Source organism: Jaculus jaculus, chromosome 3 (genome assembly GCF_020740685.1).
Source record: "Jaculus jaculus isolate mJacJac1 chromosome 3, mJacJac1.mat.Y.cur, whole genome shotgun sequence".
NCBI lineage: Eukaryota > Metazoa > Chordata > Mammalia > Rodentia > Dipodidae > Jaculus > Jaculus jaculus.
Window position 1 is genome coordinate 180,482,198 of NC_059104.1, and position 144,179 is coordinate 180,626,376.

At 41.1% G+C, this 144,179-nt stretch overlaps 1 protein-coding gene and 1 non-coding gene across 5 annotated transcripts; one reads left to right on the top strand and one right to left on the bottom strand.

The window, feature by feature from the left end:
- Window positions 1–53,853: 53,853 nt before the first annotated feature.
- Far1 (fatty acyl-CoA reductase 1) lies at window positions 53,854–119,404 on the top strand. 4 transcript variants are annotated; one of them, XM_045145354.1, is made up of 12 exons: window positions 53,854–53,974; window positions 82,298–82,493; window positions 86,324–86,499; window positions 96,197–96,376; window positions 99,042–99,219; window positions 100,666–100,710; window positions 100,902–101,029; window positions 102,324–102,391; window positions 104,031–104,202; window positions 113,410–113,539; window positions 117,266–117,393; window positions 119,127–119,404. In XM_045145354.1, exons 2-12 carry the CDS (start codon window positions 82,305–82,307, stop codon window positions 119,287–119,289), a joined length of 1,557 nt encoding a protein of 518 aa, XP_045001289.1. In that variant the 5' UTR covers window positions 53,854–53,974; window positions 82,298–82,304; the 3' UTR covers window positions 119,290–119,404. The 4 variants fall into 4 exon arrangements, with proteins under 4 accessions (XP_045001289.1, XP_045001290.1, XP_045001291.1 ...); XM_045145355.1 differs by lacking the exons at window positions 53,854–53,974; window positions 104,031–104,202 and adding an exon at window positions 104,505–104,676; XM_045145356.1 differs by lacking the exon at window positions 53,854–53,974 and having other exon boundaries at window positions 100,902–101,020.
- LOC123459650 lies at window positions 87,922–88,028 on the bottom strand. The gene has a single exon (XR_006636409.1). It is a non-coding gene; the product is annotated as a U6 spliceosomal RNA (small nuclear RNA).
- Window positions 119,405–144,179: the final 24,775 nt, after the last annotated feature.

Genomic DNA, 144,179 nt, shown 5'->3' on the forward strand with positions numbered 1-144,179 from the left:
CTTGACTTGAGGCATCTTTTGAAAATTACCTGACAGAAGGGTGTGGTGGCACATTATCTATGATCCCTGCACTCTGGATGCTGGGACAGAAGACCCACAAGTTTGAGGGCTGCCAGGCCTACTTGAGTGAAGGAACAAGTGGACAACTGGCAAGTCAGTCACTCAGGATTCACTTGGATGATTTTGGTAGAGTTAAATTTTAAAAAAAATTGAAATTTGTCTGTGGGAGGTACAGCAAGGAGTATCCAGGAACTCGTGGGTCAGTTAGACTGGTGCACACACAGCAACAAAAACAATGAGACACCCTGTCATGGAAGGAGAGGAAAAATCACTCAAGATTGTCCTCTGGCCTCCCCCAATAAAAAATAAATAAAAACAACTCATGACATATAAGGAGGACTTCCGGTTAAGATGGCGGCTTAGGTACCACGCCAAAGCAGCCTGGGGGGAAAAAGACCAAAAAACCTCAGCAAAATACACACTTTTACTAAAAAGTGAGGTGTATAGGAAACTGAAGGAGAGGACAGAATATCTAAGCTAGAAGACCAGGTGACAGATCTAATACAGGCCAACAAAGAGAAAGACAAAATTATAGAAAAGTATGAGTGGGAATTTCAAGATATTCGGGACACTATGAAAAGATCAAATATTAGAATTCAGGGCATAGTAGAAGGATAAGAATTTCACTCAAAAGGCATAGTAGGTGTCTTAAACAAAATCATAGAAGAAAATTTCCACCAAATTGGGAAAGAGGTGCCAATACAGATACAGGAAGCCTTTAGAACCCCAGCCAGACAAAACCTGGAAAGAACCTCTCCTCGCCATATTATAATCAAACTTCCAAACACATACATCAAAGAAAAAATATTGAAAGCATTTAGAGAGAAAAATCAAGTTACCCTCAAAGGCAAGCCCATCAGGATTACAGCAGATTATTCAACACAAACTTTTAAAGCCAGAAGGGCTTGGGGTGATATATTCCAGGTTCTGAAAGATAACAACTGTCAACCAAGGTTACTTTATCCTGCAAAGTTATCCATTCAAATAGACGGAGAAATGAGGATATTCCATGACAAAAGCAGGTTAAAGGAGTATTTGAAGACAAAACCAACCCTACAGAAAATACTTAATAGAATCCTCCATGCTGAAGAAAAGGAAAAGCACTCATATAAGGAACCTAGAAAAAACAAGCAATACTCAAATACTAGTTAACAGAAGAGAGCACAGGTAGAACCAGAACCACAAAAAAAAAAAAATGGCAAACATAAATACACAACTTTCAATAATATCTCTTAATATTAACGGCCTCAATACCCCAACGAAAAGACATAGATTTGTAGACTGGGTTGAAAAGCAGGATCCTACAATTTGTTGTCTCCAAGAAACTCACCTTTCTACAAAGGATAGACATTATCTTAGGGTGAAAGGTTGGAAGACGGTGTTTCAAGCAAATGGGCCTAGAAAACAAGCAGGGGTTGCTATCCTAATATCAGACAGGGTAGACTTTAGTCCGACGTTAGTCAAGAAAGATAAGGAAGGTCACTTTATATTGATTAAGGGCACACTCCAACAGGAGGACATTACAGTCCTAAACATATATGCACCTAACATGGGGGCTCCCAAATTCGTCAAACAAACACTATTAGAACTAAGGTCACAGATATCACCAAACACAGTGGTGGTGGGTGACTTTAACACCCCACTCTCATCAATTGACAGGTCATCCAGGGAAAGAATAAACAGAGAGGCATCTGGACTAAATGAGGTCATAGAAGGAATGGACCTAACAGATATATACAGGACATTTCATCCAAAGGCTGCAGAATATACATTCTTTTCAGCAGCACATGGAACATTCTCTAAAATAGACCATATATTAGGACACAAAGCAAATCTTAACAAATTCAGGAAAATTGAAATAATTCCTTGCATTCTATCTGACCACAATGGAATTAAACTACAAATTAGTAGCAAGAAAGGCTATAGAGCATACACAAAATCATGGAAACTAAACAATACACTACTAAATGATGAGTGGGTCAATGAAGAAATCAAAAAGGAAATCAAAAAATTTATAGAGTCAAATGATAATGAGAACACAACATACCAAAATCTCTGGGACACAATGAAGGCAATTCTAAGAGGTAAATTTATAGCCTTAAGTGCCTATATTAAGAAATTAGAAAGGTCGCAAGTAAACGACCTAATGCTTCGCCTTAAAGCCTTGGAAAAAGAAGAACAAGGCAAACCAAAAATCAGTAGACGGGAAGAAATAATAAAGATTAGGGCAGAAATTAATGAAATAGAAACAAAAAGAACAATCCAAAGAATTAGTGAAACAAAGAGTTGGTTCTTTGAAAGGATAAACAAGATTGATAAACCCTTAGCAAATCTGACCAAAAGAAAGAGAGAAGAGACACAAATTAATAAAATCAGAGATGAACAAGGTAACATCACAACAGATTCCAGAGAAATTCAAAGAATCATAGGGACATACTATAAAAGCATATACTCCACAAAGTATGAAAATCTGAAAGAAATGGATGATTTCCTTGATCTATATGACCTACCTAAATTAAATCAAAATGAGATTAATCACTTAAATAGACCTATAACAAACATGGAGATCCGAACAGTTATCAATAATCTCCCAACTAAAAAAAGCCCAGGCCCAGATGGATTCACTGCTGAATTTTACCAGACTTTTAAGGAAGAGCTAACACCATTGCTTCTTAAGCTTTTCCAGGAAATAGAAAAAGAAGGAATTCTACCAAACTCCTTCTATGAGGCCAGCATCACCCTGATAACAAAACCAGGGAAAGATAGAACAAAAAAAGAAAATTACAGACCAATCTCCCTCATGAACATAGATGCAAAAATTCTCAACAAAATATTGGCAAACAGAATACAAGAATATATCAAAAAGATCATTCACCCTGACCAAGTAGGCTTTATCCCAGAGATGCAGGGATGATTCAACATACGCAAATCTATAAATGTAATACATTACATAAACGGGTTGAAGGACAAAAATCACATGATCATCTCATTAGACGCAGAGAAAGCATTTGACAAAATCCAACATCCCTTCATGATAAAAGTCCTACAGAGACTGGGAATAGAAGGAACATATCTCAATATAATAAAGGCTATTTATGACAAGCCTACAGCCAACATATTACTAAATGGGGAAAAACTGGAAGCTTTTCCACTAAAATCAGGAACAAGACAAGGTGTCCACTGTCCCCACTTTTATTTAATATAGTTTTGGAAGTCTTAGCCATAGCAATAAGGCAAGAGACACACATAAAAGGGATACAAATTGGAAAGGAAGAGATCAAGTTATCATTATTTGCAGATGACATGATTCTATACATAAAGGACCCTAAAGACTCTACTAGCAAACTGTTAGAGCTGATCAAAACCTACAGCAATGTAGCAGGATACAAAATAAATACACAGAAATCAGTAGCTTTCATATATGCTAACAACAAAAACACAGAGGATGAAATCAGAGAATCACTCCCGTTCACAATTGCATCAAAAAAAATAAAGTACCTTGGAATAAACCTAACCAAGGAAGTAAAGAATCTCTACAATGAGAACTTTAAAACACTCAAGCGAGAAATTGCAGAAGACACTAGAAAGTGGAGAAACATCCCTTGTTCCTGGATTGGAAGAATCAATATTGTGAAAATGGCAATCTTACCTAAAGCAATCTACACATTTAATGCAATCCCTATCAAAATTCCAAAGGCTTTCTTTTTTTTTTAAAGTATTTTTTAAAATATTTTTGAAATTTTTATTTATTTATTTATTTGAGAGCGACAGACACAGAGAGAAAGACAGGTAGAGGGGGAGAGAGAGAATGGGCGCGCCAGGGCTTCCAGCCTCTGCAAACGAACTCCAGATGCATGCACCCCCTTGTGCATCTGGCTAACGTGGGACCTGGGGAACCGAGCCTCGAACCGGGGTCCTTAGGCTTCACAGGCAAGCGCTTAACCGCTAAGCCATCTCTCCAGCCCCAAAGGCTTTCTTCATGGAAATAGAAAAAACAATCCAAAAATTCATTTGGAATCACAAAAAACCTTGAATATCTAAAATAATACTGAGCAACAAAAATGAGGCTGGTGGTATCAACCATACCTGATTTTAACCTATACTACAGAGCCGTAGTAACATGTATTGGCACAAAAACAGACATGTAGATCAGTGGAACAGAATAGAGGACCCAGATGTAAGCCCAAGTAGCTATAGCCACCTGATATTCGATAAAAATGCCAAAAATACTCAGTGGAGAAGAGACAGCCTCTTTAGCAAATGGTGTTGGGAAAACTGGATATATATCTGCAGAAGGATGAAAATAGATTAGATTCTTCTCTCTCGCCATGCACAAGAATTAAGTCCAAATGGATTAAAGACCTTAACATCAGACCTGAAACTCTGAAATTGCTAGAGGAAAAAGTAGGGGAAACCCTTCAACATATTGGTCTTGGCAAAGACTTTCTGAATACAACCCCAGTTGCTCAGGCAATAAAACCACAGATTAACCACTGGGACCTCATGAAATTACAAAGATTTTTCACTGCATAGGACACAGTGAAAAAAGCAAAGAGGCAACCTACAGAATGGGAAAAAATCTTCGCCAGCTATATATCTGATAGAGGATTAATATCTAGGATATACAAAGAACTCAAAAAGTTAAATAATGAGGAATTAAAACAACTCACAACTGTTATCCAACCCAATATCATTGAGCAATTCACAATTCTTAGAATATATTTGCTATTTAAATCTTAGACTTTAAATTTACTCTTTTCTTGCTTTTTTTTTTTTGGCTTACATTATCCTGCCATTGTAGAATATTCTAGATGAGGTCAGAATATGTTTGATAGCCCTCAGAAGTGTGGCTCTGGGCCCTCCCGCCCCAAGTAACCACTGACTTTGCTCAGCACTGACCTTCCAAACGTCCTATCTGCACTTACATACGTTCATAGATATTTCCACGAGAAGTAATGCGATTTTATAGTTTGACTTTAATTTTCACATCAATGAAGAATGTTCTGGGCTGGAGAGATAGCTTAGTGGTTAAGGCTCTTGCTTGCAAAGCCAAAGAAACCAGGTTTGAATCTCCAGGATTCATGTAATCCAGATGCACAAGGTGGCACCTGCACCTGGAGTTCTTTTATAGCAGGAGAGCCTGGTGCACCCATTCTCTCTCTCTCTCTCTCTCTCTGTCTGTCTAATAAATAAATATGAAAGAATGCTCTTAAACTTGTTTCTTTAATTCATATTAATTTCCATATTAATGTAAGTCACTTTAATGAGTTACACAGTAATTTAAGCTGTGGCTCTACCATAATGTTTCCCCATGCCTGTAGACTCCTTGTTTCTGCATTGACAAACTATGTAGTTACTGTCTCATTGCTGGGACAAAGATCCTGGCCAGGAGCAGTTTCTGGAAAGAAAGCACTGATTTTGGCTTACAGTCTCAGGTGTGATCGTGGTGGAGAAAGCATGGCAGAGCAGACAACTAAGGGTCACGTCAGCTGAGAGGAAGCCGCACAAGTGAGCTCACTGTGGACGCTCAGTAGGGCTCACTAAAGACACCCCAAGGCCGGCTCCCAGCAATACACCTCCTCTACCAAGGCTCCACAACTTTCCCCACAACTCATGAGTCCACAGGGGACATTTCATTCAGGCTACCATGTAAACAATGTTGCAACTAAACTTAATTCCGTGGACACTCAAGTATCACTTACTTGGCACCACTATGAAGAAGCACAATTGCTGAATCACAGGGGTGTGGATGAAAACTTTAGTACTTTACTACAAAATTGCCCTCCAAAATCACTTCAGTGTGCTTGCTTAGTGTACAGATGGTTTCTTTTCCAACCTTTAACCACCCTTGATCTTTGTAAGCTCTTTCAGTTTTGCAAATCTGAGTTAAACTGTTATTTCACTTATATGATTTGCATATTTCTGTTTACTGATGACATTCAGTCTCTACATCTTTATATATCTTTCTGGGCTATTTCTGTGTCTTTTGGGAGTTCTGTGTTAATGCCAGTCTTTTCTAGACAGATGGTCTTTATCTTGAAAAGAAATTTTACATGAAGAAGTTTTACATGATGAAGTCTACTTATAAATTTCCTTAATATTCTTTTCAAAAGGGTCACACTATGTAGCCAAGGCTGATCTCAAACTCTTTTTCCTCCCCCCTAAGTTGTGGGAGTGCAGGTACACAGTGCACAGTTTAGATTATTTCTTTATTGAGATAAAATTTTCATTGCTGAAAAGTCATTCTTCTAGACTTTTAGAAGTATACAAATCAGTAAGTTTAGCACATTCATGGCAGGACTTCACTTTTTATTGCCAAGTAACATTTCAGTATAAGAATATACCATGCCTTCTTTATCTAGTCATCAGTCACATCAGCCATAGGAACTTGATTTTTTTCTTGCCTTTCAGTTATTATAATACTATTGTAAGCATTCCTATACAAGTATTTTTCCTGAACAATTTATGTTCTACATACATACATACATACATATATATATGTATATCTTTATATATATCCATCCATATATATATATATGGAGAGAGAAAGAGAGAGAGAGATGATAGATGTAGATATATGGTGGAATAGCTAGATCTTATAGTTAAGCTTTATAGCTTGGAATTTTGAGTTGTCCTGCTTTGTTCTTTGATTTTTCAAGATTAGGGTTGAAGAGCTGGCTTAGCAGTTAAGGTGCTTGCCTGAAAAACCAAAGGACCCAGGTTCAATTCCACTGGACTCACATAAACCAGATGCACAAGGTGGCGCATGCATTTGGAATTTGTTTGCAGTGGCTAGAGGCCCTGGCAAGCCCATTCTTTCTCTCTTTCTCCCTCTTTCTATCTCTTTAATATAAATAAATAAAAATAAAATATTTTCCAGATTATTTTGACCATTCTGGGTCTCTTGTTCTGCATAAATTTTAGTACCAACCTGCCCATTTCTAAAATAAATTGGAATCTGGGCATGGTGGTGCACACCTTTAATCTTAGTATTCAGGAAACAGAGGTAGAAGGATCACCATGAGTTCAAGGCCAATCTAAAGACTACATAGTGAATTCCAGGTCAGCCTGGGATACAGGGAGACCTTACCTCAAAAGACCAAAAAAAAAATTAAAAAATTTTTTGATATTATGAACAATATTTTTTCTAAATTAATTTTCAACTTGTTCACTGGCAGGCCATAGAAATGCAGCAGGTTTCAGTGTGTTTACTATGCATCTGGCCACTGTATTGATTCTTTAGGGTTCCCTATTTGTAAAGTCATTTATGATTAGACATATTTTTATTTCTTCTTTTCCAATTTAGATGGATTCATATCTTTTTCTTCCCTAGTTGTCCTGACTGTAACTTCTAGTACAAGGCTGAATAGAAGTGTTGCAAGTGGAATGTATATTCTATTTGTGTGTGTGTGTGTGTGTGTGTGTGTGTGTGTGTGTGTGTGTGCGTGTGCATGTGTGTGAAAGTGTGAATGTGTACCATGGCACATGTGTGGAGGTCGGAGGATGACCTTGGGTATCAGTCCCTGACTTTTACTTTGAGGCAAAGTCTCTTGTTGCTTGCGACTGTATACACCAGGCTACCTGGCACCCTGGCTTCTGGAGATTGTCCTGTCTCTGCCTCCTCCTCCTTGGCCATGCTGGGATGGGGGAGAAAGAATGGGTGCACTATGGCCTTTTGCTGCTGCAAACTCCTGACACATGCACTACTTTGTGCATCTGGTTTACGAGGGTGCTAGGGAATCAAACTTTGGCTGGCAGGTTTTGCAAACAAGTGTCTTTAACCACTGAGCAATCTCTCCAGTCCCAGGAATCTGTTCTTAGTGCATGTACTTGTTGTTTCATTACTTGGGTTTTTGAACTAGTTTTGTCAGTATTTTTAAAATCCCACAGGACTTCTATATTCTCTGTTTGTGGCTTAGTGGTCATGAGAATGACATAAATTTGCCAGTGATTTAACTGAAAATTTATTCAAATCATTGCCATTAAACTCATTTTTCCATTATCTGACAGATTTTCTTAGGTAACTAGAACAATCAAAAACAACAACAGGGCTGGAGAGATGGCTTAGCAGTTAAGTGCTTGCCTGTGAAGCCTAAGGACCCCGGTTCGAGGCTCGGTTCCCCAGGTCCCACGTTAGCCAGATGCACAAGGGGACGCACACGTCTGGAGTTCGTTTGCAGAGGCTGGAAGCCTTGGCGTGCCCATTCTCTCTCTCTCCCTCTATCTGTCTTTCTCTCTATGTCTGTCGCTCTCAAATAAATAAATAAAAATTAAAAAAAAAAAAACAAAGTTTAAAAGCCACCACGTTGGCAAAAGGTCTCTGTGTGCCTGTTGGGGCACACCTACAACACTTGATCAAATGGGTTTCACCTCTGCCTTAGTCTTCACTTGGTTTTCCTAGGCAGAGTATCTCTGTGTAATCCTGTCGGACTTAAACCGCCAATCCTCCCGTGTTAAGTCATTTGAGATCATGGGCATGTGCCACCGTATACCTGGCTAAGCCTTCCCTTTCCACACAGCCAGAGGTGAGATTCCTAATACAGATCTCTGGCATTCTTGGATATAGAAAACCCTAAGCGAACTTCAAATATTACTCCCAAAATAAAATAGCATGCAAAATAACATCCTGTTGTTTGTGATTCTAAACCAGGGATGTTCTCTTAGCAATTGACCCCAGTTGTTTTCCCCCTCCTGCTCAGCAGAAAGGAAACTTAAAGGACCAAACCAAGGACAATGTTTCTAGTGCACCTCAGTTAAACATTTCTAATGCCTCAAGACCATTTAGTGAGTTCTTGCCTTCCAGCCTCTCTGCTTTGCTTGTCAAACTTGGGCTCTCCATTCAGGGTGGCGTGGAGGAGACACTCAGGGCTGCTTTGCAGTAGCAGAAGTGGCAACAAGGAACTCAAATTTCCTCTTACACCACTGCTCTGGAAGGATAGGGGCCTCATGCCAATTCTTACAATATTTTGCTATTCTCTGGGTCGAATCCAAGAGGCTCCACATTGTAATTGTGACTTTTGGATTCCTGATGGATGCCAGACAGAGCCATTCAGAGACAGCCACATTCTAGCCACGCTCAAGACACCCACTGCCCTGGTGACCTTGTTGGATGTCACTGATCTCCTCACCCCGACCTCATGGCCACATGTAGTTGCAGGCACGCAGGACTCTCACCAAAGAACAATTAGTCCATAGCCTGGTCAACATCTGGTTGCATGGCACAATGGACCCTCAGCCCTGGAAGGTGTGATAGAGATGTTTCAGTGCTGAGCACTCCTCTGTCACTTCTCAGCACCATGGTGCCTTTTGAGTCGTCCCAGTGGTCACCAGCCATCAGAAAAGAGAAGCTTCTCTAACCAAAAGAGAGAGTAGCATTAATATATGGGTATAAAGGTTAAGAAAAGTGGTTACATGGCAGTTTGGTGAACATAATAGCGACATTTAGCCAGACAACAACAGGTGTTATACTCCTAGGGCTCATGACTTCCCTCACCATAGACTAGTTTTCAGTACCAGATATACATCCCACCCCATAGAATGGGCCTCCAGTCAATTAGAGATGGTTGGTTTCCCCCATAACAGACATGCCACTATTGCACTCACTGGCTCATTTGGCCTGGCTGGCCAAACTTAAGGCTTGCAGTGTCCACTGTTGTTTATCACTGCTGATGACTTCTTTCCCATAGGGCTCTATGAAGCAAAGCTTTTTCCAGCTTTTTGTCAACTAGCCTACAGGGAGGGGGTTTTCAGCTCAGCTCCAGGTTGATGTCTCTGTGATACTGAAACCCAAGCAAATGGAATTTTTAGCAATAGGGTCTGACCATCTATTCCTGGTAGGGAACAAAAAGTCTTGGCAATGGCCTGTAATGTTTTGGGGGCAACAGAGACCTACCTAGCTAACAACTCACTGTGAGGTATCCCATCTGTGGCACTGAAATTTGTCTAGTAACAACCTATGGTTTATGGGTACACCATTATCCAAAAAGGCAGGCTTACATATGGCTTATTCATACCCTCTTAAATTTTGATTTACCTTCCCCTCACCTTTCCTTTACTTAATCTCTTCCCTTGACTTCACTTAGGCCATTTCACCCCAAATAATCGGTTCATCTACTTACATATATACAATACCATACCCTTAACTACTCCTCTCTCTTCCCTCCCTTATAGTCCCCTTCTAGCTTACTGGACTCTATTACCAATTTTTACTCCAACTCACACGTCTAAGCACTTGTAGCTAGGATCCACATATGAGAGAGGACATGTGGCATTTAGCTTTTTGGGCCTGGGTTACCTCACTTAATATAATCCTTTCCAGATCCATTCATTTCCCTGCAAATTTCATAATTTCATTTTTATTTACCATTGAATAGAATTCCATTGTATAAATGTAACACATCTTCATTATCCATTCATCTGTTCAGGGACATCTAGGCTGGTTCCATTTCTTAGCTTTTGTGAATACAGCAGCAATAAGCATGGATGTGCAAGAATCTCTAAGGTAGTGAGAAGAGTCCTTGGGATATATGCCTAGGAGTGCTATAGCTGGGTCATATGGTAGATCTATTTTTAGCTGACTCAGGAACCTCCACACTGATGTCCACAATGGCTGTACCAGATACCATTCCCACCAACAGTGTAGAAGGGTTCTTCTTTTTCCACATCCTTGCCAGCATTTATTGTCATTTGTTTTCTTGATAATAACCATTCTGACAAGAGTCAGATGCAATTTCAAAGTAGTTTTAGTTTGTATTTCTCTGATGGCTAAAGGTGTAGAACATTTTTTTAGATGTTTATAGGCCATCTGTATTTCTTCTTTTGTGAACTCTCCATTTAACTCCATAGGCCATTTTTAACTGGGTTGTTTGATTTCTTATCCTGGGTACTAATCCTCTGTCAGATGTATAGCTGGCAAAGATTTTCTTCCCTTCTGTAGGTTGCCATTTTGCTCTGTTCACGGGGTCCTTTGCTATACAAAAGCTTTGTAATTTCATGAGGTCTCAGTGGTTGATTTGTGGTTTCATTTCCTGAGCAACGTGGGTTATATTCAGAAAGGTGTTGCTTATGCCAATATTTTAAAGTGTTTCCTCTACATTTTCTTCCAGCAGTTTCAGAGTTTCACATGTGATATTAAGGTCTTTGATCCATTTGGACTTGATTCTTATGCATACACAGAGAAAGGATCTATTTTCATCCTTCTACATACAGATATCCAGTTTTCCCAGCACCAATTGTTTGAGAGGCTGTCTTTTTTCCAATGAGCATTTTGGGCATTTTTGTCAAAAATCAGATGGCTACAGCTGCCTGGAGGTACATCTAGGCCTTCTATTCTGTTCCTTTGATCTACATGTCTGGTTTTGTTTTTGCCAGTACCATGCTGTTTTTGTTACTGTGGCTCTGTAGTATAGCTTAAAATCAGGTATGGTGATTCTCCTGTTGTGCCTCCCACGTCCCCATCAGTGTCAGCTGGAAGAACAGAACCACTGCGACTTCTGGCTTTTATGGGGAGTCTGGTGCTCTGGCTTGGGTGGTGAGCTCTTTATCCACAGGGCGATCTCTTCAAACCCTTGTTTTTTTTGTTTTATTCCAGGCTGACCGGGAACTCACTCTGTGGTTCTAAGTCACAGTGATCCACTTACCTCTGCCTCCTGGGTGCTGGAATTAAAGATGTATGCCACCATGCCTGGCTTGGTTTTTAAGCATATAGGTTATTGACCCTGATTCTTTGGATCTTTACATTTTCTATGAAAAAGTATAAAACAAAATGTGCATGGGGGCTCATTCTTGCTTGAGAGGCTGAGGCATAAGGATCATTGTGAGGTCATGAATTTTAGCATAGCCTGGGCTACATACTGAGTGCCAGGTCAACGTGGGCTACAGTCTTTGCCTCAGAAAAAGTGTATACCTTTCTCCTGCTAATCTGTTTTATTCCCAGGTCCAGAGTATACAGGAAGGCTTTTCCTCTGCTTAAGGTCCAGGAATGTGTTACACTAAATGAAAGTTTTAGAGTACAGAAGCTATGAACTGGAGAAATATAAAGATGGAGGGAGTCAAGTGGTGATAGCGAGATAAACAGCAGAAGATGGACAGAGAGCAGATGGCCTGTCACATAAGAGAGAAGCTTCTAGAATTTCTGCGGCCCTGGATCATAGAGCTGCTTTGGATTCTGAATGATTTGGGTGCTAAGAAGCAGGAAAAGATGAATGTGGAGAGCTAAGCCATTACAACTTCTAATAACATAGCTTTCTGTACTTTCCTGAGTTCCTTAGGCCTTCCTCCACCACCAAGATTGCCCTTTTGGCCCCTATGAGTATCCATATTTGCCATCCCAGGTCTGCTGCTTGGTTTGGTTTCCTGTAACTAAAACAGCTAATGAAGATGGCTGAAGAAATGAACACTTTTTGGTAACTTACAGAAATTATTAGCCCCTGCCTCCAATGGCTTCTTTAAGGGATCATTCAGTTTTGCTAGATACTTATTTTTAAAAATAAATCGTGACAGAATCTCACTACAGCTCCACGTTAGCCTGGAACTCAGTATACAGCTCAGGCCTGAAACCTCTCATGGATCCTGCTGCCTTAGCCTCTCAAGTGCTGGGACTATGGATCTGTGCCACCACCACACCTGGTCTTTTCTGTTGGCTTTGTCCTGGGGCATTTTCCATGTATAAAGGGAGGGGATCGTAACACAGTTATTTGCTCTCTCAGTTAATGTTTTAGCCTGGTGTGGCTCAGAGTAACAGCTCAAACAGGTGACACTGTATGTGCCATTACCACACCCCTTTTTATTGAGATGTAATTCACACTCCTTGAATCACCCTTGGGAGGATATCAGTGCAATGACTGTGAGCATATCAAGTTTGTGTGTCCTATCGCCATCACATACTTCCAGCACATTTCCATCAGTCATTCCCCATTCTCCTTTCCCAGCTCCTGGAACCTAGTAACCTACTTTCTGTCACAATAAATTTACCCATTCCAAGTATTTCAAATAAATGGAATTCTATAATTGCAGGAGAGTGTATGTTTGGTTTTTTCCTCTTAGTATAATACTTTTGAGAGCCATCCATGTTATAGCATGTCAGGACTTTCTTTTTGGCTAAAATATATTCAACTGCCTTGATATTCAAAAATGTTTTGATCTCTTCACATTTGAGCTGTTCCCACTTTGAGTATTATTAGCAATGCTGCTATGAACATCAGGTATGGGTTTTTGTGTGAACATTTTCCAGGTCCTCGGGGGTCTTGTAGTAGTGTTTCTTCCATATGACAAAGTACCTGAGGTCATTGACTTATGAAGAAAAGGCTCATGTGGATCACGGTGTCAGTGGATCCAGGTAATGATCCGGCAGACCAGTGCTTTTAGGTCTCTGAGAGGACCCGAGAAGGCAGTGGAGGGGTGTGGGGTAGAGCAAGCTACTCATCTCACATCAGGAAATGGGGGAAGAGGAAGGAGCTAAGGTCCTACCGTCCTCTTTGAGGGTGTGTCCCCAGTGATTTTCCCCAAGATCCCACCTCCTAACACTTCCACCAACTCCTGGTAGCTCCACCAAGCCTTTTAACACATGGTCCTTTGAGGACACTAAACATCCAAATAATAGCACCCAACATTTCCCTTACATTCCTAGGTGTGACCCTTAAGAGAGAAATTCCCAATTATTCTTGCCTTAAGTTTCTGTTTTACTCTTCAAACATCAAAGGGCTTTTATTTTTGAAGGTGGTATTAATATTTCTGGTATTATAAATTATAAGCAAGACATATTGAGGCTATTTTATTTAGCCCACTTAAAATTAATAATAGTAATAATTATGTTAGCAGAAACAACACTGATGAAAAAATAGCTATATTTTCCAACATAAAATAATGTGTCATCTTTATAAATTTATTAAATATTTGGCTGAGTAGTAGTCATCTGCTTATCATCTACTGCTGTCATTAGTTGTCCTTTAAATTCAATTATGTGATGAATATCTAGCCTTACCTAGATGTGTAATTGAAAAAGCGAGGATTTTGTGTTGTTCCTGCAAAGACTCCAGAGACCAACTCAAGGGCTGTCACATAACCACTATTATAGTAGGAATTACCTTGACCATATGGGTAGGCCTAAGGGGGGCCATTCAGCCTCTAAAGAAGTAGAACTAATTAGAACTACTGAGTCATATGAAAACCCCCATGGTTAATACCATGAGGAATTGCTAACCTGTTTTCCAGGGTGGCTGCACTGTATTGTAGTCCAACAACAGTGTATGACAGTTCCACCATACCTTACCAGCAACCCTTGTCCATCATTTTAATTTTAATCACTGTCAAGGTCAGCTCCATGCTGCTGGGCTGGACCTCCAGAGCAGATGCAGTTTATGGGAGGAAAGGGTTTATTTCAGGCTTACAGATCCAGGGCAGGCTCCATAATGGTGGAAGAAGCTGCCCCTGCAGATCCACGCAAAGAAGAAACCACCAGCAGCACCACAAGCAAGCACACACCACAGACCCCAGGCAGAGCCCAAGCACTCTGCACACCTTAGGCTGGAATTCAGGTCTACCCCCAGTAGCACCTTAGGGCTGGATCCCGGGGTCCACCCCCAGTGACTTCTAGCCAGGCAGCTAGAAATCCAAGTGACAGCTCTAATAAAACATTTGAGTCTACTGGGGAATATAAATTCAAACTACCATATTCGTTCTACTGGATGTGATGTATCTCACTGTGTTTTTGTATTCTGTAATTGTAAGTAATGCTGCATGTCTTTTCATATGCTGACTGGCCATTGGCAGAATGTCTCTGGACCAATGTTTTTTTTTTATTATTATTATTAAGGGTTTAAAAGAATAACATTTATTTCAAAGTAAGAGGTAAAGAGAGCAGAGGGAACAGAGTCCTTTGATAGAAAGGGATTCCAGAGCCCCAGTGGGAGCTGGACTCATTTAATGAGGAATCCCACCAGCCCAGAGTCTATGATGGGTCAGCTTAAATGAAGATGAAGGCTCTGTTCAGTCCATGATGCACAGAGTACTGCACAGCTCCCAAAAGGCCTGCCAAGCCAACCTGTGGGTGGGAAAATTTGCTTAACTCAGGAAGAAGAAGGAAGCAGGTTAGAATAGTCACTGAGCAATGACCCTTTTTCCCTGTCTGCCTAGCCAAGGAAAGTGTTTAGCTTCTTTACTGTCCCAATCCCCACTCTTAGAGGCCACCCTAACTGCTCTTAAGGAAACAGGCCATTGCTTTATCCTGCTGCTTGATGATATTAGGCTATAGCAGTCAAGGTTCCTCTGCAGAAAAGGCTACTGAGAGCCCATGGTAGAACATTCTGGCTTGGTGGTCAGCTTTTGGGTACTGAAGTGTCTCTTGTATATATCTGGCATTTGGAACTATACCTGAAATGTATATAAAAGGGTATGAATAGCATCTTAGTAAAAGATTGAAGTTCATTTCAAGATATGGGCTTATTAAGGTAACATGAAAGTAAAATTGTACAAATTAGAAAATAATTGCCAGCACCATTCCAAAGTATGGTGCCACCAGATTAGGGCTTGGATTGCTCAAGAGAAATGTATTTTCAAATCATTTATCTATATTCCAACCAGAATGATTTTTTTAATTAAAAAAAAGTTTGTTTTGAGGCAAGCCCAACAGACTGCCTTCTTTTTATTATGAGAGAGAAAGAAAGAGAGAATTGGTACGCCAGGACCTCCGGCCACTGCAATCGAGTGCCAGGCGCATGTGCCCCACTGTGCACGTGTGCAACCGTGTGCGCTTGCACTGCTGTGCACTCGGCTTACATGGGACCTGGAGAGCCAAGCATGAGTCCTTAGCCTTCACAAGCAAGCGCCTTAACCTCTAAGTCACCTTTCTAGCCCGAGTATCTTATTTTTATTCATTTATTTTAGGGAGAGAGACAGAGGGAGAGATGAAGAATGAACAGGCATACCAGGGCCTCTAGCCTGTAAATGAACTCCAGATGCATGCACCACCATGTGCATCTGGCTTATATGGGTTCTGGGAAATCACATCTGGGTCCTTAGCCTTCACAGGAAGAACTTTAACTGCTAAGTCATTTATCTCTCCAGCTCTGATATTTTTTTGTACATCTGAAAGTATCCTATGTATATTCTGAGTGCCCAGTCTCTTGTTTGATATAGAATTTGTAAATATTTTTCTCCCATGTGGTGGCTTACCATTTCCCTTTCTCAACATTCAGACACAAATGCCATTAATTTTAATCAAGTCCAATTGTTCTTTGGTTACTTGTGCTTCTCTGAATTTTTATCTATTAGAGAGAGTTACAGAAAGAGACAGAGAGAGAGAATGAGCATGCAAGGGCCTCCAACCACTGCAAATGAGCTCCAGACTCATGTGCCACCTCGTGTATCTGGCGTATGGGGATTGAACCTGGGTCCTTAGGCTGCACAAGCAAGTTCCTTAACCACTAAGCCATCTCTCCAGCCCCTTGTGCTTCTTTTTAATATGTGTGTACGTGTGTGTGTGGGGGGGTGTGTGTGTGTGTGATGCATATAAGTATACATGTTTATGTTTGCAAGTGTGGCCACACATACAGAGAGCAGAGACAATGCTGAGTGTCAGTCCTTACCTCCCATCTTTTTGGGGGCAGGGTCTCTTGTTCCCTGCTGTGTGTCCCAGGCTAGCTGTCATACAAACTTCTAGAGACTCCCCTACCTCTATCCCAGTATTGCTGTAGGAGGTCTTGGATGAGAAACATGAACTACTACATTTGGCTTTGTATGAGTTCTGAGGATCTGAACACAGGTCCTCATACCTGTGCATCAAGTGCTTTGCCACTAAGCCATGTCCCCAGATCTGTTACCTATCTTCCTTTGGTGTAGATAAGTATTTCTTGCCTAATCATAGTAATAAGAGCTCATACCTATATGGTTTCTAAGACCTTTGTGGGTTTAGTTGTATTTAAATCTTTGATCTTTTTCCTTTTTTCCCCCTCTTTTTCTCTTTCTTGTGGTTTGAGGTAAGGATTCTACATTCACTTTGACATATGTGTACTTAGTTGTCTCAGTAACATATTAAACAAATTATTTGTTGTCACTGAATTTTTTTTTTTTTTGTTGACAACCTTGTCAAAACTCAAATGACTCTAAATACAAGCATTTCTTTCTTTTTTTTTTTTTTTTTAGACTTTTAAAAGGAGAGTCTTTCTTAGCTGGCCAGTGACTGTTCCCTCACAACAGATGACTGAGGAGAAGAGCAGCCCTGTCCTACTTTTATAGTGAGTTTTTATAGGCAAAAACCACATTCTGTACAAAGGTCAGGAAACAAAACCAAATTCTTTTTTTTTTTAACATTTTAATTTTTTTATTAATTAGTTTTGTATTCAGCAAATACAGTCAGTTTGGTACCATTATTAGGCTCATCTATGACCTACCCCCTCCCCTTGGCCCCTCCTTGTTGAGGTATATGGGTCGTGCATTGTGGAGTTAGCCCACAGTTATGGGTAAGATAAATGTCTCTGCATATCATGACCCAACATGTGGCTCTGACATTCTTTCCACGGCCTCTTCCACAAAATTTCCCTGAGCCATGTTGGGTTCATTTTTGGTCTGCTTCAGTGATGAGGTGTTGGGGGCCTCTGGGTCTCTGGCTCTCTGATTTGGTAGGAGTTGATTTTTCTCTGTGTTGATCTCCTTCACCCTTGTGCTGGTATCCAGTTCACCAGGAAAAGAGCATCCTTGCTTGTTTCGCCAATTTTTCTTAGTTTCAGCCAGGGGCCTTTGGAGGTATGATGGGGTGGCTCTCTCCTTAGGATCTACATGTATCTGAAAAAGAGAAGCAGATTCTCCAATGGAGAGTAAGTTAGCACCAGGACAAATGAGATAACCCTTCCTTTTTTTATAGAGAATTTAATAGGTGTAGGCCCTCTTGTATCCCAGATTGATGGTAGCTTGATAATGGGCAGTGGGCTTATGTTTGGATATGGTTCTGACTTGTTTCCCAGCTCCAGATATGGGTCCTGTACCACTGAGGGGATCAGTTAGCCAAACCAAGAGCAGTTGGTTCCCCACCATGGCTGTGTGCCACTATTGCACTTGTGTGGGCATCACAACAGGTTATTTGATGATAAGTAGGTTAGACCATGAGTTTCTTGGACAGATATTGGTCATTTTACCGCAGTCACCCATGTAGCACCTTCTGGCACTAGATGCGCTGACTGTCTGGGGACTGACTCTCTTCCAGCTTCCAGCCACGCCGTTCCATTTTACATGTCAACCACATATGGAGTCTTCAGCAGTAGGTTTTTACCACTAACCTTTGGTGGGTCATCAAATACTCTGACAAAAATCTGTCTTTCTTTTAGGAAACCTTGTAGGTCTCTCTGATCAAAAGCTCATTGTGGATGATAGCCACATGCTGGTACTGGGAGTTACAGGTCAGTGTCCACTAAGAAAAGGAAGAAAAAGATAACTAATATACAAGAGCTAGAGAAAAGAGAGAGAGGGAGGGAGGGAGTGAGAGGAAGGACGGGAAGTTGTAGAAGATTAAGGTTAGTCTTCATCATACCCTCTCTAGTGTTAGTCATTGGGAACAAGATGCCCAACAGAAACAACTTGAGAGAAGGAAGATTTGTTTCATCTCAGTTCAGAAGATTTCATGAAGTACATCAGGGAGAAAGGGCAGGACAAAACTGCTCAGCTCACAGCAGTGGGAATGTGTGGTAAAGATTATTCACATCATATGCAGAACAAGAGGAGTGAGACAGAACCAGGTTCTGGGCAGTGGTCAAAACATGAGCCTATGGAGGGCATTTCAGATTCAAACCATAGCAGGATTTGTGGACTATCCACTAATTTCATTTGTTTATCTGGTCCTGAGGTGAGGACCAGACTGGGATGATCACTGAGCTTTGCAGTAAGTCTTGCAATCAAGAAATGTGTCCCTAGACAGGCGTGATGATATGTATTTGTAGTTTTCTGTGTCACAGTTGAGGTTGAGACAGGAGAATTATTTGAGGTCAGGATGGTGAGGCCAACCTTGGCAACATAGCAAGATCCTATCTTGAGCAAAAGAAGGGGGGAAGGGAAGAAGAAGAAAGGGAATGGGAAGCCAAGGAAAAGAAAAGAACAGGAGGAGAGGGAAGGGAATGTGAAGTGAAGGGGAGGGAAGAAGAGGGAAGGGGGTGGAAACTCAAGAGAAGGGGAGGAGAGGGAATAGAAAGTGCAGGGAAGGAGAGCAAAGGGGGAGAGAGAAGGAAAGGGGAGGAAATGGGATGTGAAGGAAAGTGAAGAGAAAGGATAGCAAAGGAAAAAGAAATCAATTTCTTCCAACTTTTATCATTTCAAGATTGTTTTTTCTCTTCTTGGTCTCTTGCTACTTTACATGAATTTTAGGATCTGCTTACCAATTTCTACAAAAGAAAAGTATCTAGGACTCTGATGAGGCCTGGGCTGGGTGTGCTGAACACAAAGATCAAGTTGAGAAGAGCTGACATTGTTCTACTATTTACTGAGAAGCAGTGATACTTACACTGTGAACTCTCCCATCCACAGAAACAAGATGTCTTCATTTTTGACTTGGTCTTCTTCACTTTCTGGCAAAGATTTTTCATATAATTTGTTTAATTTTTCCTATTTCATTTTTGGTATTATTAAGATAGAATTAGCTAACAACAAACACACAGTAGATGAAATCAGAGAATCACTCCCATTTCCTTAGAAGTACATGTTCAACCATGTTTATTGCCACTCAATTCATAATAGCTGGGAAATGGAACCAGCCTAGATGTCCCTCAACTGATGAGTGGATAATGAAGATTTATACAATGGAGTTCTACTCAGCAGTAAAGAAAAATGAAATTTGCTGGAAAATGGATGGATCTGGAAAGGATTATATTAAGTGAGGTAACCCAGGCCCAGAAAGCGCCACATGTTCTCTCTCATATGTGGATACTAGCTACAGATAACTGGGCTTCTGTGTAAGAAGGAAAAAACTCAGTAGCAGAGGCCAGTAAGTTAAAAGGGAGATATAAAGGGAAGAGAAAGGAAGGGAGAGGAGGGTACTTAATAGTTTGTTATTGTATATATGTAAGTAGAAGAATAGAATAACAGGGGTGAAAAGGCCCAAAGTGAGGTCAGGGGAAGAGATTGAGTAAAGTAAAGGTGGAGGGAGGGCTAATCAAAATCTAAGAGGATGCAAATAAATCATACGGAATCCTCTGGTTTCAGACAATGGAACACTCAGGAGCTATAGATATCATTGTTAGAAAATTTTCAGTGCCAGGGATGGGATATCTCCAGTGAGTTGTTGGCCAGGGAGGTCCCTGATGCCCCCAAAATATTATAGGCCATTGCCAACGGCCTTGGTTTCCCACCAGGAATAGATGGTAAGACCCTATTGCTGAAGACTCCACATACCTGGGCTGCAAGGCCACTGAGAAATCCTGCTGGAACTAAGCTGATAACCTCCTCCATGTAGACCAGCTGACAGAAAGCTAGAAGAAGCTATTCTACATGTAGTTCAATGGGAGAAAGAGATACCACCAGTGAAGATACTCAACAGTGGACACTACAAGCCTTATAATTGGCCAGCCGGGCCAAATGAGCTAATGGGTGCAATAGTGGCATGTCTGTCATGGTGGAAACCAACTGCCCTCCAATTGGACTGGAAGCCCGCTCCATGGGCTGGGGGAATACACCCCTGATACTGAAAACTTAAAACAGGGGTAGTCATGAGCCCTAGGGGTGTTACATCTGCTGATGTCTGGAAAAATGTATGTACTATGCCTATCACACTGCCCAGTAAGCACTTCTCCTAATATTTATACCCTTATAATAATGCTATTCTCACTTTGGGTAAAGAATCTTCTCTTTTCAGATGGCAGTGACCTTGGGATGACTCAGAAGGTATCATAATGCTGGAAAGAAGTGACTGGAGTACTGAGTAACATCTCGATCACACCTTCCAAGGCTCAGGGTCTAATGTGGAAGAGGTGGAGGAAAGAATGTAAGAGCCAAAGGAAGGGTAGGACCCCTTACAATGTGCTCCCTCCAGACATAAAAACACCTGGATATCCATGACCTCATAGTGCCTGACACTACCTACACAAGACCATCATAAGAGGAGGAAAAGATCATGACATCAAAATAAAAGAGAGACTGATTGAGATGGGAAGGGGATATGATGGAGAATGGAATTTCAAAGGGGAAAGTGGGGGAGAGGGAGGGTATAACCATGGGATATTTTTTGTAATCATGAAAAATGTTAATAAAAATTTAGAAAAAAAAAAGAATTATTTTCACCATTTTATTTTCAGGCCATTCATTGCTGGTATATAGAAATATTACTTGTTAGTATGCTGACCTAGAATCTTGCATCCTTGGCAAATTAATTCATTTGCTCATTTTAATGTTTTAATGCATTGCTTAGGATTTTTCTACACTTGAGGTGATGTTATTTAGGGTTGGAGAGATGGCTCAGCAGTTAAAGGTTATGTTATTTACAAATGGTGGTGGAGCTATTTTTCCTTTCTAATCCAAATGTTATTTATGGTGATTTCTTGCTTAATTGCATTATATTTTCCAGGATAACATTAAACAAAGTGGCAGACGCCATCTCCTTGTTTTATTTCAGAACTTAAGGGAAAGCTTGATGTTTTTCCACTAGATGTTAACTGTCATTTTCTGGTAGCTGCCCTTTGTCAAATTGAGGACACATCCTTCATTTACTGGTTTGTTTGGCAGAAATCTTGAAATGAACACTTTTTAAGGTATTTTTTACAACAATATTATTACAGTGATTAATTTTTGTGTGTTAAACCAACTGGGAATACTTATAATAAATTCCACCTGCTCATGTTACACAAATCTTTAGATAAGCTGCCAAACTTGCTTTAATCATGCAAAAAATATGCAGTTTGGATCTCTGTGACTATATTCATGAAGAATATCAATGTATAGTTTTTGCTTTTTGTGATATTTTTGTCTGGTTTTCATGTCAGACTAATACTCGCTTCCTAGGATGCATTTACAATAGATTCCTCCTCTTGAATCTTTTCCAAAGAGTTTGGAAATGCATTTAACAATGTAACATAAAGCCAAGAAAATGACCAATCCTGACTTTTGTTGAGGAATCCTCATCTTTGGGGGACTACGATAAGGTCCAATAACATTGCTGCCTGTGGCTGTAATCCGAACACCTAGGAGACTGAGGCAGGAGGTTCATGAGTTCATATCCAGCCTGGGCTACATAGTAAGTCTTTATCTTAAAAAGAACAAACAGGGCTGGAGAGATGGCTTAGGGGTTAAGGCACATGTCTGTGAAGGCTAAAGACCGAGGTTCGATTTTCCAGGTTCCACGTGGTACACATGGTGGCGCATGCATCTAGAGTTCATTTGCAGTGGCTAGAGGCCCTAGCATGCCCATTCTCTCTCCATCTGTCTCTCTCCCTCTCTGTCTCTAATAAATAAATAAATAAACATAAATCTTTAAAAAAAAACAAACAGAAAGGTATTACACACAAAGATAAATTGTTATGAAATAAGACACGGAATAATTGAGACAAAAACCAAGCCAAGTTTTGTCCCAGTTAAAATTTGTCTCCTAGTGTTAGTTTATTGTTATATCACAAATTTAGTTTTATAACAGTTGTACTTGTAACTATGGAACTACAGAATATTCTTAGAAACTTATTCAAGACATACAGTAACATTCTACTAAGAAAATAAATAGCTTAAATCCTACCAACCATTATTATCATAACAAATATTTGATGAACACCATTCTAGCTCTCTGTTTCATAGCTATTTAATCTTATATTTAAATGTAGTTATTGTTTACCATTAATTTTTAAAAATATTTTATTTGCAGGGAGAGAGAGAGAGAAATGCAGAACAAAAGGTAATTCAGAGGGCAGCAGGATGGCAGTACAACCAGAGGGCAGAGTAACTTCTGCACAGTGGGCCCCTGGTTCTCACAGTTGCCTGGATGGCATATTCCATGTGGCAGCGGGCTACGGCACCATTTCCTAAGAAGCAGGATTGACTTCAGCCTACCCAATAATCACTTCGTTCTATCTTATTTGGCTCTCTGGGCTTTAGTGATCTGATAAATTAACCACTCTTGGGGAGAAATACTGACTTGTATGAATTGCCAGCAATAAAGCAGAATTTACCATTAAAAGAGTGGAGTCCATGAACACTGGCATTCAAGGCAGTGAGGAAGACAATAAAAAGGTCTTGTCTTTTTTTTTTTTTCCCCCAAAGCATTCATTATTTTAGGAAAATAAATCTTTCTCCCACACTACACTTTGTGCTCCCAGATGTCTCCATGACTTGGTCATAAGTCACTGATGACAACAAACCGGAGTGTCATGATCAGTTTATGACAGCGACTTCCGCTGAAAGCAGCTTCTCCTCACAAGAGGCCTTGTGCAATGTCTGGCCGCATCTTCGGTCATTAAGCCTGTCAGAAGACAAGGGGCTGCTACTGGCCTCTAGTGGAACCGTTCCCTCTGGCCTCCAGAAGGAGTACAGCTCTGCCAACACCCACCTTTAGACCCCACCTCTAGGACTATAAACTAATAAATCTCAATAGTCTGGGGCCACTGAGCTTGTGACGGCAGAAACACCCGGGGAGAGAATGGCATCCAGTCCGACAGAGTGAGATGCAGAGAGAGGGTGCACAGATCTCGAATAAGGCAGGGACAGGAGGAATGAGAACCACCTCAAACAGAGGCAAGACCTACTATGGTTGGAATCTTTTGACCTCTCTAAAAATCATGATGAAACTTACTCCTCAATGCTACTATGTTAAAAGGTGAGCTCTTGGGAGGTGACTAGAAATGAGGGCTGTGCCAGCAATGAGTACATGGGTTGGTGCTTTAAAGCTATGGAAGGAGACACCTAAGTCCTTTCTGTCCCACTTCCAACTACCCCCAGGAGAGGACATAGCAACAAGGTGCCATATGTGTCAATATCTTGTTGTCAGACTTCCTGGCTTATAGGACCGTGGGCACTAAATGCCTATCATTTATAGATTACCCAATCTCAAGTATTTCCTTACAGAAGCATGAGCAGAATGAGACAAGCACTGAGTCCGAGTTTTCACCATTTCCATGGTGAGATGCGTGGGACATTTCTACCGGAACTGCTAGGCATGTGCGTTAGTTTGATGTATACTGCACTCATTAGTGCAGGGGAACGTGTATGTGTGTGTGTATTTGTTTCCATAAACTGGCTTAGATAATTGTGGGGGCTGGCAAATCTGAAATCTGTATTGTAGACTGTAGGACTGGAAATTCAGGTAAGAACTATCATATAATCTTGAACGTGAATTTTACAGAGTAGTGTGTTATAACTTTAAACAGGTTTAGCATGTTGTATTCTTGAAGAAACTTAACCTGTTCAGGAAACTTCAATCTGCTCTTAAGGTTTGCAACCTAACAGACAACCCCATAAATAAACATTATGAAGGATAATCTCCTTTATTAACTCTACTAACTTAAGTGTCAATCACATCTAAAATGCATTGATACAACATTTAATTTTGACCAACATAGGCACCACAGCCTAATTACATTGATGCATAAATTTAAGTATTCATAGTGTATTTATGAACATTTAACGTGTGACCTCACAATACCTGAATGATTAACAAATCATAAGACATGTTTGTTCAAGTTGCTTTATCATGTTTAAATCATTGTCCTTAAGCTGGAGTACATGAACTCATAAAAAGTTCATCATTGCTCTCATTCTTCAAGTGAGATTAGAGTTCATGGGTTGTTTTTTAAATATATATAGTATTTTGGATGAAAGAATATTTTATAGATCTTTCTTTCCTTCTTTCTTTTTTGAGGTAGTGTCTCACGCTAGCCCAGGCTGATGTGGAATTCACTGTGTACTCTCAGGCTGGCCTCAAACTCACAGGAATCCTCCTACCTCTGCCTCCTGAGTGCTGAAATTAAAGGTGTGCACCACTACCCCTGCCAATTTTATAGATTTTTTGCGGAATTCTAAAGTTTTCCTTAGATTTTCAGAAGAGCCTAGAAGGGTTTAAGAGAGTCCACAAAAGGCAAGGAGATACTATGGATAGATACATAAATGGAGCAAACCATATTTGATATTCTAAGGCAAGGCTGTCACCCTTCCACACGCAGTTCCTTTACACTGTGCTTTGGGAGTTACTCATTACACAAACAAAATATTCTCACCAGTTGTAACTAATATATTCTAAAGAGACTTTCATACTTTACTTTCATATCAACACATGGATATAGGGAAATGGAGTTACCCACAGTTTAGTCTCAAATGAGTTGGCAGCAAGTTTTTGGTCACTTACAGTTTTATATGCACGCTATTTAGTGAACTCATGACAATAACTGGCAGCAGGCAACTTTCCAAATTTTCAGGCCTTAGAAAGACTGCACCACACGTAGTTCTGAGCATATGAGAAGTCAGCAGGCATCTTTTAGGCTGTGGGAGCCACTGTGTAGTTTCAGTGACTAAATTAGCTGGTAGGAAAATCAGCATTTTGTGCATGTAGTATTGTGCAGATGCACTGGCAGGTGCACGGGGGGGGGCAGGGAGAGCATCGGATGTCCTTCCTTCATCACTCATCAGGACACTTCTTTGAGAGGGGGTCTCTTTCTGAACGTGACTCCCCAAGATTCTCTAGTCTCTGATCCCCACAAGACTGGTTACAAGCTTGCATGGCCACACCCAGCCACACACGGGTACTGGGGGCAATCTAAATCTGGTGGTCTGGGGCCCTCTCAGGCCATCATACTTTGCAAGACAAACCCATACACTCATTCCCCAGCCAAAACTCAGTATCTTTAAGCAAGTTTATATTACAAAGAGAAGTTACATGGGGAACTTCTAGGATAATGGAATGATTCTGCGTGATCCTATAACTGAATACACATGACTTAGACACTTGTAAAAATTCAGAAGTGTAAAAGTCACAGTGAAATTTTCTGCATATTTATTTATTTATCTGTGTGTGTTTGTGGGAGGGGTTGATATTGGGAAAACGCATGCTACAGAACATGCATGGAGATCAGAGGACAGCCTCGAGGTGTCTGAGCTCTTCCTCCTCCTCCTCCTTTTCTTTTTGTTGAAGCAGGGTCTCCCTCTAGCCCAGGCTGACCTGGAGCTCATTACATAGACCATGCTGGCCTCAAACTCATGGTGATTCTTCTACCTTAGCCTCAGAGTGCTGGGATTACGGGCATGCACCACCATGCCTGACTTTCTTATACCTTCTCTGAGGGCCAGGCTGCTGCTCCAAATGAACCCCAGTGTGGCTGGCCCATGAACTTTGGTTTCTCCTGGCTCTACCTCTCAATGTCATGAGAGCTTTGGCATTACAGACGCATGTGCCACTTTGCATCTGGCTTTGCTGGGTTCTGGGAGGGACTGAACTCAGGTTGTCAGGCTTGGAAAGCAAGTCCCTCTACCTGCTGAGCCATGTCCCCACACTCCCTTCTCCACATGTAAATTTTTTGAAAGAAATCAACTATAATGCCCAGGGATTGCAGGAGGAAGTGAATACATTGGCAAGTGAATCTAATTATATTACAAATGTGTGATATAACCTCTCTATAGAAAGTGGATGGGGGAGAAGCTGGTCTAAGCAACACTGGATAACTGCTTTAACTGCATACTTGAAAGTTAAAGACAAATATAAGTGTTTATAGCCACTATTCTTCACATGGGTTACCAAATCTGAAAGTATTACACACACACACACACACACACACACACACACATGTATATATATATATATTCATTCAATTATTCATATATATGTATATAATATATGCACATGTATAAAACAGGAGTAGATTGTAGATAACTGGAGCTAAGTTTCTGTGAGCGTGAGAAGTTGCTTATCCATTGAGGGGAAGGCTAGAATCACCCCGTGGTCCTTTATTAGAGTTTCAGGTGTCAGTTTGAGCTTGTAATTATTCTATTCTGCCAGCAGGTACAAAAACAGAGACAGGACTATGGCCAGTATATGTGAAGATACTGCACATACTTGTAGCTGCGTGTACTGAGTAGGTCTAGAAGCAATGGTATCTCAGTAGCAAAAATCACATGCTGAACTCAAATTTTAATTTCTAAACACATTTCTCCCTGAAAAAAAATACAAGAGTCACCCAGTAAGAGTTCTTGGTGGCCAGGTCTGAAACAATTTTAGTGACAAAATATTTAGTGATAGCATTCTGTTTTAAATCAAATAATTCCTATGATATAAATAATACTGACTCAATAAATGATAGATTGAGTGAACAGAATAGTATGCATAAGTATAGGAAATGGATGAGAAATTTCTTAAAGAAAATTTTAAAACAGTATCTGTAGATATTCCTGCTTCAAAAAGTACAGCTTGATTTATCTCCCTTTGAGTGTGAGATTGTCTTAGTGACTTAATTCCAAAAATCAGAGTATGGGGAAGAAAAATAGTAATATGTAAAGAACACCAGCCAACCCTTACTCAAGTGGGTAAGTTAACATCACCAGTGACAAATCACATTGACCACATGGTCTCTGGTAGGAGATGCCAAAGGTACCCAACCTTTGTGATTTCCCCCAAACTTGCAACTTCAGAATAGTCATGGAAAAAACACCAGGAAACAAGAAGAAGAAGAAGAAACAAAGCCAAAACACCCTCCAGAATGTCCCACAAAACAACTGATTGCTAGCAACTTCTCCAAACTGACAAAGTCATAAAACAAGAATGAGAAACTGTCAAAGACTGGAGGAGACTCTGGAAGCATAACTAAATAATACAGCATTATGACGTGGCACTGTGTGTGTGTGTGTGTGTGTGTGTGTGTGTGTGTGTGTGTGTGTGTGCGTGCACACGAAAACACATGTACGTGAGCATGTGTGGTACAAATGTTCATCAGAGTGACCACATATATGTGTTGTTAGAGGTCAAAGTCAAGTGTCATTCTCATCACTCTGCACCTCATTTTTTTGCTTGAAACAAAGTATCTCAGTGAAATTAGACCTCACTAATCTGGCTGTCGTGGCTATCCAGCAAGACTTGGGGATCCTCTGTCTCTGCCTCTCCAGTGCTATTCTCAGCTTTTAAGAGGGTGCGAGGAGTTCAAGATCAGACCCTCCTGCTTGCACAGCTAGCATGTCACCCACTGAGCCATCTCCTCAGCCCCCCTAAACTGGCTTCTTGGTCAGAAAAAGGGTATTAATGGAAAAAAATGATAAACCCTGAATAAAGGCATAGATATTTGTTTCACACTATTGTCGGCCATAGGCAGGGCCCTGGGTTAAAGCAAACATAAGCTGTCTGACACTAAGACCCCAGGCTATGGAGAGGTTACAGCAGCCTGAACCTCCAGTCACATCTCAGTCATATCTCAGGGACCAGGCCTCCAGGGGAGCTCCCCCCCCCCATTCTCTCTGATTTTTGGAATTAAGTCACTAAGACAATCTCACACTCAAAGGGAGATAAATCAAGCTGTACTTTTTGAAGCAGGAATATCTACAGATACTGTTTTAAAATTATCTTTAAGAAATTTCTCATCCATTTCCTATACTTATGCATACTATTCTGTTGCAGTGAGCAAGAATCCTCCCCCAATTCTTGAGGGTCTCAGTGAGCCTGGACGCCCAGACAAAATCTTGGACCTCGAGATGGGCTGGAAGTAAGGCCACTCCCTCTCCAAGCACGGGACACCTGGATATTCAGATAAGACTTAGGCTTTGCTCATAACCCTGTGGCCTCGGCCAGTTGCCTAGGAAACGCCTTATATGGTATCAGCCAGCACCTTTGCACAGCCCCACCCCTGCCATTGCCTATGTGCTGGAATGAATGTCCCCATATGCTAATTAGGCATCAGCAAGCAATCGTGTGCATCCGATCCCTTTAGGACCCTCTTCCCACCCTCCACTGTTTATAAACCCATTTCCCCAACAATAAATCGAGAGCTGTTCACAGAAATTGTCTCCCAAAAGTCTTTTCTTTGGCACACTCGCCACTATGGTTGCCTGGGCACCTTGGGGGAACCGCAGCCAGACCCCGGAGGACACAGGAACCCACAGCTGAGGCCTGAAAAGGGACCCTAGGAGACAGGGCAGGATAGGTGAATGTTCTCCCAGAGGGACTAGGAGACATCTGCCCATGTGGCCTTGCTTCCACGTTTTTGGGGTCTGGCAGGTTTCTCTTTTTCCTCCTTTATTTTCAGACATGACAAACTGGCAACTGATGTCTCTTGGCCGAGACCACTCTTCAGTATTGACTGAAGGCTAGCCCCCGACAGTGCATTGGGTGTTGGCAAACACCTTCTATGTATTCCTCTCCAACACAAAAAGCCGGTAACACATCGACCTCTTAGAAGCCTGTAGGGCAGGTCACCGGTCCACTATTTTTCTATCATGAATAATACTGTCTTCCACCAAAAGAAATCACAGATTCCTAGATTACGGGCTCTCCTGAAAGTTAAGCGAATTAAGCTCTCCAAGAGGGAGGCTGGCTGCTTTTGGGAAGAAGCCCTCCAGGTTGCCCCCTGGATGATTTCTGGGCATCAATGCGACCCAGACACATGGGTATGCATAGCTTATCTGGCTAGGAAATGAAAATTTCAGGAAGGACATTTCCCCTCCCTCCCTTTTCATCTCCTTTCAAGTTTCTCCATGAGGGCAGCGGCGAAACTGCAAGCTGCTTTGCAAATGCTACAAAGCAGCTCGGGTCCAATGGTGGGTTCACATGCGCCCAGACAATGGTGCCTTGGCCTATGCAGATGCCATGCCTCTGCCTCCTTCTCCAGTGGGCCCGTCCCCCGCAGTCCCAGGGCCCCCTTTTTTCCCAGTGGCCCCCAACAGTCCCAGGGGCAGCCTCCCTTCTTTCCCCTGCAGGTAGCCAGACTCAGGCCAGCAGGCCAGCAGTTACCTTGGCCATTACCTCTATGTGTACAGACCAGCCCCGGATGAGGGCCCCGGAGCAGGGTGGGGGTGATCTGAAGGTGTATACAAGCCCCACCCAGCCACTGCAGAGCTGGCACCAAGAGCAGCCAGCAAGAAAGAAAAAGAGTCACGTTTAACTAAAGCCTATGGTGAACGAAAGTTTTACGTACACAGTGCCATACTTTGTTACATGATATCATAAATATAATTACTGAGCTTATGTTCTAGGTCAACTTCAACTTACATAGAGGATTATTGGAAACAACAGAATCATCCCTGAGGTGGTGACTTATAATTTTTCAGGTATTTAAAAAATTTTAAAAAGATTGTAATGTCCCATTAGTTATAAGGAAGCAACTGACCTGACTTCTAGGCTAGTCTGCCTCAAGCAAGAAACAAAATTTGCCTTAGTTACTGCTAATAAAATCATTTCCAAGTGTGTTAGAGGTGTTGATATAAAATTATCTTTAATCTAGACTACTTGCTTGTCAGTGAGTAATAGGATTAATGAATTTGGTGTAGTTTCTCTTAAAAGTCTTATTTTTTTAAAAAGATGGTTAATTATGGGGTGAGATGAGTTGATTGAAGGAACTGGGAAGGCTATGGTACATAAAATCAATAGCTATCAAGATTAAGCCAAAATCACTGGTTGTCAAATGGTGTCTTTTCTTTCGAAACAGATTTGTCAAAGGTTGTATTATAATTTAGCTGGCTGCTTTGGCTCAACTAACACCAGATTCTGCTCTAAAGTAACTGTCTCGTTTCTGGCATCTTAAGTCCAGTGCTTATAACAAAAGTAACTCTTAAGGTATATTCCCTACTTTAGGATACAGCCTCATGCTCAAATAGTGGTCCTCATGTGAGAAAAATAATTTCAAGCTCTGTGGTTCTGTTTTCAATGTTCTCTGGGTAATTGGTACCCACACAGATATCTGAACTAATCAAACATGTTTTCAAACACAGGCGCTAAGACTTTATACTGTCTTACTTGTCCTTTTCTAATAATTTCTAGGTTAAATTAATTAGTTTGCTTATAAATTAATTGGTATTGTTTTCAAGACTGATAACATATTCTGCCTGTATTTATAGCTATTAGATATTTAAAGTATAAGATGTGCCTACTTTATATGCCTCAAATATATGGCTTGTGCTACCATAGGGCAACAAAATTTTAAAAAGCTGGACAAAATGATTTTAGAAGCTCCTGTGCTATTCTTTAACTAAATCTATTTCCGAAATCAAATGTGCTCTATATGCACATGCATCCAGGCTGGTGTGACTTCCTTTCTAAGTGTGTTAATTACCTACCTAGAAGCCAAAGCCAGTTGGAATCATTGGAGCAAAAGGTGCTAATATTTTGGCCTGTGCTCCCAGGTCAGGCGGCCACTGGAGATGATGGGACACTTCTACACTGCCCCCCTGGTAAGTCACCTGTCTTCCTGAGCAGGGAAGATACAGAGACCCAAACAAAACTGGTGTACAGTCTAAAACAGGAGAGTCACAATTGAGGATCAATCAGTCCTCCTGATTACCCAAAGAAGGGAACCTACTTGGCCGGCACAGCCCTGACTCATCCTCAGAGACAGAAGACTCCAGTAAGCTATATAGGGCTACTCCTGGGTCCCTAAAGTCTCCTTTGGAAAGCCATTAGTGACCTCCAAAATTAATCTTTAAATTTTGGCTATCTGCATGGTCTTAAACACTCAGAAAGAAATGTATAACCAAATATTTAAAATACCTGAAATACGTAAATGGCCTATTAAGTAATACAACAAGAGCTTTCCAAGAGGGAAAACATTAACAAGACATTTTTCCCCATCTCTAGTAGTTGTAATTCTATAATAATAATAATAATAACTATAGATGTCAAAAGGGTTATTTTCAAATCTAAGAATATTTAAGTAACTTCTGAGACCAAAAATATATATTTCCATAACCGGGTCCACTTGTGTTAAGATACCCACTCTCCTATGGTGTATAAATATTTTCTCTCCCACTTATTGTCCCCCAGTCTTGATTGTTTCATAGGTGTATCTCTATTAGAAAAAAGTGGCCTACAAACTCTGCCTGTGCCAACCAAATGAAATTTTCATCCCTCTGCTGGTGGGCCTCGGTGTGATGCTGCCTCTGGTGACCAACACTCTTGAATCTCTCCAGAGACAATTAACCTCTCCTGCTGGTGTGGTACTTCAAAACTGTTTAGCCTGAGACCTCCTTACTGCTGGACTTGGAGGGATATATGTGGTCATGGTTCAAAAATGTTTCTTTTGTTGTTGTTAATGAATCAAATGTTGTTGAACAGGACATGAAAACTCAAAAAACTCTACAAGGAGCTGCTTGACCGCTACAAGCCTGAGGACCCCATTACCTGTTTTTGTAACCCTTTAGTCACTTGGCTTCTCCCCCTCCCCAGCCCCCTCCTTGCTATAGGAACCCTATAACCTGTAGCCCCCTGCCTCATCAAATTTCTCAGACAACAAATAACTAATATACTGAGGTTGCTACTGATCAGGTTCTTGTGCACCATCTAGCCCTATCTGAGCCTGGGATAGACCATAAGGATTTCACTCAATATGATGACACCTCCCCATTATAAAAACAAAGGGGGAGCTGTCAGGCATAAGCATGGGCCCAGGGTGCTGGAGATATGGCTCAGTAGTTAAGGCGCTTGCCTGCAAAGCCTAATGACCTGGGTTCAGTTCCCCAGTACCCACATAAAGCCAGATGCACAAAGTGGCACGTGCGTCTGGAGCTCATTTGAAGTGGCTGGAGGCCCTGGCACACCCATTCTCTCTGTCTCTCTTCTATCTCTCTCTGCTTGCAAATAAATAAATAAAAACATTAAAAAAAAAAAAAAGCAGGGCCTGGGCTAAAGCAAACCTAAGCTGTCTGACACGAAGGCCCCAGTCTATGGAGAGGTCGCAGCAGCCTGAACCGCTGGTCATATCCTGGGACCAGAGCAGCAGGGGAGATCCTCCCCCCATTCTCAGGGGTTGCAGTGGGCCAGATTCCTCTCCCAATTCTTGGGGTTCACAGTGAGCCTGGACCCCCAGACAAAATCTCGGACCTCGAGATCAGCAGGAAGTCAGGCCTCTCCCACTTCAAGCACGGGATACCTGAACACTCAGATAAGACTTAGGCTTTGCCCATAACCCTGTGGCCTTGGCCAGTTGCCTTGGAAACTCCTTATATGGTATCAGCCAGCACCTTTGCACAGCCCCACCCCTGCCATTGCCTACGTGCTGGAATGTTTGTCCCCATATGCTAATCAGGCATCAGCAAGCAACCTTGTACATCCAATCCCCTTAGGACCCTCTTCCCACCCCCCACTGCTTATAAACCCATTTCCCTGACAATAAACTGAGAGCTGTTCACAGAAACTGCCTCCTGAAAGTCTTTTCTTTGGTGCGCTCACCACCACTGTTGCCTGGGTATCTTTGTGGGAACCATGGCCAGGCTCTGGAGGACACAGGAACCCACATACTAAAGCTAATTTCTTGTTGTTTTTTGTTTGTTTATTTGTTTTTGAAGTAGGGTCTCACTCTAGCCCAAGGTGCTTTCTCTGTAGTCCCAGACTGGCCTTGAACTCATAGCAATCCTTCTACCTGTGCCTCAAAAGTGCTGGGATTAAAGGCATGCACCACCACACCTGACTGATTTCTTATTTTTGATAATTACATAATGATTGTGTAGTAAACAGATACAATTCTGGGTAAGAGATATTGACTAATCAGTGGTCTATTTTTGCAAGTTTTAAAAAAATATTTTATTTATTCACTTATGAAAGTAACAGAGAATGGGTGCACCAGGGCTTCCAGAGGCTGCAAACAAATTCCAGATGGATGCATCACCTTGTGCATCTTGCCTACATGAGTTCTGAGGAATTGAACCAGGGTCCTTTGGCTTTGCAGGCAAGCACTTAACTGCTAAGCCATCTCTCTAGCCCTATTTTATTTTTTTTTGTTATTTTATTTATTTATTTATTTTAATTTTTATTAACATTTTCCATGATTATAAAATATATCCCATGGTAATTCCCTCCCTCCCCACCCCCACACTTTCCCATTTGAAATTCCATTCTCCATCATATGACCTCCCCATTACAATCATTGTAACTACATATATACAATATCAACCTATTAAGTATCCTCCCCTCTTCCTTTCTTTACCCTTTATGTCTCCTTTTTAACTTACTGGCCTCTGCTACTAAGTATTTTCATTCTCACGCAGAAGCCCAGTCATCTGTAGCTAGGATCCACATATGAGGGAGAACATGTGGCGCTTGGCTTTCTGGGTCTGGGTTACCTCACTTAGTATAATCCTTTCCAGGTCCATCCATTTTTCTGCAAATTTCATAACTTCATTTTTCTTTACCGCTGAGTAGAACTCCATTGTATAAATGTGCCACATCTTCATTATCCACTCTCTAGCCCTATTTTAAAGTCAATCTAAAATTATACCAAAAGTGATTTAAAAATTTAAGTGTTGTTCAGAAAAGCAAATTTTGGCAGTGTCTAGTATAAGAAAAATATTATGCTGTGTGCCAACGATATTTTTCCAGACTTCCCCATCAGCTGACTAAGAGGGCCTGTAACCTAACCTTTTGACAGGAATTCCCATCGTAACCAATAACCTTTGAAATTCAGCCTGTAAGGGGCTGGGGACTAGGAAGTCCTTGAAGAGGACACACGAGCATCCTCTTCCTGGGAAGATATATTCATTAATTATAAATCAAACCAGCTGGAACTCAGGTCAATCACACCATCCTTAGTAATTCCGGTTATCACATCTCTCCCTGAGAACCTGCTGACTGTAGGTTCCACAGTAAAGTTTGGGACCACCAAGGCTCAAAATTGGACTCTAAAATTGGATGTGGTCCCCAGACCCTCCCATCATTCAGCATCCTTATCTCTCCAGCCTTTGCATTCCCCACTGCTATTCTAGCTTACTTGTCCTGGCTGCCAGCTCATCCAGGAAAACCCACAGCAACACATTTGTTACGTACAGAAAAGCCTCCTTCTGATACCCTGGCATTACCTTCCTGAATAAAATGAATATTAGTTTTTGACATTTTTCCCCTTGATGTTTTTAAGTAAAAGCTATGGCTTAATCTAAAAAAAAAAAAAAAATTAACACAATACTAGTCTAGAACTCTACTACGTTGACCAGTTATTTTTTAACATATTGTGCCCATCCTGCATGACTAATTTTTATTTAATCTCTGTGTACTTTCCTTGTGCTTTTTCTTATCATTCTGTAGTTTGAAGTCCTGTGTAACCTGAATAACGACTTTTCATAGATGAAGCCAGAAACATGTATTTTATGTATTTCAACTACTAGATCCTTATCCTTTCTCACTTTATTTTTATAGTTTCTAAGACTTTGCCTTGAATTCCAAGTTCTTCCTAGCCACATGATTCTAACCTGGCTGTCTATAGCTACTTTTGGTAACTACTGTCACTGGGAACTTTACTGTTCCACGTACAAAGCTATACTGACAACCAATATGTGTTAGTGATTAAAATACATAAGGTATGCCGGGAGTCTTGCTATGGTAAGCCACAATGAAAACTAATATTTGTTTCCTTTTCACTCTTTGAGCCTTAGAACACATTAACTTTTGGGGAGATTACTATAGGAAATACACTCTTATGTTATAGGCATGGAAAAGGCAATTCTTTTTTTATAGATTTTATTTTTATTTATTTATTTGACAAAGAAAGAAAGAGGGAGAGAGAAAGAATGAATGGGCACACTAGGGCCTCTAGCCACTGCAAATGAACTCCAGACGCATGCACCTCCTTGTGCATCTGGCTAACGTGGATCCTGGGGAATCGAACCTGGGCACTTTGGCTTTGCAGGCAAACACCTTAACCTCTGAGTCATCCCTCCAGCATGAAGAGGAGATTCTTAACAGACATAATGTCTATTAGTACAGACAAATGTAAACTTACAAACGCCTGACCTGTGTATCCCTCTTCCAGGATTGGGTAGATAGTGGGGAATTTCATTTACATTGTACACAGCCAATTAACCACTCCTTGTTATTCTCTGGGGAGCGTCTCTGTCTGCCAAGGTCTCAACTCAGCTTCCCTTTCCATTTTTGTCATTTTCTCTGTTCTTTGCTAAATTGCTGAGGGAGAAAGCAAGCCAGACAGGAGGCAAAAGACTTTATCACCAATCCTTTAGCATCACTGCCTTCATGTCCTCCTAACCTTCATTTACCATGAGAGTCTGGAAAGAGTGACTAGAGGGGGAATTTCCTTAGTTGAGGCTTTATGATTCGAATGACAGGGAGGGAAAACTCCATTCCAAGTCAGCTCTGACCCTAATTCTCTCACTTCCTGACAACAGTCTTTCTAATTGCAGCGGCACCTTTTTCATGTTTTCTTGCACTAATTTAATGTTCATAGTTGTCTGCTTCGTGTTTCTAGTTGTCTGCCAACAGTTACTTCTTTTTTATTTTTCCTTTTTTATTATTGACAACTTCCATTAATTATAGACAAACAAACATGATAATTCTCCCCCACTTTTCCCTGTGAAACTCCCCCCCCCCCCAATCAGTCTCTCTTTCATTTTGATGTCATCACCTTTTCCTCCTATTATGAGGGTCTTGTGTAGGTAGTGTCAGGCATGGTTAGGTCATGGATATCCAGGACTTTGTATGTCTGGAATAGCATGTTGTAAGGAGTTCTAACCTCTTAGATTCTTTCCACAAACTCTTTCACAATGGACCCTGAACCTTGGAAGGTGTGATAGAGATATTTCAGTGCTGAGCACCCCTCTGCCACTTCTTCTCAGCACCATGGTGCCTTCTGAGTCATCCCAAGGTCACTGCCATCTGGAAAGAAAAGCTTCACTAACAAAAAGTGAGAGTAGCAATTACATGTAAGAGAAGTGTTTACTGGGCAATTTGGTGAGCATAATATATGATAATAATTAATCCAGAGATAAATATCCATATGCCATCAGTTGTTACAATCCTAGAGCTTATGTCTTCCCCTGTCATAGATTTTCAGAACCAGGCATGTATTCCCTCCCATGGAATGGGCCTCCAGTCCAATAAGAGAACAATTGGTTACCCCCTTAACAGACAAGCCAATGGGTGCAATGGTGGCTTGTCAGTTAAGGGGGAAACCAACTGCTCTCTTATTGGACTGGAGGCCTATTCCATGGCTGGCCAAACTTAAGGCTTGCAGTGTCCACTATTGTTTATTTCCACTAATGAATTTTCTTTCTCCCATGGAGCTGCATATAGCATAGCTTTGTCCAGCTTCCTGTCAGCTGGTTTACAGAGAGGAAGTTTTCAGCTCCAAGATTTCTCAATGACCTTGCAGCCTAAGTATGTGCCATCTTCAGCAATAGGGTCTTACCATCTATTCCTAGTGGGGAACCAAGAGCTTCAGTAATGGCCTATAATGTTTGGGGGCATCAGGGACCTGCCTAGCCAACAATTCACAGGAAGGCATCCCATCCCTGGAACTGAAAATTTTCAAGTAATAAACTATGGCTTCTGTTGCACCACTGTGCAAAAAAGTAGGTTTACAAATGGCTAATTCATACCCTCTTAAATTTTGACTAACCCTCCTGACACCCTTGCTATACTCAATCTCTTCCCTTGACCTCATTTAGGCCTTTCCACCATAAGTAATCTGCTCTTCTACTTACATATATACAATACCATCCTTTTAAGTCCTATCCTCTCCTTCCTCACATATAACCCCTTTCTAGCTTACTGGCCTCTGCTACCAAGTTTTATTACAACTCACAAGTCCAAGCACTTGTAGCTATGCTCCACATATGAGAGAGATCACACGGCACTTGGCTTTCTGGACCTGGGTTACCTCACTACGTATAATCCTTTCCAGGTCTGACTACTTCCCTGCAAATCTCATAATTTCATTTTTCTTTACTGCTGAATAAAATTCTATTGTATAAGTGTATCACAACATCTGTTCAGGGACATCTAGGCTGGTTCCATTTCCTGGCTTTTGTGAATACAGCAGCAATAAGCATGGATGTGCAAGTATCTCTAAGGTAGTGAGAAGAGTCCTTGGGATGAATATATGCCTAGGAGTTCTATAGCTGGGTCATATGGTAGATCTATTTTTAGCTGCCTCAGGAACCTCCACACTGATTTCCACAATGGCTGTGCCAGATTACATTCCCACCAACAGTACAGAAGGGTTCCTCTTTTTCTGCATCCTTGCCAGCATTTATTGTCATTTGTTTTCTTGATAATAGCCATTCTGACAGGAGTCAGATGCAATCTCAAAGTAGTTTTAGTTTGCATTTCTCTGATGGCTAAGGATGTAGAACATTTGTTAGATGTTTATATACCATCTGTATTTCTTATTTTGAGAACTTTTACTTAGTTCCAAAGCCTTTGTTTGTTTGTTTGTTTGCTTTTCTAGGTAGAGTCTCACTCTAGCCCAGGCTGACCTGGAATTCAGTATGTAGTCTCAGGGTGGCCTTGAACTCACAGTGATCCTCCTACCTTTGCCTCCCAAGTGCTGGGATTAAATGTGTGCACCATCATGCCCAACCATATCCCATTTTTAAATTGGGTTGTTTGATTTCTTTAGTTTTTTTGAGCTCTTTGTATATTCTGAATATTAATCCTCTGTCAGACACATATCTGACAGAGATTTTCTCTGATTCTGTAGATTGCCTTTTACCTCTATTCACTGTGTCCTTTGCTGTACAAAAGCTTTTTAATTTCATGGGTCCCCTGTGGTTGATTAGTGGTTTTATTTCCTGAGTAACTGGGGTTATATTCAAAAAGTCATTGCCTATGCCAATATGTTGAAGGGTTTTCCCTACATTTCTTCTATGAGTTTCAGAGTTTTGGGTCTGATATCAAGGTCTTTGATCCATTAGGAATTAATTCTTGTGCATAGAGATAAGGATCTACTTTCATCCTTCTACAGCTCCAGTTTTCCCAGTACCATTTGTTGAAGAGACCATTTTTCTCTAATCAGTATTTTTGGCATTTTTTTCTCAAAGATCAGGTGACTGTACCTGCCCAGACTTATATCTGTGTCCTCTATTCTGTTCCATTGATCTACGTGTCTGTTTTTGTGCCAGTACCATCCTGTTTCTGTTACAATGGCTCTGTAATATAGGTTAAAATCAAGTATGGTGATATCATCAGCCTTATTTTTGTTGCTCAAAACTTTCTTCACTATTTGAAGGTGTTTTTTATTTATTTATTTTTTTTTTGGTGTGTGTGTGCTTCCAAATTAATTTTAGGATTGTTTTTTATTATTTCCATGAAGAAAGCTATGGGAATTTTGATGGGGATTGCATTAAATGTGTAGATTACTTTTGGTAAAATTGATATTTTCACAATATTGATTCTTTCAATCCAGCAACATGGATATCTTTCGATTTCCTAGTTTCTTCTGCAATTTCTGTCTTAAGTGTTTTAAAGTTTTCATTGCAGAGATTCTTCACTTCCTTGGTTAGGTTTATTCCAAGGTACTTCATTTTTTCTTTTGAGGAAATTGTGAATGGGAGTGATTCCTTGACTTCATACTCAACATGTTTGTTGTTAGTCTATAGGAAAGCTACTGATTTCTGTGTGTTTATTTTTTATCCTGCTACACTGCTAAAAGTGTTTATCAGCTCTAGTAGTTGGCTGGTAGTCTTTAGGATCCATTAAGGATAGTCATATCATTTAAAAATAATGAAAATTTGAACTCTTCCTTTCCAATTTGTATCCCTTTTGTACATGTCTCTTGCCTTATTGCTATAGCAAAGACTTCCAGTACCATATTAAATAAAATTGGGGACAGTGGACACCCTTGACTTGTTTTTGATCTTAATGGAAAAACTTTTATGTTTTTCCCCATTTTGTATTATGTTGGCTATAGATCTGTCATAATAGCTTTTATTTTATTTTTAATGTTTTTTAAAAAGATTTATTTTTATTTATTAGAAATGGAGAGAGAGATTGAGAGAGAGAGAGAGAGAGAGAGAGCGCGCATGCGCACACCAGGGACATGAGCCACTGCAAACGAACTCCAGGTGCACATGCCATCATGTGCATCTGGCTTATGTAGGACTTGGAAAATTGAACCTGGGTCCTTATGCTTTGTAGGAATCACCTTAACTGCTAAGCTATTTCTCCAACCCATAAGTAGCTTTTATTATGTTGATATATATTCCTTCTATTCCCAATTTCTGTAGGACTTTTACCATGAAGTGATGTTGGATTTTGTCAAATGTCTTTTCTGCATCTATTGAGATGATCGTGTGATTTTTGTTCTTCGGTCCATTTATATAGTGTATTACATTTATTAATTTGCATGTGTGGAATCATCCCTGCATGTCTGGGATAAAGCCTACTTGGTTGGGGTGAATGATCTTTTTCATATGTTCTTGTATTCTGCTTGCTAGTACTTTGATGAGAATTTTTGTATCTATGTTCATAAGGGAGATTGGTCTGTAATTTTCTTGTTTTGTTCTGTTCATGTCTGGTTTAGTTATCAGAGTGATGCTGGATTCATAGGTGTTTGGTAGAATTTTTTCCATTTTATGGAAAAGTTTGAGAAGCACTGGTGCTGGTTCTTCCATGAAGATCTGGTAAAATTCACTAGTGAATCCATCTGGGCCTGGACTTCTTTTATTTGGGAGATGCTTTTTTTTATAACTGCTTGGATCTCTGTATTTGCTATAGGTTTATTTAAGTGCTAACTTCATCTTGATTTAATTTTGGTAGGTTATATAAAGTCAGGTTGCTGGAGATATGGCTTAGCAGTTAAGGTACTTGCCTACAAAGCCTAAGGATGCATGTTTGACTCTCCAGATCCCACATGAACAAGACACACAAAGGTAAGGCAAGAACAAGGTTGCACATGCACACTGGGTGGTGGAATTGTTTAGAGTTCAATTGCAGTGGCTGAGGTTCTCTCTCTCTCTATAAAATAAAAAAAAATTCAAGAAAATTACCCATTTCTTTCAGATTTTCAAACTTAGTGGAGTATATGTTCTTAAAGTATGTCCTTATGTTTTTCTGAATTTGTACAAATTTGGTATCTGTTACAATGGTGCCTTTTTCATCTGTAATTTTATTAATTTGTGTCTTTTCTCTCTTTCTTTTGGTCTGATTTGCTAAGGGTTTATCAATCTTGTCTATCCTTTTAAAGAATCAACTCTCTGTTTTATTGATTCTTTGTATTTTTTGGGGGGAGGAGTGGGGTTTCTATTTCCTTAATTTCTGCTGTCTCCTGATTGTTTGGTTTGCCTTTTCTTCTTTTTCCAAGTCCTTAAGGTGAAGCATTAAGTTGTTTACTTGCAACCTTTCTGATTTCTTAATATAGGCACTTTAACCTATAAATTTGCCTCTTAGGATTGCCTTCATCATTTCTCAAAGATTTTGGTATGTTGTGTTCTCATTATAATTTGATTCTATGAGTTCCTTATTGAGTTTTTCATTGACCCATTCATCATTTAGTAGTTTATTGTTTAGTTTCCATGATTTTGTTTATGCTCTATAGCTTTTCTTGCTACTGATTTGTAGTTTAATCCTGTTGTTATGAGACAGAGTATAAGGAATTATTTCATTTTTCCTGTATTTGTTAAGGTTTGCTCTGATCCTAATATATGGTCTAAAATCCAACTGATCAATATACAATTCAATCAAAACTAGCACAGAATTTTTATGCAAGAGTGGGGATTAAAACAAACAGATAATCTAATAAGGCTAAAGTCCCTAAGGGTATGTGTTGCCCCATACTCTTAATCCTGTCAACCAGGTTGAAATTTCCAGTCTGAAATGGGTTCCAGGTCAGCCTTGGGCCAAATTAGACCTTGCTCCCAATAATGACAAAAGAAAAGGACAGAGGCCCTATAAGTCAGGAAATGTCAAAGGCAACAATAGTCAATATCAAAATATAGCTTATTTGAGAATGGTATAGACAACCAAGAATATATCAGTCAATGTAACACATAACCTGCCCTGACATGGAAAGAGAGATTAGCACTTCCAGCGCAGGCCTGTGTACCTGGCTTTGTGTAAGTAGGCCCTGTTACTTTTTGGGATGGCTTCCAATCTCACCAGGGCTGAGTGCCTACCTTGATCCCTGTCTGTTGTGCTGTGGACTGTTGGGCTGCTTGGGTCACTGGATCTTGTGTTCTGATTGGCTGTGCTAGATGCCATGCAGTGGTGGGGGAGGGGTTGATGGTGAATGAGTTCTGTGGTTCACAACACCGGCAGGTGTGAACACTGGGAGTGTGTGTGGGATGCCTGGAGTTGTACCACAGCTGCTCAGCTGGTCCCATGTGTGTTCTCCTTCAGCAGCTTCTCAGCTGGTCCCTGCTGTCTTCTCCTTCATGTTTCTTGACTTTTTCAGGAGGCTGATGTGAGTGGAAGATGACTTCTCCTGGTTTCTGCTCCTGCAGCTCTGCACCAGCAGGGCAGACGGGCTGGTGGCGCCTCAGTGGGATTCTAGACTTCTGGGTCTCTCCTGCTTCTCTTCTGTGGTTGATAATAACTTACACACCTTCACATTTCAGTAGAGGAGTGTATTTTGTTGTTTGTTTGCTTATTTCCCTCCACCATCTTACCCAGAAGTCTGGGACAGTGACTTCTTAGCTCTACTCCTCCACGACGCTACACTTACTCTGACAAGGCCACTGTCATGTCAGGGCGAGAGCTGAATAGCAGTAAAGGAAAATATGTCTAAAGCCGGGCGTGGTGGCACACGCCTTTAATCCCAGCACTCGGGAGGCAGAGGTAGGAGGATCGCAGAGAGTTTGAGGCCACCCTGAGAATACATAGTGAATTCCAGGTCAGCCTGAGCTAGAGTGAGACCCTACCTTAGAGAACTCCCCCCCCCAAAAAAAAAACAGGAAAATATGTCTTAACACTTCATGATGTAACTTTGTCATTTAGCTTGATAATCATAAATATGCATGCAGTTTTCTCTTTACTCATTTGTTTTCTTTAGCAAATTATCTATTAACTTTGGACCCATATATTGTATTCCAAAATGAAGAAATCTAGTAGGCATAGATTAGGCTAAAGTTAAATTTGGCTAGCAACATTCTTGTATTTGAATGAAGGTGTAAATGTCAATGTCAGTATCAATGTTGCAATTTGGGTCTGTTTCTGTGTGTGTGTGTGTGTGTGTGTGTGTGTATGTTTCTTTTTGGTGTTGGATATCAAACCTGCTGACTTGGACTTGCTAGGAAAACACTCTATAACTGCACTGCACCTCAGTTATATAGTTTGGACCTTGATTGTTCCATAAAGGCCCATGTGCTAAAGGTTTTGTTCACAGCCAGTGGAGCTCTTGGGAGATAGTGGGACCATTAGGAAGTGGGGTGTCAACATCTAGTGCGTTGGGGTCCCTGGGTAAGGGTCTGGATGAAATCGGGACACAGGGGATGCAGAGAAGCTGAATCAAATGCAACTGCAAATGCATACTTTATTTCTAGCACTGTTCGTTTTTGTACAGAAAGTAATCATGAAAGAAAGTCACTTCATACACACCAGTTGTTGTTTTTAAAAGTTTTTCTAGTGCACACAATATTTGAGACATAGTATAAATTCTTTCTTAATAATATTGAACAAAGCAGTGATGGTTTATGTTCCCAATTAAACTTTAAAGTAACTCAAGCATGTAAAGCACCTTTATCTAAGCAGAAACCATTCTCAAGAGGCCTGAGCATAGGCAAAACATTCAGTCTTGTGGCCAAGAAGTATGCTTCTTGTTGACTTCAGCTTGCTGAAGGCCCATGACCTCAGTTACCCCTGCTCCAAGGACACTCAGAATTGATTCTCATGCTTAGCCCATCTGAACCTCCTCAGTGGGGCTTAGTAGGAAGTTAGATCATTTGGGGGCACACTCTTGAAGGGGATATTGAGACATTGGATTCTTTACTTCCTCTTCATGTTTTTTCATCATCATAAAGTGAGCTGCTTCTTTTCCCACATGCTCTGCCATGATATATGGCCCCATCACTTTTGTGGATGGACCAAAACCTCCATAACCATGAGCCAACATTAATCTTTGCTCTCATGCTCTCTCTCTCTCTCTCTCTCTCTCTCTCTCTCTCTGTGTGTGTGTGTGTGTGTGTGTGTGTGTAGTGTGGTATATAGAATATGTGTTCCCTCAACTTGCCTCTGGTGGTATACATGCTCCTGTGGTGACCACAGCAGAATTGAAATGTCCTGCTCCTTCACTCTTCCGTCCATTCTTAATTCTGAGCAAAAGTCTCTTACTGATCCTGGAGCTTGCCATTTTTTCACATGCTCTGTTGATTTTCAAATCTCTGTACTCCATGAGCCTGGGGTCACCAATGCGCATGCCCACACCAATGTGTTTGCGTGAGTCCTGAGGATGGAACTTAACGCCGACTCTCAGACTCTCATGCTTGCACAGGGAGTGCTCTTCACTACTGAGCCATCTTGCCAGCCCTTCTCCACGCTGTTTTTTTTTGTTTGTTTGTTTTTTGTTTTTGAGGTAGGGTCTCACTCTGGTCCAGGCTGACCTGGAATTAACTACGTAGTCTCAGGGTGGCCTCAAACTCTCAGTGATCCACCTACCTCTGCCTCCCAAGTGCTGGGATTAAAGGCATGTGCCACCATGCCCAGCTCACTCCTCCCCAATTTTTAATCATTTATTTGTATATGTATGTTTATGTACATATGTATGATATGTGTATAGATGCATATAAGCATGCCATGGCACACGTGTGGAAGTCAGAGGACAACCTCAGAGTGTTCCCCTTCCTTCCACCTTCTTCTGAGACATGGTCGCTTTTGCTATTGCTGCTTCTAAACTTCTGGGTTCTCCTGGCTCTGCCTCCCATTGTGTAAGCACGCTGGGATTGCAGATGTGAACTCCACTTTGTGTTTGGCTTTACATGGACTCTGAGAAGGATCAAACTTGGGTCTGCAGGCTTGCAAGTACCTTTAACAGCTAAGTCATCTCCCCAGCCCCAGATCTTTTCTATTTTAAATGACTTTTGTTTTTGGTATGTTACTTGAGGCTCAAACTCAGGACCTCACATGTTAGGCAAGTGCTGTACTGCTGAGCTCCACCCAGGCAATCCTCTTTTTAGGTTGATTATCTCAGGCATTTTCCACTGTCACTGTCAATCTTAATGCTAAATTTTAGTAAAGCACAATTTCTTTTCTTTCTTTTTTTGTTTTTTCATGGTAAGGTTTCACTCTAGCCCAGGCTGACCTGGAATTCACTGTGTAGTCTCAGGGTGGCCTCAAACTCTCAGTGATCTTCCCACTTCTGCTTCCCCAGTGCTGGGATTAAGGGCATGCGCCACCATGCCTGGCCACAAATTCTTTTCTATTTAAAGCTAAATATATTTATTTAAAGCATTTGATTTGAAACTGTCACAGATTATGTAGTAGGGTGCTATACTGGGGGCCCTTGCTTTGTAGGGTTTAGAGATACAGAAGTCCAATAGCTGAATTCTGTGCAATGCATGCCTTCAATTTTCTAACAAACTGATATCCATAAATTGCTCTTCAAAATGTACTATACTAGCTTGCAAACAGTATATGAAAGAGTTCCTGTTTCTTCATATCCTCCCTGAAACTCTGGGTTATCTTTATTGTTCTGTGAGGTGACTTCTCTTCTACAAAACCAGGTTCTTGGTTCAACTCTCACCATAAGCTACAGAAGCTTCACTAATGAACAATTAAGTATGGATTTAACAGGTTGTTTCTCCCCCCCCCCTTCTGATCCCTAGAAAATGTCTTAAACTTAATCACACAAAGCAATGGCATTGTCAATGGGATTCCATTAAGCGCTAATGTCCTGGTATCTACATATAAGTAAACCTTCAGTAAATATTTGTTAAATGAACAGGAGGAAGTTGTCAGGTAGTCATATGACCTACTAGAGATACAACGCAGGGTCCCTCTTAGTCCCAACACTTTCCTTTCCTTTGTCTTTTCTCCTCGCTTCTTCTTCTTCTTCTCCTTTTTTTTTTTTTACCAAGTTACTAGTTCTTCTCAGTTCCACCTCACAGATAGCTTTTGTATTTCTGGCCTCAATGTATTCCTACCACCAGTGCTCCCAAGTTATTCATGACAATCTAAAATTTCCCACCTCCCATTCCAAGTCTTTTTCCTTCCTTCAGCTCAACTTTCATATGGCCACTACAGTTATCTTTGCAAAGCTCAAACAAAATTTCTCTTCAATTAAATAATTTAAGATTGTCTCATGAAAATTTTCATAATTTTACTTGAACAGATTTTTCCAACTTCATCTCTTAATATTCTTCATCTAGCTGTACAAGTTACCTTCCTGTTGCTAGGATAAAACACCCAACAATGAGCAGCTGATAGAAGGAAAAAGGTTTATTTTGATTTAAAGTTTTTAATTAATTAATTTATTTATTTGAGACTGTGTGAGAGAGTTGGACAGAGAGAGAGAAAGAGAGAGAGAGAGAAAGAATGGGTGTGCCAGGGCCTCTAGCCACTGAGAATGAACTCCAGACGCATGCGCCCCCTTGTGCATCTGGCTTCCATGGATCCTGGGGAATCAAACCTGGGTCCTTTGGCTTTGCAGGCAAGCACCTTAACCACTAAGCAATCCCTCCAGCCCTTGACTTACAGTTTTAAGTGCTTCCATTTCACAACAGCAAGAGAGGCATGGCACAGCAGACAGCTGGAGCATTACATCTTGTCACATGAGCCTGGAGAAAGCAGCAGGAGTGAGCGAGCTATGGACACCCAGGGGCCAAATCTTCTTTAACAAGTTCCTACACCACAAAGGCTCATTAGTTCCTTCGTTTTTATTGTTTTTTTTTTTTTTTTTTTTTTTGTCTTTATGTGATTTGTTTTTCAGGGCTGAGGAGCAAACCCAGGGCTGTGTGCTTGCTAAGCAAGCACTCACCCACTGAGCTAAACCCCAGCCCCCAACAAGCTAGGGACTAAGTATGAGACTTAATCACAAGCACACGAGGCTTTGGGAGACATTTTTACTCAAACTACCACACAAGTAGGCCTGTCTTTTATCTCAACCCTAAGAAAAGTCAAGCTGTTTACAATCTTGTTCCTCGCTGGTTACACTTCCACGTGTATGTAACTTTCTGCATGCTCTGTTTCTGCCTGACAATACTCAAGGACTATATCTTCACTTACCAGCTGGCATCTGAGTCCAATGTCACACTCTGTGAGGCTTTCTTGAAACTTCTATGCTATTGTTACCTCTGTGTTCCCACAGAACTTTCTATTCTAGTGACTGTCATGGTACTTACAGTTTTATCATGTTTATTCTTTTTGTCATTGGCCAATGTTGTCCAATAAAAGTGCAGTGCATGCCGTACATAATTTTAACTTTTCTGGCAGTCACATTTAAAAACACTTGAAAATGATTTAATATTTTCCTTAACCTGACATATGCAAAATATTATAATTTCAATATGATACTGACATAATACATTAATTGGTTGTTGTATTTTGTTTTTTTAATAGGACTCCTGTGTTTTTCTGAACTTCATACATCTCAATCTGGCCTAGTCTCATGTGATATACTCAGTAGCCACATGTGGATAGTGGCTCCCATATTGGGCAACTGGTGTGAGCTTCAAGAGAAATATATATTGCTCATTTTAATTTTTCTAGGTGCTTGAATTATAAGAAATTGCCAGTAAGAGTTTGCTAAATGAGTATGTGAAGAGTGATTAAAAAAAATAGCTAGTGTTGATGGATGACTGTGTGAAAGACATTGTGGTAAGTAACATAAATGTTTAGTCCTTTCCTAATTAGCAAATGGTTGGTGAATATTTCATGGGAGAGTCATTTCAATTCTTACAGTGTCAAATTGCTTATTTCTGGAGGAATGAGGAGGTGGAGAAAGTAAATCCTAAGACTTGTTCTAAAACAGTATGGCTATAAATACATAAATAAATAAAAACAATGGATGGACAGATAGCATGTTTTAGGAGGTAATATAGTTCAGTGGAAGAGTCAATGTTTTAGAATTAGACATGACCGGGTTAGAATTCCCAAATCAGTTATGCAGTGATGTGATCTTAGGCAACTTAACCAAATTGCCTCTCTTCCTTGACCTTTGCAAGATGGAACTAATATCTGCCTTGTTGTTTGGCCTAAAAATAGAATCTATCAGGTATTTGACCTAATGAAAATGTGGTACATTTATGTAATGGAGTTCTATTAGGCAGTAAGGAAAAATGAAATTATGAAATTTGTAGGGAAATGGCTGGATCTGAAAAGGATTTTACTAAGTAAGGTAACCAGAAAGACAAAGGCCACATGTTCTCTCTCATATATGGATCCTAGCTACAAATGTTTAGACTTATATTTGAGATGTGGTAAAAAAAAGTAGCAGAGACCAATGATCTGGAAAGGGCCTATAAGGGAGAAAGGAGAGGGGAGGACTTAAGGAGAAGGAATTGTATATGTATATTGTATATGTAAGAAGATGAACAAATTACTGGGGGTACAATGGCCAAAGACAGGTCAGGGGAAGAGACTGAGTAAAGAAAGGGTAGGAGGAAGGTTAATCAAAATCTAAGATGTTATGGATAAGCCATATTAAAACCTATTTTTTTTTTTTTTGGATAATGGCATACCCAGAAGCCATAGATTATTACTAGAAAAATTTCAGTGCCAGGGATGGGATACCTTCCAGTGACTTGTTGGACCTTATGCCCCCAAAACATTACAGGCCATTGCCAAGGATCTTGGTTTCCCACCTGAAGTAGATGGTAAGACCCTATTGCGGAAGACTCCACGTTTGTGCTGCAAGGTCACTGAGAAATCCTGCTGGAGCTGAGCTGAAAACCTCCTCCCTGTAGACAAGCTGACAGAAAGCTGGAAAAAACTACACTGCATGCAGCCCTATAGGAGAGAGATGTCATCAGAGGTGATAAACAACAGTGGACATTGCAAGCCTTAAGTTTGGCCAGCCAGGCCACATGTGGCAATGGGTACAATAGTGGCATGTCTGTTATGGGGGATACCAACCACTCTCTAATTGGATTTGAGGCCCACTCCATAATACATGCCTGGTACTGAAAACCTAGTCCAAAGGCACTTTTCTTAACATTCATATCCATATGTTAATGCTACTCTCATTTTTGGCTAGAGAAGCTTCTCTTTCCAGAAGGTGGTGACCACTGGGATGACTCAAAATGCACCTCAGTGCTAAGAAGTGACAGGAGTGTTCAGCACTGAGACAAGTCTATCACACCTTTTAAGGGTCAGGGTCCATTGCGGAAGAGGTGGTGGAAAGAATCTAAGGGGCAAAGGAAGGGTAATACTGCTTACAATGTAATCTTCTAGACACAAAATGGTCTGGATATCCATGACCTCATAGTGCCTGGTACTACCTACATAGGACCCTCATAATAGGAGGAAAATATAATGACATCAAAATGAAAAATACACTAGTTGAGAGATGGAAGGTATATCATGGAGGGTGGATTTGTGAAGGGGAAAGTGTGAGCAGGGAATTATCATGGTTTATAGTCTATAATTATGGAAGTTGTCAATAAAACCCCCAGAAGAATGACATTATTATTTGTTCTACTACTTTACTTGAAGATTATATACTTTCTAGAGTTTTCCATATTCAGAAATTATTCTAAATGCTTTAAAATAGTTTGCTTCACAGCACCCACATGAGGTAGGCACTATCATTGCCTTTTCCATTTTATCCCCAAGAAATTGGGGCACAGTGATTAAACTACTTATGAGATCACATAAGTAGCAATGACTATGTTACATTCTTCTTAAGCCAGTGACTACCAATTGCATTTGAAAGAGCTTACAAAGGGCTGCTTTAAGAAATGTCTTGTCGAAGTGATTAAGTGGTGCTGCTTGTGCTGAAACTAATCTGGACAAGAGATTAACAAATGAGTCAAATGTTTTATTTCCTAAAAAAGTAATACCTTTGTAGACACTGACATTCTTTTTACACATAGGTGTGGTTGTCTGCATGAAGTTTAGCCTGCTTGGGGCTTTTGTTTCAAATATTCATGAAAGAAAGCCTGACCCTAGAAGCTGAAGGGTGTGTTGGTAGAGACTTTAGGCACTTTTCTCATGGTCCACCACAGCCCAAAGTACAGGAAACAGGCAGGCCAGGGCCTGTGGTTTATACCTTGGGCATGCTGTGATGTTAGAATAAAGATGACAAACTTGTGATTCTTATTTATGGATAACTCTGTTCTGTCTCATATGCAAGAGTAGTTAGTCTTGAAGAAAGATAGAAAAAGAAAGAGAAGACAGTGAAGAGAGTACTTCCCAGTGAACAAGGAGATCCTGCTTCAAGCAAGGTGGAAGGCAATGATCGATACCCAAGGTTGTCACCTAACCTCCACACATATGCTGTGGCTTGTGTGTATATACACATATGCACACACACACAGACACACACATAATACATACACAGAAATGGTTAAAAAGACAATAGTTGCCATAAATACAATTTAGCTCACTTGTGCAAAGTGGTCTGAAACTATGAGAGAGCATTTCTGATGCATCTGAGATACCTGTGACAGCACACTATTTTAAGTATGGTTACATACCTTTCAGTTTTGCAAACATTTTTAATGTGTAATAGCTATTTATGAATTGCCACAGAATGATTTAAAGATAAATATTGATGAAATAAATGTTAATTTAGAAATTCTATGAGGGATATACATGTGATTATGGTGAAGACAAGCACACACACACACACACACACACACACACACACATGGTTTGCTCTTGCTTTGGAAGAGGCAAATGGAGCATTATAAAATTATTATGATTTTCATTAAATAAACTTGTATTTTAATCCCATTTCTGCCACCTAACGGCTGTGTGACTTTGGGAAAATTATGTGTATCACTGAGTCTCAGTTTCCCCTTCTAAACAGTTCAGACGAACAGCTATGTAGGGTCATTGTTGAAAACAGAATGAAAACCTCATCAGAACTGTTTAATAAAATATTGACAGAAGAATATGTCATGAAGTAGAAAATGATACACACCATAGGAAAAGTGTGACAGAAGAATATGTCATGAAGTAGAAAATGATACACAACATAGGAAAAGTGTTTCACCAAATGTGACCTATTTCTTTGGACCCATTTCGTTTGCCTGCAAGGCAGCATGTCAAGGCTGGAGTGTGCCAGGTGACACAAGCTGCTGTCATGGTGGCTAGGGAACAGAAGAGAGGGGAGGAGGAGAGTGTCACAGTACCCTTTGAAGGCAAGGCCATGGTGACCTGATACTTCTCACTAGGCCCGCCTCTTCTTATAGCACCAAGCTGAGGGCCACTGGAGAACAATCTATCCAATCTAGCATTCTTACTACATTTTCTGGGGGAAACTGGGGCAAAAAATCCTCTATTGGTGTTTGTGAATGCTATTAATTACTCACTTTTACACACAGGTATTTCAACTTAAGGGTGGTGCATTATGCCATATGACATATACATGGGATTGTACCATTTTTGGACAATGAGTCTTTGAAAGTATTCCTCCAGAAGCTAGACACACACACTACAAACACATTGATGCCTTGACAGTCAGCTTTAAAGATAGTGTTCAATCCTCACACTCATTAAGCAATTGCTTAATTCCATTTTTTTCCTCAGAACTAAATATTAAATTCTGTATTTATACACAATCATTGCTTTAAAATATTTTGCAAACATCAAAAAGTTATGAATAAAATGTTGTGCCTCTATGTATATAGTATGCCACCCAACCTGAGCCGTGGCTGACTTAGCCCCATATCTTCTATGAAGAAACTGCCAAGTCTATGCTGGGTTCAGTTCTCTACCTGCATTCCCCTCACTTTGTGTCTCATCAGAATCTCCTCATTATATTGTACGTGCTGTGGAAGAGGCTGCCATATCCAATTTTATGTGCCTAGTGATGAGCACTTTAAATAAAGACACTTCTGAATTGAACAAATTAATGACTAAATTAATGGATATGAATAATGTAAGCATCTTATTCTGGCATCCTTTTAGAGTTTAGAATTCAGCCTAGAAGGTTGTTTTATTTGGAGACAGCCTCTTGCTAGTCTGCTAGGCTGCCCTCCAACTGAATTCTTGGGCTCACGTGCTCCTTCTCTTTTAGCTTTCAATAGCTGGGACTGCTGATGATGTTGCTCAGTGGCTGGGCACTCACCTAACATGCCCAAGGTTCTGGAGTCCAGCCTGAGCACTGCAACTTCCCTAGTAAAATGTATCAACCTGGAAGCTAAACAAGGTAATCTCTGCCCTGCTGGAGAAGTGACTGTGGGTGGAGCCCCGCCTGGGACTCCTCCAGGGCAGAAGCCTTGGCAATCCCAACCAGTTCATTTCCTGGGCTTGGAACTTTTGAAGTTTCTGACTGGCTATAGCACTGAGTGGTGCTTTCATGTTACCAACAGGGCCAGGCATTAAAACAAGCTCCAAATCCCCAAAGGGGGGAAAAAAATCACTGGGAGCCACTCAGCTTTTACCCATAAAGTTCTTACTAGTGTGTGTTATTTCCTGTGTCTGGAATCCACTTACTGTCACTTCTCAGAAATCCCTTTTCTTGAACAATGGTTCATAGTTTTCAAATTACAGCTAACTGCTGATGGGGATTTATTTAACTTTTTTTTTTTTTTTTGGTATGTGTATGTGCGCGGGGAGCATGTGTGCCATGAGTGTGCGCCCACATGTGTGCATTCATGTGGACATCAGAGAACAACATGGGGGTGTTATTCGGTCCATTGCTTTTTAAGACAGGTTCTCTCAGTGGCCTGGAACTCACCCATTAGGCTGGACCCGCTGGCCAGCTATCCCCAGGAATCCTCTGGTCTTTCTTTCCCAGCGCTGAGAATACAGGTGCATACCACCATGGCCAGCATTTTACATTGCTGCTGGGGATGGAACTCGGGTCCTCGTGTTTGCAAAGCAAACACTTGACCAACCGAGCTACTTCCTCAGAACCCTGGTGGGGGTTATTACCTAGGAGTGTGTATGATCTAGTTATTATTTGAAAGCTGAGTTATACTCCATATGAAGTTCATTGTGCACTAACCTTAAGAGTACAGCTCCATGACTCTTGACGTACCCATACACCCCAATTACTACCACCGTTTCTGGCCACACTAGGTTCCCTTTCTTCACACCTAGGTGCCCCAGCCCTCAGAGACAAGCCTGTTGTAAACTTCTCTCACCGTCACTAAGTGTTGAAGGGGATTCTATTGCAGGGAGCATAGGTGGACCGAGTCCGGGCTGGCAGGCTCCTGAGATGAATGAAACCCGGGCTCGATGCCCTCCCTAGGGCATCCCACGGAGGTCCATGGGTCCACGCAGCGATGGTTCTCCTCTGACCAGAGCCAGCCAGGCTGTCTGAGAGGACCCCTACTACCGAGCCGTGGACCCGTTAAGGGGCGCGCCAAGCTCCACGTAGGCAGTGCCCAGGCGTACCACCGTGGCTTTGACGCTTGCAGCGCGCCCCGCACTTTCTGCGTGGGCGATCCTCCAGCACCAGGGCCAAGCCGGGCGTGGCCCTGGGCGCGACCCGCCCGCACCCCAGCAGCTGGGTGGTGGTGGTGGTGGTGGGGTGGAGGAGGCGGTGCTCCTGAGCTGAGGATGTGGGGCGCACGCTCATTGGCCGATCTTCCGCGGAGCCCACCTCCCCGGCCGCTTTCCGCGCCCCCCATTGGCCATTCACGTTCCACTGGCGCTCGCTCCCCGCCCCCTCCCTCCCGCCCGCTCAAAAGGAAACCCAGGTCCGGGGGTGGGAGGCTGAAGAGCAGTGCAGGGTGAGTGGTCCTCCGGGTAAAGGTGCGCGCGGCAGCCAATCAGGAGCGGACGTGGAGAAGAGGCTCCGCGCCAGCCAATCGCGTCGCGAGGTTGCGGTCGGGGACTGGGGCTGACGCAGCCAATGGGCGTGCCGCTGTCTGTCCGCTCTTCAGCAGCCGGCCGGGGGCGGTGGAAAGCGAGTGAGGAGAAGCGCGACGGCGGCGCAGCCATCGCTGCTGCTGCTGCTGCTGCTGCTGCTGCTGCGGGCGGGCGGGGGGCGGAAAGCAAGGCCCGGGCTTCTGCTTGTAGGTGAGGGGCACGGGGCGTCACCGACGGCTCGGCCTTGGCCGGGTCCTGGGGCCGGCTGGGGGGGGCTCCGGGGCTGGCCCGGCCGACGAGCGGCCTCCGGCCCGCCCCCACCGCGTCCGCCCGGGGGCTGGGCGAGGGGGAGACGCCCGCGGCCGCCGCGATGGCCCGTGCGCGGCGTGGGGGGGGGGGCCGGGACCGCCCGGGGGAAGGCGGTAGGGCCGTGGGTTTAAGCAGCCCCGGGGGCCGGGGAAGGGGAAAGCCGGGGCGGCAGCCTGGGGTGGGAGGCCGCGGCGAGCGGGAGGCGGTGGGCTGAAGGGCTCCCGGAGGAGCGGCTTCCCGCGATCCCGGGCGGCTGGCGGTCGGAGCAGGCCCGCGATTGAAAGCTTCCCGGTTGGAGGAGGAAGCCGAGTGATGGGGAGGGGAGGATGCTCTCGACCCGCCCGGAGGCTCCGGGGAGGAGGCGCGGGGCCCAAGGTGTCGCTCGGCCTTCTTGGAAGCCGGCGTCGGGTGGGGTTGCGGGAGAGGTCAGCGGGGAGCCGAGGGAGACCGCGATGTGGGCGTGGAAGGCGAAGGTCTTTGCACCCCGAGGACACGTGCGTGCGTGGGGAGTCGGGGGGAAGCGGACCGAAACCGGAAGGTGGCGGAGCTGGGGCGAGGTTTGAGGTTAGCTGTGGGACTTGAAGGCTTTTATGTGTGTGTGTCTGTTAGAGAGCATACAGGGAGGAGTCGAGGTTGGTTTTTCCGTGTGCTCCCGAGGCTGGGCATCTTGTGCACGCTGGAGTGAGAACAGAGTCCGCAGAGCCGACGTCTCGGGTGTGAGCAAGGCTCGCAGGTCCGCTCTCTCCCTTCTCTTGAAGCCTCCTTAACTCTCAACGCTCTTCACCCATCGGCCTCCACACCCTTCCCTTGTCCCGACCCCACGACAGTCCTTCTGTCTCTCGTCGTTTTGTCGCAGCAACACACAAACTCATCCTGTTATGAATATTGTTTTCTTTGTTTTGATTCTTTTATTTGTTTATTTGAGACTGGGGGGAGGAGGGAGGGAGAGAGAATGGGCATACCAAGGCCTCTAGCCACTGCAAATAAACTCCAGACATAGGTGTGGATACTGGGGTGTCAAACTTGGATTCTTAAGCTTCAGAGGCAATTGCCTTAACCGCTAAGCCATTTCTCCAGCCCGAATGTCATTTGCCTTTCATTGGGTAACCATGAGGAATTGTGTAATTCTTCACATTAAAGAAGAAAGTTAAAGGCAGCATCTAAGATACTCAAGATAATTTGCCCTACAGGGCAGTTTCTGAATTACTGTGTTGGGCGTGTATTATAACACAGTGTAAAATGATGTAAGATCTCTTACTGTACAAGTGAAAATTAATGTATGAGTGTACTCTTGCTATTCTGAACACGCAGCTACTTTAGTATAGTGGAATTTGATTAGGTATTAAGTTTGTTGGGCAGTTGTTTTCAATTTTGGGAAGAATTTTGTAGTCAAATAGATTCAATTGGGCTGGAGAGATGGATCAGTGGTTAAGGTGCTTACCTGCAAAGAAAGCCTAACTACCTGGGTTCCATTCCCCAGTACCCACATAAAAGAGAGAGGATGTGCAAAGTGGCTCATGCACCTGGAGTTTGTTTGCAGTGGTTGGAGGTCCTGGCACTGCCCATTCTCCCTGTCTGTCTTCTCTATACCTTTCCCTTGCAAATAAATTTTTAAAAATAGACTTAATTGTTTTCACTCAAGAAAGACTTGGAAACTGTATCATTGCTACTGCTTTTGTGTTAGAAGCTTTCGGAATATTCGTGGTATAGGCAGAAGAGGTGGCCACATTTCCAGTGGGTTTACATAGGTATACTTGCTGCTTGTGTTTAGGACCAAAGGGCTGAAGAGTTGCAGTGTCAAAGACAAAACCCAGGAGAACGGCTGTATAGGATGTTTTCCTAGTTCACCTGATCAGTGTATCACTGTAGCCAATGGATCATTCCTCAGGAGGGAGAAGTGATTTTGTGGAAGCTATCTGTTGGTAACACTGTGATCACATTTTCCCCTTTACTATAATAGGATACCCAAGTGCTGAGTTTCCATGGATGGATGGGGAGTAGGAAATTAATCGAGGGCTTTCTTGAAAAGTGAATTTTGAGCCATCATCTGCCCTCTTAGGTTGAGATACAGGTTACTAGAAGACAGAATGGCGGCAGTCCAGTAGTTTGTGCACAGCATAAGCAGCTGAGGACAAGAATCTCAAATTCAGTGTGTTTTCTAAGGAGAGCTGCCAACCTCTGAATGAACATGTGAGAATGGGCAATCAACTAAACGGATGATGACAGCTTAGCTGATAAATGCTGGTTCTGTGTGATGGCTAGGAGAGAAGTAGAAGAGTTGATGGGTTGAGATAGGCGGTAAAGGAAAGTGCACAAAAGTACTTTTTATTATTATTATGAGAGAGAGAATATGAGAATTGGCATGCCAAGGCCCCAGCCCCTGCAGTTGAACTCCAGATGCACGTGCCACCTTATGCACATGTATGACCTTGCTCCCTTGGGTCACCTTGTGTGTCTAGCTTACCTGGGACCTGAATAGTCAAACATAGGTCGTTAGGCTTTGCAGGCAATTGCCTTAATGGCTAAGCCATTTCCCCAACCCACAAAAGCTTTTTGCTACTTAAGAGAATATAGTGGACATAAGCTACTGAGAGATAGATTTAATAGCTAATCATATGTAATGTTAAAGTCTTTTTCATGGAGTCTCACACTAGACTGTATTGATGTTTGTAATAATAGCAAAATTTATAGATGCTGCTTTGCACCAAATTCTGTTTTAAACTTTTCGAGTATTCTCTTTTGGTTATATCTCATAAATGAGGAGGCTGAGGTTCAGACAGATTTAATTCCACAAGATAACACCAGCTAGTAAGTGGCAGATAAGGGTTGGCAAAATCAGGCAGTAAACATTAATTGCTCATTTGGAAGATTCCAGGCGCTGGTTAAGTGCTGGAGATTCATAGCTGACAAGAAAATCCAAAGGTCAGATCTGAGCCTGTTACAGAAGAGATCAGTTTAAAAAAAAAAATCCAGTAAAAAAACCAGTAAAGAAAGAAAAACATTATTTGGAAAGTTTTTTTTAGGGGGGTAGATATTGAAGAATATATTGTTTCTAGGACATTGTTTTAAGAAAGAGGGGGGTATTCAGCAAGAAAACATTTAACAGAGAGAATCACAACAGTAATTGAAAAGAAGGAAGAAAAATGTGAATTTAGTCTCAAGAAAGCTGAAATGCATTATGACATTGGTTGGTAATCATATTTAATGGCAAGTACTCAATAGATTTAATATTTGGTGTGATCATGGTTATGGTAAATTCATAGGAAAGATCATGGTAGGGCCCCTTGTGATGTTTTACTCTTTGGCTAGAAAGACTGAGTACTTTAAAAAATGCTTGTATTTTTTTTTTTTTTTTTGTGTGTGTGTGTGTGTGTGTGTGTATTTGCAAATTTTAAAACAATGAGGATTTGTTATTTTTATAATTAGGAGTAATACCCATGCAACAGAAATAAGGTAATAATAATGAGGGAAAGGTGGGTCTAAACTTGGAGTGGGAGAAAAGATGGTCTTATTTCAGTGCTATATCAGATGAGCCACATTGCTAGACCTGTTTCCAGGTTGGAAATGTCTGGATTGTTGGTAGAAACTGAAACTGTGCATATTAAACTATGGCTCTTGCTTAATCTGAAGGACTAGGTTCTTAAAGCACCCTAAATCAGAGATAGGGCTTGAATCTTCTCAACATTTGTTTCATAGAGTTTAATGAATGAATTTAAGGTTAAAAGAAACTCACAAACTATTCATATAATTGAGTCATTTTATTTTTATTTATTTTGGTTTTTCAAGTAGGGTTTCACTCTAGCCCAGGCTGACCTGGAATTCACTGTGTAGTCTCAGGGTGACCTCAAACTCATGATCTTCCTACCTCTGCCTCCCAAGTGCTGGGATTAAAGGGTGTGCACCACCACACCAGCTCTTGAGTCATTTTAACTATTTCTTTTGGCATTATATCTTTACTTCTTCCCATACTTATTTCTGTAGTTCCTGTCTTCAGTGGGTTTATAATGGCCTCAGAGGTCAGTAAATGGTATAAAAGTGCTGCATTTATGTATAACTATTAAGCAGCTAAAAATTAGCCATTGTTTTCTGTCCCTAATTTGAAGAGAAACATGGCAAGAAAATAATTTTAGTTATTGTTTACCAAGTAATTAATTCCAAAACAATAATAGAATTTATGCTAGAATCAGTACTGATTTGAGTCCAATCTCCTAAATGAAGGAGAAATCTTATAAGTCAGTCTAGGTTCAAATTTCATTTGACCAATGGGGATTATGGAAGTAAGCTTAATATTAATGTAATTTTAGTTTTGTATAGACATGATACTATGTTTCTTAAATATATACAAAATTTAATTTTAGAATTATCTATGTTATCCCATTTTACAGATGAGAATGAAGCTCAGAGAAGTTGCTTTCCAAACATTGGAGAGCTAAGTGCCAGAGCTGGGCCTTAAACCTTGCTTTGACAGGGCAGGTGTCACAAGTCTTATCAATCCCAGCATTGGTGAGGCTAGGCAGGAGTATCCCAAGTTTAAGGTCAGTATCTGGCTTTATAGTAAGACCCTTGTCTCAAGGAAATAAAGAAAAAAAACTTTGCTTTATTTTTAAAATTCATGCATATAAGGATTTATATTTGCTTTTCCGAGGTAGGTTCTCACTAACTCAGGCTGACCTGGAGTTCACCATGCAGTCTCAGGGTGGCCTTGAACTCACAGCAATCCTCCTCCTGCCTCCCGGCTGCTGGGATTAAAGGGGTGTGTCACCCCACCTGGCTATTTTTTAAATGTGAAAGAATGCTGCGTACCCTTTGGTATTTCATAAGAACTTGCTCCCTAGAAAATGAGACTCTTGCTGCAGGAGTTTGAGCCTTGTGACCTTGCCTCCTTAATAAATGGTAGTGATTTTAATGTCTTCCAGGATCCACTATATTGCCTTTTCCTGCTTTAGAGAAGCATATTTCCAAATTTTAGCACTTTTTAAAATCAAGATATTTTATAGTGTCTTTTAAAATATTTGAAGTGGACACTGTGTCTTAAAGACAAATGGATCTAGGATTGAGGAAGTATGGGGATTGCATGTAGCTTTCATGTAAAGCAGATTTTATTTCATGGTCTTAGAGTTTGTGTTCATTTTCTTTAAATTATGGTGTCGAAGCTCATTATCTTTAGTGAATATGGTATAGAAAAAATGTAGAAAATTCACATTGAACATGAATCAGCCGATAAGGGTTTTAATTTTGACTTTGTTAGCAATATAGTGTTTGACTCCAGGCAAGTCACTTCCCCTCCCTGAGCTTTAGTTTCCTTTCTGTTAACTGGAGGAGGATGGAGAAATTTTAAAATGTATTACTGCTTTTCTTTAACTGTTTATTTCTTTTCATCTCTTCTTCCTCTTGCCATTTTTGTCATGTATTCCTGATATGTATGGTTGTGTTCTTAATTGTTAGAAAGGATGAATTGTCTTGGGTATCCCATGTTTACTGAGACAGAATATCTTAGCATGTGTCCATAGAGTTACTAGTGGATAAATGGGTGACAGTATGTTTTATCTGAGCTAATAAAAAACCATATTAGCTGGGTTGGGGAGGTGGCTCAGTGATTAAAGGCACTTGCTTACACAGCTTGCTGACCTGGGTTTACTTCCCAAGCCATCCACATAAAACCAAATACCAAATGTAGTACAAGCAACTGGTGTTCCTTTGCAACACTGAGTAGGGCCTGGTGCACCCGTATATACACACATGTGAAATATAAAAGAAAAAATATTTGAAGGCCATATTACTAAAGTTCAATAACTTAAAAACACAGCTGGAAGCTGGGGCTCGGTTTTCAGGTGGAAGGCGCAGCTCAGTGGTGAGGAGGTGCTTGCCGTGTGCAGGACCTGACTCAATTCTGCAGTGCCTCAAAGGAAACAGCTACCACAGAGCTGCTGTTGACCTTCCGTCGGAAGGTACATGTGCTTAAAGAGTGGAATGTGTTTACTAAAATTCAGTTACTCTGCTGCCTGGATACACAAAGAAGAAACCTAGACCTGTCATTAAGAAGCCCTCAGTTACATATCACCAACCATAGCACAGGGTGGTGAACTTTAACTTTAGTTCTATCCACTTTCCCCTTATTTTGAAGCAGATTTTATTTTGAAACAGTTCTGCCATACAGCCTAAGAGTAGACATGTTAGTGTAAGGGAAATGAGGTCTATTTTGAACTTGTCCGCCCTACTGTGTTGTATAAGAGAAATGGCATATAGTAAGCTACTGTATGACAGGTATAAAAAGAGGTGGTGTGGCAGAATATGTATGAAATGGTTTAGTAATGGTGAACCATGTACCAAAAATGGTAGACTCGTAAGTGGGAATTGACATTGGTTTGGAATCAAAATAGAATTTAGATAGGTGGAGAAAGATCATTTAGGTGATGATGTATGGGAAATCACATGAATTAAAACATAGAAAAAACTTTGGCTTCATAGAATAAGTTATATCTTAATCTGTGTCTCTTTACCTTTTTAAAAAGATGATTTATTTGCAGTCAGACAGAGAAGGAGAGGGGGAGGGGAATGGGCCTCTTGCCACTGCACATGAACTCCAGATACATATGCCATTTTGTGTATCAGGCTTTACATAGGTAATGGGGAATTGAATCCCGGCCATCAGGCATTGTAACCAAGCACCTTTAGCCACTGAGCTCTCTTTCCAGACCTCTCTTTAACTTTTAATTCAGATCCATACAAGGTATTAATTGGCATAGTATAGATCTTACATTTATCAGTTCTTAGAAAAAGCCAAGTGCTGTATGAAAAATTAGGGTGCTTTACTTTGTGAATGTATTCTTTACTCTGGTGATTTATTTGGCACATTCTATTACAAAATGCCAGTAGCTTATAAATATCTTATAACCCATGTACTAATCAATCCACTTTGGCTAAAATGTTTGTATGTGCCATTAGCTTTCAAGGACAAATCACTTGGTGACTAAATAGTGGCTCTTCTGTATGCGTGCATGCACATGTGTTATTTGACAATTTTGAGACTGTTTTGAAATTACTATATTTCATGGAATTCTTTTCATAAATATTGTCATGGAAGTTGATGAGAAATCTTGGATTGATTTATGCCATTACATGTTATGAAGTATGAAAAATAAGATCTTATGTATTCTATAATGCAGAATTCTGAAAGTTCATGAGCCTCTTTGAGCATCTCATAATGTTGTCCTGTCTCCACAGAAAAATATACCTGTACGTATAACTTTCATTCATACCCACGCAGCGCAGCGCGCGCGCACACACACACACACACCCCTATATACCTTCAGGGGCTTATTAAAACTCAGCTCGGCTTACAAAATCCTCTGCAGTGTGTGGACCCAGGTCCCGTGTGTGCATGCATGTGTACCAAACCCGGGGTCTTGCTTTTTGCTAGGCAAGTGTTCTATCACTGAATCCAACCCTTGCCTAATAATTCATTCTCTAATGTGCAGACAGAATGCATACTGCTGAAACTCAACTCAGTTTTATTTTATGTGTTATGCTTCCCTCTCACAAACAGTAATAGGAGTGATAAAATTATGAGGTTTATTATGCAAACGTGGTGAAAAAATGAGATCAATTCTTAATTGGATTCTTGGGGGAAAAATAATCCCTAGCCAGAATTTTGTTTTATTTTTTTTGAGACTGAGTCTCACTGTGTAGCCTAGAATGACGTTGAGCTAATGATCCTTCTTCCACCTTAATCTCCAGAGCACTGAGATTACAGATATGTGCCATCTTTACTACAGACTCTGGAACTGGTGTATGGTACCTTATGTACATGATATAGAGATGCTATACACTGCATTAACGGAAAGTAAAACATACAAGAATGTGTAAACACCCCTTTGTCCCCCTGCAGAAGTAAAGGAAGACAATTCTTTGACAAGCCTTGTCCTTAAACAAGGTGTGTGGAGGAAAAGATCTTTTATTTTGATGTTCACATCAGTGTTGACCTAACTGCAGGGTTTGTGTCGGTAGAATGATTGTCAGTGGAGTCCTGAGAGCATAATGCTCCTCACCCACTTAGTTTAAGAGGTGGTCTTTAAAGAATTTCTTAGAAACATGTTTTCAAAGACCTATGGAATGCACTTAAATGTAGGCCATGATAATGGTTATTTGCACAAGCAGAATCCTCAGGGGAGAGGAGCCAGGTGACTTAGCTGACAGTGGAACATTTGTCTCTCAAAGTAGAACATAGATTGAAGATGCCAAACAGTAGGTGAATTGCTTTAAACTGTGATAACCTTTCTGACCTGTTGGAGTTAATAATTCCCTAAGTACCAAATGTAAGACTAGGCAATAGTTTATTCCAGTGCATAGTAGCAGAAATACAGACATTGAGAAGATTTCATGATCAGTGATCTGGCCTGCTTGTCACTTGATTTTAACAAGAGACCAGAGATATTGACTTAATCCAACCAGGATCACATAGTTAAGGCAGTCCTCATGGCATAACAGTTCATTACACTGGTTTTTGATAAGTCTTTTGTTCTTTTTAAAGTTTTGGCTGGGGCTGGAGAGCTGGCTCATAAAGCCTCTTGGCCCAGCCAGGTGTGGTTTTCCATTGCCTACGTAGAGGCAGATGCACAAAGTGGTGCATGCATCTGGAGTTGTTTGCATTGGTAGGAGGCCCTGGCACATCCACATTCTCATTTTGTCTCTCTCTCTTTTTCTTTCCCTCTCTCAAATAAATAAATGAATAAACATATATATTTTTAAGTTTGGCTATCTTTTCATTGTGGATCTCAGTATCCTGAGACGGGAGTATGTTTAACACTTGTGTTTGTGGCCCTGTGACTTTAATAAATTGACTTAGAATTCCCTGAGTTTTTATTTTGCATACTTTTCAACAAATCCTTAGTATGCTAACCTGTGGGGTTACTAGGCCATTGAGGCAGAAATGTTAGCATCCCAATTCAGGTCTACAGATGAAAGCATACAGAAAATCCATGAAGTAACCATGATTACTCTTATGATGCTTGTGTTTTCCTGGGCTGATCCCTGAGAATTTAGGTGCTTGATGTATCTATGAACCTGGCAGGTTTTTTTTTTTTTTTTCTTTTGTTTGGTTTTTGAGGTAGGGTCTCACTCTAGTCGAGGCTAACCTGGAATTCACTATGTGGTCTCAGGATGGCCTCAAAGTCAGTGATCCTCCCACCTCTGCCTCCCAAGTGCTGGGACTGAAGGCGTGCACCACCATGCCTGGCTTGAAACTGAGAGTTTTAAAGGTAAATTAAAGATTTTTGAGAAGATAAGCTGGATTCGGTTATTAGAAGATATCCCTGGAACTGTTCTCTCACTCAAAACTGGGGACTGGAGAGACAGTGGACATTCAAAGTACGTAGCACATCCTGCTTCTGAGTTCTTACATCACATTTGGTTGGAGTGGCCCGGGAGAAGGCTAATCCCATTCTCCCACAGTAGTGTGCTCCCAACCGGGGAGCTACTTAAATCCTAGCCACTTAGCTGTATCGCTGTACTTACGCTCAGTAATGTCCACTTTCTGGTGGACTAACAATTACCAAGGTAAAAGAATATTTTGGAGAGATTTCATGAGAGATGTGGCTTCTGAATAAACTAACAAAAATAAAAGCCTAGTGTATTTAGAAAACTCATGATGCAATTTGTTACACATTCATTTAGGTTTAATAAAGTAACTAAAACTAAATTGGTAATGATAAATCCAAATTAGGGGCAGTCTTTTAAGTTTAAACACAAGAATAATTGAACACCTTGCCCAGCTAGAGATAGCACAACTTAAACGTAACTGACTGCCTTGTATTTGAAAATTAGAATTATAGCATTTAAAAAAAATTGCTTACACGTGTGTGTGTGTGTGTGTGTGTTTATGGACACGTTGGAGCCTCTTGCCACTTCACATGAATACAGTATACTTGTACCACTTTTTCAAGTGCCTTATGTGGGTGGCTTGGGAGTTGAACCCAGATCTACAGGCTTTGCAATCAAGTGCCTTTAACCACCATGTCATTGCAGTCCGAGAATAATAGCTTTTTCGGGATGAAGACATGGAAGCATTGGGATGTGAATGTAATAGAAGTCTCTGTGCATTCTAGTAATGTTCACTTTTGAAATTCTTGATAACTGACTTAATAAGTAGCTTTATAAGTAGCTTTATGGATCAAAGGGAGGTCATGCTTGTAAATCATTGGTAGTCCAGCAAAGGTTTGGTCCATATTTAGATGACTGATAGGGTGATTAGAAGCTGTTCACCAGTACTGCTCCCCTGGGCAAGTTAGGAAATGTGTGAAGGCCTTGCTTAGGGTTTACTGAGTTCCTTTGATATGCTGATATACTTCCCTAATCGGATTGCATATATACGGTTTCCCAACCCCATTGACCATAAAACTAACCTGTTTTTAGATTAAGCCTTGAAAAAAACAGGTTCAGGAAGCATACATAGAAAGTGGCACAAGAGTAAAGGGCAAGTACAGCCCGGGCGCTGCGCTGCTTCCAAGGGTTACATTTGCTATGATGACCGTGCTGAGTTTTTAATGCTTTTATGGTCAGAAGTGCCTGGTTTTACCACCTTATTTTGAAAAAAAAGATTGATTTTTGTGAATAAGTTATAATAAACTTTAATTAGAGTGCACAAGATACATAATAATTTGCCTGAGTCAGGTTTTTTAGTCAGGCTGCATATCATCCACATAGAATGTTCAGTGTAAAAGAACTTATTTTCCTTTAATGTTGACTTAAGTCAGTAATTTGAAATATTTTATTTTAATTTTGAGGTATATTATAGACAATATGCAACCTTTATGACTTTTTAAACAAGAGGGCTTTTTCAATTTCCTCTGCTGTTTTAGCAAGGTTTGAAAGGCTTCATCTTTGGTGACACGTGTTAGTATACTTCTGTATACTAGAATGCTATTTCACTTAAAGATGAGGATAAAAATTTCTTGTCTTAATATGAAACCATTTGTATTAAGGTAAGGAGTAAACATAGCAAAGTCATTAATCTACAAAATATCCAAAAGAAAAATATGATTGACAGTGGGAAATAGTTTTTATTTTAAAAGACTTCCTTCCCCCTAGAATGGAATTGAATATTTTCTAAACAGTAGAATAATACTGCTTCCTCAACCCAATTCAGTAACTTAACTAATTGCTAGAGCTGTTTGCAATTTTTGGTTTAGATAATTTCTTCCTATTCATTATTCTGTAAACAGGAACATTGTCCTTTTATAGTAATTTTATAATAGACCTTATAGTAATTATTCCATGGATCTTGAGTTTGGAAACTGGCGCGGTGATAAATAGGCATTACTGAGAAATTTAAAGTTTTCTGGCAAGCATGGAATTTTAATGCTACCGAATTTATAGTTCTCTGACTTTTAAAATTAACTTGCTGTTTTGAGAGGTTTTGACACCTAAAATCTTTAGGATGGTATGATCCTAGAAACATTCTAGTTCTTGTGGAAGCACTGTGCTTATGGACATTGGTGTACAAAATAGTCATGTTGTAGTAGCATGAGCGCTCATGAGCCTACTGAGATTCCTTCCTGCCAAGAAGTACCTTAGGCATTGAGAACAATGGAGCCCAGCTAGATGATGATGCATCAGTGCCTGCCTGTGTGGGCAAACAGAGTGGCCATTATTTCCACTTCAGTGGTGATCACAGCAGAGTTGGACGCTAGCATCTTTTATTGAAAAAGAAATGCTAACCAAGATGCTAGAGCTGTGCCTTTGTCTGGGGAAAGATGCCTGATAAGCTTGTGTTTTTTTGAGAAAGAGAAAGGAACTCACTGTTCTTATCAGCTTAGCTACAATAAATAGTTGGCACACTTTGAGTTTACTTTTTTTTTCTACCGCTAACTTTTAGGGAAAGTTCTGTGTTGTCTTAATCAAAAGACTACATACAGATTGCATCTACAACCTGCTTTAAAACATCTGCACATGATAAATATATGCAGCTTTGTCATTGATTTAAAAAATTCTATAGTTACTAAATATATAGTAGAAAAATCCTATCTAGGTTTTTAACTCCCAGTATACCTCCTGATGAGAATCTTATTAGAAATCTCAATCTCATCTCTTCCTTCCCCTTCCCTTCTCTCTCTTCTCTCTACTCTCCTCTCCCCTCCCTCCCTCCCTCCTTCCCTCCTTCCCTCCTTCCCTCCTTCCCTCCCTCCCTCCCTCCCTCCCTCCCTCCCTCCCTCCCTCTCCTCCTCCTCCTCCTCCTCCTCCTCCTCCTCCTCCTCCTCCTCCTTCTTCTTCTTCTCTCTCTCTCTCTCTCTCTCTCTCTCTCTCTCTCTCTATATATATATATATATATATATATATATATATAAAGTTTTGGTGTCACTAAAATATGTTGTCTTGCCTTTGACTAAATATGTATCAATTCCAAATGTTAATGTGGTTAAAGTTCACAGTTAATTGAACATTAGAAAATGTCATTATTCAGTAAATGAGATTATTGGTAGAAAAAAAGTTGAAGACATGAAGGAACTTTTTTTTTAAGTTTTGGGTGGCTAAAAAGATATGTAGTAAGAAATAATTCTTTGTTATTTATTTATTTATTGTTAAATACAAATTACAGGAGGACATTGTTTGAGCTAAGGTCCTGTAATAGCTTCTAATAGACCTATCAATAATCAAAATGAAGTTGTTCGTGTAGACGTTCTATATCACTACACCATTATTTCTCTGGGAAATTAGGATTATAGGTATTAACAACTAAAATGACCAAGTTTGGTTTTGGTTTATTTCTGTCTTTGGGGGGGAGGATCTAAAAAACCATTCTCTTAAGCTAGGCATGGTTGTACAGCCCTGTCATCCCAACACATGGGAGAGTAAGGCCAGAGGAGTGTGAGACCAGCGTGGTTTATGTAGCAATTCCCCATCTCAAGGGAAAGAGAAAGCAATCAACAACAGTTCCTTGGAATACCTGTTCTATTTTATGGAATGAAATGTTGCTTAATTATAGAATATAAAGTCAATTAAGATTACTAAATTACATGTTCAATCCCAGCACTACAAAAAATCAAACAAGATTGTTAAACTAAATTGTAATTTTGTCCTTTGACAAATTTCCTAAATGGATTTAAAAAATTTTTTTGTTATTTTTTTATTTATTTGAGAGCGACAGAGAGAGAACGAAGCAGATAGAGAAAGGGAGAGAGAATGGGTGCGCAAGGGCTTCTAGCCCCTGCAAACGAACTCCAGAAGCGTGTGCCCCTTTGTGCATCTGGCTAATGTGAGTCCTGGGGAAACTAGACTCGAACCAGGGTCCTTAGGCTTCACAGGCAAGTGCTTAATCACTAATCCATCTCTTCGGCCCTCCTAAACTGATTTTAAAGGCAGTGAGCAGTTAGGCAGTACTGCAGTAGATATGAACACTTGGCCCCAGAGTTCAAAGACATTAGGGCTCATATTCATGTCTTTATTTTGTACTCTAAAGTGCTAAAGACTAGTTGGTTGAAGGGATCCCCTAACCAGAGCCACAGCTTGAAGGTACAGTTCTAGCATTTAAAAGCCAGTAGGGTAGTTGTCCAACCTGAGGTAGGGCTTATGTGTCTTTGAATTTGTGTTGTCTTCAAGTCATCAGTAGTCAACAGAACATGGCAAAAGTTATACTGTAATGTCCAAGGTTGAGAAAAGGGTGTGAGAGAGAGGTGGGGAGACTGCCCAGTGGTTAAAGGTGCTGGTTTTGCAAGCCAGCCAACCAGAGTTCATATCACCAGAACCCACATAAAGCTAGGCACAGAGTGGTGCACATATCTGTGGTCCCAACATACCTACAGGAATGGGAGGTGGAGTCAGAGTCCCTGAGCAGACTGGTTTTCAGTGACCACTACCAGAGAGACAGACCCTGTCTCAACAGACCAGGTAGAACGAGAGAAGACTGGCATTCCAGGGTTTGTCTTCTGACCATATGTGCACTGTGACAGTGTGTGAAGGTGAGAAAGCATGTATTTACTTCTGGCTGTTTGACTGTTAGCAGTTTTGTAAACAGTCTTAACTAGCCTGCTGTAAGGAAGCACGAACTACAGCATGCTTAAGTTCAAGCTAAAACTGTTCAGCTTTAATTGCTTAGTGGAACCTTTCCAGAATTCCTGACTTAGAAAGTGTAAAATAATTAAATAGTGGTGGTTGTATATGTATTTTTTGTTTTGTTTTGTTTTGTTTTGTTTTGTTTTTGAGGTAGGATCTTGCTCTAGTCCAGACCAACCTGGAATTCACTATGTAGTCTCAGGGTGGCCTTGAACCCATGGTGATCCTCCTACCTCTGCCTCCCAAGTGCTGAGATTAAAAGTGTGCGCCACCACGCCCGGCTGTAAACTGATTGTACTGCATAGTGACAGTCAGTGTGCTGCTTTTCCTGAGTGGCTACCGTGCACTGAGGTTTGGCAACATATGGTCAGTAAACACATAATTTGATCTGAGCTCAACATTTTTTTGATGTTTCATAAAACTTCCCTTCTACCATTCTTTTCTATACCCATTTAAAAAGCTATTCCCACTGTAAGTTTTTAAGAGTAGTTTTTTGTTTGTTCCTGTTTTTTGAAACATGATCTCTATCTAGCTCAGGCTGGTCTTTAACTCTTCTTGTAGCCAAAGATGGCATTGAATTCTTGATCCTCCTGTGTCACCTCCTGAGTGCTGGGAGGGCACGGTGTGCCAGCACGCCCAGCCAGAAGCTGTTTTGTAGGGAAGCTTTCTTGCCATGTGTGTTGGAAGAATGCATTATAGTTGTCACATGAGAGACTATAGGTCATCTTTAGAAGGTCTTTGCTCTGTGTCTTAATTGTCACCATGACATTTGGCCCTCTATTAATTTTTTAGGACGATGGTGACAGAGTTTCCACACATCTGGTGCCCAAGTTTAATGGGAACTTACTGTTTCAAGGCTGCAAACATGCTGTGGATGTATGAACTCATAGCTCAGCAGGGCCCTGCTGCCTCTGAAACTGACAGGGAAATCATTCCTTGCCTCTTCCAATTTCCTTGTTGGCATTCTTTATTCCCTGGCTGAAGGCTGCATGGCGTATCATTGCAGTTGTTGTCACATACATTCTTCCTGGGTGACTGTCATAACTGTCTGTCTTTCAAGGATAATAGGAAACATTGTGTTTTTAGACTGCTGATTTTCCATGGATGCTTGTCTCATTTATGATGCATTTTCTGAATGTTGTAGAATATCGGAAATCATTGTTTAGAACAGCAGCTGGCAAACTATGGCCTGCAGATTGTGGTTTACTGATTCATGAAGTTCTGCTGGAACATAATCTCACCAGTTTGTTTATTGCCGAGGCTGCCTTAGTCCACTTTGCATTACAGTAATGAAATACCTGAGGCTGGATAACTGTATAAAGAAGGGTTAGAGGTTCAAAAAGCTGTGTCTGATGACGGCTTCATTGCTGTAAGAGTCCCAAGGTGTATAAACATCATATGACAACAGACAAGAATGTATGTATGTCATGGTCAGCTTTAGGCTACTGGGACGAACCTCCAAATAAGGCTCAAGTTAGGAGAGGATGGGAATTGATTGGAAGTTCACGGGAAGTTCCATAATGGTGAAGAAGCTGGCCCTTGACACAGATCCATGCCGAGGAAACAGCCACCCCCTCCCCCGCACCATAAGCAAGCACGCTTCGGGAACCCAGGCAGAGCTCCATTGCAATGCATACCTGTAGCTGGAAACAGATCTGCCCACAGTGATCCCTTCTTCATCCAGGCAGCTGGAGATTTAAATTGTAAGCTTTAATAAACTCCTGAACTTGTTGGACATCCATTCAAACTACCAAAATGTGTGCCCACAGCCTCTTTCCTCTCTGTGACGCCATCAATACTTAGTCAAGGGGCTTCTATTCTGAAGACCCTACCTGATCCTAATCACGTCTCAAAGGCCTCTTTAAACTGTAGTTAGATTAGATTTCTGTGCTCTTAATAATTCACAGTGGGATTTAAACTCCAGATAATTGGTAGTGGGACACACCATTTTCAAACACAGCAGCCACTTTTGTGCTAAAGTTGCATTTGAGAGGTTGTTTCTGAGCAGTGGCCCACAAAGCTGAAAATATTTGCTCTTTGGCCTGTTCTAGAAACCATGGTTTATCATGGTTCTAGGGATGCCTAACTTATTGCTGTTTGTGACATGACATCATCTGCAGGTATGTGTGTGTGAGGCTGTATTTATAGCTATCCTGACATATATGAGGCCCACAACCTACAATTTGGACATGCCTGCCATCTTTGGAATTCTTGTTTTATGTGATGTTTTGCAATTAGTTTTTAAATCAGTCTGTTAGGCACTAAAAGGTGGTTTAGCTTAATTAGCTGCCTGTTTCTTAAAGATCCTTTAGTATCACTTCCAAGTGGTACTCCAGCTGAGACGTACACAAAAATGGGATAAGCAGAATTAAAGACTTAATGTCAACCCAGCATTGTGCGAGGCTATGCTAAGCGCAGGAATTGTTCCTGACTGTGTCTGGTGGCACAGGCCTGCCTGTTCTGTAATCTCAGCTAGTTAAAGAGGCCGAGGCAGGATGATTGCAGGTTGTAAACCTACCTGTGCATCTTGTGAGACGTCTCAAAATAAAAATTAAGAGGGCTGGAACTACCTCAGTGGTAAAACCATCACCTAGCACGTATGTGTGGCCCCTGGTTTGTCCCAAGTCTCCGCACACAACCACAAATGAAATACTCTGTTCACTGTTAGGCTTTGGATGTGTTTGCATGTGAAACACACAGAGAATCCAGCTTTAGCAGAGAGAGAAGTAGAGCCTGGTGTTGAGTATAGCGCTAGTTGGTGGAAACTGAATGCTTAGACATTCGTTTTTACTTCAGATTCTGTAAATAAATGTGTAGAAGCTAAAACATGGGTCATGTGCTGATGAAGGTTTTAACCAGTTACTATGTGCAAGATCAGTCACGGTTTATAGTGCCAGTACCTCTCAGCTTTATGAACGTGGTAGACACTGATGGAGTGCCCCCCCCCCCAATCAATGTTGTCCTCTGGGAGAACGTTTTCCGCATTCTGTTCAGGAAGTTTGACCTGTTTCTCAATAGTTTGATTTCTAAATATAGTCATCTGCTTTTTTTCTTCTTCTGTTTTTGTTGTTTTTAGGTAGGGTCTCTCTATAGCCCAGGCTGACGTGGAATTCACTATGTAGTCTCAGGCTGGCCTTGAACTCCCAGCGGTCCTCCTACCTCTGCCTCCCAGGGTTGAATTATTCAGTACCCGGTAAAGCCAGATGCTTAGTGCATGTGTCTGCAGTTTGCTTACAGCAGCAGGAGGCCTCTGGTGTGCTCATACTCTCTGTCTTTCAAAATGAGTGTCTTTTTTTAAAAAAAAAAAGGACTAGTCTTATTTTCATGTGAGAATAGATTTTTCAAAATTGTATAAATAGGGTTAGGGAAATGCTCAGCAGGTTAAGGTATTTGCTTGCAAAGCCTGCCTGTCTGGGTTCCATTTTCTCAGTACCCACATACAGCCAGATGCATAAGGTAGGAAATGCATCTGGAATTCATTTGCAGTTGCAATAGGCCCTTGCATGCCCCCGTCTCAAATTAAAAAAAAATTATAAATGCAGGTGGAAATTGTAATTGTTTTAAGGTAAACTAATGGAAAGTGGCTAGTTGAAGGGAAAGTTATGTTTCAATGATTTTTCTCATAGCTGTTCTTTCCAATTTTACAATGGTCTAGACAAAATATATGATGTGTGCATGTAAAAATGTATGAAAGGATTTACAGTGAAAGGCAAAGATGTTCCTTTTCCCTTCCCCATAGTTACCTAGCTTACTGCCTCAGAGGAGCCAGCATTACCATTTTTTTTGGCATTTGCCAGAAATAATCTATGTATTCATAAGCATATGCATACACTTAAGCAATTAATTTTTCATAAAGTGATCATAGTTCACTGCAGATTAGTTTTTAAAATTTGTTACCATGTTTTTTTGTCGCTGTCTGTTGAGCCACTTTTTTTTCTTTCTTTTGAGAATCTTAATGTAGCCTAGGCTGCCCTTAAACACTGTGTACCTGTGGGTGACCTTGAATTCTTTATCCTTTTGCCTATACATCCCAAATACTGGCATTATACGTATGTACTACCATACCTGGTTTATATGGTGCTGAAATGGAACCAGGGCTTCATGCATGCATGTAGTTGGTGAGCATTCTGCTAGCTGAGCCAAGTCCCCCAGCCCTTTTAAATACAGAGCATCCCTTTAAGAATATGCCATTTCTTCTACTGCCCCAAGTGGAAAGGCTCCAGTGATCTGAACTCAAGGTATAGTGAACACATCATTTATACGTATGCCAAGAAGAGCTGCAAGGTAATTTCTTTAGAAATAAGAGTTTCAGAGTCCAAAGTCTTGGTGTTTAAATTTTAATAGCTACTACCATTTTATACTCTTAGTAAAGACTGACTTGGTTTATTTTGTACAGTTTATCTGTTAGGGGGAGGCATCTTTGCAAATTTGAGAAGTGAGAAGTGGATCTTGTGCCATCATTTACAGCATTTTGGAGCACTGTGTTTCGTGTCACTGGATATATATAGTAAAGGGGTACACGTGGAGTGAAGACATATTCTGAGATTTCATTCCTTTTCATTAAAAACAGATTTTTAAGTAGCCTTGCTATTCAGGAGCACTGGGGCCTCTCTGCACCAGCAGTGAGAGTGAATCCAAGAGAAGTTGCAGGATCACTTAGTAGCTTTTAGAAGCAAAGATTCTCATCCCGTGCAAATTGAATTAGAACCAGCGCTTGAGGTAAGTGCTTTAACTGCTGAGCCATCTCTCCATCTCAGACCAGTATTTCAACAAGGTCTCCGGGTCATTTATGTGTGCTTTACTGTTTGGGAAGTACTAGTGGTGGGCTTACCTGCCCTGAAAGTTTGTGGCCTCCCAAGGAAAGTGTACAAATTACATATAGAAGGGATCGTGGACATGGAATGGCTCAGGAATTTTGGTTCTAAATTAGAGTAGTTAAATATTTGAGATGTTAGAATATTGTTTTTCTGTTATTGTTAGCTTCTTGTTGCTGGGACAAACACCCAACCAGAAACAGCTTATGAGAGGAAAGGGTTTCTTTCAGGCTCACAGAATCCAAGGACCACCATCTGGGTGGAAGAAGCTGCCTCAGTTCCGTACATGCACAGCAGACAGAGAGAAGCCAGCACCATCAAGTGCATTAGGCCTAGCTCAAACTGGTACTGTACACACCTAAGGGCCAGACAGAATAGTTGCACCCCAGTCACATACTTCCTCTAACAGGGTTCTTCTGCTGGAGATTTAAGTAGGAAGTGTTACTTTAATTTAAAAAAAAAAAAAAAAAAAAAAAAAAAACGGAAGCCAGGCGTGGTGGTGTTTGTACCTTTAATCCCAGCATTCAGGAGGAAGAGGTAGGAAAATCACCATGAGTTCGAGGCCACCCCAAGACTACAGGACCTTTTAATGATGTAAGAAAGAGTTTCTTTGACATCTAATTAGAGTTCATGAGAACAGCTTAATCAGTGAATAATCTTGAGTGAACTCACTCATGTAATCATACTCAGTTCAGTGAAATAGGAAAAATTAGATCTCCCTGAAAGTCTGGCACCTAAGTTAGTTATGTGTGTTTGGACTTTGCATTATTAGAATTGTATTATTTTTCCATCTATTATTTGAGAGCTTTCAGTTGAGCTGTTACATAGAGCTTAAAGAATATGTAGACATGAGCTGGAGAGATGGCTTACTGGTTAAGTGCTTGCCTGTGAAGCCTAAGGACCTCGGTTTGAGGCTTGATTCCCCAGGACCCACATTAGCCAGATGCACAAAGGGATGCACGCATCTGGAGTTCGTTTGCATAGCTGGAAGCCCTGGTGCGCCCATTCTCTTTCTCTTCCTCTCTCTGTCTCTTCCTCTCTCTCGCTCTCACTCTCAAATAAATAAAGATAAAAGAAAAAAATTTTTAAAATAAGGTGTGCTGGACCATCACACCTGGATTTTTAAAAAAAAATATGTAGATATTTAGCTTGATAGATATGTGAGGTTTGTTCACTTCTAGGATGCTGCACAATACTTACTTGAACCTATAGTTCTGCCTGTTAGTGCTAGTGTGTGTTAGCATTTTGGTTGACTATATCTTGGAGGAAATTAAGTCTGCAAGGCCACAGACTATGACTATGTTCTCAGTAAATACTGCCAAACAGGCCTCCAAAGTGATCGTACCCATTTCTTCTGTACTGAGACTGTAACCAGGTCTCAATTTCTGTATTTTCTAAAAGTTTAGGAATAATCAGGGTAAATGGGTTGCATATGTATATGTAATTTCAGCCAGTAAATAAGTAGTTATGGCTTAACTATTGATTTGAAAGAGAGAATGAGAATGGGCACACCAGGGCCTCTAGCCATTGAAAACCAACTCCAAATGCATGCTCCACCCTGTGCATCTGGCTTTACATCAGTACTGGGGAATTGAACCTGTGCCTGTAGGCTCCACAGACAAATAAATGCCTTATGTGCTAAGCCATCTCTCCAGCCCTTAACTCTTTTTTAAACCTTCAAATACTTGCTATAAGCCTGTTTTCTTAAAATTATTAATTTATTTCCCCAAATTAAAAAAAAACAAGTGTGTGTGTAAATATTACATCATCTATTTGATAGAAGAAATAACTTTTCATTGTATTTTTGTAATAATTTTTCTTTGAGACTTAGTTAAATTCATAAATGACTCTTTCCAGGGAAAAAGTCATTCAAAAATTTTAGAGAAGAGAGGAAATGTTTTAGACTGTTTCTGAAGTGTAGATCAGACTGATTTTTTGGGGACCATTCTGAGACTCTTCCTTCGACATCAAGAGAAAGTGAAGAAGGAAATGCAGTCATGTGTCCAGTTCTTTGTACACAAGTGCTGTGAAATGGAAGGTAGTGTAGGGGTTTGTTATCTGGATTCTAAAGGTGAGACCACAAGGGCCAACAAGCAGGCAATAAGCTTACCCCAAGATAAATGAGAGAGTCTGGGTTCTAACCCTGGCCTCGAAGCTCAGCTTCATGGCTAACTCCATCCTGGTACTGAGTTATCTGAAAAGCTTTGTTTCAACAAAGAACCGTCCTTATGTATTAGCAAATGATGTATTGGCAGGGTTTTATTTATTTCATTCAGTGCTGTGACATGAGATTTATTTTCTGCATAGACCAGTGGCTTATCTTGGCAGTGCCTTGTCTTGAGTTACTTTGTGTGGTCCAGATAATTCTGATGGTAGTTTGACATTTGTCAAATGACAGGATAGTCAGCAGCTTGCTGATGCATTTGTGAGATTTTTAGTTGTCTGCTGCTGGTGCTTATCTCCATTGTTGCTGGTGTCACAGATCACATTTGTGTGGTGCTGGACATACATATGATTGCTAGGATTGCTCCTCTAGTGCTCCTAAATGCTTGGACAAGGCCTTTCCACCTTCAGTTATTTCTGCATGTTAAGGGGACACTGGAGGAGTTTGTCAGCCTCCAGCTTGCTGCTTCTGTCTTTATAAAAACAGGGCCCTCTTAGAGAGGTTAGTTGTGATTCTTAGTAGTTTGTGGTTCAAGTTTGGGGTTTCGGTTAAAGAGAAGGGCTGATTCATTTCATAGCCTCTGTCCCAAAAGTGTAACAGTCAATCGACATCTGGCTTGTTTTTATATGAATTTGTCCTTAGTTTTTATAACTCTTATATTCCTGATCATCTACTACATTCCAAGACTTATCCATGGCTGTCTGTCATCCATTAGTTTTTCTCTTTATTGTTAGTTTTACTGCATAGATTCTCCTTCACAGATTATCATGATCTCCTAGAACTTCAGGATGGAGGGCCTGTGGTCCCAGAGTCCCTCTCTAAATGCAGTCTGCAGAGCTGTTTTAGGTCTGACCTGATCAACTGGTGACAGGCTTATTATATTTATCTAATTATTTGACAGAGAAAGAGGGAGAGAGAGAGAGAACGGGCATACTAACCACTGCAAAGAAACTCCAGATGCATGTGTCTCCTTGTGCATCTGGCTAATGTGGGTCCTGTGGAATCAAATCTGGGTCCTTTGGCTTTGCAGGCATACACCTTAACCTCTAAGCCGTCTCTCCAGCCCCAGGCTTTTTAATGGTTATGCAGATACCTGTTTTTTTTGTTGTTGTTATTCTACATTAGTGAGTTTATGTTTTTAGATCCTTTAATTTTGTATCCTCTGGGACTGATGCTGATATTTTTCTTCTAACTTGCTGTTTAGGTGCCATGGATCCCTGCAGGAGCCCATTTTAGAATAGTCATGTTTCCTATTCTGCCCCCTTTCTTCCCAAAGCTAGCAGTTGTTTTTCTTGGCCCCCTTGAATGATTTCTGAGTCTAGTACAATTTTGTAGTCCGCCTTACACGGAGGGTGCTCCTCTTCTTTCTACTGCTTTGCTGCAGGGTTCTTTTATTAAGCAGGTTTTCTTTTTTTTTTTTTTTTTTTTGTTTTTTTTGAGGTAGGGTCTCACTCTAGCCCAGGCTGACCTGGAATTCACTATGTAGTCTCAGGGTGGCCTCGAACTCACGGCGATCCTCCTACCTCTGCCTCCCAAGTGCTGGGATTAAAGGCATGTGCCACCACGCCCGGCTTATTAAGCAGTTTTAAGGGAGAGGGACCTTGCATCGGGTAGGCTGGTCATCTTCCCACGTTTGGCTCTTGATGTTCATGACTGAGGCATCCCATGTCTATTACCCTAGCTAGTGTTCTCCCCAAACAGTTTGAATTATGGCATTAACCAGGCCTTGGATGGCATAGTAAACTTTTAGTTTGTTCACAACCTGTGCTATGGATATTGAATTTATCTTCATTACAAAATGGCTTAATTTGTTTGAAAAAAATTTATATGTTTTGAGTTACTTTGCCAGTAGTTTCTGTTCATTGGATTCCCTATTTAATGAGCAGAATCCTACCAGCTATAGCAGTTGACATGAGCAAGCTATGCCAATTTTTCCAGTATCAAAATCTATTGAATGTTAGTATAGTTGCAAGCCATATAAGTTTATTCCACCACCTGTTCTTAGTCTGGTTTGAAATTGATGACAGCAAACAAAACTTCTGCTCATAATTTGTCCTCATCACTAACATAACATTAAAATCACACATTACACTTCAAATAGTGTTTACATTATAGAAAGTTGGGGAAGGTTACAGATTATATGTAGGAGCTAATTGATCAGTGTAGAGTCAGTGCTGGTGGCCAAGTACCGCATTAGTGAAGACTTGGAGAGATGTCAAGGTGAAGGGTCTGAACAGTATCAAAGTGGGCATTGTTAACAGCAGGAAGCACCCTGCTGGACAGTCAGGAGTGTGCTGCCTCGGCCCCAGGCTGTAAGACTGGCGGGAGTGGTCCTTGGGAAAGGGTGGGTCCGGTTTCTGGGCTTCTCCTTTTACTAAGCCCAGCTGTGTTGTCTCTTCTTGATTTGGCTAAGTTCAGTGTGTCCAGCATCTGCTGGTCCTTCACTTGCACCGACAAGTTATTTTTCACTGTAGCTCGTCTTACTGTGTGTGTACGTGTGTGTGTCTAGTTAGTTACTCCTAATGTCTGGTAGTAGTTCCTTACACAAACAAGGTGCCGAGTGATTCTACCTTGATGTTGGTACCCAAATCGGGCACCTGAGGACCAAGCACATCCAGAAAGTTGCTGCTCTACACAACTTCCTACAGCTCACTGCCTTTCAAAGGCAGTTAAATACAGTGTACATTTTTATAATGTGGTGGCCTCCTCCCCCTTACCTTGATGTGGAAAAGCGATTGAATTTGTTAGCTTTGAGGCAGACCACCAAGCTCCTTCTCTTTGACTTCTACTTGACACTTTACTGTCCTGAGGGTGTTGCTAATACTCCACTGAGTGATTCTGTCTCAGATGAGGAACGGCGGAACTGAAGATGAACCTCCCATCTTGGATATGTACTTATTTCTTAACCTAAGGATGATGGCTTCTCATTCGAACTGATAGTAATGATAATAAGTGTACCTGGTGGTTTTCCAAATCAAGTTCTGAGTTTTCTACTATATCTCTGTCTTTGTGTTGCTGTTTTTGCTGTGGTATGTAACCTTTGAAAGTGGTCCTCAGGAAAATACTGGCCAAGTATTACAACTGTTCAAGGGTCTACCTGAACTAGTTGAAAATCAAATTTTTATACTTTGTTACTGCTTTGGCTCATTATAGTTTTAACAAAACATTTTATTTTATTTATTTGCAAGAGAGAGAGAGAGACAGAAGGAGAGAATGTGTGTACCAGGACCTTCTGCCTCTGCAAACAAGCTCCAGACACCTGCACCACCTAGGGCATCTGGTTTATGTGGGTCCTGGGGAATCGAACCTGGGCCCTTTGGCTTAGCAGTCAGGCGCCTTAACCACTAAGCAGTCTCTCCAGCCCTGGCCCATCATCTCTGAATGTTTAATGATCTGCAGTTTTTAAGGATTCTTCATCTAGAATTTGCCTAATTTCATGTTAAATTCCCCAAAGAGCAGATTCTTACCTATCACTTGTAAGTAGCTAAGAAAAGACAGAAAGTCATGTCATGAAGAAGGAAGCCTGCCTTCTCCTATAGTGAGTCATACAACCTTAGAACTGGAAGGCTTTCAAGGTCATCAGTTTCCCCCTCACATTTCCACTGAAAATCTCCTCTGGTGCTACACACTCAGTTCTGACCGTGGCTTGATGCCTGAATCTCACTGACGCCTCTGTAAATGTGGGATTTATGTAAAAGATATTGGGGCTACAAAGATGGCTTAGCAGTTAAGGTGCTTGCCTGCAAAGCCAAAGGACTCAGGTTCAATTCCCCTGGGCCCATGTAAGCCAGATGCACAAGGTGGTGCATGTGTCTGGAGTTCCTTTGCAGCAGCTGGAAGGCCTGGCATGCCCATTCTCCCTCCCTCCCTCCCTCTCTCTCTCTCTCTCTCTCTCTCTCTGTCTCTTTCAAATAAACAAAAATAAAATGTAGAAGATGTCAGTTCAGATTTTTCTGCCTATACAGGTGTGCTGAGTTACTATCTGAGCAGCAAAGGTTGTTGGAGATTTGAGGAAAGTAGTATGTGAAGGAATGAGAGGGATGGTTTGTGCTCACTAAATGTTTCTTTCCTTTATTATGTATTTTTCTTATCACTAGTGAGCTCTGTGTAAAACTGTTCTTTTTCTGCCTGCTTGGCTCATGGAACTACTTCTGCTTCCCCTCTTGGCCATATCCTGCTTTCCATGAATTTGTTTATGTTGTCTTGCTCTTTGACAGGTATCTGAAACAGCCAGCTGACATTTGTATTAGTTATTTTTGTGGTTTCTATGGCAAACTACCTGATAAGAAACAACTTGAGAGAGGAAAGGTTTATGGTGTGTCGCAGATTGTAGACCATCTGGTGGGGTAGACATGGTGGCAGCGTCAGGTTGGTCACTGGGCCTTTATATTCTGTTCTGGACCCTAGCCCATGGGATGGGATGGTGCTCTCCAAATTCAGGATGGTTCTTCCTGCCTTTTTAAAACCTCTTTAGAAACCCTCCCAGACACACCTCCCGATGTGCCCCATTCTTGTCCTAGTTGTCTTTATGTAATCAAGTTGATGGTGAAACTGATCACACAGCACTGCCTTGAGGTGTGAGTTGGTTTTAGTTCCTTTATAAGCAAAGGCGTTCCCATTTCTTGGCAGAAAAATAAACTGCCCCCTTTTTGGTACATTTTTGTGCATTTATGATTATGGAAAACTTCTGTCTCTAGCTTTGGTTGCTCTTCCTATTTAAGGACTTACTGAAAATTAGAGTGAGGCCTTTGAGCACTTTACTAAGTTTCCAGAACCAGAGGGACATGATTATCCTTCCATTACTTTAAGGACATTTGCTTAATTAATATAGTGTAAAGGAGTTTATTTTGTTGAGATGCTTCTTAGAAGTTCTCTGGTTCTCTGTGGACATTTGAGACTCAGTTTGCCCCTAATAACCGTATGTTTTTTTTTACAAATAAAACCAGGTTCAGAGTAGAAAGAGTAGTTTTAGCTTTGATGAGAGTCTAGATTTTAGCTCCTGGCAAATAATCTATTTCAAGTTGCTTTGTATTGTTTCTTTCAATGCAGTTATAAATGATACTCTTTTTATGGCCAGTGAGAAAGTTCTCTTAGGCAAGTAACCCTCAGTGAGTTCCTGGACAGTAATGTTGGTACTTGATACTTGACACAGCACTTGTCATTTGTAACCATTTCTGCCTCTGACTTTTGAATCACAATATGTAGTGTCTTCTGAAGACACCGAGTTGCCACTGCTGGGTGTCTGCGCGCTCTAGGAGACTACAGTGGGGTCTGCGCTGCCACTTCTGTGTGTCTTCAAATTGTCTTTAATTTTTCATCATGGGAGTTTCTTTTGTGGTTGGTCTATTAGTTTCTATTTATGGAAGAGTAGGATGGATGGTTCTGGTAGCTGCTGTTGGCTTCCTTGATTTTGTTATTTATTTATTTATTTATTTATATTTTGAGGTCCCTTTTCTTCAGTTTTTCTTGGATTACTGACTGGAGCTTTGTATGAGTTTGCTTTAAAAACCAGTAGCAAACAAGTAGACTGAAACCTGAATTTGTTCTGATGGCCCAGTGCTGTACAGATACTTCTTTTCTTGCTGGTTTTTGTTCCCTCTTTCCTGATTGTCTTCCTGTTCCATGACCTCAGGTAGCCCTGTTTCTCTTTTCCCCAAACATCCATGCAGATAGGAAGTTAAACTATGGAGTGAGTGGTTCTGCTCTTCTGGGTCAAGCTTTTTTTTTAGGAAATAGAGAGAGAGAGAGAGAGAGAGAGACTTGGTATACCAGGGCCTCAGCCAGTGCAGTTGAAATCCAGACGCTTGCACCACTTAGTGCACAGCCTTGTGCTTGTCCACCTTTGTGCCCCTGGCTTACATGGAACCTGGAGCGAGATCGAACATGGGTCCTTAGGCTTTGGAGGCAAGTGCCTTAGCTGCTAAGCCATCTCTCCAGCCCTGCATCAAGCTTTTTAATTACCTTGAACTTTATGATGCCTCTTGGTCCAGAACTTGGTATTTTCTCCTAGATTCTCTGTCTGGTGGTTGATAACGGTAGCCCTGACCCCTTAGAGTACTTCTCTGCAGTTGAGGTGCTGTTCTGCAATGGGCCTCAGCCAACTTACTCTTTTCTGCTATACCCCTCTCTTCCTCTCTTTTTTTATTAATGGAATTCTTTCTTTTTTAATTTTTAAAAATTTATTAGAGAGAGAGAGAGAGGCAGACAGAGAGAAGGAGAGAGAGAGAATATGTGCACCAGGGTCTCCAGCTACTGCAAAAGAACTCTAGAAGCGTGCGCCACCTTGTACATCTGGCTTCCTTGGGTCCTGGGGAATCAAACCTGGGTCCTTTGGCTTTGCAGGCAAGCACTTTAACTGCTAAGTCCAGAAAATTATGTATGCCTTGGACACATACTGCCCAGCTTATTTACTCTGATTGCATTGCATATACACTCAGGGATCTGTTATTATATTCAATATGTTGTATATGCATTTCTAAATAGTGTAGAGCATTGATTTCAACATGGTTTAGCTTTATGTCATAACGTACTCTGCAGAGATCCTTCGGTACCCCCCCAATCTGTCATGGTGCTCATTTTTGTGACTTTTCTATGATTTCTGTAAACGTTGGTTAGACAGGGTGTTAGCTTATGTATTTTTTGCTTCCTTATTATTAGAGTTTTTTAAATTGAATATTTCAATACCTGTTGGGATTTAGTTCTCAAGCATGTGGGAGAAAAGACTTAGTGTTACCTCTTATTTCAGCTGATAACAGACGAAGATGACACCTTGCAATGTTACTCTAGCCAAGCTGTTGCGTCTCACTGCTGACCTCTATTCAGTGTATAAACTCCTTTGGAAACAGAAAATACCATTCAGTTGTGTTTAGGGTTTAATGGAGATTGGATGAAAATTTGCAGTTCTTACTGGAAGAAACTTTTAGAGATCATCTCATAAAAATTGTTCTGAAGAAACTTAGGGTCAGTGAGGGTGAGCACTGGTTTGTTTGAGCTGACCCCAGGAGGAAAATAGAAGTCAGATTATAGTGCACTTTACTGTGGCTTTCTCTTCACTCCGGTGAACTGAGGATTAGCATCTTCTTCAGCGTTCAATCTTGATTTTTGCTGGTCTTTAAAAATACTCATGTGAACACCAGGAGATTTTTAGTAAGATTGACTGTAAGTCCTTAAGCTAATGCAAATTTGTCATGTTTTTCTTAGAGCCAAAATGATTTCAATCCCAGAATACTATGAAGGCAAGAATGTCCTTCTCACGGGAGCCACTGGTTTCTTAGGAAAGGTGCTTCTGGAAAAGCTGCTGAGGTCGTGTCCTAAGGTGAACTCAGTGTATGTTCTGGTGAGACAGAAAGCTGGACAGACGCCCCAAGAGCGAGTGGAAGAAATCCTTAGTAGCAAGGTAAGTATGGAGAATGATCACCTAGAGGGGAGGACAAAGTGTGTGTTTTCATGTATTATGATAAGTATCCTAAGCTAGTAAATTTCTTCAACATCCTAAACTGTAGCAAAAAATTGCTAAGTTCCTGCACTATGGTAATGAACCAGAGTCAATAGGAAAATTTTCTACAGTTTCAAAAAACTTATAAATTGCCTCTATAGCATTAGATAGAGAAGCCACATATTCCCATATGACAGAGGACCAAGGGGTCATATAACATGCTATACGTTTTGAACCTTTAGAAAAATACTGCCAAGGTAAACTGGAAATAAGCCAAAGTAAAATTATTTCATAATCATAAGTTTATGAATTCTCCTAAAATGAAAGAGTTTATTTGACATTCATGGATTGTAAGTTTGAGTGGAAAGCTCTAAGCTCAGTTTTGATACATACAGGGAATCCCAGTGTGGGCTTATTTCAAAGAGGACTTTTAATCATAGTACTTAGTTTGGAATGAGAATAGTACTACTTTGTATATCTAAAGTTTTAAAGGTCTGTTGAAGCCACACCCTACCCCCCTCCCCGCCCCCCAAAAAAACAACACAACTAACTAGCAGCACTGAAGGAGCCTCCTGTGGCCGTGATAGAGCTTTGGTTGGATGCACTTGTCCTGTCACGCCATCATTTCCTTGAGACCACACAGCAGGCACTCTTCATCGTGTGTCTGCTACTTTTTAAAATAAAACCCTGGAAAACCCTGGGAGGTAAGCTTCTTTCTTAGAATTTAATGTAGAAATTATATTTTCTAATTTTCTAATTTGCTTACAGTAGTCTCCCTGAATCATTATTTCTCCTTGTGATTCTTTACTGAGCTCTTTCTCCCCTAGAACCTTTAAGGAGGGAGTTGTTGAGGCTTTGGAAGACCACCATACTTACTCTAAGTAAAACCTCCTGAGTGCGTTTTGTTATTTTCTCTGCCCTTTAATTGATCTTGGCTTTTTAGTTTGAACCTCTTAACATTGGTATGTTTTAAGCCCTCTCCCTGTATTCCCTTCATTCCAGTTAAAAGTCCTTTTTCCACTTTAAAAAGGAGGAAAGAATAGAGAATGCGAGGTATCAGTAGGATACTGGATAGGCACAGTTATTAAAGTGCACACCTTGGTTGAAATTGAGGGCTCAAGTATAATGTACAGAGTTGAGCGTCTCTCAGTTCTGTGAGGAAGTTTACTTTGTAAAGTAAAGGAATGTGTTGCACTCAAAGCTTAAATTTCAATCAACTGTTACTGTTCAGTCTAAATATGCCATTATTTATGACATAAAAATGTGTTTTCCTCAATATTTAACTGAAATTGAAATTGCAAATCCTTTTCTCTCCTTCCTTCCTTCCTTCCTTCCTTCCTTCCTTCCTTCCTCCCTCCCTCCTCCTCCTTTTCTCTCTTTCTCCCACCCTCCCCCCTTTTCTCTTTCTTTCTTTCTTTCTCCTTCCTTCTTCCTTTCCTTTTCCTTTCCCCCTCTTCTTCCCTTCCCCCCTCCCTCTCTCCCTCCCTCCATTCGTTCGTTCTTTCTCTCTCTTGTGCTTCCATTTCCTTCTAATAAATCCCAGTGGTTAACACTGGTATCACTTGAAAATGAGCCCTTTTTCATATCAAGAAGCAGATATATATTTGAATTTAGTAAGAAACTAAGACCTACCATGACTTTTGGGACAGAAATAAGAACATAAAGTATAAACCATCGGGGGAATATTGACTTGTCAAAACATTTTTCACCCTTCAGCACCATTAACATTTTGTGCTGGTAATACTTTGCTGTAAAGTACTGGCTTATTGTTGGGTGATCAATAGCATTCCTGACCTGTATACATTCTGTCCCAATTGTGACAAGGAAAAGTATTTCCAGATGTCACTGAATACCTTCTGGGGACCAAAATTCCCTTGTTCAGAACCATTGACTTATGGGAATGTCACAACAAAAAGAAGTCTTATTGCATGGTAAGGACTCAGTTAAAATAGTAAATCGTGTCCCAGGGAAGTAACTCAGTGGTAAGGCTCTTAAGGCCATGGGTTCCATCTTCAGCATAACCTAAAACAAACAAACAACAAGAAGGTTGATCATGAAGTAAACTTTGCAACATTAAAAAGGCATTAGTAAGTAGATGTGAAGTGGGAACTGATGGGGTACAGTGGATTAAAGTAACGGGGGGGGGGCTAGAAAGATGAGGAGTGTCCCGGGGGCTGCGATCCAGCGGTGAAGCGGCATGGTTATGTCCCACTGGTCACCAGCCACCAGGAGAAGGACGTAGGACTCGAAGCTGCTAACAGATTCTTTCTGGCCATCTTTTAGGTTCTTTTTTCTCAACTTGCTCCTAAAGTACTGATAACTGAAGTTTCTACCCTGAGTCTTGCGCTCCTCTGTAGGCCCAAGGAGGTGCTCAAGGTGGCCCCTCTGCTTTGCATGAGTTGAGTGGTTGTCCTGATGAAGTAGCTTTTTATAGTTTGGATTTGGGGTGCTCACTGGTGTTATTGGGACGGTCTTTTCTACTCCAGGGCTTCACTTGCTTTTGTGTGTGGTTATTAAGTCTTTTTCTCCACCTGAACTCCAGACCCACAAAGTCAGTCATCTCTATTAGACCCTTCTTTTAGGGTATCATGTAGGTACTTAAACTTTCCCAAGACTGAACTTTCCCATTCAGAACCCTTATTATTTTCTTTCCAGTGTTTTCATTGTAATTAATTGATTGAACAAATGTGCAAGATTATGTCTTGCCAAGAATTCTGCTATCTAGGTCCTGTATGCTGACAACATTTATGTAACTCTGCCCTCCTGGGGTTAACATCTTATCCCCAGGACTAGTTCATAGCCAAGTCCAGTTGATGTTACCTCATCTGTTTTTCCATCCTGTCTGGAACACTGTTCTCCTTTGTAATCTCTGGCCCTTTTCTCCCTCACTGCTATTCTTATCGCTCACCCACATGCCTGCACACTGTTAAAAGTCATTTCCTCTGAGAACCTGGATGTGGTCATCCCAAGTGGGATTACTAATTTTTTCTATGCAGTGTCCTAGATGGCTGTTACACTCATTTTATTATTTATAGTATTTTTATATTATTTTAATTGATCACTTACTCATCTAATTTTTACTAGTAGAGTCTAAATTCTTAACTTGAAAGTTCATTTCTTTGTTTTCTCAGCAAAGGAAGCTGTCTGATTCATGAAATGTTTCAACGTTTTTTTAATTAACAACACCTTAAGAGTCATGTTACTAGTACTGGAGAGATACCTCAGTGATTAAAGGCACTTGCATGTAATGCCTGCCAGCACAAAGTGGTGTGTCTAGAGTTTGTTTGCCAGTAGCAGGAGGCTTTTGTATGACCATGTGTGCATTTTCTGTTTTCTCTCTCCCCACTTTCTCTCTGACATTGTTAAGTACTATAGTTGCCAGAGGTACAAGTCAGCATGTTGTGTATGCTTTTTAGACATTCAGAAATAAAATACAAGCTGATGTGGTAAACTCAGGTGTGTATTTTAGACATCTTGGATGATCATTTAAAACTTTGTCCAGATATCTGTATTGATCAGTCTTTCCTGAGGTGTAATGCAGTCTAGGCAAAGCTATACAAATGACCAGTTCTGTCTCCTTGGAATACTGCTTGAACTTGTTGAGTCTTGAGATCTCATATCTGTAAAATGGGGATAATAATCTGGGTCCCTTGATATGTTTTCTGTAACAACAGCAGCCTTAGCAACTGCACAGTTTTAATTTTTTTATAGTAATTGGTGAGAAAAGGTTTATAATGGGCTTTAGAAGTGGAAAAGTACTACCCTAGAATTAAAATATTTCCCTTTGTTAGCTCTTTGACAGATTGAGGAATGAAAACCCAGATTTCAGAGAGAAAATTATAGCAATCAACAGTGAGCTTACCCAGCCCAAATTGGCTCTCAGTGAAGAAGACAGAGAAGTCCTCATAGATTCCACCAATCTTATATTCCACTGTGCAGCTACAGTAAGATTTAATGAGAACCTAAGGTAAGTACATAACTCAATGATGCAATTTTAATTCTGCTTGGTAGTGAAGTTGTTTTGAATGTGATTTGAAATGTCATGTTGTTAGAAGTGGTTTTCAGTGTCCTGTAGACACTAAAAGAATTCTGGTTACCGCTTTGAGAGAAAACATGAAATAGTTTAATATATGCTGGCTAGAAAAAGTTGCCATAAATTTAAACATGAAATAGAGACAAGAAAAGCAAACGTCTAGTGCGGTGTGGTGGTTCACGCCTTTAACGCCATTAGGCAGGCAGCAGAGGTCAGAGTAGCAGCAGGAGGCTCGCCATGAGTTTGAGGCCAGCCTGGGACGACAGAGTGAGCTCCAGATCAGCCTGGGCTAAGTCAGAACCTACCTCAGACACATTAGAAAAGAAAAAGAGAGAGAATAAAAGAAAATGGGCAGGAAAGAAATAGAGAAGAGGCAAGAAAGGGAAGTTACTCAATAGCTGATGGCATTTGTTTCCCTCATACAGTTTTTTCAAAACCTTGTACCCTAGCAGCTTGCACACTAAAATATAAAGTGATTCATATATTAGTCACAACTTGCTTATATTTTTAAAAACACTACTTTGGTAGAATTGCTAAGGAGCAAAGTACATTGGAAATACAGTTTAAAAAGTAATTTGAGGGCTGGTAAGATGGCTCAGTGGTTAAGGCACTTATCTCCAAAGCCTAAGGACCCAGGTTTGATTGCCTCGTATCCATGTAAAGCCAGATGCACATGGTGGCATACGCATCTAGAGTTCCTTTGTAGTGGCTAGAGGCCCTAGCATGCCTACTTTCTAGTTCTCTCTATATGCTTCTCTCTCTCTCTCAAATAAATGAATAAATAACATAAAGAAAAGTAATTTGGGGCTGGAGAGATGACTTAGTGGTTAAGCGCTTGCCTGTGAAGCCTAAGGACCCTGGTTCGAGGCTCGATTCCCCAGGACCCAAGTTAGCCAGATGCACAAGGGGTCCACACACGTGTGAAGTTCGTTTACTAGAGGCCCTGGCGTGCTCATTCTCCCTCTCTCTTCCTCTCCCTCTCTCTCTCTTTCTATCACTCTCAAATAAATAAATAAAAAGTAAACAAAAATTTTAAAAAAAAGGAATTTGGCTGGATTGGTGGTGTACACCTTTAATCCCAGCACATGGGAGGCAGAGGTAGGAGGATTGCCTTGATTTCGAGGCCACCCTGAGACTACGTAGTGAATTCCAGGTCAACCTGGGCTAGAGTGGGACACTACCTCAAAAGCCCCAAGCCAAAAACAAAGAAATAACATTCTTAGTATTCATAACATTTAAAAAAATCCAATGAATATACATTTCAAATAATGATGCTTAATTCATAGCATCTTTTCTGATGGTATATCCAGAAATAAAGTTTTTTACAATGTTAATCTCTTTTTCTCCCTCCTCATTAAAAATATAGAATGCTTCATGAATTTGCATGTCATCCTTGCGCAGGGGCCATGCTAATCTTCTGTGTATCGTTCTAATTTTAGTATATGTGTTGCTGAAGCTAGCACTATTCTCTCTCTCTCTCTCTTTTTTCTTTGGTGGTTTTCGAGGTAGGGTCTTGCACTAGCCCAGGCTGACCTGGAATTCACTATGTAGTCAGGCTGGCCTCAAACCCACAGTGATCCTCCTACCTCTGCCTCCCAAGTGCTGGGATTAAAAGCATGCGCCACCGCACCCAGCTTAATTTTATAGTCTTATGCCATTAAAATGGTGTGGCATTCTTTTTTAGCTTTCAAAACTATTTGTAAAGCCCTTCTTTTTGAAATGTTGGAGAAAATAAGCTATGATTACAATGGGCTTTGGCATTGTCTACCATATTTATCAAAATATAGTAGTATAAACCTTAATAAACATATTATATGAGAGTTCAATGCCAGGGCATCACACCTTTTTATTTTATTTTATTTCATTTTATTTTATTTTTTGCTTCTGCTCCAGGTGAAGGTTTACATTAGTTCCTTACAGCTTTGGTGTACTGCTTTACAGTTTTGAAAATATTTGCTTATGATTTCACTGTGCACTAACTTACCCAGTCTAATATCATAGACCAATCCATTCACATGTAAGAAGGCTGAGGCAGAGCTAGAGTCAGAAAGGAAGAAGTTTTGGAATTATATAATGACTTCATTGTTACTAGCTGATGTGGTTAGACAAGTTATTACCCTCCTTAAATCGGAGTTTCTTTATTTATAAAATGGAGGTATTTCTCAAAAGGCTTGTTTGTTTTGTTTTGTTTTTCGAGCTAGGGTTTGACTCGAGTCCAGGCTGACCTGGATTTTGTAGTCTCAGGGTGGCCTCGAACTCACAGTGATCCTTCTACCTCTGTCTCCCAAGTGCTGGGATTAAAGGTGTGTGCTACCACGCCCAGCTCAAAAGGTTTTTTCTTTCCTTTGTGAAATTTGAATGAAGTGTCAGTTTGCCTCCCCACCACACAGTATCTGAGTCTATAGTGTTGCTTTCTTTATTCTCTTAATTCTTCCTGTGAAGCCAACAGGTGAAATACTGTGTGGCTGTTAGGGGAGACCAAAGCTTTCCTTCCCACATTGTGCCCAGTTCCTTGGATAGAAACCAAGATAAGTTTGTACACAGATCCTTTTCACAAGCCTCTGTGATCTAGTAGTTAGGATGTCCTTTTGCTAAAGTGATTTGAAACATTACAAGGAGGTACTAGAGAACACCTGTTCAGCACTATGAACATTGAGAGGAGGTAGAACTCATTTAACATGGTTTCTAAATCTTGAAACAGGAAAATAATTGAGAGCAAAATTGGGAGTTGGAAAGAAACACAAAAGGTGGTAATAGGAAAGATACTAGGCAATGTTACTCAAGTAGTTGGTCATAGGGTCAGATGTTATAGGGATGAGAGAGCTAATGAAGTCGAGTTGGTCCTAGTGTTTAGTGTCAGTTAGGAAAGGGCCAGTACAGTTTACAGAAACACCAAGGGACTGGAGACCCTGAGGATAAAAGTATTCTTCCCAGGAGAGGAGTGAACCAGTTCTAGGAGATCAGATAAGTGTGAGTCTGGAAGTAGGTGGACATTTAGGATGAGAAAAGGTTAAGAAACAGTTGAGTATAAGGGCACTGTTTCTCACATTTTAGAATATATTATGAATTATAAGACTTACCTGGAAGAGCCTCTGATAGGCTTAGTCCTGGTCCTTATGTTGGTACTGTGTGTTGCCAATCGATTGTTCTGTCTCTGGTTGTTTATAGTCTTGCTAACTTCTCAAAGTGTTAAAAAGAACTACTAGAAAATGTGTTTCAGACTGCAGATTTCTTGACTGTACTTGACCCCATAGTTACAGAGTTATCCCTAGAATCCTCATTTCCAGCAAAACCAGTGGGTGTGCTGTGAGTTGCTGCTGGGTGTTGCATTGCACATTTAGCCAGCTTTCAAAATGTGTTTGTAAAGTCATAGATGCCTGTGTCTTCTACCCTAATTTTTTTGACCACTAAACAGCTGTCATTGTTTTATTTATTTTTAATTTTTTTTATTTATTTGAGAGAGGGGTGAGAGAGAGAGAGAGAGAGAGAGAGAGAGAGAGAAAGCATGCCAGGCAGGACCTCTAGCCACTACAAATGAACTCCAGACACACGCACTACCTTGTGCATCTGTCTTTACATGGGTACTGGGATATCTAACCTGGTTCTTTAGATTTTGTAGACAATCACCTTAACTGCTAAGCTATCCAGCCATCCAGTTTTTTTTTAAGATTTTATTTTCATTTATTTATTATAGTCAGAGAGAGAGGGAGAGAGAATGGGCACACCAGGGTTTCTAGCCATTGCAAACAAACTCCAGACACATGTGCCATTGTATGCATCTGGCTTACATTGGTCCTGGAGAATTGAACTGGGGTCCTTAGGCTTAACAGGCATTTGCCTTAACCGCTAAGCCATCTCTCTAGTTCCCCCAATTTATTTATTTATGTATGTATTTATTTATTTATTTATTGTTTTTCCAAGGTAGGGTCTCAGTCTAGCCCAGGCTGACCTGGAATTCTCTGTGTAGTCTCAAGGTGGCCTTGAACTCACAGTGATCCTACCAAGTGTTGGGATTAAAGGCTTGCGCCACCCTGGCCAGCTATTAAAAAATATTTTATTTTTCTCATTTATTTATTTATATGAGACAGAGAGAGGGAGAAAGAGTGTGTGTGAGAATGGGCACTTCAGGGCCTCCAGCCACTGCAAAGAACTCCAGACTCATGCGCTACCATATGCATCTGTCTTTATGTGGGACCTGGAGAATCGAACCTGGGTCTTTAGGCATACACCTTAACTGCTAAACCATCTGTCCAGCAATAGTGATATTGCAATAGTGATAGGCTTTCAGCTATGCAGAATTTTGTGAGGGATATCAAGAGTTGAATAGAGACTTTTGTTAAGGCCTGCAGAATTTAAACTATTATTTCTCAGTCTCATTTCAAACATTCAAAGTGTGTAAGAATGAGGCTTGGGCTTTTGTGTTGTTTTTGTGGGTTTGCATTTTTAAAAAGGTATTTTATTTATTTATTTATTAGAAAGAGAGAGAAGGAGAGAGAGAGAGGGAAGGAGGGAGGGAGAGAATGGGCATGCCAGGGCCTCTAGCCACTGCAAACAAACTCCAGATGCATGTATCACCTTGTGCATCTGGCTTAGGTGGGTACTGGGAAATTGAACCTGGGTCCTTTAGGCTTCACAAGCAAGCACCCTAACTGTTAAGTCATCTCTCCCCAAGTGTATACTCAGCTCTGAGTTTGCACTGTGGTGTATTCTTCAGATGTATCCCATAGATTTTGAAGAACACCAGGTATCTTATCTGTATAAGACAGGTGGACAAGAAGGCCTATTGCGATTGAGCTCTGTTTTCTCTTTCTGTGTTCATCTCTTCTTTATGAAGGGGTTCTGCGTCTGCATTAGTGAGACAAGTGCCACAGTAAAAACGTCATGTTTGTTTCCACCCTCTTCAAGCCAACCTTGAAATGCACTGACGCCATATAACCCAAACTGGGAAACTTTATTTTGTTCCTCCCCCCCTTCCCCCCTGTTCTAAAGTTTGAAGAGCCTGAAGTTTGAAGTAGAAACTAGACTGGGATTAAAAAGAAAAAAAAAAAAAAGGAAGGTAACTGGCATGGCGTGTACACAGTTAATTATGTGTCTGCAGGCTTGGGCTCTCCGGTACAAGTGGGATAGAAAGAACCAGGCACAGGAGTGCCTCTCAAGCTTTTCCTTTTTACAATGACCCAGAAACCTTTGTCACCGTGCTCAGGAAGGTGTAACAAAGTATTCCTTGTGTGCTTCCCTAGAACAGTGCTTTCCTCATCCCAGTTGTTTTTCAAGTGAGAAAGAAAATATCACATTCCTTACGCCTTGTAGATGCTAGTATCCCCTGTGTAATGGCTTTTTTGCTGCATTTCCATTTGAACAGATTGATTATCCCCTTAACTGGGAAAGGAAGGAAGAAATACCTTGTGCCTATAAGACCCCCTCCCCATTTTCATGAAGTTTTTTTCTATAGAATTCAGGTACCATTAAAAGAAAAAATTATAGGGTACAAGAATCCTTGTTTATTGTTTTGTTTTGGCTTTTCCTCTTTTGAGTGTGTTACTTCTTACTTCTGATGACCCAGAACTTCTTGTCCTGTCCTCAGGAACTTGTAACAAAATATTCTTTCCAAACAGTATCCTCCCTGTCTACATTGTGTTTCAAACAAGATAAACATCAGAGTCAAGTGAACCATACAGTCCAGAGGACTAGATTTTTTTCTGTCTGTGACATATTCTGGCCTTTTAAAAAGAATAGTTGAGTTTTTCCCCCCCTAAACATTGACAATGTGAGTATCTGGAAGGTGCTCAAAAGTATTAACATTTTTTAAAAGTTACTTTTACAAGTATTTTACTGATTTATTCCCAGGAAGAGAGAGAAAGAATGGGTGCGACAGAGCCTTTAGCCACTGCAAATGCACTCCAGATGCATGTACCACTTTATGTATCTTGCTTTATGTGGGTACTGGGGAATCAAACCCTGATTGTTAGGCATTACAGGCAAATTCCTTAATGCTGAGCCATCTTGCCAGCCCTATTTTGTTTTTTAACTTAAAATTTCCTGATGATTTTAGTGATACATGCTGTAATTCTAGCATTCAGGAGGTAGAGGCAGGAGGATCAGGATTTTGAGGTCATCCTAGTATGCATAACACATTTGATGCCCACTTGGAAATCCATGAGACCCTGTCGTTACAAGGCCCAGAAACAAACAAACAAACAAAAAATCTTTCTGATCTGTGTAGAAGATTTATTTAATTATACTTCTCAAATTTAGAAATACTTTACATATTTCTAATTTTCACATGGTTATAATTTTAATGGTTATAAGGTATTTTGTCATGTTGATATATGATAATTTACATAATTTTAGCTTGAGACAAAGTACCTAGGAAAATTTTACTTCTTTAGTTTGAAAATGAGCTACAGTAACTTTTTCCTCTGAAGATTTAGGTGAATGGGGTCATTTATATGGTTTCTTGTACTCTGTCCCAGTTTCTTGTGGCTCAGTTGTAATTTGTAGACTTAACAAGAGGGTAGTACTCTGACAGCTTTTTAACTAGTTGAGTATTTTGGCATTTCCCCCTTCTATTTATTATTTTAAAAATATTTTTAGTTAATTTTTAAAATTTTTTTAATTAATTAATTTATTATTTATTCATGAGAGAGACAGAGAGATAGAGACAGGCAGACTAACTGTGAGCACACCAGGGTCTCTTGCTGCTGTAGATGAACTCCAGATGCACACTACAGATGTGTCACTTTGTACATCTGGCTTCTGTTAGTATAGGAGAATCGAACTTGGACTGTCAGGCTTTGCCAGGAAGTTCCTTTAACTACTGATCCATTTCCCCAGCTCCTACAGTTATTTTTCAGTGGACAAAAGTTGTATATGTTTACTGTGTACAATATGATGCTTTGAAATATATATATATATATATATATATATATATATATATATATATATATATATATATATATATATTTGAAGTGGTTAAATTGAGATATTGAATATGTGCATGTTATCAAATAACTTACTCTTTTATTGAGAACACAAAGCCAATTGATACTAGCTGTAGTCATTATGTTGTGCAATAGATCTTTTAATGGACCTTTTAAAAAATGCTATAAACAGGTTGGGCATGGTAGCATATGTCTTTTAATTCCACAAATTGAGAGGCTAAGGTAGGAGGATTGCCATGAGTTTAAGGTAGCCTGGGGCTACAAAGTAAGTTCCAGGTTTTCTGAGCTAGAGTGAGACCTTACCTCAAAACTATAGATAAATAAATGATAACCAAGTTGAATAGAAAATAAAATCTACCTACCATTTTTTTATTATTAACAATTTTCCATAATTATAGACAATAAACCATGATAATTCCCACCCCCTCTCACTTTCCCCCTTACAACTCTACTCCATCATATTCCCCCTCCCCAGTCTGTCTTGTCTTATTTTGATGTCATCATCATTTCCTCCTATTCTACTGGTCTTGTGTAGGTAGTGCCAGGCACTGTGAGGTCATGGGATATCCAGGCCATCTTGTGTCTGGAAGAGTGCATTGTAAAGAGTCCTAACCTTTGGCTCTTCCTGCTACCTCTTCTGCAGTGAACCCTAAGCTTTGGAGGGTGTGATAGAGATGTTTCAGTACTGAGCACTCCTCTGTCACTTCTTCTCAGCACTATGGTACCTTCTGAGTCATCCCAGAGGTCACCACCATTTGAAAAGAAAAGCTACTCTAGCCAAAAGTGAGAGTAGCATTAATAAATATATGGGTATGAATATTAAGAAAAGTGCTTACTGGGCAGTTTGGTTAACATGATATATGCATTTAGGCAGACAACAGCAGGCATTACTCCCCTAGAGCTCATGACCTCCCCTGTCTTAGGTTTTCTGTATCAGGCATGTATTCCCTCCCATGGAGTGGGCCTCCAGTCCAATCAGCAGTTGGTTTCCCCATAGCAGATATGCCACTATTGCATCTGTTGGCTCATCTGGCCTGGCTAGTCCAACTTAAGGCTTGCAGTGTCCACTGTTGTTTATGAGCAAGATGACTTCTCTGTCCAATGGAGCTGTACCTAGCATAGCTTTTTCCAGCTTTTTTTCAGCTGGACTACAGGGAGGAGGTTTTCAGCTCAGCTTCAGCAAGATTTCACATTGACCTTGCAGCCAAAGCATGCCTACTATTTCTTTACCTAAGTATTCATTGACTGCCTGCAAAGAAATACTTTACTGAGCAAATACTAAATGCTTAAATGTTATTTAAAGCCACATAAACTTAGTAGAGAGATTCCAGTACTGTTGTCATTCATGAGCAAGGAAATGGATGTCTGCTTATGGATTGTACTGTAGCTGGCACGGTCAAGACCAACACTCCTGATACTCAGACTTGGCCAGAACCCTGCTTCACATCATCATGGATGCACATTTTAATGTTACTAATGCAGGTTGTCCAAGCTTTGTGGAATTACTGTAATGACTTATTTCCTTGCTAACAGTAATCCTCTTTATTGAACTGTTTCACTCACAGTACATATTTAGGCTTTTCTAGGCTTTTATTATTAGGTCTGTCATTGTTTTTATAGAATTTCCTTCACATAAATAGCAAGAAGCAAATATATAGATCATTTAGGGTCTTGCATATTTCTGTTTTAACAAACAAAATTATTGTTATAGCCCTTTTAAATTTAAGGTAGTATTTAAAAGGTGTTTGTATTAGAATTGCCACACAGAGGAGAAAGAAAGTACACTTTCGAGGATGTAATATGCGTGAATGTGTCTGAGTTTTCTTTGACTCTTTCCCTCCTATTGGTGACTTTTTAGCTGGTGGGTTGTTTGGTTTATTTAGAGCCAGAGTTGTGCTGTGTAGCCTAAACTGGCCTTGAACGAACCACGCAGCTCAGCCTCCAGCACACTGCAGTCCTCGGCTCCCCAGTGCTGGGGTTACAGGTGTGCACCACCATGCTTAGCTTACCTTATTTTAAAGTTCCTTAATTATGCTAATTTTTCCTCCTTTCACATGTGCATATCATGACAGATTATACTTGAAAAAAATTCAGATGGAAAAGACGTCCAGAATGTCCACAAAGAAACCAAAGACAGAAAGTATTTCAGTGTATTCATTGGATAATTAAGATTTTCAAATTTGTACTTTTCTTGTTTATACTCTAAGTGAGATTTTGTAATCAGAATAAATATGCATACTGAATTAAAATAGCAAATTATAAATAATAAAATATATATATATACATACATACATATATATGTGTGTGTATATATATATATAATATATATATACATACATACACACACACATATACATACACACATATATGTTTTTTTTTTAAGAAAATCCCAACAGATTGGCTTTTCTTTTTTTTTTTAACACAAGAGAGAGAGAGGGATAAGGAGAGGAAGAGGATTGGCACATCACGGCCTCCAGCTACTGCAGTCCAACTCCAGATGCATGTACCATCTTGTGGCAATGTGCACTTGTGTCACTTTGTGTGTCTGACTTACGTGGGACCTGGAGAGTCAACATGGGTCAAAGCAACTTAACCATTGAGCCATCTCTCCAGCCCCCAGAATATATTTCTGTTAGTAAAAATGAGGCTTTGTGAAACAGGTTCACAGTCACCTTCATTTTTTCTTTCAGAGATGCTGTTCAGTTAAATGTGATCGCAACGCGCCAGCTTATTCTCCTCGCACAGCAAATGAAGAATCTGGACGTGTTCATGCACGTGTCCACAGCGTATGCCCACTGTAACAGAAAGCACATTGACGAGGTCATCTACTCACCCCCTGTGGATCCCAAGAAACTGATTGATTCCTTAGAGTATGTTTGCTTCCGAGTTACAGCATTAGTGTCACTTCAAAGCTCTGTCCCCCTCTGTCCTGTATGTGCACACACATATATTGATACCTTTTTATGTATTCAACATATTATTGCATATCCACTAGCTTAATGTACAGATTTGTGTCTTGAGTGATGGTGAAGTTGGTGTAATGACCTGATGAATGCCTCTGAACAGCTCATCCACGATTTCAGGAGCCTTGTTTTGCAGATACACAATTCTACCCTCGGTGGAGACTAATGATTGTGTGATGACAAGGTTCTAATTTTTATTTCCTCCTCCCCTTGTCTGCAATAAACTGTATCTATAGAGATGCCTTTAATTATTATGGAATAAGAGGAGTTACAGTTCCTTCATTTTATACTCCTAGTATTTTGTTTATCATCTTGTCTAAGGACAGGGATCCTACAAGCAGTTAACACACCTGAGCATTTGTATGTCAGGATGGAGGCGACATGAAACATGCGCACGCACCATCGCCTCATCTTCTCTCGTCACTTGTACGTTCCTAATCATGTGAGAAGCAGGATCAGACAAAAACCAGAAGAAGAAAGTCTCTGTCCTGTAGACTACAGTTATAGAAACATTTTAATATTCATTTTATCTCCACATATTTGTTAATCTTCATAAAATTCTTGTATGGATTTTTCCTCTGTTAATTTTTGTGTCCCTTTAGTGTCTTTCTCCCTGGACATTACTTCACTTTTGGCTGCTAACAACCTTCTGCTTTCTCCTAAAGTAGGCATACACTTCCTTTCTTTAAAAAAGAATTATATTGACCCAGGCATGGTGGTGGATGCCTTTAATCCCAGCACTTGGGAGGCAGAGGTAGGAGGATCACTGTGAGTTCAAGGCCACTCTGAGACTCCATAGTGAATTCCAGGTCAGCCTGGGCTAGAGTGAGACCCTACTTCAGAACAAAACAAACAAACAAACAAACAAACAATTATTTATTTGAGAAACCAAGAGGCAGATAGAGAGAATGGGCACGTTGGAGCCTCCAGCCACTCCATATGAACTCCAGTGTGCCACCCTGTGCATCTGGCTTACATAGGTCCTGGAGAATGGAACCTGGGTCTTTTGGCTTTGCAGGCAAACGCCTTAACTGCTAAGCCATGCTCCAGCCCTGCATGTCCTTTTTTAAGGGCATTTCTGTTAAGTGTTTGAGTAAACAGATTGCAAGAGAATTAGTAACTTGGAGAGGCTATTGAGATATTTTTATGGCTATTCTCTACTTCTACTTCATGACCCAGTATCTCAGGTGATCCCATATTTACTTCATTTTCTTCACGGGTCTGTGGTTAGAAGTGTTTATGATTCTGGGAAAAAGTGAATGTGAAGTTAATGAAGCTTATTAGTGTTCTCCTATTAGCAATAGATGCAGACATCTAAGGAAACAGGAAGAGCTTATGACCCACTTCTGTATTATTATTATTTACTTACTCATTTATTTATTCGAGAGAGAGAATGGGTATGCCAGGGCCTCCAGCCACTGCAAACGAACTCCAGATGCATGTGCCCCCTTGTGCATCTGGCTTATGTGGGTCCTAGAGAATTGAATTGGGGTCCTTTGGCTTTGCAGGCAAACAGCTTAACTGCTAAGCCATCCCTCCAGCCCCTGGCCCACTTCTTTTATGTCCTCTTTCTCTTGAGTACACAGAGATCTAGCTAACTGATAATGTTAGTGTAACTCATGGATTTGCTCAGTCAAGTAGTGATAAGGCTAATAGCTAAAATCTCACCTCAGTTTCATCAGGGTTGGTGGTTTGGTTTGTTTTCTTACCTTTCAACCTTCCTTTCAAAACTCACCTCTCTCATAAGAACTTTGCTATTAGATAGCAACTTCCCTTCCCTTGAATGTTTGTTTTCCCACATACCCAAATACTTCTGTATACAAAAGTCCTTTATGCTCCCTTACTTTTCACAATCCAGAGTTTACTTGTATGCTTTGCACAGACTAAAAAGAAAAAGTATCTGGAAACAAGTACAGAACATATCTGAATCAGAAGTTTGTGCCACCATAGGCATCATGTAGTTTGCCATGTTTCTTTTACAGATGGTCACAATAGACGGCTTCTCTGGAAACTGAGCATTGAAAGGATTTTGTGACTTCATTATAGATTATTTATTGAATATTCATAGCATGTTTCAATATTTTTTTTTACAATTTTTCATTAGTATTTGTTAATGTCATTTGTGAGAATATATAATTATAGTGGTTTCCTTTAGATGTATAGGTTGTTAGACCTTTTGTATTAATTGTAAATGTGTGAATAGCAAATATTTATAATAAACATACTACTTTGTTAGGTGATTATATACAGATATATAATTTCTAATCTGAACAGTTTGATGTCAGATACACCATGGGATTCATTTGGACAGTGGGAAGGAAATACAGTTTACATGCTATGTGATAGGAGATAATAAGGTTTGCTTTGGGGTAACATCCCTATCAAATATATTGGAACTACATTAATACTAAGTGATATGTTTCTTTTTTAAAAAAGACCCTAGAATTGAAACTACCTTTATTTTTCCCTTAGTAAAAGTTTGTTGTCAGGTCATTTGAGTAGAGGTCAGATAGGCTGCCTTCATTCTAAACAAGAATCTGGAAATCTTGCAAGTGATTTCTTTGTTTACCAGATGGATGGATGACGGCCTGGTAAATGACATCACACCAAAACTGATCGGAGACAGGCCCAATACGTACATATACACGAAAGCATTGGCAGAATACGTTGTACAACAAGAAGGAGCGAAGCTAAATGTGGCGATTGTAAGGCCATCGATTGTTGGTGCCAGTTGGAAAGAGCCTTTTCCAGTAAGTTCTTAACAAATCTTTAAGAATTGGGATTATTTTATTTTATTTATTTGCAAGGAGAGAGAAAGAAAGAAAGAATAAATGAATGAATGGGTATGCCAGAGTCTAGCTACTGCAGTGAACTGCAGGTGTGTGGCCACTTTGTGAATCCAGTTTTACATGGGTACTGGGGAGTTGAACCCAGGGAGTAAGGCCTTAACCACTAAGCCATCTCTGTAGACCCTGCCATTGAGCATTTTAAATTATAACTTAAAATAAGTTGGTGTGTTTTAAGAGCAAGTATTATTGGTTGAACTTGGCTTATCATGGCGAAGCCAATGACTGCTCATATGAAGAGATACTATTATTGGTATCTTTATTGCTCGTGTGATTCTGGGTGCATGGAAATGTAGATCAGCAATTTTCAATCCTAATTGAAAGTTAAATCAAAATCTTCCACATTATTTTGAGTAAAGAAGACCATAAGTTCATGTGTTTTCATTACCTAAAAGACAAGTTTCCAAGATGTAATCTCTCCCTTTATAGATCATAAAGCTGAGAAGAATTTCATAGATCCTTTGATAAACTGTTGTTCAGAAGAAATAAGGTGTTAGGCCATTTGTAAACCCCTGGAATAAGAGAAAATGGAAACTGATTTAGAAAATAGCTGGGTTTGTGTCATAGTCGTAAATGATAGTATCTCTTTTATTGTTTTAGTCATTGTACTTTTGTGTTTTGCTCAACCAAATTTAAAGAGTACTTAACCATTTTCTCCTTATCAAAGTGCTGCATTAGTAGCTAGAGTAAAATTGGGCATCAGCAGGCTTGATTTATACAAAAGTTGCTGATGGCATGCACTCCTACAGACTTCCCTTTGCAGAGCTAATGCAATATAATAATCCCTTGGAATATACTTTGACTTAGTCATTTACAGGCCCAGGGAAAGACTACTTCTATTTGTGACGAGGAGCCTGTTGTAGTCCTGTTCACATTGCTGATAGAAATCACCCAACCAAGAGCAGCTTCTGGGAAAAAGAGGTTTATTTTGGCTTTCAGGCTCGAGGGGAAGCTCCACCGTGGCAGGGGAAAACAATGGCATGAGCAGAGGATGGACATCACCCCCTGGCCAACATAAGGTGGACAATAGCAACAGGAGAGTGTGCCAAACACTGGCAAGGGGAAACTAGCTATAACACCCATAAGCCTGCCCCCAGCAATACACTCTCTCCAGGAGACATTAATTCCCAAATTTTCATCAGCTGGGGATCTAGCATTCAGAACACCTAAGTTTATGGGGGACGCCTGAATCAAACCAACATATTCTTGACAGAACCTAGATTTTTTTTAAATTTATTGAAGAAAACTACAAAATTTATTTTTGGAATTATAGATTTCAAATAATAAATCTCTAGTTTTATAATTACTTTAACCTGTTCCTCTTTTTTTTTCTTCAAATATTGGCTTTAGGGCTGGATTGACAACTTTAATGGACCAAGTGGTCTCTTCATTGCGGTAAGGAAGCTTTTATTTTTCTATACATTCTTCTGTTTTCTGACACTTTTTCTCTCCCTCTCTCCCTCTCTCCCTCTCTTCCTCTCTCTCTCTCTCTCTCTCTCTCTCTCTCTATATATATATATATATATATATGTACACATGTACTTTGGCTTATGTATATTAAGGTGTTGTTTTTAATTTCAACAAAGGCAGGGAAAGGAATTCTTCGAACAATGCGTGCCTCCAACAATGCCCTTGCAGATCTTGTACCTGTGGATGTAGTTGTCAACACGAGTCTTGCAGCAGCCTGGTATTCCGGAGTTAATAGGTATATGAGGTGACAGTGTTGTTTATTAACTATATAGTAACTAAGAAGGGAAAAAAGGAGCTGCTAATGTCAGTCCCTCAGTCCTGATATTACCATGTAAGTGTATAGGCAATATCACTGCTACTGTAAGGACTGGTAGTCCCCAAGTGATAGCAAGTGAAACTACTAGTAGGAATGATAACTTATGTTTATTCTCATGCACTATGGAATTTTGTTAAAATTTCAAAATTGTGAAAAAGATCCCTACCCTTGAAGGATTTTTTTAAGCCAAACTAAAATTTGGTATGAACTGGTCATTATTGAGTTGAAATTCACAGAGAATGCTTTACACATGTCAGTGTGGCACAGCAGAGGGCCTGTAAATGACCCATGAGCATTTATAAGCAAAACCTACATTTTCAGGTTTTTAATTTATCCTATCTAGCTTACCTGGAATAATGAGCTTAAGTTATTATTCTAAATACTTAAAAAAGGGACTGGTGAGATGTCGCAGTGGTCACAGTCTTTTTCTGGTAGTGACCTGGGTTCAGTTCCCCAGTACCCACATAAAACCACATGCACAAAGTGATGTGGGTGTCTGGAGTTTGTAGCAGCAGGAAGCCATGACATGTCCTTTCTCTCCTTTCTTCTCTCTCTCTCGTAAATGAATATTTAAAGAACATATTCTTTAATAAAAATGGAAGGATATGCTGCTATATATATATATGTTTTTGGCAAAAAGGGATATAGCCTATAATTTTCTTTTCAACTTTAGTCTCTGAAAATAATGATACATGGGAAGCTGGAATTGTTAGTTTTCCTCACTTTAAAAAAATACATATTTTTATTAATTTGCAAGGAGCAAGAGAGAATGAGGGCCTCTAGCCACTGCAGACAAACTCCAGATGTACGCACTATTTTGTGAAACTGGCTTTATGTTGATACTGGTTGTTAGGCTTTGCAAGCAAGTGCCTTAACTGCTGAGTCATCTCTCCAGCCTCAGTTTTCCTCACTTTTAAAAGACTCCTGCTAATATAAGGGAGAAAGGTATGCAAACAAAAAGTTAGTCTATTCACTTATAGCTTGGAGGGAGGAAGGGTGAAGGGTAGTTGTTAACAGTCACCAAACAAAACCCCTTAAAGGATACTTTTCACAGTATGTAGGCAGTGATACTACCTGTGTGCTCCAATGGCAGTAGCAGGACTGAGGGATTAATACCAGTAACTCCTCTTCATCCTCACATCTTCCTATTTTAAGCTCATACAGAATTTAGATAGGATGTTTGTGTGTGTGTGAGTGATCATTTTGTCTTTTATCTTTGCAGACCAAGAAACATCATGGTGTATAATTGTACAACAGGCAGCACGAATCCTTTCCACTGGGGTGAAGTTGGTATGATTTTACCTGTTTATGAATGTTAGAACATATTTTAAAGGCCTTAAATTTTCACTGTTTTTAATGTTAGTATACTTATGAGGCATTAAGCCCATCAAATTACCAATTTATTCTTGTCTTAATTGCCACTTTAGAAGCAATGGCTTGTGATATATTCTTGGTATTTCCCAAGTGTAACAGTACCCTGATGTATATTTTTACCCAGCTCACGACCATCCCTGGCTGTTCTTTGGTTGCCATTTGCAGCAGCCCTCACTGATTTCCTGTGGCTTTTGTTTTCCAACCTCATAAGCATCTTCAGACCTGATGTTGCCAATCTACAGGCAGTATTACTTCCACCTTAAAGAGTGGGTGTAGTGGGCAGTCCCAGAGTGTAAGTCAAGGATTTAGGAAGTGGGATACATTTTGCCAGGATATATTCTGCTAACCTCTTACTCTATTTATTGAAAAATCACAGATCCACAACAGGTATTATGTATGGGTTACTAGTTCTAACATAGAAATAGTTAGAACTTAAAAAAAAAAAAACCCTTAAGTTATTGGATGATGTCAAATTTAAAGTAAAATATATTTATGACATTAGTTTTCAATCTTATTTCTAACTGAAGTTTTGCCGATTCTTCAGAACAATTGTTTTTAAAGTAAATAAGTGCAGAGGATTGAACGCTTCTTCTCTTCCCCACCCTCCACTGCCGTGAGCATGCTATATAAGCACTCTACGTCTTTGCTACGTCCTCAGACCTTGGTTTTCTGACACAGTGTCTCACTATGTAAGTCAGGCTGGCTTGGAACTTTCTATGTAGACCATGCTGGCCTGAAGCTTAGGATCCTTCTGCCTAAACCTCCCACGTGCTGGCATTGCAGGCGTGTACCACCACACTTGGCTCCCTTAAAGTAAATCTTTCATGATACTTATCCTCAGGTTTTCCTGTGGCTTTTGTACCATCAGAGCATATAAGGAAAACATCTAGGTTGATTTTCTGATAATTAGTCCTTCAAGAATATTTAAACACCTTAACTGAGTGAGTTTTTTATAGTCTTTGGTTTTGTTGTATAGTTTAATGAAAAATCAAATTCAATACTATGTTTTAGTGAATATCTCAGTACATTTCCATGAAGTAGTAACATAGATACCACATTTGTTTATGTTGACATTGAATAATCTAAGTAAATTATAGCAGAGGTTAATTTTGGGTTGTTTTAAGTTCGTTAGGTGGTGGTTAATATGAGCAACTTATTCATAAACAAAGGATGACGGTTTTCCTTTTTCTTGTTAAGTAAGTATAGTAATAAGAGTCTGAAAAGAGGAACAGAAAGAAAGAAGCTATCGTGAGAGGTAAAATATAGAAAGTGACTCCATAAACTGATATAGGTAAAACATTAAAATGCTTTTTAAGAGTGAATTTTAGTAAAAATTCATTCATCTAATTAAATTAGTGGCAGTTTTAAACCCAACTGAAACCAGCAGTCCAATGCCCATATTCTCTTAGCTACAATGGAGAGTAGAAAAGCTTGTTTTTTAAATGAATTCTGAATCTTTGGTAAAAATATTTTGCATTGTAAAAACATGATTTTTTTTTTCAAAACATCATTACATGGTTATTATCAAAGCTGTTACACAACTTTTCTTCCTCAGAATACCATGTAATTTCCACTTTCAAGAGGAATCCTCTCGAACAGGCCTTCAGACGGCCCAATGTAAATCTAACCTCCAATCACCTTGTATATCATTACTGGATTGCTGTAAGCCATAAGGCCCCAGCATTCCTGTATGATATCTACCTCAGGATGACTGGAAGAAGCCCAAGGTAATGGTGACTAGCTCTGTCTTATCTGTTCCTCTGACTGTTAAACAACCCATGCTTAACATTAAGATGCATATTAACTCTGTATCTGTTTATGCTTATGATAAGGCTTAATGGCCTTTTGTGAATGGGAAGACTCTTGAATTTAAGAAATTGTCAGGAAAGCAGAGGCAGTGTTGTAAGTCACTCTAATTTGTTGTAAAGTTTGGATGATACATTACTGTCATATGTTGAATTCTAGGTCTAACTTTAGGTGATTTTCTGAATAACTATTCAAAATGATTTAACGCTTATTTTTCCTACAGGAGATTATATAAATCAGTCGTTCAAGATGAATCCTTTTAACCAAGTATTCAGGCACCCCTATGTTAAGTTAACTACCAACAGCCTAATGCTTCATTATTGGAGGGGTGTCAAACATACCATGCCTGCATTATTGTACGATCTTGCACTCAGGTTGACAGGTCAGGAGCCGTGGTAAGAGGAATAGCAGTAAATACACTGTGTATTGGTAAGGTGATGGAAGCTTGCTGGAGAGACAAACGTCGCTAGCATGAGCTTTTCCTTTAGAAGTACTAACCTGACTAGTCACAATTACAATCATGATGCTGGGGCATTTCTTCGTAATTGGATATATATGGGGAGAATACATGCAGATCTCATTGGGTTATTGGTTCTCCAAAATCTTGTGATCATAGGAAATGTCCTACATCACGGTTGTCATTGTTATTATAAGCTGAAACTGAGCCTTTTTCCTCTCCCTGAAGAACCTAGGGGCAAGTTTTTACAGGGAACTTAGTTCTGCTTTAAATGTTCTGCTTTAAAGTGGATGGTGCAGTTTCATCTGAAAAATACAGGGTGCTTCTGAAAATTCCATGAAATACCTTAGCTGCCTATTCAGCTTATAATATGCTAATTACAGATTTTGACTAATTTTTCTAGGTTGGGAGTGGCATAGTTTAAAAAGAAAAGTTGGTAAATGGGAAACTTGCTATTTTCTTATAGTTGTAATATCCTTTCTTTCCTATTTTCTTTTCCATTGAAACCTTGCAGCTTATAGTTCTCCTATTGTCTTTACCACAGTTATAGTAAAATGTATTGCAAGATGCTTATTTTAACAACACTGGCATTACAGTGGATGGAACCTCTGATTGGAGAGTTCAGGATTTGAATAATTCTGGGCAAAGGAGGTTCTCACTCCAGAGCTTCCATCAACTACTCAGAAAATACAAGTGAGGCATTTGCTTGCTGAGGCACATCAGAATCTGAGTTAATTGTAGGGAATTTCTGTGAATTTACTTGTCCAGGATGTTTTAACCCTATATGTTACCTGTTCGTATAAATGAAAGGTATTGACTAGAACAATTTCACAGAAAATATCTCGTTTTTCTAGAACAGTTTACATTTTACCATCGTTAGCATTCTTAAATGAACAAATGATAATGCTTGTCTTCTCTAGATTAATAAATTCCTACCAGTTACAGCAGAAAAAAGAACCTGGTTCCAAAAGATAAAATAGATTAAACATTTCACAGCACCTTACATGGAGCAAGGGCACTCTAACTGAGAATAGAAGGAATAGCCAGAGTTCACTGCCTGACGGAGAACCGAGCGGGCTGCATAGCAGGTCGTCCTGGATTTGGCTTAGTGATTAAAACTGCAACAGTCCTTTCATTGTTATTTGCAGTTTGTTTCTCTAAGGGTCAGGAGTTTGCAGAAGAGCCAACTGGGGTGCTTTCTGTTTCTGACTGTCATAGGTCTAGATAATGCTGAAGTTAGATGGGGCTTGGGGTCAGCCAGGGGGCAGGTGTGCTGTGTCTTCATGCCCTCAGGAGTGTTCCTGAGAGACTTTTTCTTTTCTTTTTTTGTATTTTTTTTTGAAAAGTTTAAATTATAAGGTTTATTTGGGAAAATTGGTAACCAGGGAAGAAGTAGGGAACTTGTTGCTTAGGGATGAGACTGGATCAGATGCTGAATTTCAGTTTTACTAAGGCAGGCGGGGTGACATGGCTTCTCTCTATATATTTGCACTTCCCTAGCTGAGTACGTATGGAAAAAAACTACCTTGTTCCTATTTCCTGAGAGACTTCTTCAAAGCCCAGTGAGTCAGTGAATTAAAGGCCTAAAGGGAATTAAAGGTCTTTGTGACAGGAGGCTTGAATGGAGGGAGGGGCATTTGAGCGGGTAAGGTGGAGTGACTTTGTTTTGGTCTACTTAAGGAAATCCCTACATTGCCACTTTTGTCTCCGCCCCCCCCCCCTTGAAAAATGGTCTCATGTAGTCCAGGCTGGCTTTGAACTTGCTATGTTTGCTTACTGCTTTGGCTTCCTGAGTGCTGAGATGTGCCCCACACCTGGCTTCTATACCTGGCTTGGCTTTTTCTTTTAGTTGCATGTGAAGTCACAAGTCCTTCTAAATGGGAGAAAAAGGGATACTCAGAATGGTCAAGAGCTTGTAAATGAACAAGTGAGGTGAAAGGGATTACTCAAGTCTGTTACAGTTAACCTTTTGGCCAAAGAATTCAAATTTCTTCTTATTGGCCAGTACACTTCTTTTTCCCACAGATTCTTTTGGCATCAGCTGGAGGCCTAGGTTTTGTCATCTAATGTTTAGGAGTGATATTGCAGATGGAGCTTCTCAAGTAGTAATATGAAACCTATGAACTATAGCGAGTTACAAGCTGTCCATACACTCTACACAGCTACCAGCTGCCCGTACTCTGTATATAGTTACCAGCTGCCCGTATGCTCTGCACAGTTACCAGCTGTCTGTACGCTCTATACAGTTACCAGCTGCCCATACGCTCTGCACAGTTACCAGCTGTCTGTACGCTCTATACAGTTACCAGCTGTCCATATGCTCTGCACAGTTACCAGCTGTTCGTACGCTCTATACAGTTACCAGCTGCCCATACGCTCTGCACAGTTACCAGCTATCCATATGCTCTGCACAGTTACCAGCTGCCCATACGCTCTGCACAGTTACCAGCTATCCATATGCTCTATACAGTTAGAAGCTGTCCGTACACCCTGCACAGTTACCAGCTGCCCGTACGCTCTACGCAGCTACCAGCTGCCCATACGCTGTACATAGTTACCAGCTGCCCGTACCCTGTACATAGTTACCAGCTGCCCATACACTCTGCACAGTTACCAGCTGCCCGTACGCTCTGCACAGTTACCAGCTGTTCGTACACTCTATACAGTTATCAGCTGCCCATACGCTCTGCACAGTTACCGGCTGTCTGTACACCCTGCACAGTTACCAGCTGTCCGTACACCCTGCACAGCTACCAGCTGTCTGTACACTCAGTTACCAGCTGTCCGTACACTCTACACAGTTACCAGCTGCCCGTACACTCCACACAGTTACTAGCTGTCTGTACGCTCTACGTAGTTACCAGCTTTTCTATACATGCTACAAAAGTTGAGAAAACCATAGGATAATGGCTTCAGACAGTTTTGTCAAGAGAGAAAAATGGGAGGCACACAGTTAACATTGCTCCATAACAATTCTGAATTCTAGTCCAGGTATATGGTGGCAGTTTCTTGGTTGGGATCTGTCCTCTCAGAGCTTCTTGACTCTGCCCTCCTTTTATTTATTTATTTATTTATTTATTCATTTTTTGAGGTAGGGTCTCACTGTAGCCCAGGCTGACCTGGAACTTACTCTTTAGTCCCAAGCTGGCCTTGAACTCAAAGCAGTCCTCCTATCTCTGCCTCTGCTGGAATTAAAGGTATGTGCCACAACACCCAGTCACTCTACCCTCTTAAGTTATCCTTTTTTTTTTTTTTTCATAAAAAGTGGTATGTGGGACTAAATAGTCAACTTACCCTGCTTCCTGCCCATAAAAAGTTATGTACTCTAAATAAGGGTCAGTAATTGAACATCTGTAAAGGGCTATATAGTTAATATTTCAGGCCTTGAGGTCATATGGTTTCTGTGGCTGCTACTCTGCTGTTCAAGAATGAGAGCATCCCTTGACTGTATGTAAATGATAAGCATGACTCTTTCAACAAAACTTTACTTATAAAAGCATGTTAGGTTAGATTTGTTGTGTTGGCCCAGGTGTGCTGATCACAGATACCTTTTCATTTTGTATCTTTTGTCCCTTTACATGTACATCTATGTGATCTTTTAAAATTGTGATCTATTTACAAATTCCTTAAAAGATCCACTATGTTAGACCATAGCTGTCCTAAGACAAGCCCTTCTGAATCTTGTATGATGAGGTTGCTATGGAAACTTAGATCAGAAGTCCTTGCCTCTTACATGTTTGCTGTCCTTCAAACAATAGAAATTCTCTTACACGTGTCTTTAAGGTCTAGATAGAGCTTTTTGTCTGTCTGCAAGGCTCTAAGAGCACCTATCCTAATTCATTCTAAAGTTTTAAAGACTTAGGTTTCATGTCTGCTAGATTGGATTTGATTTATGTTAAGACACTATTTTTCCCCTTTTGGAATGTGGTCATAGTTGGGGCACATTTATTAAATAACTGATGTGATATAATCTATAATTTCTGAATTCCAGATAAATAAATCACACAGAATTTTGATTATTTACTCCTCACAGACTTGGTAACAGTCTTAGCAGTATATTAACATCTCTCTCACATTGGTCCTTCGATTGGCTTAGTGACAGGTCTATAGCTGCTTCTGTCATTCTAAGGGGACCTACTACTCCTATTTATACTTTGTGGCAAACCAAATGGTGATATTAGTGTTGGTAGAGCAGTCCCTTCAGCTTTCAATGCAAGCGTCATCCCAGCATGGTGAGTCACCTGGGCAGTGAACTGGGCCTTGTGCTGCTCCGCCTCCACCGGTTCTGCTGCTGGACTTCTCGGAACCGCCCATCCTCCACAGTGAGCACGTAGCTCAGGGCCTGTGTGCATGGGTGACAAGCAGACAACGTTACCTTCAGAAACCACATTTCTTAAGAATTACTGGGCAGGTTGTAGGGGGACAACTGGAGAGATGGCTCTACAGTTAAAGGTATTTGCTTGCACAGCCTGCTAGCCCAGGATAATTCCTCAGTACCCAGGTAATGCCAGACCACAAAATGTGGCACATGTGTCTGGCATTTGGTTGTAGGGGTGAGAGACCCTGGGGCATGCACATACATACATGCAAATAAATTTTAAAAATACTTAAATAATTGCTGGCTGGTGTTTTTATATTTTCTCTAAACAAATAGTTCCTTTTTTCAAGGCGAGCATTGTCTTCTCTCACAACTCCGTGTTAAATAGTTCAGTTACCTTCTGTGATCTTCCATGTTGCCGCTGTTATCAACAGGAGATAGCTTTAGTTTTCATTCTGGCTGCAACAGTACTTGTTCTTACTTTCTTTTTTTATTTATTAGTGGTACTGAGAATAGAACCGATCTTCCCAGCCGGGCAAGCATTAATACCACCGAGTCCCGGCCTGAGCCCGATTCCCCATTGGAAGCTTTGCCCAACCACTTCCTCATAGACTTACAGTGCTCCTGCTTACTCTCTTCTCATGGCCCTTTCAGATCTCAGTAATCATCTCATGGGCCTTGATAGATTTTTGCCTGCCTCCCGATTCTGAAATAATACCACACAGGTTAGGTTTTTTATTGTTTACAGTACCTACCAGGACCAAGCTGTGTTCCTGTTTTCTGTGTGGTGCTACAGATGACAGCCATGTGTCTTACAGCAGTAGTTCTTTTGTTGACATGGCAGAGTCTTACTCATTTTTCACTACATTTCATTTGGGTGTATGTGCACAGTGTCTGTACTTATGTGTGTGGATGTGTGCACACAGACTCAGAGGCCAAAGGCGAATGTTCACTTACCACTTTTGCACCTTATTTCCTTGAGACAGAATCTCTTGAAGCTTGGAGCTCACTGTTTTGTGGTTAGACCAGCGAGCACCAGTGATCTTCTTGTCTCTCCTCCCCAGGACTGGGATTGCAGGCCTGTGTAGCAAGCTGACCTGGCTTTTTTTGTGGGTATTGGGGAGCTGAATTCCGGCCCTCATGCTTGTGGAGCAAGTGCTCTGACCTGCTAAGCCATCTCCCTAGCCCAGCTCAAGGTGTCTTAAATGATTATAGTCAGCTAGGGGACTGGGGTAGGCACACTGGAGAGAGTGGGGCAGAGAAGGAAGGCTGCAGGGTGTTTTCTGTCTCTTGTAGTCTCAGAGTCTCTCCATGTATTTTGCACATGGACTAGTCTGAGCTTCTGTGCAGCATGGCAGCCTCGGGGGGCACTTGGACAGCATACATGGTGGCAGAAGTCTTCAAGGGTGAGTATCCCGGTCAGCAAGCAGAAAACTGATGGCTTTCTGACCTTGCCTTTGAAGTCACATAGCATCACTCCCACCTTGTTCTAATAGTTATAAATTGCCTTCCCTTTTTGATGGGAAGATAATCTAGATAACATTATAGATGAGTGCATAGGATTAAAATCTTTCTCAAAGAGGAAACATGAAATTAAAAACCTTACCTGGAATTTGTCCTGAAAGGAGGATGATCCTTGACCTCTGGGAGTGTATAGTCTAAAGGATTGGGTTGGGGTGGTACATGCCTATAATCCCAGCACTTGAGAGGCTGTGGCAGCAGGATTTTCATGAGATCAGGGCCAGCCTATTCTACATAGTTCTAGGCTACCCCATAATGAGTGAGACCTTGTCTCAAAACCAAAAATATTAAAATAAAAACAACAAGGGACATAAAAGTTTATTTAGGCAATTTGATAAATATTAAGTACAAAGTCTTAAAATGTATATCATTTAATTTCTTTATTTACTAAGCCAAGATACTAAAATTTACACGTAATTGAGAGCCCTGATGTAATGCCTTATTCTTTGTCACACATGGTCCATTTGAGTGGTGTACTTGAGCCTGTGTGTCAGCTAGATAGCAATCTGACTTGCTGTCTCCCTTCCCCCAGTATACATTGTACACCTTAAAACACAGATGCTCAGCTAGCAGTGGTGACAGAATCTGTGGAAGCACCCTAAGCCACTCCAGCCCCTGAAAGAAAGCAGCGTATCGCTGTTGAAAACATGTTTTAAAAAGTGGCTCTGTGACCTTTTTGTTTGTCATTAAGTTTAACGTTGAAGCTGATGGTGTTGATTATGTGATTCTCACTTGGGAACCTTGGGCAGACAATATTTGGAGTTACTTTTCGTTCTCACTAAGTGAGGGGTCTGCTGGCCCCTTCTAGTGCACTGAAGATATGGTTGCTGCCAAGCATTAGTGCGTGGCCCCATTTTTATCCGCATGATAGCCTGAGGTTGAGAAACCCTCTTTCACTTAGATGATGAATAAGTGCTTGCTCTTATTGTACATTAGGGTGTACTATAATTTAGTGGTTGTCATGGTAAAGAATCAATCAATACTCAGAAGATATAGGGAAGTAGAGGAAGTCACAAACACTCATATTTTTAGCCTCTGTAGTATTCAGTCCAGTATTGTCTGATAAAGATTTTGTAGATTTCTTACATCTATGTGGACTTTCAAATCCCCCTTTTCCTTTTCCCTTCATCCTTTTTTGAGACAAGGTCTAATTCTAACCCACACTGGCCTAAAATTCATGGCGGTCCTCCTGCCTCACCCTCCCAAGTGCTGGGATTGCAGGCATGAACCACCTTACCTGGCCTTTGTTCTTCTTCTTCTTTAAATCATAATTCTTTTTGAAATGGTTATATCAAGGGTTGATATTAGGGCAGTTCAATCACTTGAATGAATCTGTAGGTGAGATTAGGTAAGAATGGTCAATGCAAAAGGAGTCAGAAAGAAACACTTCAGTAAATGCATTGGGAAACCATGCCTGTATGTGAAGAGATTGATCTCAAACGACATACAACATTATCTGTTGTATACAACATACAAACTACCTATGACGTTGTATTGAGTGTTACAGATTTTCTTCAGAAGATTGTCTAATCTCTTCTTTTCTAAGAGCTTCTCTCCCTAAATTCTTTTTTCCTATATGGACTATTCTGAGATAAAAGTTTGGATGTAAGCTGGGCGTGGTGGCGCACGCCTTTAATCCCAGCACTTGGGAGGCAGAGGTAGGAGGATCGCCGTGAGTTCAAGGCCACCCTGAGACTCCAGAGTGAGACCCTACCTTAAACAAAACAAAACTTTGGATATTTAATAATTACTTTCATGTTTACTAGAGAACTTACTTTGGAATTACTTTGTTACATGAGATAGTTTGTTTTCTTTTCTCCTTCCATATTTTTCATGTTGCCTCATTTTCTTCAGTTTTCTGGATTCGGGGTTTCTTTATAAACATTTTCAGTGTGTTCTTAGAGTTGCTTAGCAAATGACACTACTTTTATTTTCCTTGTCATTTCTAATGCTCTGATTTCCATTTCTATAGCCCCTAATTTATTGGAGACTTTCTAAATTTCATTTTGTTTTAGATAATCTTTTTTGCACAAATATGAAAGTACAAATTATTTTTCTATTTTCAGAAGTTGAGTTTTTCTTATTTTGGTATTTGGTTTCAAAAGGCTCTTTTTTACCTTCTACTTATTACAAATGTATGGGTATTACTGTTTGGATTCATGTGATCATATCAATGACTTGTGGTGCGCAACAATAAATAAAACCATTGATATAAACATTAAAGTTCCTTGGTATGAGGAGAAGGACATTGGGGGTTATGGGGAGGTGAGTGAATACTTCAGAAAGTTTCAGCACCAGTCATTGATTTCACAGCCTGTCCAGACAGTGCAGTGCCGCTGGTCACTGTTACAGAGAAACTTTGTGTTTGGGTTTGTTTTCTTTATAAATTGATTAAATGGAAAAAGAATATTTCTGTATATTCACTTCAGCGATGCTATTTAAGTTGGGATCATTACATAGTAAGTTACAAATTATTAGTAAATGCAGGATAACTAAAAAGCAAGGGGAGATGTAATGTCATCCCTTTGCTCAGTATTACATGTAGAATAATTGACCTTAAGCAAATTGCATGTGTGTCCTTTGAGAAATGATTCTGTATGTCAACAGGAACTCTGGAACATCAAGTTCCATTTGCTATTGCTTCTAGATTTTTCCTTCATTTTGGATTTATAAAATATTGTCCTAAGATGCAGAAATATTCTTATTCCCTGCTGATTTGGTTTACATACTAAATTATATATTTTAATTGAAAGGGATTGGCACCCTGGGTGATAATGGGAGTTTTCCTTATCTATACAGTATATGAATATTGTGATTTTTCTTATAATACAGGATGATGAAAACAATAACTCGTCTTCACAAAGCCATGGTGCTTCTTGAATATTTCACAAGTAATTCTTGGGTTTGGAATACTGACAATGTCAGTATGTTAATGAATCAACTCAACCCAGAAGACAAAAAGGCAAGTATTTTCTGTATGATGGTACTCAGAAGTAAATAACCTGGCAATTGGAGAACTATTGAGTAACCTGAAAACTAGGTCTTCCCCACAATCATCATACATAATAATCAGTAATCTGTCATATTCTCTCAGTGCTTCAACCATAATTATATATAAGGAGATAAAAGTGTGTTATCTTAGGACTGAAGTAGTTGGGCATTTTTATAGTGTCTTTGAAATGTTAATCTTTTCCTTGTAAGGTTGAGTTCAAAGAGAACTTTAACATCTTTACTTTTTCTCTGAGCACTTTGTTTTCTCAGCATTTGTTCTTGGGAGAGGGGCAAAGGACCTCTCAGAATGTTTTATATAAATAAATATATATGTATATATATTATATGCTCTTTTTGCCATTCTACCTTTCATTTTTGTCTTGCTTGACAGTTTTAAGTCTTTGTGTCAATTTGAAGTTACTTTTGCTATTTAGCATGTACGTTTAACACAGTCTTAAGGTAACTAATTCCAGTTGCATCCTAATGGAGTTGGGGCAATACTCACGGTACGGGGGATTGAACCCAGGACCTAGTTCCCGCTGGTATTTAGAACCTTCGTGTACTAAGAGTCTTAACAGGTTTTGCTATAATTATTTCCTCCAGTTGTGTGTGTTTATATATTACTTCTCTTCTCCCTTTACACATAACTGGGAAGTGTTTCTTCCTTTGGCCTTCACTTAATACTTAACTATGCATTTCTTTCCTGTATGATCAGTTTCTTTGTCTGAAATATCTCTAGAACACCAGAATATGGTCTGGTTGGGGGTTGGTAGAAATGAACTTTGCAGCTTTAGACTGTCTGGCATGTTTTCATTTCATCTGAGGTTTTACGGGACAGCTGCAGAACAGGGAAGGCTGTGTCAGGCTCTGTCTAGATTGTGGCTGCCTAGACGTCCGTTCATTTTCCTGTTTATGTTCCGCACTTTTGCTGTCAGTGTCTTTGTATGGTTTTATTATTTGAATTTACTTGCTTTATTGAGCTTTCGCTATCTGAAAATGGGTGCCTGAACAATTTGGCAAAATACTTTGCCATTATTTCTTCAAATACTGCCTTTTCACCACTGTCCTATCTTCTTATAGAATTCCTGTGATATGATAGATCATTCTGTCCTTCAGGTCTTTTAAGCCTAACTTCATAATTTGCTTCTGGGCTGAAATGTAAGTAATTTATTTTAATTTTACTGTAGTCTTTTATCCACTGTGTCTAAACCATTCGACTGGAATTTGGATTTCAGTCCTTGAATGTTTCATTTTTAGAAAGCTGAATTTATTTGCACGCATGCATGTGCACACGTGCACACACACCTATTTTTATTTATTTTTATTTGTGATGTGTATGCCTGTGTACATGTATGGAAGTTAAAGGACAACTAACAGATCAGTTCTTCCCTTTTACTTTCTTTTGAGGCTGGGTCTCTTGTTGATCAGTGCTCAGTTCCTGAGCTTCCAGGACCTTCTCCTTTGTCTGCCTCCCTCCTAATTATGCACTAGGATTACAGAAGTACACTATAGCTGCTGGCTGTAATGTGGGTTTTAGAGATTAAACTCAGGCTACTGAGAATTGCGTAGTAAGTGCCTTAACACTGAGCCATCATAGATATTTCTTAAACAGCATAGGCTCTTCTGAAACATGTTAAACATAATTACTCTAATTTTCTCTCTGACAATTCACACTTAAATGGCAGCATCAGATTCTGCTGTTGTTAAGCTGGGTCTTGCTTAAGGTTCATATTCCTTGAGAATTTCTACTGGAGTTTTAGGGACAGAGATTGTGCCATTTCTGCTACCAACTTGGTGTCTCTTAGGGCATAAACTAACCAGGGCCCTTACTAAGCCAGGGCTACTACTGGTCAGTGTCTGGTTAGGAATTTAGCATAACTCAGGTGAATGTATGATTACACTTTTCCAAAGGAGACTTTTTCTTTTTTTTTTCCATATAATATCAGCTTCTTGACTCTTTTTGTTATCTATTTTAGTTTTTAGTGTTTTGATTTAGTCCAATATATGAAAAAATCCTCAACATATTAAAAACTTACAAATTATTTACTCTATTTTGTTTTTTTTTTCTTACTGTGCCTTTGAAACCTTGTGCATTTTTCAGTCTGGCCTATCCAGTTTGGACCAGCTACATTGCTACATAAGGCTTATGAATTCTGTGTTGGACAGTGGGGATGTAGTCCATCTTGCCAGTTCTGAATTACATGAATTCTCACTGCGTGATGTTTTATTGCTTTTTTTTTTTTTTTATCTTTGCTCTGAGATTGTAGCTTCTTTATAGGGTTTTATCTCTTATTCCTTTCTGCCTTTAAAACAAGTCTTACAGGCTTAGCAGTTAAAGATGCCTGCTTGCAATGCCTGTTGCCCCAGGTTCAATTCCCTAGTATCCACATAAACCAGATACACAAAGGGGTACATGCATCTGGTACATTTGTGGTGGTAAGAGGCCCTGGTGTCCCCATTCTCATCCTCATTCCCCTCTACTTACCTGTCTCCTTGTCTCTCTGATTGAAAATAAAGAGTAAAAAGAAATTTTAAAGCAGATCTAAAGCACCAGGTACTCTCAGGTTGAAAATTTTGTCTCCTCTAATGGATTATGTTTCCTTCCCATCTTTCTGTAATCCCCTCCGCATGCCATTTTGCTTCATGGATTATTAGAAAGTAAGCCCTCAGGTGCAGACTATAATATTCTTTGACATCTGTCATATTCTCTCTAGTTACGACCTCCTCTGTCCTTCTGGAGCTAACAGCTGTCTTGAACTCTATGTTAGTTTAGTGAGTTTACACAAATAATAAAATTTTCATTCTTCTATTGATAGATACCTATTTCAGTTTTGTGCTATTAGGAATTACTGTCCTGTGAGCATTCTTTTGGCTGTGTGAACCCATCTGTATAGAACATATGCCTCAAAAAGGATTTTCTGGCATGTAGTTTATTCATATATTCAATTTAGTAGATTATATTGAATAGTTTTCCCAAGAGGTTATATCAGTTTATAATCCAAATGGTACTATATAAGAGCTCCTCTTTATCCATATTCTCCAACTCTTTGTACCTTAGTTTTTACCAGTGTTAGTAACTTGCCTATGAGGTAGTATCTCAATATTTTAGTATGATTTCTTCCTAAATAAAATGTGTGTGTAGAAATAGAAAAAAAATCAGTTTTATTGAAACATGGGCTAAGAAAGTGAACAATTTAGAAATAATGATTCTTGGCCATTTGAAAACACATTTCAACCACATGATAATGGAAATCAACATGGATGCTAAAAAAAAAGTTCTCTGGTAAAATTAATCTGTATGGTATAGAAGATGTATAAGAAGAAAAGTTTCAAAAAGAAAGGGGAAAAAAAAAAATCAGGTGTGGTGTAGCATGCCTTTAATCCCAGCACTTGAGTGGCAGAGATAGAGGATTGCTGTGAGTTCAAGGTCGTCCCCTGAGAATACATAGTGAATTCCAGGTCAGCCTATGCTAGAGTGAAACCCTACCTTGGAAAATAAAAAGAAAAAAAAATAAAGGAAAAATTAAATTTCAGATTGCAAGGAGATAAAATAATAAGGAATAAAGAGACATATGTCTATAGAAAGAAAAGGTAATCCTTTAAGCAGTTTGTAATTTCTTGGAATTCTTCAGAAAATGAATTTTTTGGTAAGTTGTAAAAATAAAAATAGGACTTTTTTTTTTTTTTCTTAACACAGACCTTTAATATTGATGTACGGCAGTTACATTGGGCAGAATATATAGAGAACTACTGCATGGGAACTAAGAAATATGTATTGAATGAAGAGATGTCTGGCCTCCCCGCAGCTAGAAAACATTTGAACAAGTAAGTTTTACATGGGTTTGATGTGCATCTTCTCTCATGACTCACTGCACAGTTTGTTTTACTAAGCTAATACAGCTGTGAGTCGACTGTATTTAGGAAAAGTGCTTACCTTTGGATTATGAGGGTAGTACTCATTAGCTTAATACTGGCTTCATCAGTGCATATGTGTTCCTGAACATGAAGTTCAGGTGGGATTCCCTTCTGCCAAAGGCCACTTAACCTCCTTTTATAGTGGGAAAAGTAAAGGTGTTAGCAGAAGATACAAATAATATTTAGACTGGAAGCTAAAGTTTTATTAAGCTCCTTAACTTGTTCTTTGGAAGTGGAGAAGAAATTTTATGATAAATCATTCAGCATAAAATTCTGTGTTAGTCATGTAGAATAATAATCTCCTTAATCTTCATAGAAGTGGTAGTGCTGACTGATAGATGATTGCATGGTTAAATTAGTGGAATTTATATATAACATGGTTATATAAGTTTATATTCTTTTTTTGTTGTTGTTGTTCATTTATTTATTTATTTATTTGAGAGTGACAGAGAGAGAGAAAGAGACAGAGAGAGAGAGATTAAGAATGGACGCGCCAGGGCCTCCAGCCACTGCAAACGAACTCCAGATGTGTGTGCCCCCTTGTGCATCTGGCTAACGTGGGTCCTGAGGAACCGAGCCTCGAACCGGGGTCCTTAGGCTTCACAGGCAAGCACTTAACCGCTAAGCCATCTCTCCAGCCCTAAGTTTATATTCTTTTTAGATGTCATCAAAATGTTTAGGAAAACAAGGTGACATACTTGTCTCACCTCTTGAGCAGGAACCTTTGTAGACATAAGGCCATGTTTTACTTGATCTCTGCTGAGGGCCTGACAGCTTTTAGTTTAGGGGTTGTCAGCTAGATAGTGACTTTTTTTAGATCAGATAGGAAATTAGAAGTTCAAGGATTGTATTTGTTGCATTTGTCTCCCAAGTGGTGAGGCATGAGCCTCTGTTCCTGGCTTACCTATAATTTTTAAAAAAAAATTTTTTTAATTTATTTATTTGAGAGCGACAGACACAGAGAGAAAGACAGATAGAGGGAGAGAGAGAGTGGGTGCGCCAGGGCTTTCAGCCTCTGCAAACGAACTCCAGACGCGTGCGCCCCCTTGTGCATCTGGCTAACGTGGGACCTGGGGAACCGAGCCTTGAACCGGGGTCCTTAGGTTTCACAGGCAAGCGCTTAACCGCTAAGCCATCTCTCCAGCCCACCTATAATTTTTTGATACCTACCACAGTGTCTGATACGCAGTGAAGTTCAGTAATATTTGTTGAATAAGTTTATGTTCTTTGTAACTGTTAGGTAAAGACTTTGCTATATGTTAATGGTTAACAGAAGTAATGCATTGATAGATTGATAACTTTCAGACTTTTAAAAAATATTTAGTTGAGAGAGAGTACACCACCTCCTACCCAGGCCTCCTGAGACTAACGGATTCCAGTTGAGTGTTCCACTTTCTGTATCTGGCTCTACATGAGTCCTAGAGAATTGAGCCCAGACTATCAGGCTTTGCAAGCAAGCTCCTTTAACCACTGAGCCATCTTTCCAGCCCGAGCTTTCAAAATTTTAAGGATTTTTACTTTAGTTTCTAAATGTTTTGAATGGGGTTTAACTGTAGTTAAATTTAAAATTGCATGAATTAGCTTCCATCTAAAATATTTTATTCTCAAATATCGTTTAGCATGCTTCTTGATTTACTTTTCAGGTTGCGAAATATACGTTATGGTTTCAATACTATCCTTGTGATCCTGATATGGCGCATTTTTATTGCAAGATCACAGATGGCAAGAAACATCTGGTACTTTGTGGTTAGTCTGTGTTACAAGTTTCTCTCATACTTCCGGGCATCGAGCACTATGAGATACTGAAGATCAAGAAGTGAGCATTAGAACATCTATGCACTGGTGGTCTAAATGCACCAAATGTAAAATGTACTTAAGTCATCTCGCCTTGTGTCAAGACATTAAACCATCTTAAATCGGAGTGTGCAGTAAATTATTGTCCATTTTGTATAACATTTTAATGTTTATGCTCATAAGCTCTAGTGAACACATTGTGGTGTGCCAGCTCAAATCTACATTAGCTACCAAAACTAAGATTTCACATTTCATCCCTAAGAAGAAGGGTAGGGTGAAGACAGAGGGGCTGCAGGAGCGCTGACCAGTGTGTCTGCGCAGCTCTGGAGCTCACTCCTTGCAAGATGCCTTACCTTCCATGTGGCTCGAAGGGTCCGTGCAGTGGAGGCGTTTGGACAGGAGCGCTAAGCTGGTAGTTATTTCATTTTTCAATGTTCGGTGTTTTTTTTTTTTTTTACATTTTAAAACTATAGCCAAACTGTTTTCACATCATCTTATAATTTATTGAACGGCATCAAACACGAAAGGCGTGTTCTCTTTTTCCTAATCTGATTAAACGTTTGTTCCATATCATTTTCAAGTAAGTCATTGGTTACCTTTATAATCAGAAGGCTATATTTTATTCTAAAGTCCATACAGGGTCTAAGTGGTTTTGAGAATATATGCCTGTGCTTGTTGAAGGAAAGTATAAACAAATTCAATAAAACCATGTTAGTATCAAAAAGAATAGGAATACAGTTTTTTCCTGTCCACATTTTGATCAAATAAAAATCTGGTGAGGTTTGTTTATGTTTTGCAGTAAGAAGCTTTCTTGAGACTTTGTTGGAGGTGGTGTTGGGGAAGGGCTCGTACCTGTGCTCTTTTCCCTTTATGAATTTTCTCATAGGACTTTAAATGACTCCGACTGTCTTTCAAATGAAATCTGAAAATACATTATCATGGAATAATGTGTTTGCAGCTATTAACAATACTAAGGAACTGTCTTCATTTGTTTGTAAACACATACTAATTTTGACATTGAAAGCTAAATTCCTTCAAAAATAATGCATAGATAACATATATAAAATTAAAGGAATTTACCACATAAAATAGCAAACTGTTAACTGAGTTTTAATATACCATTTTTTTGCATGTAGTTTTAGCTTTAGAAAGAAATTAATTATAGAAACAAGTAATAGCAGGAAATTGGTGTATATTTATTGAAACATCATAATTCCCTTTAAATCTTAATAGTAGTTTACTACTATTTTATACATTTAGTTTAAGATTATTCAGCATAACACTGTTCTCACTGAGCCAATAAGGTTGTACTATATTTAAGTCACTGGTTTATCTTGGGAATGTTTAAAGAGGTCAGTGCACAGTACACAGAGTTACATGTAACTTTACATTTAATGTTTTGTCAACTTTAACACACATGACATTAAGACGTTTATTTTGCTACTTGTGGAAAAACAAAATGTAAAGGAAATCACCTTCATCCATGCAGGTGTATAATCTTGAAAAGGAACAGTGCTTCCATGTTGAAGCCAGATTTTGTGTAAACTTTTAAACATTATTTTAAAAGAAATATGTACATAAATATCTATATATTCTTGGAAATGATACTAAAGTCTCTGGTCTAGGACCATGCCTTGTATAAGGTATGAGAGACCATTACAATGTTCGAAAATGGAATAAATGATGCCTTTGGTTTAAGGTGGCCCACATGATACACATTGAGTACTCCATTTCTCCAAATATATTTCCACAATGTGTTGAAAACATGTTAACATTTATGTGATTTTTATACTTCTGCCAAATATACCAGGAATCTGATGAATTGTTTTTATCTCACAAAAGAGTCAGGTGCCATGTGGGCAAGCCTGTGAATTGAATGAGGAGTGGGCCTGCTGAATGTCTCATTGCTCTTGTAAGCCAGCTAAAGAAATGGTAACTGCGAAGGTGCCAAGGCTACCAATTAACTTGTGTTTTTTTATTTAGAATTCTGTTGTCAAGAGAGGTAATGAAAATGAGTGTAAAGAGTGCATAGATGGTAAGTGCCCACCACCTAGACTTTGGACTTAAGTCATATTTAGCGATTTGGGGGTCTACTCTGTTACTTTCTAGGCGGTGTTTTTAGTTCTGATTATATTTTCTATACAAACTATTTAATAACAGAACAGTCTATAAAATAAATTTATTTCATTTAACCTGTTTGATGAAGTTGTATTCTAAAACATTTGAGTCTTTCCCTCCAATTCACTCTGAAGTCTGGCATACGTATTTGTAAACTGTAATGTCAATGTAACTATGTTTAACTTGGACTTGGCTAATGCGTCCTACAGCTCCGTGCAGAGAAGCATGACAAAGCACTGTTCTTTGTGGCAGAGAAGAAACGGTTCTGACTCTGCGTAATGAAGCTTGGAGTCAGGGAGTGGGGAAAACTCACCTCTCCCCTTTGTGTCTGTCTGTGGGAACTGAATTGGGATTTTTTTGTTGTGTGTTTGCTTTAAGTGTAAACTGATAATCTTTTATAAGAAGTAAATAGAAGCATTATCGGGTGCCTTTGTTTGTAAACCAAAAAGTAATAAATGAATCCCTATATTTCTATTCTAGTATGTATTGTATTTTTACATTCTGAAAATTTTCCTAGTTCATGTGATGGTGCTGGTGCCGCTGGCCCTTCCTCATCACTCCTTAACGCCCTCCTTTCGTTTAGTGGGAGCAGCTTGTGAACAAGCACGCGAGCGCTTCCAGTCAACGTTCAGTTACCAGTGCTGCTCTTACGGAGAAGCTACAACTACGTGTGTTTTCTCTTCTCTATACTTAGAGCCAGGAGACCACTGGGGTGTTATGAAGATGAATTACGAGGGTTAATGATACCCTCTTAGTTTATAAGTTCTGTTCCAGTAATTGGTCTGACTTCTTCATTCGGGGGATTGTTTATTAGTAATAGAGATTGAACCACTTAAGGAGAATAATAACATGGGTGTACCTGGTTGGAGTTGCAATATAAATGGCTTGTAAGCTGACTCCCAGCCCTGACTTGAAACCATTTGCTCTGACTCGGCTGTGCTTTGAGGGGAAAAAACAATCTAAATCTTTGCATGAGAACATTAGAGAAAGGAATGTATACTGCATAACTTAATACAGAAATGAGTTTGAACAGTCTTTGTTAAAATCTACATGAAATATTTGAATTTTCAGTAACATTAAATTTGATTTGCTATGTTACAAGCTCATTACTCTAGCATGCATTTACTTAGAAAAGTTCAAAGTGGCATGAGTTTAATATCTTTAGTGGTGGCTTGAACTCTGAGGAAGATGGTTATAGTTATTCTGTATTTGTTTATCACAGTCTCTTAATCAAGGCAGGAGTAGGAGAATTGTGAGTTCAAGGCCACCCTGAGACTACATAGTGAATTCTAGGTCATCCTGGGCTAGAGTGAAACCCTACCTAAAAGTAAAAACCTAAGGGAAGAGTCAATAAAGACTTTGTCCCCAAGTTCACTGAAATATACAAAGATGTCTAGTTACTGTCTTCACAATATTTACCTTTGATTTCTAGTTAAAGCTCTGTGAAGTCAATCTGGGTGCCTTCCAAAGATGCTTGAAAGAATTACCTGGTAGGCAACAGAAAACCTGATTCTTACAAGTATGTAGAGCTGGTTGAAAATAGAAAGAGTTAGATCGAACCTTTTAAAAATGCTAATGTCTTTGACCTGTTCAGACAACTTTATATGACTCAAGCTGTCATTACAGCTGCATCTTTTTAAGGAGCTCATATATGTAAATCTACAAGTGAGGGTAGATTTCTTAGTAATCCAGGGAAGTGCTTAGGTGTTTGCCATTTGGTAACCAGATCCTGCCCTGTGTTGTGTCTGTCACAAGTCCCTAGCTTCCCTCTCAGCTTGGTGCTTGGTTTCTGGAGAGCATATCTAGCCTCGCACCTTCTACACTGTAAAATGCCAGCTAGCGTTTATTGACTGCTCACTATGTGTCAGACACAACTCCTCCATTTAAGCCTTACAACAAGCCCTCTCTTGAAGGCACTGCTCTCACTCATATTTTAGAAGTGTGGTAGCTAATGTATCTATCATTAAGTTAACCACATTGTACTGCTGGTGGCAGAACCAAGACTTGACCTCAGGCAGTCTAGCTTTATAGCCCACACTCTCATTTAGTATGATTACAGCTGGATTCTGAGAAGAGAGGTACAGTTAGGGTGACTGGACCCCTGAAGGTAAAAAAGGCAGGAAAGTTTGCACTTGCTAGAAACCAAATGATCTGACTTCTTATCTCTTGCCTAGTTCCCTAGACCTGTTTTTCCACAACCAGGACCCCTCCTGGGAGGGAGGTCTTTCATAGGATTTAAACATTGTAGTTGGTCAAGTTCAGCCCCAGAACTTGGGGCCTGGGCTAGCCTCTTCCTGAGACAGCCCCTAGCCCTGACCAATCAGCTGTCCCTACCACTAACTTTTGCATGGGAGGGCAGGCTCTCTGACCACTTGGGAACTTCCAGCTGTCCGTGAGTTTTTCCCAAGGCTACCCCAACCCAGCCAGGAGGCCCCCCAGCCCTTACTCTCCACATGGGCTCCTTTATCCCCTCCAGCTCCCCACGTGACAAGCTCCTTGAACTTTCTTTTTCCTTTCCGCACTTTTTTTTTCCAGGCCCTTCAAGTGGGATCTCTAGCCACGTGGTCTTTTTTATTTAATTCTTTGATTAAAATTAGAAACAAACTTAGGGCTTGGGGTTGAAGTACTTTCCTTGAACGCCTAGCACCCCGTTACAATTCCATATCTGCTGCCGTGTATTCAACCAACCATAGCTTAAAAATCACTTAAAACTGCATCTGTACTGCAAAACTACAGATGCTGTATGGAGGAGACTTTCCTACAAACGTATTTAAGGAGTGGACTGGATATAGCAGAAAGGGCAGCTCAGGACTGGAAGAGTACAGAGGCCAAGAGGGACTAAAAGACAAGGCACCCAAGGAGAGGCTGGGGGTAGCTGGGTTCTCACCTGAGGACCTTACAGCCTCAGAATTCACTGTTCCGGGATGCTCTCCAAAAACTCAAAACACCAAAAGGTTTTCCTAGACAAAGACATCCCATCAAATTAAGTATGAATGGATTTTGGAGTTTTTAAGTAAATTGTTGTTTTGAAATGAGCTCAAGAGAGGAGTACTGTTATGCTGTCACTCCAACTTTTTGAGAATAGAAACCACAGCAAATGTTTTCCAGTTTTCTGTGATTCAGAACATGTGGTCTGAAGACCAGTTGTTAGCACCATCTCACATGAACTCAAAAATGCGTCGGGCATGGTGGCACACGCCTTTAGTCCCAGCACTCAGGAGGATTGCTGTGAGTTCAAGGCCACCCTCAAACTGCATAGTGAATTCCAGGTCAGCCTGGACTAGAGTGAAACCCTACCTCGAAACCAACCCCTGCCAAAAAAGAAACAAAGCCAATTTGGGGTCAGAAACCCTAGGGCGGGGCCCAGCAGTCTGTGTTAAGAAACTTCTTCAGGAAATGTGCACTAAGCTGGAGAATCACTGGTCTGGCTAGACAGTCATGGTGTAGTGTCCTCAAAGAATGTGTGCCTGGGGTTTGGGGAGGAGGCAAGGAGAAGACTCCTGAAACTAGAAGTCACCATGATGTGAAACGGGCATTCCAACTTGCCTGAACTGGCGAGAATAATGGCCCTGCAGTATTAAAAAGTGCCTGTCATGGTAGAGATGAGGATCAGCTAGCTTATTGCAATGATCCTGAGCTGATTTTAAACCAAAGCCCAGTTTCGTTCTATGTTAAGTTATAGATGAGTGTATAACATCAAGAATGCCCAGAAGTGGAAAGTGTGGCAATGGTCCATTAATCCTGTATTTTTAGCTTCACAATAGAACTTCTGGCTCATGAGTAGGAAACAACTTAGCAGACTTACCATAGCAGTTTGTCTGGTCTTGTCTGTGTTTTGTTCTTGCTTTCTCCAGTAACCTTGCCAACCAGGACCAGTGCAGGCCAGCGCTGCCGTCGTCAGGCCTCCAGCTAGCTGTACATTGCCCTGATGTGCTGTTGGCTTTCTCAGTGCAAACCACTGAGTCTTGAGTTTATAGAGAACGGGCTGTCCCAGAGGCTGCTCCAGGCTTGGCGTGGCCTGAGAAGGGATTTCTGATCCTTAAAGCTGAAGTTCAGGGCCATGGGAACCCGTTGCTACCAGAGCACAGCCAACCGAGTGAAAGTATTAATGGTTTTAGTTGTGTTAGGAAATGTGAGATGATAGGATCCTTTGGTCTTACTCTCCAGGAAGACCATGTTTTCTGGCATCCACCAACTGAAAATACCTGTTCATATTTCTTCTGTTTTCTCTTTCTCCTAGGGGTCAGGCCCTACTTAAAAAAATAAAATTATTATTTGAGAGAGACTGGGTGCACCAGGGCCTCCAGCCACTGCAGATGATCTCCAGACACATGTACCACCTTGTGCATCTGGCTTTATGTGAGTACTAGGGAATCTCAAAAGCCTGGGTCCTTGGCTTTGCAGGCAGGCGCCTTAACTGCTAAGCCATCTCTCCAGCCCTAGGCCCTACTTTTTAAGGTACTTGGACATAGAAGACATTCAATCCTTGTTTCAACAGAATTGATGGAACGAAGTTGATCCTTTTAGCAATCACGGAATTAAGCTTGCTTTCACACAAGATTTTGCGAAGAGGATTGTAAGTCAACACCAGGCACCTCTTTGTTTCACAAGTAGAGATGTTAACATGCAAGCACCCCAAATGAGAAATAGGCATAAGCACTGATGAGCTGTTTAGTATCCACTGATGTGAAAATTTACATTTTTAATATCATAAAGAACTGATCTGTTTTTGTGGCTTTTTGGACAAGGACATCCCGTTGCATCGGTCAAGGAGCCACTTCCTAGCTGGTGCTGGTGTGTGGGTATGCTTTGTGAAGCTGCGTCTCTCAGTAGTGGCCAGAGTGGTTGGGAGGGTGTTGTAGTCAGGTTCACATTGCTGGTAGAAATCACCCACCCAAGAGCAGCTTCTGGGAACAACAACAAAAAGGTTTATTTTGGCTTACAGACTCAAGGGGAAGCTCCATGATGGTAGGGGAAAACTGGCATGGCATGAGCAGAGGGTGGACATCACCCCCTGGCCAAGTTAAGGTGGACAATGGAAACAGGAGAGCATGGCACACACTGGCAAGGGGAAACCGGCTATAACACCCATAAGCCCACCCCCAATAATACCCCGCTTCCAGGAGGCCTTGATTTCTAATTACCATCAGCTGGGGAGACTAGCATTCAGAACCCCTAAGTTTATTGGACACCGGAATTAAACTACCACAGAGGGTTCAATGTGCAACAGCCAACCACACAGGAGAGCAGTGTACCCGGTCACTCACCTGCCCTCCTTACCTGCCTTCTCAGACTGCCACGCACTTCTCTAGGCCTGGACTACCCTTGGAGTTCTGTGTCTCTTCCCCGCTGATCTACAAACGGTAGTGGACTGTACAGGACTCTCCACCTCACTCTGACATCTACCCAACTTGACTGACCCCTCAGCTTCCTTGTCGTGGCTCAGAATTGTTCTCACTCAAACTGCGTTAGGAGTTTCCACCTGTCTCGAGTGTCAGAGCTGCTTACCTGCAAGCACATTATATATGTCCATACTCTTGTTAGTTTAATGGACTCAGTTCCAGGTTATCACAGAGCAAATAGGTGGTTTCTTGATCCTGGGTTCTACTTAGATCCTGGGTATTCAGAGATTCTGCTTGGTGCTATGATGTGTTAGTGTAATCTCAAAAAGATATACACGGTCCCTTAGGAGGAAAATTGAGGGGTTCTGGGAAAAGAAAGAACTCCCACACCACCTTGATAAAAGAGTGCAAAGAGGAAATGTTGACATTAAGGTTTTCTAAAGTTGCACTTCCAGGACCTTTTTCACAAGCTCAGGTGTATGGGGTAAGCCTAGCCTCATCTCCAAGAGGCATGCTAGCCTTCACCTGCCCTGATCCCATCACTGCTTTGCCTTTTGGCACATATTCCTCAGTGAAACCTTTGCTGTTGCCAACCCATCTTCCATTTGGAATACTCTTTGCAGCTGAAACTGCATCTTCCAGGAACATCTGGCATCCATCTCCCAGCACACTGGGCTAATTCTTCTTTCAGAATTTTCCACTTTATGACATAATCACAAGGTTAAAAATCAGAGTTGAGGGCTGGAGAGATGGCTCAGAAGTTAAGGCACTTGCCTACAAAGCCCAAGGACCCAGGTTTGATTCCCCAGTACTCACATAAACCAGATGCACAAGGTGGGCACATGCATTTGGAGTAGGTTTGTAGTGGCTGGAGGCCCTGGAACACCTATTCTCTTTCTCCCTCTCTCTGCCTCTTTTGCTCTCAATATGAAGAAGAATAAAAAAAAAAAAAAAAAAAAAGATTACAGTTGAGCATACCCATTGCTAAATTGCTTAACCTGGTACCAGTGGTTCTTGTAGATCAATAAGGTCTTATTTTTGTCATGTGTACCAGTTACTTTCTGATTGCCAGGACACAATACCCACCTAGAAGAGACTTAAGGAAAAGGTTTATTCTGACTTAGGCTTTTCTTTCTTTCTTTCTTTCTTTCTTTCTTTCTTTCTTTCTTTCTTTCTTTCTTTCTTTCTTTCTTTCTCCTTCCCTCCCTCCCTCCCTCCTTCCTTTCTTCCCTCCCTCCATCCCTCTCTCCTTCCTTCCTTCCGTGCACCAGGGACTCCAGCCACTGCAGTCAAACTCAAGACATATGCCATCTTGTGCTCATGTGCAACCTTGCATGATTGTATCACCTTGTGTGTCTGGCTTACCTGTGATATGTAGAGTCAAGCATGGTTCCTTAGGTTTTGTAGCCCAAGTGCCTTAACTGCTAAGCCTTTGGCTTACAATTTTAAGGAGACATTTCCTCACGGTGGGGAATGTACGGCAAGAGTAGGAAGCTGGCTTACATTGTCACATCAGTGGGGAGGAAGTATAAAGAGCAAGTGGTGTTGGGCTGTTATTCCTCAAGATCCACAGTACAGGCATCAAATCCTGTAGCCCCATGTCCACTATCAGATTTCTGATGAGATCCTCTGGGCTCCAAAAGGCTTGGTAGCTCCCTCACTCCAGCTGTGCAGCCTTGTTGCATCTGTTGTGGGCTGGATCTGCCTTAAGCCCGCAGCTTTTTGTGGCAGGTGTCCTGTGATCCTGGTAGCTAACATCCTGTGGTCTCTATTGTAACTTGGGGTTCACCTTCACAACCTCTACGGTGGCCTCATAAGGCCTCTTTGCTGTGACTCTGACCCTGCCTCACATTGCTTAGCCTCAGTGACAGTCTAGAACCATGGTGCAAGATCCATAACCTCAATCCTATATTTTTCCTCATTCCAAAGCCACTACTACATGAGCAATACTGCTAGTTCTGCTGCCAAATTGGGGTGAAGCCTAGCCTTGGGTCACAGTTAAAGCAACCTTTGTATGCCAACCTTGGAGAACAGAGAACTCCAGTCCATTTCCTTTCCAAAGAATTTGCATTCTTCCTATTTTGAGTCTTCAGTAGTTTGTATACTGCCCTCAGGAGTGCTTTTCAGTCACATTTGGCTTATATTCAATGGTATTAATATCTTTCAACAGTTAATAGCCAAAGTGGCTGCAGCCTGTGGGCCTGGAGCTTTAAAATTGCCAACGTTTATTTCCATGTTAAACTTTATATTGTTCATATCTTTCTGCTCTGTATTTTCTCTTTTTCGTTGTAGATCTGAATCAGGTCAGGTAAAAGAAACCATGCCACAATGTCAATGTTATTCTGCCTTGAAATTTCCTGTGCCAAACATTAATCAGTTACTTTTAAATTGACATTGTCAGACACAGGCAGGTAGTCAGTTTCTTTGCATGAATGTCATGTGAACTGACTTTAGCAGTTTTCTTGATAGTCTTTATTCCCTTCTGGAACTTCATAAGCTGAGTCTCCACATTTCTCTCAGCCTTCTGGTCTTCTAAACTCCCATCAGAATTGGCCATTAAACTCTGTTTACAGTATTGGAAGGATTTTCTAGTCCAAGGTTACCAACCCTTCCACATTCCTCCCACAAACTAGTTCTAAAAAATGGTCAGGGTCATCATAGCATTGACCCCACCACCACCACCTCCTGGTAATACCAGTTTTCTATATCAGTTCCTTTCTAAATGCTGGGCTGGACACCTGACCAGAAGCAACTTGAGATTTTGAGAAGTTTTCCCATGACAGTGAAATCATGTTTGATAAGAGCAGGAAGCTGGCTTTCATGATCACATCAGCAGAAAGGAAGTAGACAGAGCTGAGGTTGAGCTGTAGCATCTCAAGGGCCACCCCTAGTAACACATTTCCTCCAGCAAGGCTCCACCTCCTAAAGCTTCCACAGTCTTCCCGAGCAGTGCTTCCAACCTGGGATTAAGTATTCAAACACATGATTCTATGGGGGGACATTTTATGTTCAAACCACATTAGGTGCCTCAGCGAATGAGAACCACTCTTAGAGAGAAGGATATCACTGAGGGAAGGCAGAATAGGTTTGTCAAGCACATGGTGCTTGTTTAGTTCTGTTTCAAGTTAGTTTCTTAGCATACATTCCTCACAGTATTACTAGTCATTGAACAATTGGATCATCATAAAACCCCAGAAGAAAATGGCATCTTTCCTTGAATGATGCAGCCTACACACCCAGTGTCTATCTCAGCCAACCAGACCAAGGCTCGAGCTGACCATTGTGATGACCAGGGCAACATCCTAGAGTGTCTCCAGGGAATTAGGAAGATGGCTCCGAGGTTAGAGACCCTTGTTTCAAAGCCTACCCGTCTGGGTTCAATTCCCAAGCCGCCCACATAAAGCTGGATGCAAGGAGTAGTATGTGTCTGGTGTTTCCATGGGCAATGGGCCCTGGTGTACACACGCACACAGTCAACAGTTCTGAGGGTCTGCAGATTGGCTTCTTGACTGGTTAATGCTAGAGGAGCTCAGGGATCTACATTTTGAACAGTCTGCAGTAACTCTGGTGATGAGACCAGGGCTAGCATTTTGCTGCCCTAACCCAGGTATGCAGAAAGATCATTTGAGGCCCAGAGGTGTTCCAAAAAGTGGAGACCAAGTATTTGTATTTATAACAAAGCTTTTGTGGTCAGGAGGTTAGACCCACACAGTTTTTCAATAAGTGTCTGTCACTTTTGGTGAGTAATAAACAGCATTGTTTTTTTTCCCCTGATGTCAACAAAAGAAGATGATAGTAATGAACAAAACTGCAATTCCTCAGTGCTTTTCCACCAGTTTTGCTGTCAATTCAGTACAAACATCTTTTTGTTCCTGCAAGTAAGCCATGTCTTTAACATTCTATTCCACAATGGCTACAGAGTAAAAATACCTCATCACTTCTGAAATTTAAAAAGAGCAAGACTCTTGCATAAGGACAGAGAAGCTGAACTGTATAGTGGAGAACATTAAGGCTAGGCATTGACAGAACTCTGCCTACCAACAGTTGTCATGAGAGGCTCATATAACCCCTCAGTCTCAACCTCACATACCTACCTGGGAAGTGGTGGGTTACAGACCCAGTGACACAGTGAATGTCAAGTATGTGGCATACTTTAAGTGTTCAGTAACTATTCCCTTACCATCTCGAAAAAAAAAAAATCCTGAACTGTAATTAATTGTTAGAATGAAATCGATGTACATTTCTGATTCTTATTTTTCTTCTCTGTAAGGAATACAAGTTCTGAGGCATTTTTAAATTTTATTGTTTTGTGTGTGTGTGTGTGTGTGTGTGTGTGTGTGTGTGTGTGTGTGTGTATAGAGAGAGAGGGGGAGAGAATGTGTGCCTCTGCACATGTGTAAAAGTCCAGAGGACCACTTGGGGTGCTGGTGTTCTCCTTCCACCTTGTTTGAAATGGGACCTCCTGCTTTTGCCACTGGAAAGGCGAGTGTAGCTGATACACAAGTTTCAGGACTCTCCTGGCTCTGCCTCCTGGTTGCATAGGTGCACTGGGCTGCAGATGCATGTACCAGTTTACATTTGGCTTTATGTGGGTGCTAGGTTTTTGACTGGGGCAGCAGGCTGGCATAGCAAATGCCTTTAACCACTGAGCCATCTCTCCAGCTTCCAGTTTTGAACATATTGAGTAAAATTAGTTCTCTTTCCTATTAATATTAATACTAGTTTTAATTAATACTAATATTAATACAGTACTAATAGTAGTTTAATTCACACGCTGACCCACTGGCAGCTCTTGCTCATGGGGACAGCGAGGTTCCTTTGAAGCATCCCTGTACCCCGGACAGTTCCCACTTGCCTGTCCCAGAGGCTGAAAGGTACCATTTCAAAATTATCCTTCCCATAGATGCTGCTGTCTACACCTTGAGACAACAACTGTGTTCCACTTCCAGCAATGGGTAGCATGCCACCAGTCATGAAACGTGGTTGTCTTTCCTTCTGTACTGGGGCTGAGAGATTTGTAACATGTTACCCGGGTTGCATTTGTGTTTTAAAAAAGCACTGGGCCAGGCTTGGTGGTGCTCACCTTTAATCCCAGCATTTGGGAGGCAGAGGTTAGGAGGATTGCTATGAGCTTTGAGGCTACCCCGAGACTACATAGTGAATTCCAGATCAGTGTGGGGCTAGAGTGAGACCCTACCTTGAAAGAAACAAAAAGAAAAAAAAAAGTAGCGTGTTGTCTCAAGGTGTAGAGAGCGGAATCCATGAAGAGGGACAATTTCAGATGGTGTCTTTCAGCCTGTGTGTGAGGCAGGTGGGAACCGTGTGGGGCGGTGATGCTTGAGGTGTAAGACGTTTTCCCCCCTAAGTGTATGTCGACGGGGTTCCCAGGAGAACCTCACATGCTGCTAACTCCATAGTCCTCACCCCGAGGACAACGCCGGGCAAGCAGTGCCCTGTGATTACAAGAGCTTTCAACGTCAGAAACCAACTCAAAGTGAACTGAGATGGATGGAAAATCATGCCGCCCACACAAGTAAGATCTAAGGAACAGGGAAGGAAAGAAGCCTTCTGGCAGAAACTAGATCCCGTCCTCGGAACCAGAGGTGCTTACTCACCACAGGAAATGGCACCGCTTGTGTTTAGAACTGTTAGCTCTCAGGTCCTGACCTTGGATTTGAGACTGACCCTCCGTGGAGGCTCCAAACACCATGTCCGTCTCCCTCCCATCCTGGGCATTCGCCCGCCCTCTGCCCCTCCATACCCTCGTCTTCCTTTTCACACTGGATTTGCCACAGCAAGCTGACACATTTGGAATCCCTTACCTTCTAGCTCCCTGTTGGGTTCAGCCAACGAGAGTCATTGGCTATAGTAGAGGACCAGAGCAGTCATCCTTCTGGGCTCTGGCTTAACAGTGGCTGCCTTATTGTCCACAAACGTCCGTGCTTCTGAAGAATGGCTCCTCTCATGCAGTGTGCATTTCTTGAAGTTCAGTCGTTGCCTCCTCCTCACGGCCCCCACACCCTTCCTACTATTGCTAGTCTCTTTCCACTATTGCTGCCTAGCATGCCTCACCACTCCTTGTTGGGTGTCAGAACCCAGATCACATTTTTGCAGCTGGCCCCTGAAGTGTCCTTCTGAGTATACTGTTTCCTGCCTGCTGGTACAACTCCTCACATACATCTTAGTGGTGCGGGTGCCTTCCGCTGGTGGGAGCCACACGCTCAGGTGTAGTGGGATGAAGCCTATTGACGAGTTTTGAAGAGGTTTTCACTGTCTTTTTCTGTTTTTCAAGTTTGCTACTGCCTGTCAGTACTGAGTGTGGAGATGCCATCATTACATGGGAATCAGTAGATAGATAGATAGATAGATAGATAGATAGATAGATGGATGGATGGATGGATGGATGGATGGATGATCTCCAGACACCAGATCGCTGAGTCTGTTGGTCTGCCCAACAGCAACCAGAAGATCAATTCTTAATCTGAGAAAATTTTACCCTCTTGCTATTAAGTCTGAAGGTCAGAGCGCATCAAGACAGTGCCCTCCATCCATGCCCTGCAGTCAGTTCAGCTCTGAAAGAGTGTGAGAGAGACTTCCTAAAGTTTTCACCTAAACCCCTCCTCCTCCAAGAATTCTGCTGTTTCCCATCTGTAAAGACCATCCAGGTAAGCTATAAATTTGAGAGTTATTCTTGTTTGTTTGTTTGTTTTACCCGAGGTAGGGTCTCACTGTAGCCCAGGCTGGCCTGGAACTCACTTTGTAGCCCCAGGCTGGCCTCAAACTCACAGTGAACCTCCTACCTTAGCCTTCCCGGTGCTAGCACTAAAGGCGTGCCCCACCACACCGGCCTGGGAATCATTCTTGAACGGGATCAGCGACAGGATGTTTTCTACCCTCTTTGCTAACACTAGGGACAGATGAACTTCCTTCCATCATAGCTATTACCTCTCTGCGATCTGAAAGACCAACACTTCTCTTACCCAGGTGGCAATAGTACCTTTCTAATTGGCCTATATTTCTCTCATCTGGTTCCTCTCCAATACGTACTCTTTCTAGCTGTATTACAAATATGATCATGTTAGCTGTCATGTTAAAACCTCTAAGAGGCTCTCTATCCACTGCCCCTAGCAGACATCAAACCGTAACACAATTTCTAAGGCTTGCTATGATCTGAACAAGAGCTTCTCATTTTATGTTCTCCCCACTCCACTGCCTCAAGCACTTCTTGTCCTTCCACAGTCCTGCGCTTGATCATGATGTCCTTCCGACTAGAAAGTTCTGTCTGTTCTCACCCATCAGGCATGTTTTAGTGGTGGCCTCAAATCTGTACCAGGAATGCTTTAACTTCCAAAACTGGAAAACTCCAAGTTACAGTTCAGTTTCTTTTTTTCTCTATGAAGCCTGCGTAGAGGCAGTTTCTAGCATTGTTCATTATTATTGTATTACAGTTTACAATCATCTATTCATAACTATTTTTTTATTTGTTATAGATTAGTCACCCTGGCTCTTATGCCATTGTTCTGACAAAACTTGATCCCATCTTCTCGTTCCCTGCTCCAAACCAGATGTCACACTCTGGTTTGATCTGAAGTATTACCGTGTATCAGTTGTTAGCTCTTGGGAGCCAGAGAAGAGGACGCCATGCTGTGGCGTGTATGCCTGGCATGGGCGCAGAGAGCAGCAGCCTGCTCGCGTGCCTCTCTGCTGTCTGCTGTCAAACTTAGGCATCTCTAAGTGGCCTGGTGCTAAAGCTCTCACAGCCTATCCAAATGGAAAAGGACTGACTGTTGCAGAATAAGAAAAACAGTGTGAGTGTTTGTCTTCTTTAATCTGTGGGGAAGGGAACATGTCACTTCAGACAACAAAACACACCCATATTTTCTAAGATTAAACCCAACTCAGACATGGTATATTATCTTTCGTATCCATTACTAAATTCAGTTTGCTAATATTTTCAGTTTCCTTTGAAATAATGACATACCGTTTAGCATATGAAAGTCTTACAAATACTTTCCATGTATATCCCTATGTTTGCACTTTTTTTCCTTTTCATTTCTAAATATCATGTAGGCTACAATTTATAGGTAATATTTTACTTTATTTTATTTTGGGATATTATGGATTGAACATAGAGGCTCATGCATGCTAAACAACTGCTCTACCACTAAGTTGTATCCCAAGCCCTCTTTTTACTTTTTATTTTGAGACAGAGCCTCACTAAGTTGCTCATGCTAACCTTGAACTCACTCTGTAGCCCAAGTGGGCCTTGAACATGTGATATTCCTGCCCTGGCCTTCCAAGTAGCTCGGATTATAGGTCTGGGCTACCAGGCCTGACTTTTTTTTTCTTTAAGCAGTCAATACCTGTGTGGAGAGAAGGAGGTAGAAGGTGGACAAAACCAAGCTGTATGACAGACCTGATAAACCTTAGTGTCCAGTTGAAGCTCAGCTTACCTATCAGTTATGGTCTCTTAAAGTGTCTTGCATTGAACTGAAATGGCCAAGCCTTAATGCACCACCTCACTCAGGCACTGGGTAAGGACTGCCCTGGCTAGCATATAGCTTTTGTAGTTTTGGGCATGGCAGACCCCAAGGAGTCTGACTCCAAGGACAGAGTTGTGAAAAGTTTTTTCTGAGAACAGAGTGGAAGCTCTTCTCCATATCTGTCATCACAAAAGATGTATTCATGGAAATGAAACATTAAGATCCATTCTCCACTATCCTTTCCCACTGGATTGCCAGTCCTCAACTAACCTTAGAGTCAATCTCTATGTCCAACTAGTTGCATTTTGTGTGTGTGTGTGTGTGTGTGTGTGTGTGTGTATGTGTGTGCCACCAGCTGGGGACCAAGCATTTGGGACACATGAGTTCTGGGGGACACGAGTCAGACCAGCACAGTGTCTGACAAAGCGCTGCCCTGCACACTCTCCAAACTCTCTGGCGGCCTCTCGCCCACAGGTGCCAGTTTTGTCCTGATGAGCCCAGTTCTGCACTCTCGCTTGGACCCTTCCCTCGAACTTCAGACCCACGCTTCTGCAGGGCTGCCTGCCGTCCCCTAACGACGCTGTACCGTAGTCACCTTTGAAGAGGCACGCCTCGCCTTCTAGCCCCCCACTTCTCTCCTGTTCCTTGTCAGTCAGCAGTCTTGGTACACCTGGTTGCCAAAGCTGGAGTCCAGGGAGTCACCCGTGCCCCTGTCCTTCGGAAACTGTCTCCAGCTTCCCCCTTCTCTTCCTCCTTCTCCCTTCCCCCTCTTCTCGTGCTTTATCAGCTCTGGTCCTCAACCTTCACTTCATCACTGCAGCTGACCCCCTAGTGGATCTCCTGCCAGGACTCCCCAGACCCATTCCATATGACTGGAGGAGCGTTCAGAGAGCACACACCTGATTATCTGCTAAACACCATCATTGACTCTCCCGTGGCTTTAAAGTAAGACCTGCTCTCCCAATACGCCGTATAAGCACCTTCCTAGGGCTGCTCTGACCTCTACTGTCTCCATCCACCTCAACCTTTACCCTCCAGCCACATCAACTGATGCCTCCACACTTCTATTCCTGCCTCGCTTTAGCTTCCCCAGGCCATTGCTCATGGTTCAGTTCAGATGTCCCTGAAAACCTGTCAGGCTGACATGCTTGTAGCTGGGGGAGCTTCAGTCTTCGCCGCACTGGAGTTACTCATGCAAAAGAGTGTTCGAGCTGAGCCCGGGCTGCATGAGGGGCGATTCTGGGTTCTAGCCATATGAGCTAATAGGCACAGAGGTGTTCTTAAGGGGCGCAATAAATATGGGTTCAGGAGAGTGAGAAAGACAAGAGGCTTTTGTTGTGTGTTGACCCCCTGTAAAATGTTGGTGAGTCCTGCTGGAAAGGTGAGTCACAAACATTGTGAGGTGGGCTCAAAGTGAATTCAGCGTAGGCAATGTGTGAGAAGAGTCTGTTTGCATGCGGACTTAGTCTGGAGGCCTGGCGGGGGAGTGATATCACTCCAGGGCCAGCGGCGGGGCCACTGAGAACCCAGGACCTGGCCTGCAAGGGCACTGGGAGTAGAGCTGGTCACTGTTTAGTACGTCCACACACAAGCCTTCCTCCAGAAGCCGCAGAGATTACCTCCCAGTTTGGTCATCATGTCCTCCCCATATCAACCCAGTTTATCTAGCCACTGACACCTCCCCTCCTCCATGCATACTGCGTTTCTCAGCTAGGCTGCTGCCATTCCAGACAGGGCATTTCTTCATCATACAGGCAGGACCACAGCCTTTGGGACATTTTGGCCTCACTCAATGTCAACCCATAGCTCCCACCCTTCACCGTCACATGCCTCTGTCCCCATCCTTCCACATGAGTGCTGGCTGCTCTTTGTACTTCTTGCTTTTTTCCCTTTCTAGAACTTTCCCCAGTGTTTCTCCCCCAAGCGAAGATATCCTTCATGAAAACCCAGTTCAAGCCAGGTGTGGTGGTGCACGCCTTTAATCCCTGCACTCAAGAGGCAGAGGTAGGAGGACCGCCGTGAATTCGAGGCCACCCTGAGACTACATCGTGAATTCCAGGTCAGCCTGAGCTAGAGTGAGACCCTACCTTGGGGAAAAAGAAAGGAAGGAAGGAAGGAAGGAAGGAAGGAAGGAAGGAAGGAAGGAAGGAAGGAAGGAAAGAAAAGAAAACCCAGTTCAAATGTCACATGCCAAATCTCATAGAAAACTCTTCAAATTTCCAAGCTCCCTAGAGTGCCCATAGCTGCTCCCCTTTCTCTGAGCTAGCAAGCATCTCCTCTATAAGGTATTTGGGGAGGCAGGGGTCGGTGTCTTTTACAGTTGTCAAGAGACAAGTTTAGGGCTGGAGAGATGGTTTAGCGGTTAAGCGCTTGCCTGTGAAGCCTAAGGATCCCGGTTCGAGGCTTGATTCCTCAGTACCCCTGTTAGCCAGATGCACAAGGGGGCGCACGCGTCTGGAGTTTGTTTGCAGTGGATGGAGGCCCTGGAGTGCCCATTCTCTCTCTCTTTCTCTCTCTCTGTCTCTTTCTCTGTCTGTCACTTTCAAATAAATAAATAAACATAAAAAAAGAGACAAGTTTAAGCATTCAGTTGTAACTCTCAATGGCTTTTATTCAGGAGTCATGACTCAGAGCAGCCACCCTTCTTCCAAACAGAACGAGATCTTCCACTGGACAGTGGCAGAGCTGTGGTTTTCATAACGGGACAAGGAAACAATAAGCCAAAACACTGGTTGGTTAATGTCAGGTTACTTTAGGTTGCCTTTTTGGAAGGGTTAAAGCAGAAAGGATTGCCCTATGCTGACTTCCATAGATGAGTCTGTTTTCAGAAAACCAGCCTATTTGGGATCTACTTACTTCCTTACAGTTTTCAGTGTAAGTGGCATTTAGTATGAGTGACTCCATTTTGGTTTGGTTGGTTCTCTTGTGGCCCAGAGCTCAGTCCAAAACAATGGCTCTGGTAATTGTTACCTAACATACTAAATCTCCCGCCCTGAGGAGCCAGACCATGCCTTATTATTATTTTCTTTTTTTCAGTTTCTACTAAATTTTAATTACTTTCCTACTGTTGGTACACAGAACCATTGCAAGTTGGGGACCATGTGCACTGTTTAGTTGAGAATGCAACCTGAATTCACAACGAGAGGTAGGGACATTGCATTCTTATGGGGTTTTCACAGTGCCTAGCAGAATGCTTAAGAAACAAAAGGTGTTTAACCCAAGGGTTCCTCAGTGATGGAACACATTTTCCTCTGGAGGGCCTGCCTATGCTTGGGAGAATACAGGCAGGTAGGCTGAGAGTGTGGGTTTTACTGCCACCTGGTGGCAGACTTGGTGCCCAAGTTTTGATGCTGGGGCTCGGCACCAGGCCAGGGCACCAGAGCCTCTCAGCTAGCCAGTTATAACATGGCATGGCAGTGAGTTACAGCCACCTTTGTGATTTTTCGGTACCATGACAACCACTGTTTATGCAGTGATTTATAGATTAGAGGGTTTTCATCTCACTCAAGCCATACTGCAGCCTCATGGAGTCAGTGGAACATAAGTTACTGTTCTCATTTTATAGCTGGGCAAACAGAAATGGTTACTAAGTAACAGCATCACTTACTACTGAAAAAATCCCACCTCAGCCTGGAGAGATGGATTAGCAGTTAAGGTGCTTGCTGGCAAAGACAAAAGACCCAGGTTCGATTCCCCAGCACCCACGTAAAGCCAGATGCACAAGGTGGCCCATGCATCTGGAGTTTGTTTGCAGTGGCTAGAGGCCCTGGCATGTCCATTCTTTCTCTCTATCTGCCTCTCTCCCTAAAACAAATAAATTAAAATATTTTAAAAATACCATTTCTTCTTCTTTGTCTTTTACCACCTTATGCTGACTGTGGTAGTTTGAATGTGAAATGTCTCCCATAGCACCATGTGTTTTTGATTAAATCTCACATTCAGTCCCCAGCTGGTTGTAATATGGGAGGCAAAGCCTGCTGGAGGACTTGTGTCACTTGGGACAGGTCTTGGGGTGTTATAGCCCAAGCCCCCTCTGCCAGGACGAGCACCCTTTTTCTGCCATCACCCAGCTGATGTAACAGTCTCTGCTCTGCCACGACATCACAAAACTTCCCCTTGAGAATATAAGCTTCCATAAGCTGCTTTGGGTTGGGTGTTTTGTCTTAGCAATAATAAGCTAACTGCAGCACTAATTACTTTATACTGAGCATGTGTGATGGCAGGGTACTATAGGATTTACAAATGTCACATAACAGACTCTTGAATTAGACTTATCCTATGTTGGAGTTTTGGTTTAAGAAATCTCTAAATCCATGTGCTCACACCTTTTAAAAACACTGTCATCTACTACCATTTATGGGAATTAAATGTTCTAATATATATATATATATTTCTGTTTTTGAAGCAAAGTAAAAGTTTTATTTGGGAAAGACAAACCGCCAGGCTGGCTCATGAGATGAACACAGCCTAGCTATATTTTTTTAAAAGGAAAGAGATACAATCAATTGTAGTGAGATATTTTGTTAATCCGAGATCAGCTGCATTCGTTGATTTGGGCCTGAGGCATGCACTAGAGGAGGCTGGTTACGTCATGGAAGCCAGGTAGCAGAGAGAAAGGCAGGAAGGGTCCAGGCCAAGATCCCTTAAAGGCAGGCCAACAGTGACCTGTTTCCTCCTACACAGCCCCACCCCCTAATAATGCCATCAAATCATGAATCCAGCAATGCGTTAAGTTAATCCATTGGTTAGAGTCCTCACGATCCAATGACTGGATCCATCTGATGGGGAACAAGTCTTCAACACATGAGCCTTTGGGGTGATATTCACATGCAACCCACCATCTTTGATCCCATGAACATTACTGAGCACATAATCACAGTGGTTGCTATTATCACTGTCTTCACACTACAACATAGGATAATAATCATTGATAACACTATCAAGTCAATGTCGAGAGAGCTATGATGCCAGTGCATAACCAGACACCTCTATTGTAGGTAGAAGAAATCCAACATGAACCAGCAAATCCCCAAAGATAACAGAGTGGCTCATACAACTCAGGACCGAAGTTGTTGACTGACTTCAGGGATAGGTCAATCCAGAAATACAATGTCATTGAAAGCACCTTTCCTCATCTTTTTAGGAAAACTGTGAGAGACACTTGCTCACGGAAAATGACCTCTTTTGCTGAATTGGGAAGATGGTAAGCAAGGCAAGGAAACACCTTCCTGGCTATTTTTGAATCCTAGGAATTACTCCAAGGCTCTAATTTGGCATGGCTGGTTTAGATGCCCACCTGTTAAAGTTGGGCATTAAGGGACGATTTAATAAGGCAACCAAGTACACCCGATACCCAGGGATCAGGGTAAATTCTTGGAGATCATAACTGAGGTGAAGGAGTGTGTCAGGAAGAGCAAGCTTTTCCACCCACCATGCACAGCAGGGAGTAAGTGTGAGGTGATATGGGAACTCAGGCGAGAGTGAACCAATATTGCTCCCTAGTTTACTGCCTTCTAGTCATTGCACAATAAGAAAATCAGTGATGATATATTTTCTTACTATGTCTAAGTCTACTTTAATTGCTATCAGTTACTTTCCTCAGTATAGCTTTCCCTAACCTGTCTTCTTTGACCAGAGATGACTCTATCCACCTCATGTCTCATTGCCTTTTCCTCAAGGAAGTCCAGGCAGCCCTTGTCAAATTGAGGGATAAACAGGACAAAGCTAACTTGTTTTCTGTAGTTTCAGTTATAAACTGAGGCTCAAAGAGAACCAGGAGATGCCACCCCTACATGCCAACCCTCCTTGGCAGGAATGGAACTCGTGTCTGACCAAGACTCATCTACAACTGGCTGTAGTGCCCTCTGCTGCCACAGCCTGGCATACTACCTAGGTGGGCTTCCCTGTAAGGTCTGCCCTCCAAATCTACAAACCAATCGTGTCTTCCCATTGCATTCCTCAACCTGATGAAAGAATACAGTTTCAATCACTATAAATATTATAAATCTCTCTGTGTTTCTCCTGATCTTACCCTGTGCTGCTTGGATGCTCTGAACCTGGCTTCCCGGCCCACTCAGCCTAGCTTGGTGGTGATGGGGCAGGATATTACTGTTTCTTGGTCTGAATAATTCTCTGCTTTCTTCTGTTTTATACCTTGGGGTAGCTTATCACTTTAATTACACGTATGATTTTCCTCTGGTCTCTGAGTCTACCACATGCATTATTTATTTCCCTTATACTCCAGATGTACCACACAGGCTACTTCTCTAACTCAGGCCTGTTTGTTTGTTTGTTTGATGTAGGGTCTCACTGTAGTCCATGCTGACCTGGAATTCACTGTGTAGTCTCAGGGTGGCCTTGAACTCCTGGTGATCCTTCTACCTCTGCCTCCCGAGTGCTGGGATTAAAGGCATGTGCCACCACGCCCGGCTGTCAGGCCTGTTACCTGTGTAACGTCTCTAAATTCAGCATAGCCTTGGGTAAAGCTATCTTTACTACTTATTTCTCTTCTGAGTTTCTTGGTCTCTGCTTTGATATTTTCCCTCTGCCCTCTTACGTTCCTTCCATGGGGAAATAGGCAAGTGCTGTGTGTGTCTCTCCTAAGTGTCTACATAGACAGCTAAGTTCTATCTTCCATGTGCTTGTGGTTCTATTCCAGTAATTCTCCTAAAAACCTCAATTTCAAGCCGGGTGTGGTGGCTCATGCCTTTAATCTCAGCATTTGGGAGGCAGAGGTAGGAGGATTGCTGTGTGTTTGAGGCTACCCGGAGACTTTGTAGTGAGTTCTAGGTCAGTCTGGGCTAGAGCAAGACTCTACCTCAAAAAACCAAACAAAAACAAAAACACAAAAAGAAACAAACGTTAATTTCTCTTACGTGAGCTTTGTTAACTATCCTCCATGTGCTTCTGGCTCTACTCCAGTCTTGTCTTTTCTTTTTAAATATATTTTATTCATTTATTTGAGAGAGAGAAAGAGGCAGGGTTGGGGGAGAATGGACATGCCAGGGCCTCCAGCCAGTACAAACAAACTCCACATTCATGCTCCCCTTGTGCATCTGGTTTACGTGGGTCCTGGAGAATCAAACCAAGATCCTTTGGCTTTGCAGGCAAACACCTTAACCACTAAGCCATCTCTCCAGCCCCCAGTCTTTTCTTAAAAAACTCAATTTTTTCTTAAATGAACCTTATGAACTCTGCAGTGTTTCCACATGAGTGTGTATTTCCTACTTCCCACATGTTTATGACTCTGCTTTGGCCTTCCCCTAGATCCCATTTCCCCTAAATAAACTGACTCATCATTTATCCTTCTTGATTCCATTTTTGTCAATTCTTTGTTAAAAACTAGAACAGGACCCAAGTTTGAGGTTCATGAACTTGGGGAGCCCCTCCTGAACCCCCAAATCCTACAGAAACATCTTTCACACAGGCCTGAAAATATCTTAAATTTCATGTCTCAGAGTTCTTGGCTGGCTATCTTCTATTTTCACTCCAGATCCGCCCTCTATCTTCCTCATGCTCCCTGGTACCCATGGGCTGGAAGTTCAGATCACAGCACTGGATCCTCTACTGGCTAGCTCAGTTTCCAGGGCGTTTTGGCCATGAGGAGAAGCAACTGGAAGGAGAAAGCCTGGTGAGTTGGGGTATTATTCTATAACTCTTTAGCACAGGGGCATTCCAGTCCAGCCTGCGTGGGGAAGGTGAGGTGACTGCACACGATGTCTGTGTACTCTGCATGGTGTCTGTGTCCACTCCAGCCTGCGTGGGGAAGGCGGTGTGACTGCACGGTGTCTGTGTCCAGTTCCCCCTGCGTGGGGAAGGTGCTGAGGCTCTGTTCATAACCCCTGCTTTCAGGGTCCAGTTTGAGTCTTACTCCTTGGGCTCACGGTGGAAGCCTCCTCACTGTCACTAGCCCTGGGTACTGTCCCACTCCCTGTGGTTTTCCTATGTCTGACCCATCCTGGCACTTAGTTCCTCTACAAAAGTTTCCTTTAAAGTCACCCAAACTTGAGTACATCATCTGTTACCTGCCAAGACCCTGACACAAAACATGTCTGCAAAGCAAATAAAAATGAGCTGTGACCATCTGGTTCTTTCCTGTAGCTCCTGGGCTCTCTTTCCAAGGTTTCTTAAGGGTTATTCTTTTCCATTTTTACTTCCGCGCTCTTGGAGGGAGCGAAAGTTGAGCTTAGCAGCCTGTAGTTTTGGGGACATGCTTTGTTAAAAATACCACTGATGTCAGCATTTGCTGATCTCTGTCCTTCAAGATCCTCCGCTCTCTAAAGTGCCCTAGAGGTTTGGCCATTCCAGTCCGTTAGGGTTCCAGTCAAAATAGGCCAGGGTTTGCTGTGAATGCAATAAATCTCCGATGCATTTTGGTTTTTCTGCCACAGTCTCACTATGTGTCCCAGGCTGGCCTTGAACTCGCAAGCCTCCTTCGGAGTATTGGAATTATAAGCAAGCGCTACTATTTCTCATTCTCGCAGCACATCCATGGTTTGGCAAGGTGCTTTGTACATGGTGAGCAGTGAGGAGTGAAGTGCTAAGGTACTGGTGTGTGTGTGTGTGTGTGTGTGTGTGTGTGTGTGGCCACCGTGTTTCAAATGGTGTTGATCTGTGTGGTAAAGGGTAGAGAGCTCGGGGGGGGGGTCTTTCAAGGACAAGTAAATATTTGGCTTGACGTGACCTTTGATGTCTACTCCTTGCCTCATGGGTGGCCTCTCAATTTTCCCCACACGTCCACTTCTCCATAAACAAATCTGCTATTATTACGGCTCATACCCCATGCTGGCCCCCATCACATTTTTTCATCACATTTCAGCATATTCATGAGTCTGTCCCTCCCACTCCTCCCTGGGCTTCCTTTGGACTATCAGGGCCTCTCCCCCTGCCGAGTCTGCACAGCTAGCTGACATCCCTCCTGTGGAACTGGACACACAACTAGACAGTTTTGAGCAAGAAG

What these genes read in the sequence shown, in the direction of transcription:
- Far1 (XM_045145354.1), top strand. Translation starts at nt 82,305, where the DNA reads ATGATTTCAATCCCAGAATACTATGAAGGCAAGAATGTCCTTCTCACG. An exon ending in AAGAAATCCTTAGTAGCAAG is followed by an intron (nt 82,494 to 86,323) that starts GTAAGTATGGAG and finishes TCCCTTTGTTAG; the next exon opens with CTCTTTGACAGATTGAGGAA. An exon ending in GCTAGAAAACATTTGAACAA is followed by an intron (nt 117,394 to 119,126) that starts GTAAGTTTTACA and finishes TTTACTTTTCAG; the next exon opens with GTTGCGAAATATACGTTATG.